We start from the raw sequence: 141,357 nt of genomic DNA, 5'->3' as shown, positions 1-141,357 counted from the left end.
TTTGATATTAACACTCTATCCACCCTGCATACTTATGGCTAATGTGGGAAAGTTCCTCAACGTGGGAAACTGTATGGTAATGGATTGTTTTAGTAGGTTTCTGGTGAACCACCTTTACAAACAGGTGCAGAGTGGGTAAGAAATAAAAGTAAATTAAGAAACAGACAGAAGTTCAGATATTCACCCTTAATATTTTTGTGGCTTTTGTGTGGGTACTGGATTAACAACAGGCATGAGAGTGTGAAAGTAATTGATGAGATAAACAGTTTAGTGTGAACATTACTGTGATAGAAGAAAAACCAAAAGTTAGAAATAAAATAACTTGGGAGGGGAGTGGAGCTGGCTGTTGTTAACCTACCTTTGTGTGTTGTTTACTTGCCTATAAGATGAGGGTTTTTCCCGAAGTTGTCACTCAAAAAAAAAATACAGGGTCAAAGCTTTGGGTGCTGAGGTCACACTTAGATTTAGTTTCATGATTCCGGAAAGTTGGAATGGGGCGCAGTGAAGAGAGCATGACCGAATGTGGGGAGGGTAGTGGCAAATGGGCAGCAAATTTCATTGTGCTACTGACTATGAGAACTCGTCTTGCTTTTTATGAACATCTACTGTGTTTAAACTGCAGTTTGTCTAAATCAAAAAGTATTTGGACCTGAACTGACTTTGCAAAAGGATAAATACTCACCAATAGTATACATTTGTGTAGGAGACAAATTAATTCCAACATAAATGTGTTCACACAGATCACCTAAAATGTGGCGTAATAAGTGAAATGAGGTTCAACAACTACTTGACAGTTTTTTTTTATTTTCAATGTTGGCAACAAATGATGAAGTGCACTTTTAGCCCAAATTGGTCAGATTTTTGCCAATTTTTCACTAAGGAACTGAAAGGATAACATTATTGTTGTTCAGTTTGCTTAATGCTTTAAGAACAGTAAATTGTATTGCTTTATAGTGGATGTAAATCACATCTGTGACTCCATTGAAAAGCTATAGAACTAAAAGTATGCAGTTCACAGTTGGTTCACATAGGTAATACGAAACTAACTTTAACTTAAATGTTACTCAGGATGGAAAGGCCACATACAACTGCCATGCAGGCAGAAAATTTGATGTCACTGAAGCGAGTGTTCGTAGGTAGGTAAAGTGAAGTATAAATTATAGATCACAATTTCTACACACCAAACTTTTACAGGACCAAGTTGGGAAAGGTTTCACGAATTGAAATAGTAGGTTGTTCAGTATGTGTGAAAGAAACTCAATTAAGGCTTCCCAGTTACTCAAGAAATTATCCGAATGAATCCACTGGAGATAAGGAGTTTTCCAACTACATGTTATGGAATTCAAAGCAAGTAAGAGCTGGTGCAGGACAACAAAGAGTATGTGGCTTACATTACAACACAGCTATTAGCTTAGCAACTTTCCATAGTTTTTGACAAAAAACTGCTTGCATCTCTGCATCATATGATCTAAGAAAACACCATAGGTGTCTATAATAGGTAGTGTTCACTCTTTTAGGTATATTGTAAGATAATTTCTATCAATAAAACAGGTTGTAAATTTGATCAGTCAGAATATGTTTAAAATAAAAATTTCTCAAGGAGCCTTTTGGAAAAAAAGGTAGTTGTTATATTGAGGGACATATGCATTATTTCAATCAGGTTTTAAAGCACAGAAATGACAGAAATTGGCAGTGCATTGCATTTAAAATGGAAATTTGTAAAATTTTTGCCTTCTGGTTAAGGGAAAGGTCAGTAAGAAATTTTTTTTAAAAAAGTGTGTGTACTGATCTTTTATAGAACTTCATTTAGCCCTCAACATATATATCAACCATCATAGTCCATGACGTACAGTAATTACATGGAACTGAAGCGAACCAATTTGAGGGGGTAATTTGAATAGGTTTAATATTTATTAGAGAGGCCATGATCCTTTCTGCTTCAACACTTAAATTAACCCACTCAAGTCCATCATCACATGACCTAGAATGTAACACCACATAAGTGAAATCATATGAAATAACTAGAACAGTTTTATCCGCTAATGTTCCTTCATTACCAAAGAACAATGATTGTTTTCCTTGTGTCTAGATAAGCAGTACAGTTTTCTGAATTACCACTTTAGATTTACACTGATTGGCCAAAGCATTATGACCATCTCTTTAGTAACATGTAGGTCCACGTATGGAACACAATACAGCTGCGATACTGCATGGCATGAATTCGACAAGTGCTTGGTAGGTTTCTGGAGGTACATGACACCATTCTATGCACAGGTTTGTGGACATGGAGCTGGTGCCCAGTAATGTCCCAGGTGGGTTTCTTCAGGTTCAGGTCATAGTGACAAAGACATCAACATAAGTTTACCATCATACTCCTCAAACCACTGCAGCACAATTCTGGCCTTGTGACATGGGCAGTTATCCTACTGGAATATGCCATCATCATTGGGGAAGACATAAAGTGTGAAGGGATAATAGTGTTAACTTAGTCCACAGCTGTCATGGTGCCTTCTGTTACTACCACAGGTCTCATTGAAAGCCAACGTAAATGTCCCCCATGACACAGTACTGCTCTTACCAGCCTGCATCCACGGTGCAGTGCATATTTTGAGCAGCCATTCACTGGTAGATGGCATTTCTGGATGTGACCATAGATGTGGTGCAACAAAAAATGTGATTCATCTGACAGGACAACACATTTCCACTGACTCGCAGTCCAGCCTTGAAGACCCCCATGCCCACAGCAATCGTAATTGTGTTGTTGGGCCAACATGGAGCACATTGGAGTCATCTGATGTGGAACCCTGTGTTCAACATTGTGCACTGAGTGGTATGCCCTGAAGCCAGCACTGTACTCCTGTTCTCAGATCTGCCACAGACCACCACCTATCCTGCTTTACAGAGTGGGCAAGCCTCCAACCTCCAAGTTTGGTTAAGAGATGTGGATGTCTAACACCTTCCACCCAAGTCAGTTTCACTGTCCTCCAACCCCTTTCCACACTCACGAAATTAGCAAGTGAACAGCTGTGCAGTTTCAGAGAAGTTATTCCCAGGCATATATAGAAACAGATTTGTAGTATAGCCATGGCCACCTCCATGACACCCTACTAATACCAACCTGTTTATGGGCCATCTAGAGAAAACCTTCCTAGTCTTCAAATCCTTTGTCTCATTCAGATTCATTGATGATAGCTTCATGATCTGGACTGAGGACTGAGACAGACTGTCCTCACTAAATCATCCGCACTGACTCGGAACTCTGTCAACCCTCCCTCCGCATTCATAGCCAGCTGCCACCCTCTGAGCCACTAGCCAGCCTACCCCAACCCCATTTCCTGTCTCCTACCTCTCTCTCCCCCTCTAACCACCCACCCAACCTGACTCAGCACCACCCCAAGCTAGTCCACTTGCCAAATTGCAGCACTAGCACTAATAATGTCTAAACTGTTGAGCTTTCAATCCGTGATTTTACTTTCCTGTTATACGGATGTGTAGAACAGTCATCAGTAATACTAAATCTCTATACTGTTATAATGAAACATTCTTATGCATCAAAATGAGTATTCACTGGAGAAAGCTGTAAGACTGAAAGACAGAACGGCTGGCCATTACTTACCCTCAACAAGGTGGGCCACCCACAAATTGGGGTCTGAGTGATCTGCGCGCGCGCGCACACACACACACACACACACACACACACACACACACACACACACACACACACCTTTTCCCCAGTAATATGCACTTTTATTTTAATTCTATTTGGTCATCAGTTTTTCATTGCACTTCAAATAACCTTACTACACACCACCTGTCCAGAAAATTCTGAGACTAATTTTATTCTGGGCATATGAATGATGTCACTGGAGTAACTACAGTGGCAGCTTGAACTAACAGCTGTAAACAACAGGCATGCATTCAGCCAGCATACTGAAAGTAAATATCGTAAAAACTTCTTGTGCCTACATTCGAGGGTAATATGGGCCATAATAATGGAATGATTTCAACAATTTCCCTTCTATTTTGATGTGGCTCTCGGAAGTCACAGTAGAGCCTCACACAGGACACTGTGTGGGTGTGCCTGCAGCCATATGATCCACTCTGTTTAGGACATTTCTGTGTCATGATTTTAATAAAATCAACCAAATTTAATGAGCATGTAGGTGTAATGTTGTGTTGATGAGATGATATCAGTTGAGCCTTGGCCACATTTGTGGCTTCTTACAGTTCTCCTTGTTGGAGACTTCTTGCTGCTCTGTGCATTGCTTTATAATGTTCTTAGTTGATTTGATGTTGGTGAAGAGAAAATCAGGTGCAGGATCTGGTTTAACAGTTTTAATTTCAATATTTTATTCTGTTGGATAATATAAATGATTTTAGCTCGAATGGATCCTGTACCCTCTACCAGTGAGACATAATGAAATTGTAAATGTCGAAAAACAGCTGGTTCTAATGATGAAGACGTACTGAGATGTTGGAATTTGGTTTGGCTGATCCAGAGTTGTTAGTTTTGTTCTCCAGAAGATGCATTTGTGGACACATCTGATGGGGACAGCAGTGGCATGGCAATGGTGATGGTAAGAAATTCAGTGATCCTGGTGAAGACATTAGTCAGTCTGCAGTTGCTGCAGAATAATGTCATGTCAGTGGTATTCATTTGAAAATTATTTACTTATGGACCAAGAAAAATAAAATTATAATTCCTAATATTTTATAATATGCTCTGAAACCACACAAAATTTTCGGCATCTTTTTGATGAGGATGTATTTAATTTGACTGTGGATGAGACAGTGACTAGTGGCAAGAAACTGAATATCTCTAGATACTCAGAAGAGAAGTAAAAGAAACTTCACTGGTCACTTCTATAATTTATTAAAATGTATGGACTTCAAAACATGTCTAAAAATATATTATTAGTAACTTGTCTCAATTGATGTGTCACAAAACTGAGGTACTTGCCTTCATGAATTCATCCTTATGGTCAGTGTGTATAGCTTGGTATGTGTCAAATATTATTTTGCTCAATGCTTGTTTGGACACCAGTGTCAAAAATTCTAAATCATTTAAAGTCTTACATGTTGCGAGGAACTGTAATATCACTTGGGGTGAAATTATTCTCTTTCATGCAAATATTTTGCTATGTGATATGAAGAGTTACAAGCGTCAACAGATATTTGTTTCTACCCATGTCCATTTGCAAACAGTTTTGCCATTCATTGGGTTTGAGGTGTATCACATGAAGTAAATCAGTATATGAAAACCACAATTGTTTATCATGTATACTGTTGTGTGGTTGCTGGCAGATACAGCAGAACCACATACCTGAAACCATGTGGCCACCGCTGGCCACAGCATAGTCTCATGCCCTTAGCCTGGCCTGATGGTGAAACAGCCATCACTATAAACACATAGCAGTCAGCATGTCAGTGAACCATTGTCTCTAGCATTTAGATCATTCTTCCCACTTACAGCACTTTTTTAACATTTTAAGGGCTAGTTACATACACAGACCACAGTATAACTTCCTGCATTATGAGCTAATGTTCTGAACTGTAATCCTTTGTGAAATGGAAGCCATTTGCCACTGACAAATGGTAGGACAGCAATAGATTTAAACTGTGTTGTGTGGACTGACAAGATTTGTGGCAGTTTATTGTAAGCACAGACAACTGCATAGACAGACTGTTGCATGGACCAACCTTTTGCTGATCAGCTGTACTTAGTGTGTCATAAATCAGAATGACAAATATCAGTAATTCTATGCTTTTGTGATGTCTGCCAAAGATTGTACAGTACAAACTTAACTCTAGGTTCTCCTATAGAAGTATAACACACAACAGGAGGGAATGTAATGAACTTACGTGCACAAAAAAGATTGTTGTTGTTGGTGGTGGTGGTGGTGGTGGTGGTGGTGCTGCTGCTGCTGCTGCTGCTGCTGCTGATGATGATGATGATGATGATGATGATGATGATGATGGTGATGCCTAGATTGGGCAAATGTAACTTCAGCTCTGATCTTAAAACAGTGCTAAATATTTTTCCTCTAGAAACTTCAGTGGCTGTGTTCAACAATATAAAAAATGATAATACAGTCACAGGTGGCATTGGAGGCATCAGCAATTTTTTACACTTATTGCTAAATGATGGCACTGAATTTTTAAAAGAAAATTCAGGTTAACCTACTTATTGCAAGATAATGAAAGTTAGGATGTTGAAAGTGGAGATAAGTATTTTATGGTGACATAATCAATGACCGGCAACAAAGTCTAATGACTAAGAAAAATGCCACTTGTACATTGGACATTCAAGAAACTGAAGTGGCAAAATTACTCATAACACCCCAAGAGAGCTTAGAAAATTAGGTCCAACATGTACTTCAAAGATAGCAGAAATGTGTTCAAAGAAAGATCATGAGTTTTCTGCTGATGATAGGCAATGCTGTATTCTGTAAAATGATTGATGTGATCGGAGGAAGATGTATATAATTAGTTTTGTGGACAATCGGAAGAAATGTGCTGGGAAGACAGCCAGTGAATCCAGAAGAAAATGCATGGTTGGATGTCATTTGAGAAATCAAATGTGAAAACAGTGTGTGGAGAAATGTTTCTCAAGGTATTTGACATCAAAGTATGAATTGTGTGATATTGCCTAATTCCATGTGTGCGATGATCCCTGCTTCGGAAACATCACTTTCCCGAACAAATCGAATGAAGAAAATTTGCAAGGCCTTCATGGAAGAGCTCTTGAACACCCTTCCAAAACCACCATCACATTACTGATGAAAATCCTCCTGGATGCTTTATGTAGGGCACACTGTACAATCATAGCTACAGCTTTACAGATGCTGCAAAGAAAAAATGCATGGTGGAGAGTGTTTCATCTCTATGACAGACAACCTTTAACTTGCTATTCAAAGAGAATAATCTTAGCTTATCTTTCAAGAAGAAAGATCAGTGTGGATTGAGTTACAATTACAGGCTTGGGAACTTCACCTAGAAAGAAAAGATCAGATATTGTTGCAAAAAGAAGATAATATAGACGGAAGCTCTGTTCAGTTTACACATTAAACTTGCAGGTCATAAATTTAGCTCCTTATTTAGAGGAAAACACAGTAATACAAAGCTTGTCCAGAAAGTAAGTTCCGATCAGTCGCGAAATGGAAACTACATTGAAAATCAGAAATGTTTTATTTGTGACAGTTGGCTCTACCTTCCAGCTACTTCTCTACATTGTCGTCGCTCCATCTAGGACATCTGTCACACCGTTATACCAACTTTCCAATACCCGCGTCATAGAAGGCAGCCGCATGTGCTTCCCACCAATTCTCTACGCTCATCTATAGCTCGGTGTCTGTGCAAAAATGTTGTCTTCATAGCCAGTAGTTAATGTGAGCAGAAATGAAACACAGAGGGAGCCAATTACTGGCTGCAGTTTGGGTGATCAAACACTTCCCATCAAAAATGCTGCAGGAGCATTTTCATTGCCCCTGCAGATTGCGATCAACAATTGTCATGAAGTAGGAACTGTATAACAGTTCTGTAATGTGGGCTGCATAACATCAGGCGAAATATCTCACCAGGACCTCATACTTGGTGGGAGACACTATTTTCTCTGCATCTTTATGTGCTCACCATGCGTTCAGAACTGAAAAGAGAAAAGTGATGCAACCGACAGGGATAGTAGAGACACTGTCGAACACATATGTGCAAAGCTGTATTAGATTTTCACAGTGGTTTCTGTTTCTTGACCGATCAGAACTTACTTTTCAAATATCCCTTGTACAACAAAATGAGTTGTCCATAACTTTACAGTGTACAGTTTAGAAAATGATGCTGCAATGTGTCACTGGTTTGATGGGAGTCAAGGGGAACTGTTTGCAAGGTGTTTTGCCTTGTGAGGGTATGTTGCAATCCACCTGTCCAGATGATAAAGGAAAATCCTGTCAAAATAATTTTGCATTCTGCCTATTGTATGTATAAGAATAGGCATGTGATAACTGACTCGGCAATTTGAAGAACGGAACAAGTGCAAAAAATAAATAAATATAAAAAATATTTACTTTTTTCTTTCTATTTTTCTTTTCCATCAACTTTGTGTGTCGGCACATAGATGCACATTGTGAGCTACAAAACAGGAATGAAAACCACTCATGTGCTAGATTAATTGCACTTGCAGTTATTCGTCAGTCTGAAGAAGGGAAAATATCTCAGTTTTGAGCTCATCCACCTTCAGCACTGCTCTAAAAACTGGTTTTTGTATCTGCCGTTCAGTTGCCTAAAACCTCATGTTTGCAGTGTAGCAGAGTATTGTGTTTTGTGTTTGATGTCTGATGTTTGATGTCTGATGTCTAGATATTCTTCAGTAAAGGTAAATGAATGACAGATATTCATATAGTAACTATTATAGATGGATTAAAAGCATGTTGATTTGACAGCAGCATCAACAACAAAATCTCTGGAATGTCCTCATATTAGATTTCCAGATACAGGCAGTTAGAATACTTCTTCAATAAAGATTATGTAACCACATCTCAGTTCTTTGATGATTTGGTGAAAACAATTCCTTGCTGCAAAAGAACAAGAGTGCCCCACATTCCAACAGAAAAGGAGGTGTTTAGTGGAAAAATCCAGTCAAGAAAAGATGATCAAGGATGTATTCAAGATAATTACATACAGTCCATATGGGTATGAATCATTTTATGTGGAGGTGTTGATAAGACCAACAGCAGCTACTGCAGAGGAGGATAAAAATGAAGAACAGTAATGATTTTCAGCATAATTTTCATAGATAATACTTTCAAAACCTGTGTGTAGTATAGAGATTTCCTGCGTATGTTCTGTTGTGAAAGTATAATTATTTTTGATGCTGTAATAAGATATTTTAATGCCTAATTCATGTCACTTTGAAGATTGGAACAAATTTTCAGTTTTTAATTTTGTGATGTGTCCTTCAGGACAATTCAGTTCATTCTCCAAGATAGTAAGACAGGAGGTTAATGTAAATAATCTCGTACAAATGTTTGGTTAAGACAAAATTAAAAATAATAACAGGAGGAAGGTTTTCCTATTTCTTCACAAAAGGAGGTTTTGAATTTGTTCCCTTCTTCAAACTGCCACTTCAGTTGTTGTTGATACAATGGTTACATTAATTATTCAGTATGACCTGATATCCAAATGAATGAAAAAATTAAACCATGAATTTATAAAGTCTACTATTAGTGCCTACATTACTACATGTGACTTTATGATTGGGCGACTTTAAGAATTATAGAAAAAGAAAGAGAGCCAAATGAGGTGATTTACTAGTACCTAGAGCTGTTCTTCATATTGTCTGTCATGGCTATTAAGACAGCATCCCTAATGAGTGAACCTCTTCTTGGAGAGTACTGACTCGCTCATCCCAGTGCAGTGCCACCTTATATTGGTACTTAATGGAACAGAATGTATATTTGATTTATATTTTTTTTCTCTGCAGCTGTTCAATAACAAATAATTTATATTTTCGTCACAAAAACACCCTAAAGGCAGTAAGTTGGGTAGTACAGTTTGACAAACGCACATAATGTAAGTGGCATAACCTACCACAAACACCAAGACAGGACCACATATTTGATACTATTAAGTCTTATAAAGAGTATTTTCTCTAGTTAACTTTTTGACATCATCTGAAATTTCATTTTAGTGGTATAATGCAAGTTTTGTCTCTCTATGAAAAGTTTCACACATTACAGACAAGCCACATCAAACAGGAAAAATCGGATTTTAATTGTTCTGAAACCAAAAACTGCATAAAAAGCAACAATTAAGTCAGTTTTTAATTGTTGTGAGACTGGCACAAGACATGGGCAGTATGCTGTCCACCGTTTTCTGCCACAAGTTGAAATCAATAAGCAGCATGTTTGACAAGAGAGCAGAGTGTCTCAGGGGACACATTCAGAATGCGGTTTGATCTGATTTGATTTGATTTTTTATTTGGTCTTGTTGATTAAATATTGTACAAGGGGTGTACCAGTAACATGGGACAAGTTGAGTGAAATAATACAAAATTATGTGAGCATTTTATATATCATACAAATAATTATTTTCTATGAATGATTGACTGCGCACAATATTACAACCTACATTTTACTGGTATAAGTTCAAGTGGATGCTTAAAATAGCAGAATGAATGGAAGTATACATTTTTATCCCAGTGCCACAAATAATAATGAAATTTACATTTTGTTGTTATGATTTAAATTAAAATACAAAATTTTTATCTTCGTCACATAAGTAAGTTCAAGTGAATAGTTAATAGTGTAGAATGATAGTGGTACACATTTTAACCTATGATATAAATAAATTTACATTTTGTCACTATAATTTATGTGTGAAGTACACAGTTTTGTCTTCATGACATAGGTAAAGATTTTTTTCACTTATTTTTACTCAAAAGGATGCCTTATTACTCCAGGAATTCATTCATTTTGTAGTGGCACCACCGTTTAAGATAGGGAAAAGTTAGATTCGGTGCAATATTTCTAAGCGCACAAGTTACAGCCAGGCGCGGACCTGTTGACAGTAAGTTGCGCTACCAGCGGTTGCGAAGTAGAGTGGAGGCCACAGGGCCATAGACCCACTGAAAAGAGTTAACGCAGCTGTTTGCATGACGCAAGTTACAGGCAGAAGGGGCCCACTGGCCCAACCCAGATGATGTGAGTACATGGCTCAGAGTGCCGCATTAGCAAAACAGAGACACACAGCAGCATATAAATAGGCGCTGGTTCACTAACAAGGCATTCAAGTGTGACAGTTCTCCTGGACAGTGGGGCATGTCACACCACCGGCTACACGCAGCAGCAGATGAGGTGCCAGCGATCCAGTCCACGGCAGGTCACTGGTTCAACCCTCTGAGACCAACGCAAGGTCCACAGCCAGCCAGCGGTGGATCATGCCACAGCTTGCTACTGCAGGCAGTCTTGTTGGCTCCCAATGCTCACCAGAGGCATCCCAAGGCAAGGGCCACAGATTCGGACGCCGGATCGCGGGCACTTGTTGTTGCCGTGATCTTAGCCATTCCGATGAAGAAGCACGCCGCGGGCCACCTTGCAGCTCACAGCAAGTGGTGCTGAGGCATCAGGGGCGAAGACTGCTGAGTCGACTGCCGGCGCATCCTGACGTAATCACAAATCCGAGGCTGTACAAGGCCGACACACAGCAGTGATCTGCATGGGTTGCTGAGGCAGCCATCCCGCGCCAAGCCGTTTCGCAGACAGCAAAGTGGTGTCCTCAGCATTGCGGGACCCAGTGACACAGACTGAGAGGAACAGGGCCACTGTAGCTGGAAATAATAAATCACTTGGGAAAGCCGGATGAGTTTTAATAAATTTGCATACTGACAGCCCATCCTGGACCAACATTCCTCTACATTTGGCATCAGAATAGTGGGCGTCATCTGTACAACATGACGTTTGAGCCCACATTACAGTCCCAAATGTGTGAGTGTTCAGAGTACGGCTCCTTGCAGGCCATTTTACATGTTTTGTGGAGGCATATTATTTTTTTGTCAGAATAAGTGTTAGTGTGTTTGGGGCAATAAGATGTTGTTTTTCGGGGCATTTGATTACTTTTGTATTGGTGTATGATGATATCAAGTATGGTGATATGGAGCTGTAGGAAGTCAGGTTATTCTTGTACTTAAATGTTGCGTTTCAGGACTAACTGGGAACAAAAGCAACATAATGACAGAGTCAGGGACGCAGGGTGTGTCAGAACCAGAAGCGTTACGGATTTTGTTGGAAAAGGTAGCAAAATTGACAGCAGACAATACATAGTTGAAAAGTGAATTAATATCTGGAAGTGAGTGGGAAACTGCATCGGATCAGTCATTTTTGCCTAGGGTGCCACAGCAGGAGATTGATCCAGCCACTGCGAGTTTGATTATTCCATTTTCTGGCAAGGCATCTGAGGATGTGCGTTTGTTTGTGGAGGATTTGGAAACTTCATCTTTGATGAATGGTTGGTCTGATGAACAGTTGTTACATGTAGTCAAGATTAGATTAATGGATGAAGCGAAGACATATGTATGGTGTTCTCAGGCCTTAAGGAAGGCAGGACAGTTTAAGCAGTTGAAGGAGGGGCTTTTACAGAGGTACAAGAAACAGAATAGCGCTCAGTACTTTAGGGAGAGATTGGGTACAGTGATGAAGAGGCAGGGGGAGATGGTAGAGAAATTTGCGGACAGGATAAGAGAAATTAATGAGTATACTTACAAGTTGGGTCAGAGCGATGAAGCAAATGGTGCTCTGTTGCAAGAGGCAGAGCAGAGGGCACTTGTATTTTTGAGGGGGTTACCAGCGCATATGACATGGAAAGTGCATGAAGAGACTCCAAAAGATTTGTATTCAGCCATTCAGCTGGCAATTCAACATGAGGAAATAGACGTGGCAACAGTGATGCGTGATAGACAAGCAATGTTTACAGCGTGTATAAAATGTTACAGGTGTGGTCTTACAGGACAAATGCAGAGGCAACATACCCAGTCATCAAGGAATAGAGGATTGGGTGGAAATCAGCAGGGTGGAGGATGGAGAAGTGGAGTTAGTAGAGGTGGACAATCGTTAAATGACAGAGAGGGCCCAAGACCCACCTAAGGGGGCTCCCATTTAATTGCAATGCTACAAATACATATGCAGAGGTGGAATGTTCAGTGGTGGGATCCATAGGAACTAAAATGTTTAAGATTTTGTTGGACACAGGGGTGCAAGTGTCATGGGCTACTAAGAATTTAATGGGTCAAGGGAAGTTAGACCCACCACGTTATAGGTTGCATGGAGTGGGGCATAAGGAGGTCACACTTTTGGGGTCAGTGACAATTGACTTTCGCTTAGGGAAAGTCCAATTTGATGCATGCATGGAGGTAGTACCATGGGTACTGTAAGCAAGGGCTATGACATGATCCTAGGAGTAGATTTCTTGCATCAACATCATGCCAAAATTGACCTTGGATAATGAACTGTGGAACTTGGTGGAATGTTATTTTAGCTAGGGGAAACTGTTGTCAATGCAGAGTTGTCGCAAGGGGTGCTCAACTTAAAGAACAAACCAACTGAACCATGTACATTAGCAATAAGGCTTAATTTGCATGAGTGTGTGTCTAGTGGCACCGCTAAGTTGCTTTGGGTAAGTGCAAAGTCAAATCTATCTGTGGGAATGGTATGTGTTATTATGTGTTACTGAACCACTGGGCTATAATGAATTTTTGGATCCATTAGGTTGTTTTGTGAAATGTAGTATTGTATATGTACAAGAGGGAAATGGTGTGCGAGTAGTCCCCATGAACATGGACAATTTTAGCGCCGTAGACACGAATTTGGGAAAAGGAGTTTTAGTAGTGAATTTGGATGTACCAGACGACGAAGACTGGTGTTCAAGAGGTAGGTGTAGCGATCAACCACTAACTGTCGATAGAACTGCACTGCATAACAAAGTTAAGCATTTGGAGGGAGGAGAAAAAGATCATATGGAAGAATTGTTGTGGGAATTTAAGGATTTGTTTTTTTCCGCAAGGGCTGTTACCAGCAACTCCTGTTTACCATAAACCATACAGAATACCGAGGTATTTGCAGCCGATTGTGGAGGATTTTATTGATCAACAGCTTGCGGACGGCATTATAAAGCATAGTAATAGTTGCTTCGGAGCGGGCATTGTCGTTGTGCCTAAAAAATCTATGGATGGAACTAAGAAATACAGGTTCTGTTGTGACTACCGATACCTCTATAATAAGACAGTAATGGATGCATACCCCATTCCAAACATATCAGAGACTTTGGATCACTTAGGTCAGTGCCAGTACTTTTCTTCAATGGATCTGACGAGTGGTTATCATCAGTTAGAGGTGGCTCCAGAGGATTGTCCAAAAACTGCTTTCTCTACTCCTGGAGGCCATTACCAGTAAGTCAGAATGCCATTCGGTTTGAAAAATGCTCCGCTGACATTTCAGAGATTGCTAGACAGTGTGCTGAGGGGTTTGAAACCATGGCAGTATCTTGTCTATTTGGATGACATTATAGTGTTTCAAGTAGTGTGGAGCAGCATAGACAGCAGTTAAGGGAAGTCTTTATGGGGTTAAGAGCAGCTTATTTGATGTTGAGCCTGGAGAAGTGTCATTTTGCATTGGAAGAAGTGAAATATTTAGGTCATATGATCAGTAAGGATGGGGTGCGAACAGATCCAAGGTTGGTACAGGCTGTAAGGGATTTTCGGGAACCAAAAACAGTTAAGGAAATGCAATCATTCATCGGAATTTGTAATTTCTATCAAAAGTTTGTGAAGGGTTTTGCAGATTTAGCACAGCTATTGATGCAATTGTTACAGAAGGGTGTGAAATTTGAGTGGACAGAGGAGTGTCACAAAGCATTTGACAAACTGAAAGAAATGTTAACATCAAGTCTGGTTCTTGTGTTTCCAGATTTTGAAAAGGAATTTATTCTAGCATGTGATGCATTGAATCAAGCATTAGGGCCTGTTCTTACTCAGGAAACTGATGGTAAAGAACATCCTTTAGCCTATGCGTCTAGGAAGTTGAATGCAGCAGAGAGGAATCACTCAACAAAAGAGAGGGAGATGCTTAGCCTAATCTATGGAATCACATATTTTAAATGTTATTTATATGGGAGAAGATTTTGGGTAGTGACATGTCATGCTGCGTTGAAGTGGTTGTTGGGGTTGAAGGAGCCATCCACTAGGCTCGCTAGGTGGGGTGTGAGGCTTAATGAATTTGACAATGAGGTGGTGCACAAGCCTGGGAAGAAACACAGTAATGTGGATGCATTGAGTAGAAAGGTGGCAAAAGTAGGAGTCATAGGTTATGACCTAGCAGTATGGCAAGAATTACAGGACGCTGACAACGACTGTAAATTGCATCGGACACAGCCACAATTTAATATGTACGACGGTCTTCTGTGCAAGAAAACGAAGTTAGGACCAAGGGCAGTAGTGCCAGTGAAACTGAGAGATGAGGTTTTAAAGGAAGCACATGATCACATGTTATCTGGTCATAGCGGGTGTAGAGTGATGAATAGAAGAGTGGCGGAGAGGTATTGGTGGAGAGGTAGGGAAGTGAATGTGGATCAGTATGTCAAGAATTGTACACCATGTGCGCAGAGAGCAGATTTGAGTCGGAAACAGATACTGCTACAATGATTGCCAGAAGCGACATGTCTGTTTTCTGTGTTTGGAATTGATGTCTTGGGACCTTTCAGTTGAACACTATTGGAGAACAGATTCGTTCTGACAATAATAGACCATTTTTCGAGGTATGTCAAGATGGTGGCTATGCCAAATCAATAGGCAGCAATGGTTGCACAAACATTAGTAAATAACTGGATTTTGATGTTTGGTGTACCAGAGACAATAATTACGGACCAACTTCATACTGGATGTAATGAAGGAACTGTGTAAATTGTTGAACGTAGAGAAGTTGAGGATGAGCGCATTGCATCCACAGGCAAACAGAAGGACAGAATTGGTACGCAGAACAATTCGGAAGATGCTGAGTTTTTATGTGGATTCTCATCATCGTCAGTGGGACGAGTATTTGAAGCATATTGTATGTGCATACAATGTAAAAGTCCATACCAATACCGGTTTGTCTCTGTATGAGGTAGTTCATGGGTGAAAGATGCCGTCAATGTTTGATTTAGTGAAGCTACAGAAAGGAAGGACTGGTGAATCTGTATGTCAATTCGCGAGAACAATTCGGGATGTTTGGAAACGGGTACAAAAGGCGAATATGAAGACTTTGGAAAGGCAGGAAGATGCAATGAAGCAGAAAGGAAGTTTACTTCAGTATAGAGTAGGGCAATGGGTAATGTTATCCACCCCCTATACAACAAAAGGGAAAACGAAGAAGTTCGTCATGAGGTACCAAAGGCCATACCAAGTAGTTGAAACCACATCCCCCATTAATGTTAAGCTTCAGCTGCCAACTAGAACAACAATAGTACACATTGACTGGTTGCGGCCATTTAAGCTTAGTCTGGATGTGATTCCACTCATGTCCCAGGATGGGAAGACGAAGAAAGAGAGAGTGGAGAGAGGTGTTAAGTGCAGGGAAATCAAGGAAGATAGAGTGCAGCATGATGTACCGTATGCTTTGCAATCCGGAAAGTAGTAGAGTATTTGTAGCTTTTTGTTTTCTGTTACGTATCATTGGGTTTGCGTAGATTAATTAGGCATTGTATTTTCATATGTTATATGTGTTTCCAACTATTGTGAGCCTGCTGGGGACAGCAGTCTTTTTGAAGAGGGAGGGAAGGTGATGGTGATCCCTGTCCTCTGGCCAGTGAAGTGGGGAGCATTGAGCAAGTTGGTAGAAATAAAAAACTGAGGAGGTATTGCTGATCTCGGCAGTTAACAGCCAGTATGCCGAGATGACAAGGGAGGAATTACTGAGCTGCCATAGAGGGAAGGTAATGGTATGTTCAGCCAGGGTGATAAGCCCCAATCCAGGCACATGCACGGTGCAGTTATTTTTAGCCAGAAGGAAAGAAATAGACTGTGCAAGGGTCATGATGGAGCGAAAATTGAGCTTGGAACTGGTCGGGATGCAGTGGATCTTCTCCACCTACAAAAAATTAATAGTAGTAGCAACTTGTTTTGAGCAGGGAGTATTTGCTGAAACAATACGTATAGATCTCCAGGGGAGTGGAATGTTAATCAATGGAACTGCATGTAACATAGTAGGACCAACCTTCCACCTGCCAGTGTCAGTTTCAGGAGTCACGCAATGGAATGTTACACAGCCACCGCTGAACTGGCCAGAAACAAATTTAGAGTTCTTGCCAAGGCAGAATTTGACCTTGTTAAATCAAACTCTGGAGTCAGGTCTGTTGAGATCCATAAAACAGTTCATTTCAGAGCAAGAGAGGAGCATATCAGCCGAACAGCTTGTGCAGCATGTCGCTTAATATAGGGAAAGGCAACGCCAAGTGACAATCGTTTTGAGCACCTCTGTGCCAAGTGCCATCGCAACCTTAACTTTGTTGTGTGTTGTTTTTATTCTGATAAGGCGGAGAGCTAATTCCAAGAAGGAACCGACGGTAGTCCAAATCCCTGTGGATTGGATACTGAGGGCTTAAGACGGGTAGGTAAGGGGATATTTGAGAATTAAATGGAGTGGTCATTCAGTAAGGAATTTTTACGTTTTGTCTCATCTCATGTGTTTTAAGAGGACTAGACCACATCTAAGTCTTCCAATAGTAGTAGTAAATATGTCATTGTGCCGACCCAAACAAGTTTAGCATAGTTAGAGGCCGACCCGGGGACCGGGTCTTTCCGAAGGGGGGGAATAATGTAGTGGCACCACCATTTAAGAGAGGAAAAAGTTAGATTTTTTGCAATATTTCTGAGCACACAAGCTACAGCCAGGTGTGAGCCTGTTGACAGTAAGTTGTGCTACCAGCGGTTGTGAAGTAGAATGGAGGCCACAGGGGTGTAGATCCACTGAAAAGAGTAAGCTTAGCGGTTTGCATGGTGCAACTTACAGGCCCAACCCAGGTGTTATGAGTATATGACTCTGAGTGCCGTATTAGCAAAACAGAGGCGCACACAGCCGTGTATAAATAGGTGCCAGTTCACTAACAAGGCATTCAAGTATGACAGCTCTTGTGGACAGTGGTGTGTGACACACCACCGGCTACATGCAGCAGCAGATGGGGTGCCAGTGTTCCAGTCCATGGCAGGTCACTGGTTAGCCCTCTGAGACTAACATGGGGTCCGCAGCCACCCAGCAATGGCCCACACTACGGCTCGCTATTGCGGGCAGTCTTGCTGACTCCAAACACACGCCAGAGGCATTCCGAGGCGAGGGCCGCAGATACGTATGCTGGATCGCGGGCACTTGTTGTCTCCGTGATCTTAGTCACACTTGCAAAGAAGCATGCTGCAGGCCATCTTGCAGCTGTCAGCAGGTGGCACTGAGGCGGCAGGGGCGAAGACTGCTGAGTTGACTGCCGGCGCATCCTGACGTCGTCACAATTCTCCAGTTGTACAAGGTTGACACACATCAATGTGCTGCACATGTCGCTGAGGCAGACATTCCATGCCAAGCTGTTTTGCAGACAACGAAATGGTGTCCTCAGCATTGTGGGACTCGGTGACACAGACTGAGAGGAACAGGGGCACTGTAGCTGGAAATAATAAATCACTTGGGAAACTCGGATGAGTTTTAATACAGCACATCCTGAAGGCCCATCCTCGTCCAACATTCCTCTACAGTTTTATGATAAGTTTGTTCTCTGAGGAATGTTACTGCATGGCATCAGTTTCCTTTTTTATATTGATGGGATGCTTGTTACATACTTTTACTCTTGACTCAGTTACTCTTATATGGATTTCTCTCAGAGTTTACGAGCCTTGGTGGAAGCATTTCCCTTGTCTTGTGTTATGCTTGTGAATGTCACAGATTTTCTGGAATAATTCCTTGCTGCTGGCTACAAATATCATCAGCTGAGTATGTATATTGATTTGTAACAGTAAATATCCTGAGAGTCTTAAAGAGACCTCTGTAGGGTGTTCTGTTAGAGACCCCACATATCAAGCTCACTGCTCATTTTTGTAGGTTTAAGACTCTTTCAACCCATGTAACATTTCCCCAGAAAAAAATATCATAGAAGAGTATAGAATGGAAACATGCAAAATATGGCAAAAGCAATATTTCTCTGTTAACAAGGTGAGAAATAGCTCTCAGGGCAAAACACACTGTGCTAAGTTTTTTGACCAGCTAATCAATTTGTTCTGTCCATGTTAGCTGGCTGTCTATTTGAATGCCTAGGGATTTTGTATGTGTGGTTTCATAAAATCTCCATTTCAGTGACAATGCCTGCACACCACTGCCTGACCCCTCTTTTAATGCTGAGGCAACATCTTCTACTGATTTAGGAACAATTGTTTCCTTCCTCTGCCACATTACAGTTCAAAAGAACCTATCTTTCCAAATTTCATAGACATTTTCTCCTGACAAATAGCAGACATCTGAACAATACCTTTTTTCATACACTTGTGTGTCCAGAATCTCTGCAGAGCTACTGGTACACAGTCACTGTTCTTGTAAAAGAGCTTCACCATCAGCTGCATTGAGACAGTCATCTCAACTGTCTCAGACACAAACTGAAGAATGGCTATGTACCCTGTGTCATTTATTTAGCATATCCTGCTACTTACAATATCAGCTAATGATAAAATTTTCATTACTTTTTTCCTTTCTTTCCATAACATTTACTCCTTGTTCAGTAATATTCTGGTCATTCTGAGCAATGCTTCCTTTTTTATACAGCATTTTGAAACTGGGATTTTAATTATAATCTCCCTTTTAATCCCAATGATTAATTGGCCCCTGTGTTTTATAGCCATGCATTCAACTAAAATCATATTTAGTAGAAGATGGGTCACAGTAAAACGATTGAGCAATGTTTCCTTTTTTATACAGCATTTTGAAACTGGGATTTTAATTATAATCTCCCTTTCAATCCCAATGATTAATTGGCCCCTGTGTTTTATAACCATGCATTCAACTAAAATCATATTTAGTAGAAGATGGGTCACAGTAAAACGACTGAGCAATGTTTCCTTTTTTATACAGCATTTTGAAACTGGGATTTTAATTATAATCTCCCTTTCAATCCCAATGATTAATTGGCCCCTGTGTTTTATAACCATGCATTCAACTAAAATCATATTTAGTAGAAGATGGGTCACAGTAAAACGACTTCTTTTTTATTTATTTTTTATTTTTCTGAGATTTTACTAGTGGCACTCTTTGTGCTTAAGGTTGGAGTTATTAAGCTGCTGTTGGTCCAGTTTCAAAATGATTGCCATAGCACAGAGTCTTTGTCTATCAGATTGTTTATTCCAGCACAGGAAAGTAAATCTTTGATGCAACTCAGTGTTTCCTCTTGTGTGATTTTATTGGTGGTTTTATTGTGTTACATGTCTGAGAACAACCTTAACCTAAATGCAAACACAGGTAAGTAGTGTTTACCATTTGCAATTGCTTACTGTGTTACAACATAGTTTTGATTTACCAAGCATGTGGGGCACATTGAAACGTTTAAGTCTACTCCACAAAACTAAAAAAAATAACTCTGTACTAGACGATGGCCACTGATGTAATTTTTTTTAGTCGTGATAAATGACTCATCATCATGAAAGGACTATTGGACCACTCACTGAAGATTCAATGAAAGAACCCATAAAACTTGTTGAGAGTATCTGAAGGCATCTAAAATGAAAGGAGTGAAGTATCCATCCCTTTTCAGACATGTACATAAAGCAAAAAAGTGTAATGCTTAAATGTAGGAACTTAAATTTTAGCCCAATTATGAATAAAGGAGAGTTTTCTCTGTGCAAAAGGAGAAGACACTAGCAGATTAAATTTTACGAAGTTCAAAGACCTTTTATGGGCTCTATGTATGATACTAGTATATGAAATATCCCATCCTTCAACTTGGGATAGCAGAAAATTGCAGCGGATCCTTCATGACAAGGAATTCAAGACTTTCATTCACAGACCAGAGGGATAAAGTCTGTCTAGAGCTAGTTCCTTTAAAGAAAATCAAATGTTGAAACATTTTTCAGTAATCAAGTGTGTTTTCAAAGAATTTTCCTAATTTTCAAATGAGACAAGGATGTTTAATTTAGACGAATCTCTTACTAACACAATCCAAAACAACCAAAAGATAGATAAACATATGTAACAACTTAGTAAGTGGAGAAAAATGAACATCTCATTACATCATGTTGCACCATTTCTGCCACTGGTAACATAATTCCACCTGTAGTTGTTTCCCCCAGAGTTCCTTTCAATTCACATGTGATTGATCAGACTCTTCCTACCACCCTAGTGCTAAATGACCCACATATCTTGTGTCTGTTGCCCTCCAGGGCTTCACATAAGAAGATTAGGTGTGATGTGGTTTCATCCTCCTCACCACATAGTCCACATTTAGGGTCTTCTTCCTAAATACCATTGTGTGTAGGTGTTTCCTGAATTGCCTTTGGGCAGCCATGAGACCTACCATGTGTTTAATCTGCCTCCTTTTGAAGTTCGGGATTACAGAACTTTACTTAAAACATGAAATCATCGTCATTAGCTTGCTATGTTTTTGATTTTGGATCATAGTCCAGTGTTATGCATGCCACCTCCTGATCCAGGTACATAGTTTTGACTTTACCATCATGTTACTGACGATTAGGATAGTTTCTGGTCTAATAAATGGAGTTGTTGAACCTGTGCTGACCAGCCCGTCAGCTTGTTCATCGCCACTAATTGCTGACTGTCCATTGTCTCACAACAGGTTTATCCTGTTGCTTTCCCCTATTCTCATAAGGGGTTCATGGCATTCTGTAATGATCTTTGATCTTGTCGAAGGGGCTGACAGAGATTTCAGAGCTGCTTGGGTGTCTGAATAAATTTAGATCCTATGATACTTGTGGTACCTACGCAAATTCTCCTCGGCACACTCTGACAGCAGATATTTCCACCTGGAATACCATGGCCCACTTCACTCGAGAGGTTGCTGAACACTGTACACACCAGTCCCAGTGCCTTTGTCTGTTTCTGACCCATCAGTAAACCAAACTATGTCACCTGAACACTGTCACGATTATTCGTCCCTCATCCAATCACTACACTGAAAGATTTGTTTAAGCACCTTGAAGTTACTGTATGGTCAGCCAGCATTTCCATGACCATTCCTACACTTACCGCACGCACTATATTGAGATGCGATTCTGGATATCCAAAAGGTGTCCAGTTATTTCCAGATTTTAGCCTGTATACCCCTGCTGATGACTCAATTGTAATACAGAAGTGTAATGGGGGCATGCCCATATGGTCTCTATCCTAGCAGTGGGTGTGTTGCTAATACTGCCTATTATGGTGAAGTAGACCAGTCTCCACACCTTGCCTAGCTCTGTAGCAGCCACCTTGTGTTCTACTTTATTCTGTCATACTGTAACCCTATAAATTGTTGTAGGACTTGTTAGAGTGGTACACATCCAGTCATACTCCATGGGGTTAGATGCCAGTTTTTATGACAGGTCCTTATAGTGGTCATTAGAGTATTTCATGTCTGGGAACATACACTACTGGCCATTAAAATTGCTACACCAAAGCAGATGATAAATGGGTATTCATTGGACAAATATATTATACTAGAACTGTCATATGATTACATTTTCACGCAATTTGGGTGCATATATCCTAAGAAATCAGTACCCATAACAACCACCTCTGACTGTAATAACGGCCTCGATATGCCTGGGCATTGAGTCAAACAGAGCTTGGATGGTGTGTACAGATACAGCTGCCCATGCAGCTTCAACATGATATCACAGTTCATCAAGAGTAGTGACTAGCGTATTGTGACGAGCCAGTTGGTCGGCCACCATTGACCATACGTTTTCACTTGGTGAGAGATCTGGAGAATGTTCTGGCCAGGGCAGCAGTCGAACATTTTCTATATTCAGAAAGGCTCGTACAGGATCTGCAACATGCGGTAGTGCATTATCCTGCTGAAATGTAGGGTATCGCAGGGATCGAATGAACGGTAGAGCCACGGGTCGAAACACATCTGAAATGTAATGTTCACTGTTCAAAGTGCCGTCAATGCGAACAAGAGGTGACCGAGATGTGTAACCAATGGCATCCCATACCATCACGCCAGGTGATACGCCAATATGGTGGTGACAAATACACTCTTCCAATGTGCGCTCACCGTGATGTCGCCAAACACAGATGCGACCATCATGATGCTGTAAACAGAACCTGCATTCATCCAAAAAATGACGTTTTACCATTCGTGCACCCAGGTTCGTCGTTGAGTACACTATCGCAGGCGCTCCTGTCTGTGATGCAGTATCAAGGGTAACCTCAGCCATGGTCTCCAAGCTGATAGTCCATGCTGCTGCAAACGTCATCGAACTGTTCGTGCAGATGGTTGTTGTCTTGCAATCATCCCCATCTGTTGACTCATGGATCGAGACGTGGCTGCACGATCCATTACAGCAATGCGAATAAGATGCCTGTCCCCTCGACTGCTAGTGATACAAGGCCATTAGGATCCAGCACGGCGTTCCGTATTACCATCCTGAACCCACCGATTCCATATTCGGCTAACAGTCATTGGATCTCGACAAATGCGAGCAGCAATGTCGTGATACGATAATCCACAATCGCAATAGGCTACAATCCGACCTTTATCAAAGTCGGAAACATGATGGTACGCATTTCTCCTCCTTACACGAGGCATCACAACAACGTTTCACCAGGCAACGCTGGTCACCTGCTGTTTGTGTATGAGAAATCGGTTGGAAACTTTCCTCATGTCACCCCGTTGTAGGTGTCGCCACCGGCGCCAACGTTGTGTGAATGCTCTGAAAAGCTAATCATTTGCATATCACAGCATCATCTTCCTGTCGGTTAAATTTCGCGTCTATAGCACGTCATTTTCGTGGTGTAGCAATTAAAATGACCAGTAGTGTACATTCTTTATACAACGCATCCATGACAGTTTCATATCTTCTGCATTTGAAGATATAGCATTTAAATTATGATAGTATGTGTGTTTTGGTTCAAATGGCTCTGAGCACTATGGGACTTAACATCTGAGGTCATCCGTCCCCTAGAACTTAGAACTACTTAAACCTAACTAACCTAAGGACATCACACACATCGATGCCCGAGGCAGGATTCGAACCTGCGACCTTAGCAGTCGCGCGGTTCCGCACTGAAGCGCCTAAAACCGGTCGTCCACCACAGCCGGCTGTTTTGGTATAAACTCATAATAGAGAAGTGTTCTGTAAATTTACCTTCAACCATTTTCGAACTTGTAAATTTTTTATTATTATTCAGAAAAACATAACAGACTATCCACTATTTAGGTATAAGTTAGAACATAGAGGTTGCAGCAACATATCCTATCTACAAATTTATTCCAATGTACCAAGTTTCAAAAGTATAGATGTAATTTAGAAGGGTACAGCGATGGCAGAATGGACAGTTCAGAGGATAAAGACCATTTAAAGTACCATTTAAAAAAAATCTGTTTGTGCAGTTCGAACTCGTGCCATCGATTTTTCTTGGAAACGTCAGAATTAAATCATATTAAGTGTTTCATATAAATATTTAATTTAACTGTCAATCTACACACATCAAAGAAAGTTTTGCATCACTTCGGTTCCGAGAGTTCCGGAACCTGTACAGAAAATTCGAATAGAGATTAACATAAACATCATTTCCACCCTTTTTATTGCTCATGAAAACCACACATTGCGTGCTGTACCACCATACAGCGAGACCTTCAGAGGTATTGGTCCAGTGTCCTGTACTCGCCGATACCTCTAATACCCAGTAGTACGTCCTATTGCATTGATGCATGCCTGTATTCGTTGTGGCATTCTATTCACAAGTTCATCAAGGCATTGTTGGTCCAGATTGTCCTACTCCTCAATGGCGATTCGGCATAGATCCCTCAGTGTGGTTGGTGGGTCATGTCGTCCATAAACAGCCCTTTTCAATGTGTCTCAGGCATGTTCGATAAGGTTCATGTCTGGAGAACATGCTGGCCATTCTAGTTGAGCGATGGCGTTATCCTGAAGGAAGTCATTCACAAAATGTGCACGATGGGGGTGCGAATTGTCGTCCATGAAGATGAATGCCTCGCCAATATGCTGCCAATATGGTTGTACTATCGGTCAGAGGATGGCATTCACATATCATACAGCCATTACGGCGCCTTCCATGACCACCAGCAGCCGGCCACTGTGGCCAAGCATTTCTAGGCGCTTCAGTCCGGAACCGCGCTGCTGCTACGGTCGCAGATTCGACTCCTGCCTTGGGTATGGATGTGTGTGATGTCCTTAGGTTAGTTAGGCTTCAGTAGTTCTAAGTTTACGGGACTGATGATCTCAGATGTTAAGTCCCATAGTGCTTAGAGCCATTTAAACCATAACCACCAACAGCATACGTCAGCCCCACATAATGCCACTCCAAAACAGCAGGGAACCTCCACCTTGCTGCATTCACTGGACAGTGTGTCTAAGATGTTCAGCCTGACCAGGTTGCCTCCAAACAGGTCTCCGATGATTGTCTGGTTGAAGATACATGCAACACTCATCGATGAAGAGAACGTGATGCCAATTCTGAGTGGTCCATTCAGCATGTTGTTGGGCCCATCTGTACCGTGCTGCATGGTGTCGTGGCTGCAAAGATGGACATCGCCATGGACGTTGGGAGTGAAGTTGCACATCATGCAGCCTATTGCGCGCAGTTTGAGTCATAACACAATGTCCTGTGGCCGCACGAAAAGCATTATTCAACATGGTGGCGTGGGTGTCAGGGTTCCACCGAGCCATAATCCGTTGGTAGCGGTCATCCACTGCAGTAGTAGCCCTTGGGCGGCCTGAGGGAGGCATGTCATCGACAGTTCCTGTCTCTCTGTTACTCCTCCATGTCCGGACAACATCACTTTGGTTCACTCCGAGACACTTGGACACTTCCCTTATTAAGAGCCCTTCCTGGCACAATGTGGACACGATCGAACCACGGTATTGGCCTTCTAGGCATCGTTGTACTACGGAGAACGTGAGCCATGTACCTCCTTTCTGGTGGAATGACTGGAACTGATCGGCTGATGGACCCCCTCCATCTAATAGGCGCTGCTCATGCATGATTGTTTACATCTTTTGGCGGGTTAAATGACATCTCTGAACAGTCAAAGGGGCTGTGTCTGTGATACAACATCCACAGTCAACGTCTATCTTCAGGTGTTCTGGGAGCCGGGATGATGCAAAACCTTTTTTGATGTATGTATTTAATAGAATGGCAATATGGAGTAGAATAATTGTTACAGAATAGATACATTACAAGTTTATCGCATTTTGTGTCGGTTGACAGCATGGCGGTATTTGGTGGTCACGATACACACTTCTCTGGCACTGTCACGTTTCCATCTATGTCAATATTATTACAGTTTTCTGTTCTGGCTTCAGCGACGCTTTGCATGCGATCTGTGGGTGTTAGGACTGTCCCTGACTCCCGTACGCACGATGGCCCAGCTTCGTAATTGCTTTGCGCCATTTTTTCATTTAATTTCCGACGCTTCCGTAGCTGTGACATTCGGTCGGTACTGGACTTTTTAGGCGTTTTGGATTACTTTCAACGTAATATTTCCTCTGACTGGCACTTTCGATAGTTTTGAACATATTTACGGGTCATATGAGATGACATCGAGTCCTAGTATTTCTCCACAAGCTCTTCACACTGACACCCAAATTAGTGTCCTAGCTAAACGCGTTTCCACGCAACACCAATTTATAACTTAACTCAACGTTAATTCGCAACAATTATGCGCTTCTGCGTACACTGGCAAGACACTATTAGGTTGTGTGGGGATCCCTTAAGTCCATCTATTGTAAGAATCCTCACAATCTACAAGAGCTGCAGCAGAACATTTCGGTTGAGACTGCAGCAGTTCCAACAGTCCAACTTCGATATGCCTTTAGCAACTTGCTGACCAGGGCCCAAAAGCGCCAACACATGAATGGTGGTCGCTTTCAACATCTGCTGTTGTCAGGTTAGTACTGTATTCCCTTTCCTCTGCTGAGTTTCTTTGTACCCTGGAACTCTGTTCTTCGGGCCACCTTTATTTGCTCCCCCTTGTATTTGCGGCTCAAGTATGATGGTATTTTATCACAAAAGAAAGTTCGACCGACTACCAATGTAAAACGAGTGAATACATGTTTCCACACGAAAATGGCACCAACCATATTAATCTAGATGTAGAAACGAAGTGCAAATGAAGTATTCCTTAAACATGGAGCTACGGTAGGAGAAATTAGTGTCAATACAGTCCTAATTAGGAAATCTGTTTGAAATTTAGTGTACCAAAAGGGTGCTCTTAGAACACAGGGGTAGGTGCACTGTCAATTTAGAACCGGTAGCTCCCTTTTGCGATCTGTGCCGAAACTATACCGGTTGAATTTTCTCCAATGTTTCAGCAGATATTAACAATTCCGTTTTTGCATTGCGTAGCTGAAGTCAGCCCAAATAATTACTACTCGTCACGGTCTGTCATTCAACTCCCTGTGACAATCAGTCGGTTTGTTTCTCATTACGAACAAAATTATTTTTAAATCGAAATTTTGCGCTCCCATTCGATAGTGGGCATGCAGATTAGTCTAATCCGATATTCGCTCTATCGATATGTATTAACAGGGGAGTAAAACATGAAGAACAAACAGCAACGCAGCAGCTACTCAAGCGTTTGATGCTTGGCGGTAGCAGTCAGAGCGGGTCAGGGCAGTGCTGGAGTGCTGGTTATTCTTCGTGTAGATAGATCCCCTGTTAACACATATCGATAAAACAAATATCGGACTAGACTAATCTGGGAATGCTCTATCGAATAAGCACGTAAAATTCATGTAGTTTTTACGGAAAAACAAACCGACGCTTTCCGTCAACCCTGGGCGTAGCATGAGAGATTTGATGAACACTGTTTCTTTGGGATGACTCATGCTACGCAATATAAAAACGAAATTGAAAATATCTGCTGAAACACCAGAAACAATGCGCCTTAAGACTCTTAAGAGAGAGACGCTGCATAAGCAATTCTGGAGCAGCCTCGTGGCTCATTGTCATGTTGTCTGTTGTGTGTGTTGCCGTCAGTCAGTAAGTCAGTGCTCGAGCTTCATGATGGATTATGAATGATGTGCATTTAGTAACAATAATGAATGCGAGCCTTGGGTGGCTGCCTATGGACACACTTTGAGAAATTGTGAGAAGCTTTAAGCTCGCAGTTGATTTGACCTGTTTAAAACTGAACTTTCACGTGGTGTGCAAGTAATTAATTTCCTCGTCCATTTTATACTTCCTAAGTCCCTTAAAGTAGTGACTATTTTTCACCCATGGCGAACTGAAATGTGGACAAGAGAACTGCAAATTACGAGTAACTCGGTTAAGGCTATTTTCAGGTGGCTCACGTCAGTAATTTACAGGCAATTGCAGCGTGGATGAACTCCGGTCGACAATGATTTCTATATTGCGATGGATTATAATATGAATTATCTTTCTTCTTGTTTTGAACGCGTTCAAATAGGTAGGATCTAAACCCCACAGTGAACACAAAGCGCCAGGAGACTACTTCAATGAAACATGTGAGCGACTGCCAAGAATACTGTCAGTACTACCCACAGATGGTACAATATTTCTGAGATCGAGCAATATACACTGACGCGAAAAAATCGCAACACCAAAAAGTAGAATAACGAAATTTTGGCTCTGGCTCTGAGCACTATGCGATTTAACTTCTCAGGTCATCAGTCGCCTAATGAAATTTTGCGAATACGTTTGTCTAGGTAACGTCTTTAAGCCATTAACATTCGAAGGTCACAGGTTAATGTAAGTTTGTGATATGCCATTCCAAAGGTCAACTGCTGGTACGTTAATAACAGGTGTAAACACCAGAATGTTGAAGAGAGGCGTACAAACGTGCATGCATTGTGTTGTACAGGTGCTGGATATCCGTTTGTGAGATAGAGTTCCATGCCTGTTGCACTTGATCGGTCAATACAGGGACGGTTAATGCTGTTTGTGGATGGCACTGGAGTTGTCGTTTGATGGTGTCCTTTATGTGCTCGATTGGAGACAGATCTGGGATCGACCAGACCAAGGCAATATGTCAACACTCTGAACAGCATGTTGGAAAACACTTCCTGGAATGTTGTCCATTAATGGCTGCTCAACAGGTTGAATCACCAGACTGACGTAGAACTTTGCAGTCAGGGTGCATGGGATAAGCACAAGACTGTTCCTGGTATCATAAGAAATCACACCCCAGACCATAACTCCAGGTGTAGGTCCAGAGTGTCTGGCACAGAGAGAGGTTGTTTGCAGGACCATAACTGGCCTGCTTCTAAAACACAGCCATCACTGGCACCAAGACAGACCCAGCTTTCATCAGAAAACACAACAGACCTCCTATCCACCCCCCCCCCCCCAATGAGTTCTTGCTTGAGACCACTGAAGTCGCAAATGGTGGTATTTGGTTTCAGTGGGATGCACACAATAGGGCGTCTGACTCAGAGCTATCCTTGGAGTAACCATTTTGTAACAGTTCTTCCTTGTGCCACTGTGGTGTCAACTGCTGTTCGAATTGCTGCTGCAGATGCAATACAATGTGCCAAAGCCATATGCCGAACAAGATGGTCTTCCCACTTGGTAGTGCAACATGACCATTAAAAGCCCAGTCCTCTTGCCACTGTACATTATCATGACCACCACTGCCAGTATTCATGTGCAATGGCTACATTCCTGCCATTTCTTTCTGCAGTATCACAGGAGGAACATCCATCTTCTTGTAACCATATTACACAACCTTAATCAAACTCAGTGAGTTATTAATAATGGTGTCTTTGTAACCCTAATGGCACTGTCGACTAACATCATCTCACCAAGTCCAGTCACCAAGGAAACTAACACTCACAACCATTACAGCATATATTTAAAACAAACCTCATTTTCATTCAAATTGTTTAGTGACTATTGGATTGTCACCAATGGAGAGTGAAATTATATATCAAGATGACAGTGGATTTGTTCAATTAATTCTTTTATTCTAGCCCTCAGCCTTAGTACATCAGGAACAGCTTGCCTCTCATGCAAAACAATAGATGTCTAGCATTGTTGACAGTGAAAAGAGCAGTGCTGAGAGTGGCATCACTTGTATGCTGCTTTCAGCAACGCCTGTGGTTGCGACCATGATGACTCAGCAGTGGCGCAACTGATGATGGCCATGAACTTCCTCCAGTGAGTGGGCAGCTCCCTCCTGACTCAGGGCAGGCTGCTCTGTCTCATGGCCAAACAGCAGGTCTTGTACTGCTTACGAGGATGTCACTCCAAGTGTCACAGGCTCATGGTGTAGCTGTGATACTGAGATGAGAATGATTTAGTACACAAATGGCTGAGTACTTACACATTCCAGACTATTTTCGTTTAGTGCTTAAGACACAAACTCTAAACATTTTGGTGGTGGCAAGTGAGGAAAGGCTCCCATCACTCTCCTAGCATACTGCTGCATTGGATGTTGCTATACAGTGCACAGCTGGCTCTGCTTCGCAACACCAGTTGGCTGTGTTTTGCTTTGCAATGCATGACACTCTCGTCTGCCTGCAGCTGGCTCTGTTGTAACTCACTTCTGCTTTGGCGTATTTTTCGACTGAAAGCGTTTGATGCACTACATTGGTAGTAGGGCAAAGAGAACATGGCCCCATGTTGCACTGTTGCCAAATTTATTCAAGATGGCGGCGATAAATATGGCAACGTCGCAATGAAGTCACTACAGGAAGTTTAAATTTTGGCAGGACAATAGGTCAATTGGGCTGTCTCCACTAACCTAAGAAAATGGCAGGAAAATTTTAGTGGGAAGTTCAAATTTTGGCTGGAAAATAGGTCACTTGGGCTACCTCCACTAACTTAAGTCATCCAACCACCACCTCTTCCGTGGAATTGGCGGGAAAAGCCTGTGCTGGGCTGCTGGATAAGATGGACATAAGTATTTATTTTGCATACATTTTTTATTTAAACAATTTGATTGTCATAGACAGTAGCTCCACCCAGTATGTTCCCCATGAGGTTCAGGGTCCAGCTGACCTAGTACATAGTACCGCCACCACAGGGCGCTATCGTCCCTCCCATGACATAATCCAAGATGGCGGTCTGGAGGAAAAATGGCGGGAAAAGGCCTCAGCCTGTGTCCAGCTGCTGGAGGGAGGAAGGACAGTGTACTTTATTTCCAGTGGGAAGTTGGAACAATTTATTTTCGGATAGATTTCATGTAATTTATTTATTTATTATGCTGATACAAAACACTCGCTGTGACATGCTTGGAGTCATAATACATAGCCTAGAGACCTGCAAACTACTCGTAAATTACCAAATAAGGCAGTACACTGATGTACAGACACACAAACAAATCGTAAATTGTCTGTAAAACGCTTTACAAACATGATTAGTAATTGTAAACTGTCGAAATAATGCATTGCACAGCCTACAGACATGCAAACTACTCGTAAATCACCGAAATAATACAGTACACTGATGTACAGACCTCAAATAACTCGTAAATTATCAAAATAATGCATGTAAATGGCTCTACAACCATGCTCACTAATTGTAAACCCACAGACACAGCCTACAGACATGTTCACAAAATAGTGCAGTACACTGATGCACAGACACGTTCACTATGCGTAAAATTGTCAAAAAATAATGCATGTATAACACTCTACAATCACTCTCACAACGTTTAAACAGCCGAAAATGATGCAGTGCACAAACACTCATTGCATGTGGAAACACTTTCAAACTATTGTTAAGAAATTCGACCAAGACGTATCAGCAAACTGTTCCCTACAGAGACCCTAAGGCATGCACACCAGCGCGGCGCGTGCACACTGGTCAAGAGGTTATGCGTGGATCACGATCAGGACAGGAAGCTGTGAGGCAATTGCTCAGTTTAGCGAGAGCAAACAGTGCCTGGGTAGGAATATCAGAAGCTTAGCAAGACAGTGATTGGACTTTTACAACATAATAGAGAATTATTGTGAAGGTGGTTCGATAAACACTCTGCCAGGCACTTAAATCTGATTTGCAGAGTATCCATGTATATACAGATGTTGATGTAATAATACACATTCTGCAGCCCAAACTGACGACCTAGCATTGTTTATAGTAGACATTGTCCCCATCCCATAGTCCAGCAGACTACGCTACACCACGAAACAGGTTGTTGTCTTCACACATATTATTCTAAGACTTGCTCACTGTCTCTAAAAGGTAATGGAGACCTATCATTGTTTTTCTTCAAACCTCTACTCAAGCAACCTTTAAAAATCACTCTTGGAGTAATATTTTATTTTCTTAATTCAAGCGAGAGATGTCTATGGTGAGAACACAGTAAGCAGAACGTAAAGAGAATGTTTTGAGAGCTGCTGAGCCATCTGAAGGCTATAGTGGCTTCACTGAGGAGGAACACGAGGGATGTAGAGATGGCAGCCCGCAGTATGAGACCTGACCACACCCGATGTGATGGGAAAAAGCGACACATCGATCAGCAATCACATCGTCACCACGGCACCTGCCCTGATGGTTTGAAGGGGGCCCTCATTGTAGCTGCTAGTGCTTGTCCCACAGTTTCAGAGCGGATGAATGCTGGAGCGATGACACCACCAGCCGAGCCTGTGAGATCCCCACAGCAACTGAGTCAGCACCGACTTCAGTCATCTACACGGGCACTAGCCAGGGACGTAATGTTAAACAGTCTACCATTTCCCAGATGCTGCTGGTCAGCATCATATCGATGTTAATTGCTATGAAACATCTAAAAGAAAAATAGGTAAGTAAGCTGAAGCCTTCAGTCAACATGCAGAAGTGGATAACAAGCAGTTTGAAATAGTAACTAGGCTGTGCAGCGAAATTAAAGGATCAGTTTTTTGAAACCCCGTCATTCCCACTCACTGCGACGCTTAAATTTGAAATTTGCCTCAAAGATGTGTACAAACTTTCTCTGTAATGGTGCAAAAGCATGGCTCGTTGCGATGTCACCCTGGCGCTCAAACATGCTTCAAACAGCATGGTGTCGACACATGCGAAAGAAAGGTCACAACTCAGAATTTCCTGTGACGTGAGGTTGGTTAATGATGTCACATTGACACCAAATTCGTCACTGTTCTGCCAAATGCCATTCCGGAAGTGTCACACGATTGGAAGGTCGTGACACCCCCTCTTGCCCACTTTTCACCCCTCCTTTCGACGCCTCTGAGATGGAGGTCAGAACCGCGATGCCCAGCGTTGAAATCACGTGATTTTCTTATGAGTGACCGAGGAAAACATTCTAGACACAAAGCCACTTAGAATCGGCACGGAAAGGCCGCGGGGGGTGACATAAAGGGTGTCAGTGAAACCATCCCTTTACCTGGGACGTTGTTTCCCACATATTTAGCGGTCGAAAACGACAGTTTGCGATGTGATGAGCAACAGCAAGACGTTTTTCATAACCTTTGACACTGCTGACATCTTTGGACGTTTCAACCCTCCACTAAGGACACTGCGGGGCTTCATCCCCATCGAACGTGATCGTACCCGTTTGGAGCGCAGCGCGACCGCAATTTTTGCTCTTGTGTACAGATTGGAACCATTGGGGATCGTTCAACACCATTCGAAGATATTTGAACGTGATCCGAAGCATCGAAGGCTGCTTACACATTTTCATCCCTCTTATTTCGCGTCCGTCAATAGCCTTGCCGCAGTAGTGCCACGCCTTTGCACTATTACAGAGGAATGTTGTACGCACCTTTGAGCCAACTTTCAAACTTAAGCGTCGCAGTGGGTGGGGATTATAAAGTTTAGGAAAAGTGATCCTTGAATTCTGTTGCGCAGACTAGTTGGGTTGATAACAATACACGATTAGACCAGTAAAAGATTACGTTTGTTTTGCTGACCAGTCGTCTAGGAAGGGGGTGGGGCGTTGTGCTCAGACCTCTAATCCAAGGGAGAGCTTAAAATTCTTTGAGACTGAGTTAACTTCACTAACCGGCAACATGAACAGGTAAGTTGTACCGCAAAATGTAGACTCCAGATGTAGAGTAAATTAAGAAATGTCTGTCAAAATGGCGTCGCACAACACGTAAGAAAGGAGTTAGGGCAGGTCCAGATGAGCTTAAGACAGGAAACAGCCGAGAATTGGCGGAACATAGGAAGACTGACAAAGGAAGGGAAGATGGCGTCGAGTGAACATTTTTCGTGTAGTGATGTCCCAGTTTCTTTAAAAAGAGATAGTGAGATTTGGTAAATTTTCGTGAAGAAGGTCAAAAGAGGTATCCTGTGTGCCGACTGCAAGTACTGGTACCACGATAAATGTGTCAAAGTCCATTTGAAATATATAAAAGACGAACATGACTGGACATGGCGACAGTGCTTCGTAAGTGCCGCGGAAAACGAAATAACGAACACGCTAAAGACAAAAGAATAATAATAAGCGTGTTAACAGATGATTCAGTATCAATCAGTACAAAATATCAAGAACTTCTGAGAAAATATCAAGAGCTGGAAACTAAATATAAAGCAGTGGATCGGAATTATCGCCTAACTCAAGACAACGCCGTTGTTAATAGTCATGTTAGGTTAGAGGGACCCCCCCTTGGGCGAAACGATAAAATACCTGACGGCTTACCAGAGAGGACATTATCATCGTTGATAAAGAACGTCCGTCCTCAGAGACCAAAAACAGGAAAAGTCAACGTAATATTGGTAAACTGCAGGAGTATCCAGGGCAAGGGTCCTGAATTAGTATCTCTTATTGAAGGAAATAGTGCGCATATAGTATTAGGAACGGAAAGTTGGTTAAAACCGGAAGTGAACAGTAACGAAATCCTAGACACAGAATGGAATATATACCGCAAGGATAGGATAAACGCCAATGGTGGAGGAGTATTTATAGCAGTAAAGAATTCAATAATATCCAGTGAAGTTATTAGCGAATGCGAATGTGAAATAATCTGGGTTAAGTTAAGTATCAAAGGTGGGTCAGATATGATAGTCGGATGCTTCTATAGACCACCTGCATCAGCAACCGTAGTAGTTGAGCGCCTCAGAGAGAACCTGCAGAACGTCGTGAAGAAGTTTCGTGATCATACTATTGTAATAGGGGGAGACTTCAATCTACCAGGTATAGAATGGGATAGTCACACAATCAGAACTGGAGCCAGGGACAGAGACTCTTGTGACATTATCCTGACTGCCTTGTCCGAGAATTACTTCGAGCAGATAGTTAGAGAACCAACTCGTGAAGCTAACGTTTTAGACCTCATAGCAACAAATAGACCGGAACTTTTCGACTCCGTGAATGTAGAAGAGGGTATCAGTGATCATAAGTCAGTGGTTGCATCAATGACTACAAGTGTAATAAGAAATGCCAAGAAAGGAAGGAAAATATATTTGCTTAACAAGAGTGATAGGGCACAAATCGCAGAATATCTGAGTGACCACCATCAAACGACCATTTCTGAGGAAGAGGATGTGGAACAAAAATGGAAAAAATTCAGGAACATCGTCCAGTACGCCTTAGATAAGTTCGTACCGACTAAGGTCCAAAGCGAGGGGAAAGATACACCGTGGTATAACAATCATGTACGAAAGGTACTACGGAAACAAAGAAAGCTTCATCATAGGTTTAAGAGTAGTCGAATCATAGCTGATAAGGAAAAGCTGAACGAAGCGAGAAAGAGCGTAAAGAGAGCAATGAGGGAAGCATTCAACGAATTCGAACATAAAACATCGGCAAACAATCTAAACAAGAACCCTAAAAAGTTTTGGTCATATGTAAAATCGGTAAGCGGATCTAAATCCCCTATTCAGTCACTCGTTGACCACGATGGCACCGAAACAGAGGACGACCGAAGAAAGGCAGAAATACTGAATTCAGTGTTCCGAAACTGTTTCACTGCGGAAAATCGTAACACGGTCCCTGACTTCAGCCGTCGCACGGACGCCAAAATGGAAAATATTGAAATAAACGATATCGGAATTGAAAAACAACTGCTATCACTTAGTAGCGGAAAAGCATCCGGACCAGACGAGATACCCTTAAGATTCTACAGTGATTATGCTAAAGAACTTGCCCCCTTTCTATCAGCAATTTATCGTAGATCGCTGGAAGAACGTAAAGTACCTAGCGACTGGAAGAAAGCGCAGGTCGTTCCCATTTTCAAGAAGGGTCATAAATCAGATGCGAATAATTATAGGCCTATTTCGCTTACGTCAATCTGTTGTAGAATAATGGAACATGTTTTGTGTTCTCGTATTATGACGTTCTTAGATAATACAAATCTCCTTCATCATAACCAACATGGATTCCGCAAACAGAGATCATGTGAAACTCAGCTCGCCCTATTTGCCCAAGAAATTCACAGTGCCGTAGACACTGGCGAGCAGATTGATGCCGTATTCCTGGACTTCAGGAAGGCATTTGATACGGTTCCGCACTTACGTTTAGTGAAAAAAATACGAGCTTACGGAATATCGGACCAGGTTTGTGATTGGATTCAGGATTTCCTAGAAGAAAGAACACAACATGTCATTCTTAACGGTTCAAAATCTGCAGATGTAGAGGTAATTTCGGGAGTACCGCAGGGAAGCGTGATAGGACCTTTATTGTTTACAATATACATAAATGACTTAGTTGACAACATCGGTAGCTCCGTGAGGCTATTTGCAGATGACACGGTTGTCTACAAGAAAGTAGCAACATCAGAAGACTCGTACGTACTCCAGGAGGACCTGCAGAGGATTAATGCATGGTGCGACAGCTGGCAGCTTTCCCTAAACGTAGATAAATGTAATATAATGCGCATACATAGGGGCAGAAATCCATTCCAGTACGATTATGCCATAGGTGGTAAATCATTGGAAGCGGTAACGACCGTAAAATACTTAGGAGTTACTATCCGCAGCGATCTGAAGTGGAATGATCACATAAAACAAATAGTGGGAAAAGCAGGCGCCAGGTTGAGATTCATAGGAAGAATTCTAAGAAAATGTGACTCATCGACGAAAGAAGTAGCTTACAAAACGCTTGTTCGTCCGATTCTTGAGTATTGCTCATCAGTATGGGACCCTTACCAGGTTGGATTAATAGAAGAGATAGACATGATCCAGCGAAAAGCAGCGCGATTCGTCATGGGGACATTTAGTCAGCGCGAGAGCGTTACGGAGATGCTGAACAAGCTCCAGTGGCGGACACTTCAAGAAAGGCGTTACGCAATACGGAGAGGTTTATTATCGAAATTACGAGAGAGCACATTCCGGGAAGAGATGGGCAACACATTACTACCGCCCACATATATCTCGCGTAATGATCACAACGAAAAGATCCGAGAAATTAGAGCAAATACGGAGACCTACAAGCAGTCGTTCTTCCCACGCACAATTCGTGAATGGAACAGGGAAGGGGGGATCAGATAGTGGTACAATAAGTACCCTCCGCCACACACCGTAAGGTGGCTCGCGGAGTATAGATGTAGATGTAGATGTCAGCGCAGAAAATGTGGCGTGTGCCGAAAAAAAAAACAAGGAAGAATTACACGTACGTACAGCCCCAGTGATACCATTATCAAACAAATTCTCAGCACTTGTAGCGGATTGTGATAACACAATAGACATAAAAAAACCAGAAAGTAATCACAAAATTCCCGCTAAAGAACCAAAAAAAAAAAAAAAAACCTTGCCAACCTTAAGATGCACCAAAGGGCTTCTTCTGTATGCCGACAGTCATGGAAAAGATCTATCCAAACGTTTTCGCAAAAGTATGCCTTCAAAGCATTCAGTTTTCGCGAAAATCAAGCCTGGTGCAATTTTAAATGCAGTGGTGGAGAATACTACAACAGAAACTAGTCAACTGAACAAAGACGCTCACGTTGTTATTATTGGCGGCGGCAACGACGTACACAAAAACGAAAGCAAAACAGCCCTGCGAGGCTTCCGTAACATATTACTAAAACTATTTCAAACGAACATTGTCATCACAAACGTGCCAGTGCGACATGATTTACCACTGTGGTCGTGTGTAAACAAAGAGATTCGACACTACAATTCCGAGCTAAAGAATCTGTGTGATAAATTTAGCCATGTACATTTGATAGTCTTAAGTAAGATGAGTCGTGATGAACATACAAAACACGGATTCCACTTAAACAGGAAAGGGAAGGCCAAGCTAGTTTCTGACATAAGCAAACTGTGCGAGAAAGACAGTGTGGAGAAAGCTCCAATTGCTCTGGGCTACAACAGCGAGACTTTTTTAGAATAAAGTACCATCATAATAGTTTTCAGGGATGTATTTCGGATATGACTGAGTCCCGTGCGCGCAAAGAAAAGCCATGCTGTGAAGTAAGTGCTCAGTCATTGCAGGTCAGTTCCAAAAAACCAGTGTATGCAAAATGTCGTAAAAAGTATAACTCAAACAATTTTGATTCGTGCAAAATGGTACATAAACAAGAAGGGATAACACCCTTAAAGTTAATGAACTTAAATGTGCAACATCTCAGAAACAAACTAGACATTCTACAAATATTCATAGAGGAACACTTGCCACATGTACTAGTAATAACGGAACATGGGCTAAAATGCAGTGAAATAATATACTAGGGTTACTTACTAGCAAGTAGTTATTGTAGCAAAACCATAAAGGTGGTGGTGTGGCAATTTATGTTAATAAGGATGTAGAAACTAAAAAAAATTCCTTTCTTGAACACCACACCAAAGAAGGATCAACTGAAATGACAGGCATTGTACTCCACAGTAATGATCTTAAGTTACCAAAACATAAAGTGATTGGAGTGTATAGGCCACCAAATGCTGATGTAATGCTGTTTATGGATAAACTTAGTAGCATTGCTGGTCAGGCCGGTCCTAATGACCTTACTATATTAGGTGACTTTAATATAGATGCAAACTCAAATAGTATAGTAAACTTGAAACTCAGTGACGTACTGACCTCATACAACCTTGTAAATATAGTGAACTCTGACACCAGAGTGATGGACACATGTTCCACTAGAACAGATTATGCTATAATCAACAAAGATGTTATAGATAAGGTAAATTACAGTAACTTAGATTTTCTTTATTCTGACCACTTCTGTCGGGTGATAGAATACAAAAATTCAATTGTGCCTAAAATAACAAAAATTGTGCTACAGAAACGAATGCTGAATACCTCAAATATTAATGCTCTTAAAGACAAACTAGCGAATGAGAAATGCGATTCTGTGTACCAGGTAAAAGAGTCGGATGAGAAATGGAATGAATTCTACTCAACCCTATTGCATCACTATGAATATAGTTGTCCAGTCAGAGAAATCCAGAAGGTAGTTAAACACTGTCAAAATGGAAGTAATCCTAGACTAAAACACCCAACAAATCTGATTAGGCTCAGGCAGCAAGTACAGGATCTAAACCAGCTTTATAAAGCTACTACTATGCAGGTTTTCAAGGAAAAATACAATAGGGCCAAGCAACCTTTTAAAACTGAAATTGTCAATCTAAGGAAGCAGATTAACACCAAAACAGTAGAACAGTCTGACAACATAAGCAAAGCATCTTGGAAGCTGATTGACAAAAACCAAAAAGGTTCCAACAAGATGAACATGGAACCACTCACCGTAAGACATGATGGTAACATTATAAAAAACCCAGATACTATATGTAATATTTTTAATAACTACTACATTTCTGGTGAACAATCAACACATGTTACAGATTCACAGATAGAGATCCGGTGCCACCTCACCCAGTGTACCGAATTTGAATTTGTGGAAGTGAATGAGCAGTAGGTTCGCAGGACAATATACATGCTAAAGAAAAAATTTTCATCTGGATGGAATGGCATATCCAGTGCTATTATTAAAGCATGCTTAAAAGAAATTTCTAAACCTCTTACTCACCTGATTAATTGCATCATTAGAGAAAACATGTATCCAACAGTTCTAAAAATGAGTGTAGTGAAACCAGTGTATAAAAAGGGAAGTTAGGAAGAAGTCTCCAACTACAGACCAATATCATTAATTCCCACTTTCAGCAAGATATTCGAAAGCATTATCCTTTCTCAGCTAAGTGCCTTTATCACAAAACATAAACTGCTTGCAGATTCGCAGCATGGCTTCAGAAAAGAGCTAAGTACAACCACAGCAGTTACACAATTCATCCATGAAGTTTACTGTCTGTTGGACCAGAAGATGCAGACTGCAGGTATATTTTTGGACCTGACAAGAGCATTTGATACGGTAAACCATAGGGTACTTCTTAAAAAGCTAAAATCTTATAGTATTGGGGATCAAGCCATGAATCTTTTAACCACGTACCTGTTGAATCGTAAGCAAAGCACTAAATTGTCATACAAACTAGATAATAAAATCATGAACTCCCAGTCCACCAGTGAACCTCTATTACAAGGTGTACCACAGGGCTCAATTCTTGGACCCTTTCTCTTCCTTATATACACTCCTGGAAATTGAAATAAGAACACCGTGAATTCATTGTCCCAGGAAGGGGAAACTTTATTGACACATTCCTGGGGTCAGATACATCACATGATCACGCTGACAGAACCACAGGCACATAGACACAGGCAACAGAGCATGCACAATGTCGGCACTAGTACAGTGTATATCCACCTTTTGCAGCAATGCAGGCTGCTATTCTCCCATGGAGACGATCGTAGAGATGCTGGATGTAGTCCTGTGGAACGGCTTGCCATGCCATTTCCACCTGGCGCCTCAGTTGGACCAGCGTTCGTGCTGGACGTGCAGACCGCGTGAGACGACGCTTCATCCAGTCCCAAACATGCTCAATGGGGGACAGATCCGGAGATCTTGCTGGCCAGGGTAGATGACTTACACCTTCTAGAGCACGTTGGGTGGCACGGGATACATGCGGACGTGCATTGTCCTGTTGGAACAGCAAGTTCCCTTGCCGGTCTAGGAATGGTAGAACGATGGGTTCGATGACGGTTTGGATGTACCGTGCACTATTCAGTGTCCCCTCGACGATCACCAGTGGTGTACGGCCAGTGTAGGAGATCGCTCCCCACACCATGATGCCGGGTGTTGGCCCTGTGTGCCTTGGTCGTATGCAGTCCTGATTGTGGCGCTCACCTGCACGGCGCCAAACACGCATACGACCATCATTGGCACCAAGGCAGAAGCGACTCTCATCGCTGAAGACGACACGTCTCCATTCGTCCCTCCATTCACGCCTATCGCGACACCACTGGAGGCGGGCTGCACGATGTTGGGGCGTGAGCGGAAGACGGCCTAACGGTGTGCGGGACCGTACCCCAGCTTCATGGAGACGGTTGCGAATGGTCCTCGCCGATACCCCAGGAGCAACAGTGTCCCTAATTTGCTGGGAAGTGGCGGTGCGGTCCCCTACGGCACTGTGTAGGATCCTACGGTCTTGGCGTGCATCCGTGCGTCGCTGCGGTCCGGTCCCAGGTCGACAGGCACGTGCACCTTCCGCCGACCACTGGCGACAACATCGGTGTACTGTGGAGACCTCACGCCCCACGTGTTGAGCAATTCGGCGGTACGTCCACCCGGCCTCCCTCGCTCAAAGTCCGTCAACTGCACATACGGTTCACGTCCACGCTGTCGCGGCATGCTACCAGTGTTAAAGACTGCGATGGAGCTCCGTATGCCACGGCAAACTGGCTGACACTGACGGTGGCGGTGCACAAATGCTGCGCAGCTAGCGCCATTAGACGGCCAACACCACGGTTCCTGGTGTGTCCGCTGTGCCGTGCGTGTGATCATTGCTTGTACAGCCCTCTCGCAGTGTCCGGAGCAAGTATGGTGGGTCTGACACACCGGTGTCAATGTGTTCTTTTTTCCATTTCCAGGAGTGTATATTAACGACATTGCACAACCCATTAACTCCCATATCGTAAGCTATGTAGATGACACATCAATCTTATTCTATGCGAGAGAATCTAAAGAGCTAGAATCTCTTGCTACTAGTGGTGTAACAGAAGTAACAAAATACTTCAATGATCAGGGATTCAAGGTGAATGTCACCAAATCTCAACTGCTGACATTTAAAACAGGCAGTTCTCATCACAACAATATGAATAGTGTGTGTAATACTTCTGCAACAGAAAATGGTAACTGTAAATTCCTGGGTGTATATGTTGATGAAAATTTGCAGTGGACATACCACATTAATTTCGTGTGTGGAAAAGTCAGTAGTGCCATATATCTCCTCAGCCAGCTCGCAAAGATAGTTCCTAGCCAAGCACTGAAATTAGTATATTATGGAACACTTTACCCCTTTCTCAATTACAGAATTGAACTATGGGGCTGTGCAGCTGATGTACGTTTAAAAAGAATACTACTACTACAGAAAAGAGCAATAAGACTTATACATGGGATGGAAGATAGAGATTCATTTCGTGAAGTGTTTGTGTAGCATGAACATCTGACAATATATTCTCTGTACATCTTCAAAATAGTTGTATTTTTTATAAGTCAACCAACAGAAGCTATCAAGGGCAGTGATGTACACTAGAACAAAGTATAACTATTTCCATAACAGAACAACGTCAAAAATGACTGATAGAAGTCCATATATCAGTGGTTTGATATGGTATAACAAGCTACCAAACTCTCTAAGAATGTACACGGGAAAAGTTTTTAAAACAAAATTAAAATCTTTTCTAATAGAAAAATGTTTATATTCTTTCAATGAATTTTAAGATAGTGTTTGTAACATGAGGCATTAGCATATCAGTTGTAATGTGATAAATGTAAAAAATAGACATAAGAAGCAACAGCTACAGAATATAGTGTATTTTATAAGATAAATATAACCATAGTATTAAGTCTGACGTTTGCAAAAGCCATCATTTCGATGGCTCCACGCAAAGAAAATGTAAATAAATAAATAAATAAAAAGGAGCACTGCGCGCCAGAGCCGGAACATGAATCACACTCGCACAGTATGGAGAGCAAGACTGCTGAACCGATAGTATTTAATAGAGCAGTATACCGCCTAAATCTAGCCAATGGCGAAATGCTATTAGAATGACAGTGGGGGTGGTACAAATGTTAGTGTGTCAAACAAGTGATTTATGTGCTCAGCATTAATATGAGTCCCACATGGGAAACATTCGGAGGTTTCTGCTCACAAACGTACCCAGTTGATGTTTTTGAGTATTTCAAGGAATTGTTTGCCAACACCCAACTGATCGTGGCCAGGCAAACCAATTTGATTGACTGTCATCTGTTGTCAGAGGCACAGTTTTCGTGGGACGTGACTGGGCACTTTTTCTGGACTTTTATTGATTTGCACGCTGAGCTCCTATCTCAGTACTAGAGAGTTTTCTTTTCAGAAGTGTCTGCTACATTGCATCTCGACCCCCTTATGTATCAGGAAGAATTAGTGTCCGTAGTTAATAGTCACATGTCCGAATAAAGGCACTGTCATTTAAGAGGAGTCGATTAGCCTTTGGAACAGCTGATGGCCACAGTCGAATTCCAGGCAGATCGCAATGTAGCAGCCAGCCAGGACGTTACGCTGCTGACTGCACAGCAGCAGGACAAATGCAAGGAGAATCCCAGGCCTCAGTCAATCGAGATGTGCTTTTAGTAGAGTTAGATCCCCAACCAAAATGGAGAAAGTGATGCATTGGGCAAACCCCCGAGCTATGGGTGGAAAGTCCATCATCCATCGTGATGGATGCAAGGGGAAGGTAAGAACTGGGTTCTCCTCACTCTCCTGGCCGAGATTCTTCAACGGAAAGAGAGAATATGTGAACCACTGATCACTGTACAAGTGCACTGTCACGTCACTGGATACAAGATCCACCACAGTTCTGCAAAACAGGATTACTGGTGAGCATTTGTAGCAACCCAAAAATCATACTGGTTTGACCAATACTGTACAAAGCCTGAAGCATAATGATGACAATGTGCCGCTGCCTTTCTATCAGATACCAATTCCACTATGATGATGCCATGTCAAGGTTTCCATTCATAGGTGGACGAATTTAGGCAGACCTGTCTGTCGAACAGGTGTGCAGTCCTGTCCACATGTGTATTCGGCTAGTTTAAAACATATGAAAAGCCAGACGTTCTGGAGAAAAATAATGAACTTAAACTTGCTATACAAAAGACCTGTGTTACAAGAAGGATAGGAGATCACTCCTCTCTTTCGTCTGAACTAAGTACCAGAGAGAACAGTGATTTGAAGTTTATTTCGTAAGCGGAATACATAAGAATGTAGTTTTAATTTATGAAGAGAGGTAAACAGAATCAATAAACATATGAAACTGCCGATTCTTATCTGCATTCATAATTCTAAACTAATCATAGGAAAACCTCCAAAAGTTAAATAATTCACCAGTGAATGTGTCTGCCTCATTTTGATTCATTTCTGATGCACGTTCCGTAAGTGTCAGCTACTTGTATTACGTTGATGTCCAGCCACGCATAGTGCCTGGGTGGACTGAGTAACTCCTGCAAAGTGCACATAGACTGATGAGTCAAAAGATTATGACCACCTGCTTAATACCATGTTGGTCCACCTTTGTGACACAACACAGCAGTGACTCTGTGCAGCTGTAGTTTGACAAGTCCTTGGTAAGTTTTCAGAGGATTGTGGCACCGGATATTTACGCACAGCTCACGCAAATCCTGTAAATTATGGGCTGTTTGTTAATGGATGCAGAGCTAGCACCCAATAGCATCCCAGGTGTGTTCCATCGGGTTCAGATCAGGTGAATCTGGTAATCAAGTCATCAATAAGAGGTCACTATTATTCTCCTCAAAATACTGTAAACAGGATTCTGGCATTGTGACATGGTCGGTAATCCTGCTGGAAGGGAATACATGAAGCATGTCAGGATGCTAGTACTCTGTAGTAATATTCACACTGTCTACAGCTACGACAATGCCGTTTGTTACTACGAAAGGTCTCATGGTAGCTCAGGAGAATGTCCCCCATACCACAATACTGGCCCCACCAGCCTGTATCCGTGATGCAGTGCATGTTTCGAGCAACTGCCCACCTGTGTGACAGTTTATCCGTCCACAGCCATCGATCTGGTGCAACAAGAGATGTGATTCATCTGACTAGGCGACACATTTAGATTGATCCACTGTCCAGTCTCAATGATCCTATGCCCACTGCAATTGATGTTGTCGTTGCATCAGCATGAGAACATTTAGAGTTGCCTACAGTGGAGTTCCATGCCCAACAGCCGCTCGTAGTGGCCGCGTGGTTTGAGGCGTCATGTCACGGATTGCGCGGCCCCTCCTGTTGGAGGTTCGAGTCCTCCCTCGGACATGGGTGTGTGTGTTGTTCTTAGCATAAGTTAGTTTAAGTTCGTTTAAGTAGTGTGTAAGTCTAGGGACCGATGGCCTCAGTAGTTTGGTCCTTTAAGAATTCACACACATTTGAGCATGTTCAACAATGTGGTCTAAAACACCTGTGCCTGCAACAGCATTGTACTCTGTCTTCAGATCTACCACAGATCCTGGTTTATGCAGTAGGCGTGCCTCCATCCAACCTCCACCTTGTGTGATGAGGAGTGGGTGTCCAATACCCTGTCACCTACTCATGGTTTCACCATCCCTCAACCACGCTCCTTACATTCTCATAAGAATAGGTACCGGGCCGCAATAATCCGCCCTTTATCATAGTCTCTTGTGTCAGTGAATATTCTTAGATTCCGTTAAAATGATTCCCTATTCTTCGCTGCTCCGCGTATACACTCTCTTTGCCGCTACAAAGCCTGTAACGCCATCAGACAGCACTTAATCTTATTTTGGGCAGTGGTATAACGTTTTGGTTCATCAGTGTAGACGACCTGCAATTCCGAGGAAGGAAGGTTTGACTTCTCATCACTAAGAGTGATACATGAGCATGTATTTTGTAAGAACTTCTCCAGGGTTTTGGCTGCTATGACCAAAATGTTTATACTTCCCCGATGACTTTCCTTTACATGTTGCAATCACTGACCCATGCTATCGAAACATGATTATACCCCCAAGAGTGCCATGAAACACACTCCACTCACATGGCTCCAGGAAAGGGAAAACTGGGTCCTGTCGGGTTTAAGGTAAGGGATACGACTTTCAGGAACGAAATCAGCTGATTCTGATTGCCTGAATAACCATTACTTACTTAGTTTCTTATTGTCCTGGCCTCATAAGCCGCAGTCGATTTTTGCTCTCGTCAAGTAACCTCCTCCACAGCCTTCTGACCTTGGTATCTTCTTCCCTTGCTTCAAGTATTTGAAGATCCTTGGCCAGCTACTCTCCATCTTTTTCTTGGTCTTCCTAAATGTTTGTCCTTCAGGTTTCTTCCCTAACACTTCTCTCTTCTACAGACGTGATTGGCACATTTCAGTCGCCTTTTCTTCGGTTCTGCAACAACACCTTCTTCATTATACATGGTTTTAGACGCATAAGTGTAGATATTTTTATTGGTGACCGAGGACGATGTACTGAATGACTTTAGATTAATATTTACTTCATTTGAAGTTCATGTGGAACTTGCTGCTTACTTTCCCCTAGGCAGCAGGTCAGGTAAAGAAGTATGGACATAAAACGGTTAGTCTATAAAGACAGGTTTAATCCACTTAGTAGTGCAGCTACAACCATGCAGAAAACACTAGATAGTACATTACGTGACATGTTTGCAGAAAGACTGTTAGACACAGAGCAAAACATCTAACACACTGAAGAGGGTTCATATTAATATACCAATGATTACAATGTCTTCACTTATACCCCTAACACCCTGTATATGTCTCAGAGCTCCCTGTTCTTTCTTCTTCGCTGTTCTCCTTCCTCACAAATTGATCCAAATATCTTCAGCAGGATTTTATTTTCAAAAGATTTCATCTTCCTCTCTGTATGCTAATCTATTCCCCCACTTTATCTGCTCCATATAGTAATACTGTTCTGATTATAGTTTTATACATCCTCATTTTAGTTCATCTTGAAAACATTTTGGATAGCAGGAATTTGTTGAGTGAATGATGACTGTGGGGACTGCTTTGAACCTCGCTTCTAGTTCTTGTTTCTGGTCATTCCTAATGTTTACTACAAACCCTAGATATTTAAATTCTTCTGCTTCTTCAGACATAGAGTTATCAATCTGCATGGTTTCTTGTCTTTTTGCCCTGTAATTCCTTTCTACCCTCAGGAATTCTGTTTTCTCTTCATTTACCTCTAATTCGACTTCCTTTCCTTTTTGCAACAGCTTTCTTGTCGGTACTTTCAGGTCATCTAGGTTTTCAGCAATTAATTCCCTCTTCTATTTCACTTGCTGTATCCATGATTGACCACCTAATTGTTGATGGTGAAAAGAAGACGTAAATTTCTTGAATTACGTCAAAGAAATTGATGGTGTTGTGAAAAATATTTGCTGCATTATTTACCACTAAGTTTAAGCTGTGAGCTGAGCATGGGACGTAAAATGCACGCTTATTGATATCCAGAATTCATTTCTGCAGTCCGTTGTGTTTTCCACTCATGTTAGAGCTATTAACATAACTTTGTCCGCGCAAATTTTGGATGTCCAAGTTCAATTCAGAAAATAAATTCTAAACGAAATTTAACAGACTCTCGCCAGTCGAACTAATAATCGGACAGAAACCAATCAAATGTTCGCATACCTCTACTCTCTTGTCTGTGTGATTTAGTTAAACATGACTAAATATTACTGTTATATTTTTCTGTGTGGCTTGCATCTGGTGTGCAGTCTAATATGACGGAAAAATATTTAGGTTCTCTTACTTTCTTCAAAATGTGTTTTTTTATCATTATGCCTAGTAAACCAATAATTTCATTTTGAATGTGATCTCCTAAATTGTGGGCCACACCCTTGCGACTTGAGTCAGATTTTGAATCAATTCTGTGACTATGTTCCGAGATAACTGAATCATAAGATGCCAGCATCTCTACTGATTCTAAAAAAAAATACATTCTCATGTTCATGTATGTTTTTAGTAGAACCACGAAATGCCAGACATTGCCAAGATGATAACTTAATAACAGCAATAATCCTTTCTAGTACATCACACCAGAGCTTTTTCCTTCTCTATTAGTCTCATTTTCTATTTGTTCGTAAAATATTATTCAAATGTAAAACTGTGACTTCACATTTTCATTGTGGGGATAACTTGTTTCGTGTCTTTTCAAAGTCAGTGATAAATACTGCCAATATGAAAATCCATTCATATCAGACAGACTAGTTAACTTTTGCCAAATATTTTACAACAGAAACAATACTCTAAATCCTTCGATAAAGATTAAAGAAGCCAGTCTCTTTTAGCATTTTCGTCGTTTGGAAGATATCTGTAATAGCAAGCGTTAGTAAACTTTATTCCCTCGTCGTTAATGGGATAAGCATGATTATGCACTTGAACTGGACCACGTTTAACTCAAATATTAGCGACATCACTATTAATAATAAGAGGAGGTTTACTATCTTTTGGTTCAGCAATTAACACGTCAAAACAGCGACTATAAGATAGGGATTATTTAGTATTAGAAACTAGTACAATTAAAACAGAAAACCGTAATCACCATTTGGATGCTTCTTTCTCTGTCTATATTTTATTAAATTAAAAGGAATATGCACTGATAGCACTCTTAAGTTGCAGCAAATTGTGCAGCACAATGTGCGGCTTTGAGCATCGCGCTAACGGCTCGAAACAAGTGAATGGAGAGGGGAGTTTCGTCAGTCAAATTTGACACATACATATGAAAGTATGTTGCAGCGCAACGAGACTCACAGAGATGCCCAGAGGTGCCTCACTCAGAGAGCATCCCAGGGTGCCCCTGAGAGCTACAGTGCCAAGCAGAATCGCTTCTCGGCTTTTGGCAAGATCAATGTGTAGACTGTTTTTTTTAAAAAAAAAATCTCCAGTGAGATGAGAAAAGGATAGTTAATTTATTTCAGTTTCTATAATAATGTGTCACATCACCAACAACTTTAATCTTGCTACAATTAAGAGCTCCTTTATGCCATACGAACACAGACTCTCACTCATTTATTTTACGGCGATTCCTTGTCCTGAGAACCAACGGTATTGTAGACATATAGTAAGATGTACCTCTATCTTTGTTATAGACTTCACATATCTGAAACGTCTGATATGCAATAATTTCTCGACTGTTAAAATTCTTCAGCCCTGCTACAGTGCCTACTTTAGGACCAGGTACTACAGCCAAAGTAACCCAACCAATACCATGTCCATTAGCATCTGTATTCGTAAGCGTGGAATTCAATACGCATCCGCAAAAGACTGAAGGGCCATGCAAATTCACTTGGGCGACTACTCCATTCTTGGTACTAATAGCAATTTTACCAGTAGCTTTATATACTGTAAGGCGCAAACGCCTTCTCCTCCTATAATAAAGCGGCATCACTAGTCCGTGTCAATGCTGATGCAAGTGTGGCTATTGCTATTAGTATGAAGAATGGAGTAGGTGCCCAAGTGATTTTGCATGGCCCTTCAGTCGTTTGCGGATGCGTATTGACTTCCCTGTACGGGCACTAACATCTAAAGGCCTGCTCTGCCAACATCTACTTAGAAATATCCCCACTGGAGATGTTATTTCGCAAGTACAACGGGCATCTGAGAAGTTAGTGCAAAAATAAAAACTACTTACGTGTTTGAGGTACACCTTTTTCATTTTTTGACATAGTCTCCTTTTAGACTTACACACTTTGTGCAACGCTGTTCTAATTAGTTGATTCCTTCTGAATAATAGGAATTGTCCAAGTCTGCAAAATTCCTATTAGTTGCTACAATCATCTCCTCATTCGAATACAATCTTTTCCCACCAGCCATTTCTTCAAATTGGGGAACAAATAGAAGTCCAAGGAAGCCAAGTCAGTAGTAGTGGAGCTAGAGGGGTGCTGGGCGATTTTGTTAGTGCAGGTTGCCTTCATCAGGGGCAGGTATGCACTCAGAGGCAATCCTATTGTTCTCCTTTGATTGACGGGTACTTAAGCTATTGTCCTGTTAAGTCGTTTTCCATGTCGCTGCCCTTAACCTATTGGCCCCTCCACCCTCCCCCTCCACCCTCCCCCTCCTCGCTCACTGCTAGAGGTATACTTTCATGTCTGAGTTATTGGAATAGCCCCTGTCACTACTATCAATTTCATTGACTACTTAATTAAATTGATCAATTAGTTAACCTCTCTGGTGAAAAAGTGCCACACCCCCCTGCCATGCCCCCTGGTGGAAAGTTCAAACTCCATCAGTACAATGTAACCTCTACTAACCTAAGAAAATGGTGGGAAAAAACGGCACCTCTACTAAGCTAAGTCATCTGACCACCACCTCTTCCTAGGAATTGAAGGGAAAAAGACTCAGTTGATCTATCATTTCGAGGGAATTCGATTCTCCTGTGTGGAATATTGTTTAAACTATTTAGACAATGTGTGGAATATATATGGAAATGGTATATTGTTTATTTATTAAAAAAATCATTTTGTGGGGGTTGGATTTCTCTTGCTCATTATTCTCGGCTGTTTGGGAGCATGTAAGTCTTGCAAGAAACAGTTACATGGGGCAGACATGTTGCATAAATGTTAGGCACTGTACTCTGAGTGTCTTAACCTAATGTTTGGGCCTTTGTCGGCACTTAACCTATCATTCTGTTAAGTGGTTTTCCATGTCACAGCACTTAAACTATTGTACCGCCTTTGATACCAAATTAGGTAATCAGTTATGTTCTCCCACCATTTTCCAGTACGCTTTTCGAATTTCACATGCTCTTCAACATTTCTGGCGCATTCTTCTTTGTCACCCACCCCCTTAAACTTTTGTACTGAGTTTTACATAAAAATTATGCAAATTAACCTAGTGTTATGCACTTAACCTGCTGTTCTGCTCCATATCACCCACTCACGCACTCCCTCCCATTATCTACTGTACCGCTAACGCCACATTGATATAGAAAAACACATTCCGCTACTCGACACCCGACGCTACCGCCGACCCCGCCGCAGCCGCCTCCACGAGCCACCACAGGGCGCAAGTCAGCGCGAGCCATCACTATCACACCGCTGCAGATGAAAGTTGGGTCTGTTTTCGTGTATACAGTTAGAATTCTTCGAGTGTTACACTGATATCAAGTGCTATCACGCTGGTCCCATACGCGATGATGCAAAGCTGTGGTACAGTGGGATCCAAGCTGACACATAACGCTTTAGCATTCCTGTTCCAAGAGATACGTTATGAACACACATTGTCGGCATAACATTAACTCTTAAAACATACGTCTCGGCATCACCAGGGGATTTGAATAGTTTAGAAAATGCAGGATGGTTGATAGACGATCCAGAGGTTAGAATAGTTGCAGAGTACAAGCGATTTACTGCATGCATACCTCTGAAATGCTTATGAGATACTTTGAGGACATGAGACAGATTATTATGAACGCTGAACAAGAGCTCGTTCTGGTGCAGAGTGCGACAGACAATAACTCATACATTCAAGGAGCTCAAGAGAAGAATATGATCACACTCAGCAAGATAACATGGAAAATGCCTCACATCAGTGTACCTGACGAGAAGCGTTTAAAGCTTTTAAAAGTCCTGAATTCAGGTACATTTCTGTCACTGACATTTCGCTCGTGGGAGATTTTCGAGTACTGAAACCTCGAGCCATCTAGAAACACTTAGATTCATCATACTTGCATTTCAGCGTGATGAGTCAATATAGCAAATGTTTCCCCCGCGTTCGATAACTGCAAGTTAACTAATGCCAAAGTCTACCTCAATTCAGAATTCTACCCATATGACAATTTACATCTGCAGTGGAATCAGAATGTATACCATCTAGCTTATGACATGTATGCAAGGTTTCGTGCGTCTTACTATGAAATTGCCGAAGGAGAGTGAGGAGGGTGTCTACTCAGCCCATGCAAGTTCGAGGAGCTTTCACGGATCATTGTAATAGACTGCTCGAAACAGAACAAGATAATTAAGTCTGGACCTATAGATGTGCGAACTGAATTTTAATCTTCGACAAATTTCCCAGAACACACTGCTGCATTTGCTCTAGTTCTACATGACCGTGTGATCAACTACTGCCTGCTCACCGGTGTTGTGCAATGGGCTGTATAAATGAATAGGTGCTGCACCATACCTAGAGCATATCACAATGGCGTCTCAAGGTGTGAATATCATTGCGGCACTCATGGTTTCTATGATGATGAGCATAGGCAGTTCATATTTAAAGATGTTGCGTTTGTAGCATACGCACAAGATGCTGGAATAATAGAGACGTTATCTGCAAACACTGTATCACCAAGGTCTTTCAAGTACGTGAAGTGTGCTAAGACATGGAAGACTGCAAAGTGGTTAATGCATTTCTACCATGGAATACACTGGGATTATCCTGACATACCCTATAAAGATATGGTGATGGCACTTAAATTATTCAATCACACGGATACAATCGTCTACGTGAAGGGGAATGACAAGATCTCACGGATACGTCGAACCTATAAGTTTGCTGCTATTCAAGATCTGGAATTCTATGGGTGTCCTTCTCTCCATCGACTCAAGAACATGTATGAAAGTAGTGTTGCTGTGTCTGCTTATTGAAATGTAAAATTACTTTTAAGTTGGATCAGAAATAAATTTATTTTTAACTCACTACCTCTGTGTTCTTTTTACTCAACCCTGCTCCCAATGTGACATTCTACAGTTTTTTAACCGCATGCTATGTCTGTGGTTTTCTTCAAGTACAGTACCAATAATTTTAGGTATGTCTGCTAATATCTTTGGAAGTGGACACAGTCACGTGCCTCCTGCTCCCATAACCCAATTTGTTGTGCATGATTGGCGTAATTCCATGCAATCATTATATATGTTTTGTTATCTTCCATCTTAAACTTCACCTCCTTAATAGCACTCATCTTCAGCAAAAACTAATGTCATTTGAGATGGTGCTCCCACACTGGCAGCAGCCACAGTTTGAAGGGTAAATTCAGGGACGATTGCTAGGAAGAATGCACCCTGTGCTATTCTGGGAAGCATTGCAACATCTCTCGGCGCTGGACATGCATCGAAGCTATGCGTCATTTCGTATGGGATCAGCGTGATCGCGCCTGACCTCAGTGTAACACTCAAATAATACTAACCGTATGCATGAAAATAGACCCAACTTTCACCTGCAGCGGTGTGAAAGCGATGGCTCGTGCTGGCTTGTGCCCTGTGGTGGCTCGTGGAGGCAGCTGCGGCAGGGGCGGTAGTGGTATCGGGTGTCGAGTGGCGGGATGTGTTTTTTTATATCAATGTGGTGTTAGCGGTACAGTAGTTAATGAAAGGGGTTGTGTGTGAGTGGGTGACATGGAGCAGAACAGCAGGTTAAGTGCATAACACTAGGTTAATTTGCATAATTTTTATGTAAAACGCAGTACAAAAGTTTAAGGGGGTGGGTGACCAAGAAGAATGCACCACAAATGATGCTGACGAGCATGTGAAATTCGAAAAGTGTACTGAAAAATGGTGGGAGGACATAACTGCTTACTTAAATTGGTATCAAAGGTGGTACAATAGTTTAAGTGCGGTGACATTTAAAACTGCTTAACAGAATAATAGGTTAAGTGCCAACAAAGGTTAAGACACCCAGAGTGCCTAACATTAGGTTATGCAACATGTCTGCCCCATGTAACTGCTTCTTGCAAGACCCACATGCTCCCAAATAACTGAGAATGATGAGCAAGAGATATCCAACCCCCACAAACTGATTTTTTTATAAATAAACAATATACCACTTCCATATATTCTATACATTGTCTAAATTGTTTAAACAATATTCCACACAGGAGAATCGAATTCCCTCGAAATGATCGATCAACTGAGTCCTTTTCCCGCCAATTCCTAGGAAGAGGTGGTGGTCGGGTGACATAGGTTAGTGGAGGTGCTCTTTTTTCCCACCATTTTCTTAGGTTAGTAGAGGTTGCATTGTCCTGATGGAGTTTGAACTTCCCATCAGGGAGGGGGGCGTGGCAGGGGGGGTGTAGCACTTTCCCAGCAGAGTTGTGAACCAATTGATCAATTTAATTAAATAGCCAATGAAATTGATGGTAGTGACAGGGTCTGTTCCAGTAACTGAGACATGAAAATATACCTCTAGTAGTGAGGGGGGAGGGGGAGGGTATGGGTACCAATAGGTTATGAGCAGTGACATATAGGACAATAGGTTAATTACCTGTCATTCAAAGGAGAACAATAGGTTTGCCCAGGTGCGGCTCAAAATTAAAGGCTCTGAGGCGGAGCTGCCCCAAAATATATGTTAAAGTAAATTTCGCAAGAACGTATTACATAATTTAAATTATCAGGACGAATTTCACATATTTCCCATTCCGATTAAAATAACGACGGTCAACGTTTTTGGAACTGTTTGTATCTATAGATGTTTTCCGAACGGTTAGTAGTGTTTAGGCTGCGCCTTGGAACGTCCGGAAGCTGCATGTAGTAGCGGTTTGGGGGCGTGGCTTCTACATCGTACTGCTCTTTATGGGCGACCCGAAGGCTCAGAGCTTGCAGCCTAAGGGAGTCATACCAACCACCACACGTTTTTCACGTTCCACTATCTATGTAATAAAGGAATGTTGAGTGGCCGAAACTTCGTTATCCAATCTCTGTCTCTGCACATCTCTACTACGCTTCGATGCGTCATTAATCTGCATTTAGTATTATTGTTTTGATAATGTTTTATGTAGTTGTTTTGTTTCTGCCATTGGCTATTATATCCACATTTAGAATAAGTTTGCAAATATCCCGCCAGAGTTCACTAGACTACAGTAACATAACGGTACTGCTATCTAGCGAGAGTTTTATAAATGATTAGAGGACAAAGCGCTCGAAATTTGTCCTGTTACTTTACTTTCCTTTCTTGCTGATGCTGATTGCTTTTGTTGATATCGTGTGATATTAGCAAGTTTCTATTTCGGAGTGTATTTTGCAAGATTTTAGTGAAAGAACTAGGTGCACCCAGACCCGATCTAACGATCAATCAAGAACAGAAACAGTGCTAATCTAGGCAAGGATACAAATGCAGTTTTAATACAGCAATGTACGATGCAGCCGAGTGGTTGTGAAGTGAAAAATGCATTTTTCTGTTTTACCTGTCTTCTTGCAAATAGTACTGATTGTGCCTGGACTGAAACTGGTATCACTGACTTAAAGAATTTTCACGCAAAGGTCAAAAAACATAATTCCAGCGAAAAACATTTATATAGCTTCATTGAGTTTTCAATGCTAGGGAAAGTGGACATTATGTGCCAATTAGACAGTGCTTACTGCCGTAATATAAAGATATATAATGAAAATGTATCAAAAAATCGGTATTTTCTGGGTAAACTGATAGGTATGATTTGCTGCAAAGTGTCAGAAAATGTAATGATGACGTATAAAAACACTAACCAAAGATTTAACTCGAAGTTAGCTTCTAATGATATTTAATACCTGATTATAGAAGATACAGTACGTAAAATTATGGGTAGAGAGTGATCTGCCCACCCCCCTCCCCCTGAATTCTTAGTTGTTTATTTCAGACTAATCTGTAGCGTAACCCGATGTCTATGTTAGCTCCAATAAATGCTGCAGCCTTCCCCAGTATAGAAACCACAAGCCGCACCTGGGTTTGCCCCTGAGTGCATAATTGCCTCTGATGTAGGCAACCCGCACTTGCAAAATGGTCCAGCACCCCTGTAGCCCCACTACTCAAGTCTGGAGAATAGGGGGGACGTGAAATGAATTGGAATCCTATTTCCATTAATTTTGCGACAACTGCTGAGGTGTGTGCTGGTGCATTGTCATGACGGAAAAGGACTTTTTTGCAGCACGATCGCCATCGTTTTTCTTGCAGCTTGGTTTTCACATGGTCCAATAACGATGAATAATATGCACCTGTAATAGTTTTACCCTTTTCCAGATAGTCAATGGGGATTATCCATTGCGAATCCCAAAAGACGGTCGCCATAACCTTTCTGGCCGAAGGAATGGTCTTCGAATTTTTTGGTGCAGTTTCTCCCTTGATAACCCATTGTTTAGATTGTTGTTTGGTGTCAGGTTTATAGTAAAGTATCCATGTTTCATCCACAGTGACGAAACGATGCTTGAAGTCCTGTGGATTCCTCCTGAACAGCTGCAAAGCATCCTTGCAACACTTCACATGATTCCTTTTTTGGTCAAGCGTGAGCATTCGCAGAACCCATTTTGTGGATAGCTTTCTCATGTCCAAATGTTTATGCAAATATTATGTACCCATTCATTCGAGATGTGCATAGCACTAGCAATCTCACTCACCTTAACTCTTCTGTCATCCATCACCATAACATGTATTTTATCAGTGATTTCTAGAGTCGTAACCCCGAAAGGGTGTCCAGAATGTTCAACATCACGTGTGCCACCGAGCGAGGTGGCGCAGTGGTTAGCACACTGGACTTGCATTCGGGAGGACGACGGTTCAATCCCGTCTCCAGCCATCCTGATTTAGGTTTTCCGTGATTTCCCTAAATCGTTTCAGGCAAATGCCGGGATGGTTCCTTTGAAAGGGCATGGTCGATTTCCTTCCCAATCCTTCCCTAACCCGAGCTTGTGCTCTGTCTCTAATGACCTCGTTGACGACGGGACGTTAAACACTAACCACCACCATCACGTGTGCCCACATGGCCACTCCTAAAATTTTGAAACCACTTATAAACTGTTCTAATCGAAGGTGCAGAGTCACCGTAATGTTTATCATGCTTCTCTTTAGTCTCCTGAGGCGTTTTGCCTTTCATAAAGTAATGTTTAATCACGACACGAAATTCCTTGTGTCCACTTTTTGACAATCACTCGACTTGCTTGATTCACACGAATACCAAACACAAATAAATAGAGCAATACAGCTGAAACTTGGTTTTCATTCTTTCCAAAGATGCTACTAACTAAACATGACCTCGATACGCGCCGGTGGTGCCATCTCTCGGACGTTGCACGGACTTTTCACACGCCCCTCGCAGGTATACCTGCTGTTGTTAATGTAGTTCGAACACACAGACGTTTCGTATTTTAATTCGAAGTGTCAGATATACATTGCATCCTTAGGAGATGATTAAATATTTGTATCATGCAGGTATGGAGACATTGAAACGAATCCGACGAAAGCGATCTGGCTGATTTTGCCCTCCCCTAGGCGTGCTACCTGGTGCACCCCATGCCTTGCACACCCGCTCCCTGCGACCCTATTCAGGTGGCTCCAGAGAAAGGTAGCTACAAAGGCAACAAGTTCTTTATTGAAGCATCAGCGTTGTGTAGTACACCAGATCAATGGCCAGCTGGCCACTTACCTGATTGCTGCTTCCACACACTACAATTCTGATGCAGAGACAGCACTGTGGTGCAATGGCAGCCTCATTACATAAGCTGGGCATGCAGCTTCTGCGCCAGTGTGTGTGTGTGTGTGTGTGTGTGTGTGTATACTCGGCAATGCTGTATCTGCTACAATCTCAGTCAGTGCCTCAGCTGAGTCATAACAGGGTATGCTCACTGCTGTGAGGCACCCATTCTGCAATTGCAGTAAACAGCTGACATCCACAGTAAGCGACCTGCTGCCCTTTGGGCGGCTATGTGCTGAAGTAGAAATAGGATAACCTGCAGTGCCATAGCAATAAGTCCAAGAAGGACTTAGTTCGTAGAGCTGTTGACCTGCCTGGAATATATGGAGTTCCAAAGAACTCCAATAATGTAAAAATATTAATGAAACTTTTCATAATCGATGTACTGCACTTACCTACATAAAACGCTTCACCAGAAAATTATATATAAGTTCACATGGTTTCTGTATTATTTTGCTCAATGATTGCTTCGACATGGCAGTCGAAAAGTCATTATAACTTCTACATGTTTCCAAGAATAGCCATTGTCAGCCATTCATGAGGTGTAATAGTTTTCTTCATTTAAGTATTTTGTAATATTATGTGAGAAGTGACCAGCGTCAATAGATATTTGTTCATAAAATACATCTACATCTATACTCCGCAAGCTACCTCACATGTGGAGGAGGGTACTTTGTGTACCAGTTATTTCCTCTTCTTTCTGTTCCAGTCACACATGGTTCGTGGGAAGAACGATTGATGGTAAGCCTTCATGTGGGCTCGAATCTCTTTAATTTTATTTTCATGGTCTTTTCGTGAGAAATACGTAGGAGAAAGCAATATATTGGTTGACTCTTCTATGAACTATGCTGTCAGAACTTCAGCAATAGCCCATAATGTGATGCAGAACGCCTCTCTTTCAGCATCTACCGCTAGAGTTGACTCAGCATCTCTGTGACGCTTTTTCACTTATTAAAGTAGCCTCCAACGAAACATGCAGCTCTTCTTTGGATCTTCACCATTTTCTCTATCAGTCCTATTTGGTATGGATCCCATACTGACGAGAAATATTCAAGTATTGGTTGAATGAGTGGTTTGTAGGCTATTTCCTTTGTTGATCGACTCATTTCCTGAGGATCCTTCCAATGAATCTCAGTCTGGCATCTGTCTTACTCGTGATTAATTTTATGTGCTCGTACCACCCCAAATTGTTTCATATGCATACTCCTAGAAAATTTTATGGAAGTAACTGCTTCCAGTGATTGGTTTGCAATTTTGTAATCATAAAATAATGAGGTCTTTCTGTCTATGTATTCGTATTAAGTTACATTTGTTTCCATTTGGATCAATTACTACTCTATGCCCTAAGTATTGATCTTTTGCAGATCTTCTTGCATTTCGGTAGTTTTCGAGCGTCGTGACTTCTCTGTATACAACGGCATCATTCGCGAAATGCATTATGGAACTTCCAGTGCTATCTACTAGGTCATTTATGTATATTGTGAAAAGTAATGGTCCTGTAACACTCCCCTAGGTTACACTATCGGTCGGAGGATGGCATTCACGTATCATACAGCCGTTACTGCGCCCTCCATGACCACCAGTGGCGTACGTTCGGCCCCACATAATGCCACCCCAAAACAGCAGGGAACCTCCACCTTGTTGCGACCGCTGGACAGTGTGTCAAAGGCGTTCAGCCTGACCCAGTTGCCTCCGAACACGTCTCCGATGATTGTCTGGTTGAAGACATATGCGATACCGATCGGTGAGGAGGACGTGATGCTAATCCTGAGCAGTCCATTCGGCATATTGTTGTGCCCATCTGTACCAGACTGCATGGTGTCATGTTTGCAAAGATCGACCTCGCCATGAACGTCGGGAGTGAAGTTGCGCATCATGCAGCCTGTTGCGCACAGTTCGAGTCGGAAGACGACGTCCTGTGGCTGCACAAAAAGATTATTCAACATGGTGGCGTTGCTGTCAGGGTTCCTCCGAGCCATAATCCGTAAGTAGCGGTCATTCACTGCAGTAGTAGCCCTTGGGCGGCCTGAGCGAGGCATGTCATCGAGAGTTCCTGTCTCTCTGTATCTACTCCATGTCCAGACAACATCGCTTCGGTTCGCTCCAAGACACCTGGATACTTCCTTTGTTGAGAGCCCTTCCTGGCCCAAAATAGCAATGGGGACGCGATCGAATCGCGGTATTGACCGTCTAGGCATGGTTGAATACAGATTCCACGAGCCGTATACCTCCTTCCTGGTGGAATGACTGGAACTGATCGGCTGTCAGACCCCCTCCATCTAATAGGCGCTGTTCATGTATGGTTATTTACATCTTTGGGCGGGTTTGGTGACATCTCTGAACAAAGGGACTGTGCCTGTGATACAATATCCGCAGTCAATGTCTATCTTCAGGAGTTCTGGGAACTGGGGTGATGAACAACTTTTTTTGATGTGTGTAAGATGATTGACAGTAGTTGCTTGAGTACGTAGAACTGGCGTCTATAATAGAGTTTTGACGAGAAAAGTGCATAATTTTACGAAAATAATTTTTTTTCGTGGAGAAAGTGGTGTTATGGCTGCAACTTAATATAGACTTCTGAAACCACATCGGGCTAAAGAAGTTGAAATTGTGTGAGATTTAAACTTCAATCTTCATGATAAAATTCTGAGATACAAGTAAAGAACAAACAGATTTAGTTGTTATTGTGGAGTATGTAATTTTAATATTAAACAAAATATAAAAAAATAAATATGATTTATTGGGTGTCATATAGATGTGTTTTACATACTACATCATGCTTATAAATTCTAGAATCATTTGTGTTCTAAAGTTTAACTGACGATCTTTTTAACATTAACATTATTAATTCTAGAAGAAACAAAGTTACCCTTTTGAAGGCTACGCGAGCAATACACCACTATTTTTCCAAATCCATAAAAACTCATTCTCTTTTTATTTTAATATTTGGCATAGGTAATTTAACCTTTATATCATTTCATTTTAAATGAAAAACGTAACTTTCTTTTGATTAAAATTACATTTTACCACTTTCAAAAGATTGCAGAAACATTATTTTCACACCACTTTCTTCATCCACAGCACTTTAGCATATACACCAACATACTGTTATAGATTCTTTCAATATTTTCTCCTTACTGCTTTCAGGAGCATCTTGAACTAAAAAAAATCAGTCCTACACTTATTTCCTCCTTATTTACTTTGCCTAACACTTCTTCATAATCAGAGTAGACTTAGTTGTAGTGAAGCCTTGTACTTTCACTTATTTGCTCAACTTCAAGATCACAAATATCAACTTTCTTCACTTCTGACTGAGATGCTTTTGATATCAACAATGGTTCTGGTCGTAAAGGCTAAAGTGATGTCATCCCTATATTTGTGGTATGGGGCACACGTTATCCCATCTTTCCTTAAATGCCTACTCTTTTTTCAAGAACTTTCTCTTTTGCAATACATATACTTTTCTTACCCTTCACATGCTTCTTAATGTAAGTACGGAAATCTTCCGTTGATGAAACAATAATCCCTCTAGATGTCACAGCCATTCAAACACTGCACTTTACATTGCTGCCAATCCCATCCACAGCTGCTTTGCCATGGCTACTGGCAAAAAATTCCACTCCACTTCTACAACATAATCACATTTCATATGGGAAATGTTCCTCAGAATAAATTTATTTTTGAACTGTCTTGCACAGCTGTCACAAAAAATTATAATATGATCGACTGTAGGTACTTCCCTCTTAATTGCTGTGATGATTTCATCAACAAATTCACATACATAATACTTGTTGTGAGACAGGTTATTACTAACAATAACACTAGGTTTGAAAATATATTTTTGTAACCATAAACAAGTGAAAATGAAAATTTCGTTATTACTCCAGTGAGCAGATTGAATTTTGTCTGTTATACCATTGAATAATATTCTGTGAAACCAATCTGAAGCACTTCACTTTTTTCTGTTCAGTCTTCCTTCTGTCTCTCAAAATATGCAGCTTGGAGCCTTCTACACATACCTGTGAATTTAAAATGTATTTTTTTAAGTTCTCCTACTGCTAATTCACATGTCCTTCCAGTGTTCTTCACTTTCGGGTTACCATTGACATCAACATCCCATTATTGCCAGCTGATAATTTATTTTAAGCTGGCATTGGACTCAGTTAATTTTTGAATGTGGAAGTTAATGTTGGAACATTCCAACTATCGGCCATACATTTGTCATCCTCTTAGTTGCATGTTATAGGCTGATAATAGCTCTTTGTGAATCTTTGGGAAGCCCAGTATGTGTTCTGAAAGAGCCTCTACCATGTTAGTGAAACTGCTGCGGTGCTTGCAAACACAAACATTATGAGGAGTTTTATCTGCTGGGGTAACATGCTGAGGATGTAAAGAAAAGAATGATGACTTGCAAGTGCTTACTTCTAGATGAGAAGCTTTGAATTCTTCATATAGTTCCCTTATAAACATCACCATACATCTCTTCTCATGTGGTATCTTTCCCCAGATACAAGATTTTTGACATAATTAACAACCTGTCTGCTAGGTACCTGCCAACCAATTTCACGATTGTACAAGAACTCTTGAATGGTAATTTGACTTCATACATCAAACCTGATGAGTTCCTTGTTTTCTTAGATGCTGAAAACATTGAAGGTCCAATACTGTCACTCGCCAGTTCTTTAAGAACAGCTGCTTTCATACTGGGACTCAAAAATGTTCAAATGTGTGTGAAATCTTATGTGACTTAACTGCTAATGTCATCAGTCCCTTAGCTTACACACTACTTAACCTAAATTATCCTAAGGACAAACACACACACCCATGCCCGAGGGAGGACTCGAACCTACATCTACATCTACATACATACTCCGCAATCCACCATACGGTGCGTGGCGGAGGGTACCTCGTACCACAACTAGAATCTTCTCTCCCTGTTCCACTCCCAAACAGAACGAGGGAAAAATGGCTGCCTATATGCCTCTGTATGGGCCCTAATCTCTCTTATCTTATCTTTGTGGTCTTTCCATGAAATATAAGTTGGCGGCAGTTGTACTGCAGTCAGCCTCAAATGCTGGTTCTCTAAATTTCCTCAGTAGAGATTCACGAAAAGAACGCCTCCTTTCCTCTAGAGACTTCCACCCGAGTTCCTGACGCATTTCTGTAACACTCACGTGATGATCAAACCTACCAGTAACAAATCTAGCAGCCCGCCTCTGAATTGCTTCTATGTCCTCCCTCAATCCGACCTGATAGGGATCCCAAACGCCCAAGCAGTACTCAAGAATAGGTCATACTAGTGTTTTATAAGCGGTCTCCTTTACAGATGAACCACATCTTCCCAAAATTCTGCCAATGAACCGAAGACAACTATCCGCCTTCCCCACAACTGCCATTACATGCTTGTCCCACTTCATATCGCTCTGCAATGTTACACTCAAATATTTAATCGACGTGACTGCGTCAAGTGCTACACGACTCCGCCGGGACCAGCCACACAGTCCATGACAGCAGCGCCTTGGACCGCATCCTCGGACTAATTGGCAAAGATATTTTTTAGCTTTATTTACTACTCTTCCAAAGGAGTGAGCACTTTTATATGTCCCAAGAGATGAGCTAGAAGTATCTACAGTTTAAAATACACCTTGCTTTTTCTGCCTGTGCAATCTTACTCTTTCTCAAATCCTTCTACCTATTTTCACCTACAAGCTTTTTGCTTTTACCCAACCTTTCGTTTACTTTCAGTCTCCTAGCTTTGTCGCATTCATTTTGTTTTTCTAAATGTTGCCTGTACTTGACTGGATCAGGTTTTAACTTTTCTTGGTACTTTGTCATTTGGTTAGACTTAACAACTGTTTGTTGGAGGCTCCACTTTATGAACATATAATGTAAAATGGCCTTAAATTCACAAAAATTGCTCATGGAATAATTAAGTTATAAAAATTTTAATTAAAATTTAAACTACTGTTATTTTCATGTAATTCGGTGCAATATTTTAGGTTATGTGATATTTCACTTGCAAACCCATATAGATTCTATATAACTCTCAATACAAAATCATTTAACACCCAGTACGAAAAAATATACAACATCCAGTACAGCAAATTATCAGTTAATTATTAAATTTTTTATAATGGTGGTGTGGTTTCTCAAATACCACATGTTTAGTCTAACTTTCCTAAAAATGCAATATCCTGCTAATTTAAATTAGGAATTTACAGAAACTTTTCTCTTTTTGGTAATAGCTGTGATATAAAAGTTGTAAAAGATCATAACTGTCTTCAAATTCATTATTTCCTTACCTTCACAATAACTGTAGTAAGGTTCTCAGTAACCTTCTCTAACTTCCAGTTACAGTAAAGTAAGCACTGTTACAGCTAATTTGACTGCAGGACAGAGAACATTATGATGACAAATTTACTGCTATATATTTTGTTGAAACCTACCAAAAAGAAATACTTCTAGAAATTAAAATACTACATATTTTTAAAAGACAAAACTTATTTGGAAGAAATACAGCGTTTAAACTATTTATGAAAGCTTTTATAATAATGTAAGTCAGTTTCAAAAAAATCACTATTAGGTCCACTTTAAGTTGGAATGCCTGTCCTGCTGACGATTTTTCTTTGTTTTACTGTGAATTATGTTTTCTGTCTCTGCTTGTGATGTTGGGTATAGAACAATTGTGTAAATGAAGATAATGAGGACTGATTGAGGGGGCAATTACTTTTTAGATCTTCTGTTAGTTTTACTATAGTTTCAATGAAGTAAGAGTTAAAGTCCTGAGCTACTTCCTTTTGCTCAGAAATCAAAGTTGCATTTACTATAAGTTCAATATTACTAATACTGTTCCTATTCCTACCTGTTTTTGCATTAATTATTTGCAACATGCATTTGCTTTTATTACGTGTAGATTTCAGAAGAGTGTCATTGTGCATTTTTTTTATTTTTTGCAGCATTCATCACATTTCTAAGTATTCTTTTATATGCATTGAAGTACTTCTTAAATGGTTCACTTTTGCGAAGGTTAGCCTTGCTGATGGAGAAAAGCTCGCTCTTCTTCTTTGCTGAGGTTATGATACCTGCTGTGATCCAGTTGGAGGATGCTCCGTTGTTACAAGTATTTTTTTAAAGAAAAGGAAATGGCAATTGTCACAGAAAATGTTCAAAAAAGTTTCAAATTTTTCATCTACTGTTTGAGAGTGCTATACAGTCTCCCAGTTTCCTCTCTACACATAGTATAAAAAATTAAGAACATTGCTTTGATAAAAATTTCTGCATTGTACCGTCATTTTTTGTGTTGAAGTTTACTTTCCAGAAAGACTGCATTATGGTCACTAAGTACTAGATTTACAGCCCTAATAGTACATACCATGTTGCTAATTATTTGGCCAAGAGCACTTAGACTTTGGTTGGTCACCGTAGATGGTGATGCGTTCTTCATATCAAGGTTGTAACAGTTTGTAAAATTTTTAAATTTAAGCTGATAATCGCATTCAGTAAGGAAACTGATATTAAAATCACTACAGATCATAACTCTTGATGGTTTTCCTTTTTATTGCTTTTTCTGATACTGGTGTAAAATTTCTGTAAAAGGAGCACAAGCTGCCTGAAGGAGATCTATAAACTGCTATTATGCAAACACCAATATCTTTGATTTTAATACCTGACAACTCCAGATTTTTTCGATGGAGTGGGAGTTGTATATGTCCATTCATGAAGCTGCAGCACTGCCTTTTACAAATATGCACCTTGCGCCACCTCTGAATATTTTCCTTGAAAAGTGATGCACAAGTTTGAATTGTGGTAACACAACCGATTCTATTTCGAGAAACTGCATTAAGTGTTTAGTAATTCACAGTATTTGGGCATCCAACAATTCGCTGTTGATACTCGTTAGAAGTCTTAACTTGTTTAGGTTATTCTTAAATCCCTGTACATTACGAAAATACATTTTTTGGGCAGAGTAATGTTTCACACCAATCACTGCATTCCCACAACAAAATCCTGGCACTGTTCCATTAGTTACAACTGAATGTTTGGATTTATTTGTACCATTACTGTACATATGAACTTTAACTGAAACTGTAAAATCTGACCGAGCGAGGTGGCGCAGTGGCTAGCACATTGGACTCGCGTTCGGGATGACGACGGTTCAAACCCACGTCCGGCTATCCTGATTTAGACTAAATTTAGGCTAAATTTACACTGCCCGCGATGCGATGCCGAGCCAAGCGGAGCGATGAAGCGCTGAAATCACGTGACAATGGGCAGGCTTAGTTTAATAGTGGCAACAGAGCAGTGTCCGTTTAGACTGCAGACTGGGCCGAGCGATGTGATGCGGCGCGATGCGATGACTCCGCTGTAGTCGCAACCGAGTTTGCGTTTCGCGCGAGTGTTTGGAGCGATTGCTTGTTTGCGCTTGCGTCTGGAGTAATTACTTGCTTGCGATGGACGTCGAAAGACTAATTAACAATGTGCGTGAACGCCCCGTGTTGTGGGACCAGAAAAATACATATTACCACAATAGGTATATTGTTCGTCAAGCATGGAATGAAATAGCTGAAGATTGTGGAACAGACAGTAAGTACAAAAACGTAAAATAAATAGCTACAAGACTCCAAGAAATAAGTAACACAAACAACATCGTTTATTTTCTAATTTTAATTGTGTAGAGATACTATTACAGTATTTTGATAATGAAATGACGTCCACAATAGTTACAGTATTTGATAATTTCGACATGAAATATATTTGCATTAATGACTGTTGACACAGTTTTTGAAGGCCTCTCTGACACTCCTTGCTCTTCTTGAAGCGCTACTGTTTGCTCTGTCATTTTGGAAGCATGCTGCTAAAGCACTGTGTTCTGTTATGTCCTGATCAATAGACAATTGAAGGGAAATGTCAGGCCCATCTTTATCGATTATTATATTGTGCAAGACGCAGGTGCACTGAATAATAATGTCTGCATGTTCTATAGAAGTTTCAATTTTCGTTCAGAGAAGACGCCACTTGCTGGCCATAATTCCGAAAGTGCGTTCCACCACCGCTCTACCCCTCGATAGCCTCCTGTTAAATAACCTCCCTTCCTCAGTCAGTGACAGTCCAGGGAAAGGACGCATTAAGTTTTCCAGCAGTGGAAAGGCTTCATCTCCAACCAACACTAATGGGGCTTTTACTGAAGTATCTAGTAGTTCTTTCGGTAGAGGCCAGTTTTCAGTTTCGTTCAAAATATTATTGTACATGTTACTTGCTCTAAATGTACCACCATCTTATTACTTGCCATAGCCTCCAATGTCAACTGCTATTAATCTGCAGTTAGCATCGGCTACAGCTAGTAAAGCAAGTGAAAAATATTTTTTGTAATTGTAATGGTTCAAATGGCTCTCAGCACAATGGGACTTAACATCTATGGTCATCAGTCCCCTAGAACTTAGAACTACTTAAACCTAACTAACCTAAGGACATCACACAACACCCAGTCATCACGAGGCAGAGAAAATCCCTAACCCAACCGGGAATCGAACCCGGGAACCCAGGCGCGGGAAGCGAGAACGCTACCGCACGACCACGACAAACTCTGAGTTACTAAATATAGAGAAGCAAAAGTTGAAGTTAATTGAGCAACAAATGTCGAAATCAGAAATGCAAAATGACAGCTATCATTTTGTAGCGAGTTTGCTGCCAGCAATGCGAGAACTATCACCAGCAGCTCAGTTGAGAGCCAGGATAAAAATTCAGTAGGTTCTTTTGGAAGAATTGGAACAATCAACCACTTCCACTGCACATTCGTTGATATCACCCTATGCACCTGAAAATCCAGTTCAAATCGTAACTGCTGGAAATCCGCAAAATGAAATAGTCATTCCTGAAATTCAACCTGATGACATTGTTATTTCAAGCCACTAAGATTCTGAAAACTTTGATACTTAAGTGAGTGAACTGTGATGTATTTTACTTCTCATTGTCAACTACGTCAAAATTTATTAAAAGAAAGTTTGAATCTATCACAATTTGTAAATTTTTCATAATAAAATGATTGCTGTAAACTTAATATTGTGTACTTACCTGATGGTGATCATAACATTCTCTTCAGTGGTAATAGCCATTCTGAAATTTGTGTTTTGCTTCTGTAATCTATTTGAAACAGTCGACACTATATAATCAAATGTCTCTCTACTCATTCAGAAATAATTCCAAAATTTATCCTCATCTTTTCTCAAGTCACTGTAAAATGATGAAAGTCTCCTAAAGCCCTCCTCTCCTTGTTGATTTCATGCACCCATTCACGACTGCGTTAAATTCTCAGAGCACTGTTTTCTAATAAAAAAGAATTTACTGGGTCGAGGGAAAACGACATCGTGCCGAGACTGCTCAATTGCTGGCCAGATCGTGCGCGCGCTGTGTCGTGTGCAATGTGAACGCTCCATCACATTGCATCGCTTTGGCCATTATGCCTAGCATCGCATCGCATCGCATCACAGGCAGTGTAAACGTATTTCCGTGATTTCCCTAAATCGCTCCAGGCAAATGCCGGGATGGTTCCTCTGAAAGGGCACGGCCGACTTCGTTCCCCATCCTTCCCTAACCCTATGAGACCGATGACCTCACTGTCTAGTCTCCTCCCACAAACAACCCCCCTCCCCCCCCCCCCCAAATACAGCAACAGCAGCTGTAAAATCTGATTGTCTTTTAAGGTGGGATAGAAAAAATCCTCCTTTGTTGCACACCGGCTTGGTCTTAAGTTAGCGCTTAACTGTACCTGATGTTCTTGGTGCCACTGCTAATGCTGGTGATGGAGCTGTTAAGAGTCGTTGCTGCTCATGATGTTGCTGTCCGCCCCAACTGCTGAGTGGTCAGCGTGACAGATTGCCGTCCTACGGGTCCGGATTCGATTCCCGGCTGGGTCGGTGATTTTTCTCCGCTCAGGGACTGGGTGTTGTGCTGTCTTCATCATCATTTCATCCCCATCCGGCCCTCAGATTGCCCAATGTGGCATCGAGTGTAATAAGACCTGCACCAAGGCGGCCGGACCTGCCCCGCAAGGGGCCTCCCGACCAATGACGCCTAACACTCATTTCCATTTCCATGATGTGGCTGCAGTGATTGTTACTATTGCTGATACCTCTGGGAATGATGGCACTGCTGTTTTTGATGGTAATGCTGTTGCTGCATATGATGACTCCGTGGCCACACATGGAATTATCCTGTTCGCCGTCTCTCTGTTTGCAATGATTTCATTTACTATTTTACATACATAAATTCTTCTCTTCATAATTCTGATGCATTGCTTGCCTGGTATACTGGCACCTGTCTAATTTGCCTGTATCTAGGACGCTGCATTTCCTAAAAAGAACATATCTATTTTATTTTAATGTTAGTTTTTCGTATTTCTTTTTTCATACATGAGTCGTGCATTATGTCATGTCTGTGTGATAATGGTGCAACGATTGTATTACGTTGTTTATTACGCTCTAGGAACTTCTTTAGTGCTGCTAGGCAGTTATTTGCTTCGTTTTTTTGCAACATCATTTGTACGTGCTAGACACACCATATAATCATTTTTTGTTAACATTTTGTCATGAAGACTGGCATTAATGATATTTTTCGTTGTTGCCACTGGATTAACAATACCTGTTGCATACCATTTCCTGTGTTCTTAGAGAAGTCTAGTCACGTTTTTGCCTTGGCTGTCCGTTAAAAATAATACACTAGTGTCGTATTTGTGATCTACGTTTTTGTTGCCAGTATCTTTCACAACCGTTTCATTACTACCTGCAGTAGAACGTATGCACAGCTTCCCCCCACCACTGTTTCTCCTGATAATGAATTTTGACGTTGATTTACCATTCTGTCGACACGGTTGGTTTGAAATTTTGTTTTCCTTATCGATATTGGTTCAGTCTCTTCACTCACGGAAAGAGCTTGAAATTTGTTTTTAACCACCAATTGTTCGATATTTTCACTTTCTGGCGATTTTTGTGTGTATAAACTTGTTTGTTTTTGTATGATATTTTAGTCCACTCGTTTGAATATTTAGGCGGAAAAGAAGTGTATTTTTTGTTTGTCTCACGGCTCACTCATATCTTTTTGAAGTTTTGACATATCACCGTTCAGTGTACTAATAATTAACTGGAGGCAGAAATACACTCATCTAGCTTCACGATTACATTGATGCAACTCACACACACACTTTATTTTTACCGCCATTATTTTCGTTTTTCGCAGGAACACTATTCATTTGTACACACAATGCTACAATGTTTAACTTTTCACTCTTAGTAACAGTTGTGTTATAAGAAAATTTGAATTAATTTCACACCCAGTCGTTATGCAGGAGTTCTCTTACATTGTCCATAACTCAACTACAGTGTAGTCGAAGTGTCTTGTTTTAATTTTTTCATGTTTGCGAACAGGCCCAAATACCTCAACTCAAATAACAATAGTTTGTATGAATTTAAGACCCTTATGGCCCAGTTGCCCCAAATTAAAGGGGTATGTGGTCCCATTAGGCTGTTTTTCTTTTTTTCCTTCAGTTTTAAACGTAAAGAGAATTAAATTCTGCTATAATTTATTTGAAGGCTGCATGTTGTACTATAAAAATTAATATTAATTTTACATATTTGTTTTGTAAATAAAAACCCCCTTTTCTTTCAGCAAGAAGAGGCGTTTTTACTTACAAAACAAATAGTTCTGTGCTTCCTCCGGATGATGGCCATGGAAACAAACTTGTTCTTAGAAAGAGATTTTCATTCTGCAGCGGAATGTGCAGTGATATGAAACTTCCTGGCAGATTAAAACTGTGTGCCGGACCGAGACTCGAACTCGGAAACTTTGCCTTTCGCGGGCAAGTTGTATTAGTTTTCGTTAAGTGCATCTGCTCGGGGCGGACGTCGTAAGACACCAGTTTCAGTTCGTCGTTGATCCATTAACTCAGTTTTTTTTTTATTACAGAGGACAGCTAACCCTCTGACCGATCACGCTGAGTTACCGTACCGGCTGCCATCTGATCTACCCAAGCACGACTCACGACCCGTCCTCACAGCTTTAATTCTGCCAGTACCTCGTCTCCTACCTTCCAAACTTCACAGAAGCTCTTCTGCGAACCTTTTAGAACTAGCAGTCCTGGAAGAAAGGATACTGCACAGACGTAGTAGAGCAAAGGTCCCGACTTCGAGTCTCGGTCTGGCACACAACTTTAATCTGCCAGGAAATTTCAAACTTGTTATTACTTTTACCTATTAGTGCTTCTCCAGCAAGTAAAAAGTTAGAAACTATCCACTCACATTGTAAAATCATGGTCTAGATACCCCAAGTAGCCTTAAGGCCCGTCCACACGCAACGATCTGTCTGCGCAAATGTCTGCGCACATCACATCTGCGCAGACAGATCGTTGCGTGTGGACAGAAGATTTGCACCAATCTGAGGTGTGTGCAAACCTGAAAGTTGGAGTTGGAGGTTTGAGCGAAACCTCTCAAATCTGTGGGTTCAAACCACATCTGCGCAGGCAAGTTGGAGCGTGTGGACAGGAGATCGCCGCAAATCTGGCGCGAAACAGCTGTTTGTTCAGTCTAGTGTTTGTATTTGTGCGCACAGGGCATTAAAATGGCTGATACTCGTCAGTGTTCTCGAGAGTTTGTAAGTGAATTCATTTAAATATATAGAAACCACCCATGTTTGTGGAAGATTAAGGTAAAGAATGTAGTGACTGAGACAAAAAGACAGGAGCATACAATGCTCTAATTGAAAAATTGCGGATATTATTTCACTCAACTCTTGTTTCGATATTGCAGTTGAAAATTCCAAATCCTTGTAGCTCCTTCCTGTTGCTAGGATCTTAATGTTACCGCCAGCCGTTCATGAGGAGAAATTGCCCTTCTCTATACAAGTACTTTTTCTCATAATGTGAGAGGTTACAAGCTTTAAGAGCTAATTATAAGTTTCGACATCCATCCGAAAATAATTTCGCCAGTCGTTAGGTTCGCCCTGCAACTCTCGCAGTAAATTTACGTGAGAAAACTGCTTTCGCTTTAGCAGCCACTGTCTACATCATTTTGACCGCTTTATCTGTTTCCTACGGTTGGTCTGAATGTTTTTTGCAACACAAGTTGCGAACACAGACCACAACAGAACTTCCTCCATTTCTATATATCAAAATAACTGAATTAAATTTTTGACGTTTACGGGGAGCGTAGTCGCTTGCTACTGATTTCTTTTTTACACCGACAGGTGGCGGGCGAGTAGTAGATTGGGGTTTGTGTCGTGTGAACACACCACATTTGCAGCGATCTTTTGGATGTACAGACATCTGCGCCGATGTCTGCGCAGACAGATCGTTGCGTGTGGACCGGGCTTTACAGAGAATCAAACTCCTTTGTGTTTTCCCAGCCTAGTTGCCGTGTACGAACACAAACTTACTAAAAATAAGCAATGGTGGTAATTTGGAAGTGTTCAAAATCAATGGAAAAGCCGAAAGTACATTTGTTCGTCTGAGCAGTTGCCAGACAGCGCCAGACAACAGGCTGTACTGTGCATGCGCAGCCACGATGACGTAGGCAGGCCCTACTTGGTGCTTGCTCTTCTCATTCGCTTTTCATCGCATTTCCGAGTTGAATTTCGTGCGTGGTGGGGCGTCACGTGACCATGTGCAGCCCTGCTGCATGTTGTTACGGGGACATATAGAGTTGTACTTAGAGCAATTGTTTTATCATATGCCACCAGATAAAGGGTGCAAATAAGGAAGCAGTTCTTTGCATAATATCATTTCAAACCTAGACTCCACAGCTAATAGTACCATAACATTTTGCTATGTGGTGACTTTGACAGATTTTTTTTTTTAATTCGTACCCTACAATATTGTTATGTAGCATTTCCAATCAGGTTTACATCTACACAGCACTGCAAAAAGCTAGTAAGATGGAATGCAAATTTCTTGGAAAAAAAAAGTTTGTTATGTAGCTTACACCAGAATAAAGGACAACAAATTTCGTGACTATTTCAAACTGTGTAAAAAGTTAACAAGGTTGTCTGTGAGGCAAAGAAACTGTACAACTGACAGTTTACATTCTACTTTAGGAATAAATATAAAGCCATGTGGGGAGTTAAAACGATAAAACACGATATGCTGCCAGTCTATAATTTAGCACAGAATGGCATTCTATAAATTTAAGGTGTAAACACAAATTAAGAAATAACTTCAGGCCTAGAGAAAGTATTAGACAGGTGCCTTGTGATCGAAAAACACTGTCCCACAGAGGCCAGATTTGTAAAATTCTGCTACAGCTGTCAATATATTTGGAACAAAATATTTAGTTCAAAACTACTGACCAAATTTGCCTACTTAGTCAACTTCAAGTCAATGTTTACGTATGTTCGTACGTATATAGCATTAAGAGATCTTACAGTGTCATAAAAGGAACAGGACATCAGAGACTACTCCAGCACCATCGGAATTTCATAAACCATACTAAAGTGCTTCATTCTGCTCTAATTGTACATTTATATGTCCAGATGCACTCTGAAGTACCTGATATTCAGATTTTCTATGTGGTTTTTGTGATACCAGTTTTCTTGGAGGTCCAGTACTGTATTCTCATGTTTGGTTCTTTATAATGGTATAATGTCATTCGTCCCAGAAACTGAAAATTTGCAGTTGAAATTGAACGAAGCTGAAAGTAGCCAATTGTGCGGAATGAAAAAACTTCGTTTCAAATGAACTAACTGCCTCAGCGGAAAAAAAATTAATAGAAGCAAATTTCTCTACAGAGCTGACAGAAACAGCTTCATTAAGACATTAATGGTTGATTGCTAATAACGAGGAAATAATATAAAATCAGAAAATTGAAACAACTAACTTATTTTGATCTTTCATGATTATGAGAATGTATATTAATTCACTTGATGGCTCCCGCCCACAGAAATCTATTTTGTTTTCTATATACACGGGTCACGCGGAGGAGCAGCCCCCCAAATATGCCTGCTCTGCGCATGCGCGTACCTGGCAGCTTGGGCGCGCCGGGAAACATTTTTCCGGGTAGCATGTGTCTACTTGCTGCTACTGCTCATACGGCAAACAGCCACGCTTCTAGTAGCGAGAAGCGAGAGAAGGCACTGCTCATACGCGAATTCAGCTCTGCGCATGCGCACGAGCCCGCTGGCAACTGCTCAAACGAACCTTTACAGACTTTCCTGAGATACTCATAATCAAGTATACCTATTACCTACCTTAGTGTTGTTAAGGGGGTACGTTTACTTGACTGTGAATGAGAAAAAGTTTGTGATATGTGTGAAAGTATTTTTCAGTGTTTAACTTAGTTTAATGCAAAAATTTGACATTTGTAGAGTGCGAAGAGTGAGCGTGAATAGCTATATAGGAAAGCTTTGACTGTCGTTCGAATCAACAGGTGTGTAGCGCAGTTTATGAAAGTATATTAAGTTCGTATGAAATTATGCCTCTTTTAGCTCCAGAATAAAGTAGCTATAATTATCTCAAATTTCTAATTCAATGCAACATACTGTATTTGTATTAATTTATGCCTTATCGCTATGAGAGAAGCGCTTTTGTGTATTTCGTATCATTCTTAATATAGTGTGTGCATGCCAACAAGAAACAGTTGAATATCATTATATCTAGGTATGACTACTTTAGATACGAATTATGATAAAATTTAGAGTACCATATTCTGCCAAATGAAAGTATATATGCTCCGAACATATTCTGTGGTGCTTTCAAGTGCTGTTACTGTTGAACGAGGATATGAGTAAACCATTTCAATTGCCCCGACTGCAGAAAATAAATAATATACAAGGCGTTTGTAGTATTGTCTGGAGAGCATGAAAGAAATCGGCAAAAATTGGAGTGGTCTGTTCACGTATGTGACGTAAAAGAATTATTTGTTAGTGCTAATTGACTTTAACAGAAGTTGCCGGGAATTATGTGGAAGCTAGCCTACGTCATTTTCAGATTGTTAAGTTCTTATAATATGAAGACATTTGTTGGTACTTTATTGTAGTACTGTGAATTGACACTTTTTTGTATAACTGTTATTCTGGCGCCATATATTTAACTCTCATTTCTTCTATTAAAACTACGTTGTTGGATCTACGTGAACCTTACGATTGGGCGCATAGGGCTAGATTGCTATGGAAGTTATTTGTTGTGTACACAGAAACGACAAACTTATTTTACGATCATATAAGCAGTATTACATTATAAAGAGACGTGTCAACCACTCCCTTCGTCCTAGGTGACGCTCGGTCGTTTAGGTACTGGACTCGCGTTCGAGAGCGCATTGTTTCAAATCCTTGTCTGACCATCCAGATTAAAGTTTTCCGTGATTTCCTATATCGCTTAAGCTAAATGCCGGCATAGTTCCTTTGAAAGGGCAAGTCCAGTTTCCTTCCTCAGCTTTCTCTTATCTGAGCTTCTACCCCATCTCTAATGACGTCGTTGTTGACGGACGTTTAACATTAAACTCCCCCTCCGTCCGCCGAGTGTCACAACACTGAGCACTTCTTCTTATATTACTTTGCCAAAGTTACTCGACATTTTCAGTTTCTCCCATAAATTCTAAGGCATGCTTGCTGTGTTGTCAGGTAGAGTTCTTGCCAAGTCTAAAATTTTGTGTAGTCACTTGACAAAGCAACACTTTTATGTACCTGTGTGACTGCTTGGGAACCTTTGCCATTTGAAGTCTGCTACAATATATTGTGCTAATAATGCAATGTATTTGTGTCAGTGTCTGGCTGTCTGATTATTGTAATGTAGCAAAAAATGTCCACAGCTACGGTCATAATCATGTTTACCAATGCTATTGTTTTACTAGATATTGATGATTGTGCTTTTGAAGGATAGATGGTATTTGAATTGTATGGAAATGTCTGGCTCTGGAAGAAATATTGATGAAGGTGCACTTTAGGTAAAACACTATTCTTGCTGCACAATTCTTACAACTTACGCCTTTCTGAATGAATATTAGGAATGACTTGTAAGTAATATTACGTAGAGTAATCCAGTCATGCAGAGAGAGAGAGTGAGTGAGTGAGTGTGTGTGTGTGTGTGTGTGTGTGTGTGTGTGTGTGTTTTCCACTTGAGTACCTGCAAAAGTTAATTATTTAAAGAGTAGTTGAAATAAAAAGTTTGGTCCTTGAGTAGGAAAGTTGTGGGTGTGAATGGCATTCCTTTGGGTAGCTTAGACTGATATTGTTAATGAATCTGAAAACTCCATCTGCAGAAATGACCTCAATGCTGTCATTACTTGTGATACTTTTCAAGGAAAACACAATCATAGCCCATCCACAGATGAGCATCAGAGTGACCATGTCTGCCCCCAACGCTATAAGGGTTGTCTCCAACATAGTTATGAAAGTGTTGGATATGTTTCAGCAAAGCAGTTGTGACAACTACCAGGTATATTTGCAGTGTGGAAATTAGTTTGTAAACAGATTTTGTGCTGAGATTGGTGAGCTGCGGGAGTGACAGATTTCTTGGAGACTGACAAACAGGGTGGTATACAGTCTCTTTGCAAAACATAAATGCAAACTGATGGGTAGTTATTACAATAATGATTCACCACCCTTCTAATGCAGCCATTCTGATGTCTTCAGGAGAAATTAAAAGGCAATTCTCTCCAGTTTGACTGACAGGTGGAGTTTTACTCAAAGATTCAATCCCTACCAAAGGAAAGTAATCTACCAGCATTTCAGCTGGCAAAGCGAAATGTGAGAATACATATGAAGAGAGCCTGAATTTCATTAATCATTCCAGTCACAAGAGTATGAAAATGAATCAAAAGGATTTTCTATATTTATGAGATTACCATGGCATTAGAAAACTCATTATTGTTCAAACAATGGCAGAGTATTTCTAGTACATACACGTCACAGTTGAGACTCTACATCCCAAGACCACTAGGAAGCCATTGAAAAAAGTGGACTATACTTTGAGCAAGGTGCTGCAACTGCTGTATTCCCAATGAAGAGAAACCCAACTGGAAATTCTTAACCCAGATAGTTCTGAATTATTTTATTTCTTTTTTTTTTCATAAATTAGTTATGGTATCTTCATTCTGCAATAATGTTGTAAGGAAGAAAGAAAAACAATTTGAGTATGTATTGTTTTTACTAGTTACAAAAATGGGCATGCTTCCCGAAGGACATCAGGACAATAGAGTAACTTTGTGAAGTTCAAGACTTGGAAGTTATCTTCTTTAGGCCTATGTATTGTTATTTTCAAATAGATGTAAATAAATTTGAGCTTTGGGGTTAAAACTCCTAATAAAAACAATGAATAAACAAAATAATCTCAAAATATATTTTATACATCTGTATTATAAGTTAAAAAGCAACAAACATGAAGTAGTTCATCACATTTCAGGCAATTTTGACATTTCAGTAGCTTCTCTTTTGTCTTTTCCTCCGTTGGTAATTGAGCATTGTAATGTCCCCTTCCAATGTTATACAGAATCTCTATTTGCCCTCTTACCAGGATGCCCTCCGTTGGTAGTCATTTTTTCATTACTTTCAAGTATTGCTGTGACAGTTCGATGATGAAATGTCAGGTGATGCTGAAAGTTATCAAAGCAAACTGAGCTGGCCTAGAAAAGTGCTGGATTGTCCTCTCTTTCGGTTAAATCAGCATACAATGTCTTGGCTTTAGCTTGAATAGCAGCTCCATAGAGAGGCATGTGCTGTTGGCTGTGACGCTCAATCCAGTGGTGCAGCATTTTTCCAATCTCCTCAAACAAGATATTGTCACTCTAGTCGCATGTAAGTTAAATATGGAGCAGTTTTTTGAATTGGTTCTGCGTTGTCACATATAGTTCTCACAGTGGATTCATTAAGACCCAAAGCATGTGGAATGTCAACAATATGCTCAAGTTTCTCATAGCAATCCAAAACTTCTAGTTCTGTTTCAAATGAATACAGACTTTGCACACATTTCTTTCTCTTGGCAGGCTCACTTTCTTTCCTTTTACCCCACACTTTAAACACAGACCTGTCAAGTACAACTTCACATCTCTACTGATCTGTTTTGACACACACAACAGGTGATGTGTGTTGGGATGAGCTGCTGCATTACTGCTTCCACATACTGTTAACAGATAGTAGCACTAGATTTGAAACTGAATTTTCATACTTGCAAAAATGTAGGTAATGAATCCGTGTATATCAGTTGTACTTGCATTTCATTTCCCTCCTGTCCTTAAACAGCCAGGAGCTGATGCAGGTCATTCCCCTATCTGCTACCAAGGGATGCATTCTCTAGGGTTAAGTCTTCCCCGAGAACCTTTTGCTGTCCAGATTGTTATAGATAAATAATAGCAAAGATTACATGTTCTATCTATTGATAAGGCAAACCATTTCAGTTGATGTCTGACGTTATGCCACTCAACAGAAGCTGCCAAAAAATTGTCACCACAGTAACTTCCGACGTTGCTGTGGCTATCATAAGATGACAAGTTAAATAAAAAAAAAAAGTTGACAGCACATATATGTGGACATTGCAGCCTATGTTATTGGTAATGCCAGAACAATGGGAGCAGGTGTGTTGCTAGGTCATACCTTTGCTCCGATTCTACAACCCTCTTCTAACCATTGGTTCCACACATGCACAACTGTTGTAGAAGCTGGAATGTCGTTTGTTTTCTATTAGCCAATCATTGTGCCTTGTTTGAGCCCAACTTTCATTCTGATAGAGCACTCTTTGATGGTGACAAGACATACTGGCTATTGTTTTCATGTTTCTGCTTCCGTGGTCCTTAAGTGGAGGAGGTTGGTCCGACACTTCAAACCACATTAAACTGCTGCCGAGCCTACATTTATGATTTTTGTATGCAATCCTAATTTTTGTGCCCTCATCCTTAAATTTATGATCATTTTGGCCACTCTCTCTCTCTCTCTCTCTCTCTCTCTCTCTCTCTCTCTCTCTCTCTCTCTCTCTCTCTTTCTCTTTTTCCCCCAGTAATGGAACATCTACAGCTAACAGGCAGTGCAGGCCTCATTATGTAAGAACATATTTTCTGTTATTTGTACTTCAAGCCTGCCAACAACAACACACAGTGCTACTAATTGAGTTGTAGATTCTAAGTTATTTAATGAAAAATCTGTGGGTTTTCTTTTTATTGTTCAGATCTTGTTTTTAATTTACCTTTCCTTATTCTGTGCTAGAAGAATTGGAGGCTTCTGGCCTTCATATTCAGCTGTTTTGGTATTTTGGCAAATTGAGATGCATGAACCCCGCCATGTAGAATGTGGACACATCTTGCCTCTGATTTTACAAAGCTTATTTACAATCCCATCTTGATTATGTATAAGCCTGATGTACGTGATTGAAATTATTAGCTGTAATTCATCATAACATAAAATTGCATCTCCCTTGATGCAATATACACTACTGCCCATTAAAATTGCTACACCACAAAGATGACATGCTACAGATGCGAAATTTAACCGACAGGAAGAAGATGCTGTGATATGCAAATTATTAGCTTTTCAGAGCATTCACATAAGGTTGGTGCCGGTGGCGACACCTACAACGTGCTGACATGAGGAAAGTTTCCAACCGATTTCTCATCCACCAACAGCAGTTGACCAGCGTTGTCTGGTGAAACGTTGTTGTGATGCCTCGTGTTAGGAGGAGAAATGCGTACAGTCACGTTTCCGACTTTGATAAAGGTCGGATTGTAGCCTATCGCGACATTGCTGCTCGCGTTGATCGAGATCCAATGACTGTTAGCAGAATATGGAATTGGTGAGTTCAGGAGGGTAATATGGAACACCGTGCTGGATCCCAATGGCCTCATATCACTAGCAGTCTAGATGACAGGCATCTTATCCGCATGGCTGTAACGGATCTTTCAGCCACATCTCGATCCCTGAGTCAACAGATGGGGATGTTTGCAAGACGACAACCATCTGCACGAACAGTTCGATGATGTTTGCAGCAGCATGGACTATCACGTCAGAGACTATGGCTGCGGTTACCCTTGATGCTGCATCACAGACAGGAGAGCCTGCGATGGTGTACTCAATGACGAACCTGGGTGCACAAATGGCAAAACGTCATTTTCTCGGATGAATCTAGGTTCTGTTTACAGCATCATGATGGTCGCATCCGTGTTTGGCTGCATCGCGGTGAACGCACATTGGAAGTGTGTATTCGTCATCACCATACAGGCGTATCACCCGGCGTGATGGTATGGGGTGCCATTGGTTACATGTCTCGGTCACCTCTTGTTCGCATTGACGGCACTTTGAACAGTGGACATTAAATTTCAGATGTGTTACGACCCGTGGCTCTACCCTTCATTCGCTCCCTGCGAAATCCTACATTTCAGCAGGATAATGCACGACCGCATGTTGCAGGTCCTGTACGGGCCTTTCTGGATACAGAAAATGTTAGATTGCTGCCCTGGCCAGCACATTCTCCAGATCTCTCAGCAACTGAAAACGTCTGGTCAATGGTGATCGAGCAACTGACTCGTCACAATACGCCAGTCACTACTCTTGATGAACTGTGGTATCGTGTTCAAGCTGCATGGGCAGCTGTACCTGTACACGCCATCGAAGCTCTGTTTGACTCAATGCCCAGGCGTATCAAGCCCGTTATTACGGCCAGAGGTGGTTGTTCTGGGTACTGATTTCTCAGGATCTATGCACCCAAATTGCGTGAAAATGTAATCACATGTCAGTTCTAGTGTAATATATTTGTCCAATGAATACCTGTTTATCATCTGCATTTCTTCTTGGTGTAGCAATTTTAATGGCCAGTAGTGTTAATGCAAAGTTCTTTCTGTTTTCCGCACTTCTCAAGTCAATATTGTTGTACGCTCAGTTAAGGGGAATGTGCCATTAATATGAGTTGTTACCATATATAATGGCACTCCTTGAGATTTGTCCAAAGAACTGTTTTGTGTAAAGAAATGTACATTTGTTATTCACCAAGGATGGAGTAAACCATCCATTGTCATATTAGAAAATTGTTTTATAGAGTATGAAGTGAAAAAGAGAAGAAAAAAAAGAGAGAAAAAAATGCTTGACCAAGTTTTGAGAGCCTCGTATGATACATCTACATCTACATCTACATTGATACTCCGCAAGCCACCCAACGGTGTGTGGCGGAGGGCACTTTACGTGCCACTGTCATTACCTCCCTTTCCTGTTCCAGTCGCGTATGGTTCGCGGGAAGAACGACTGTCTGAAAGTCTCCGTGCGCGCTCTAATCTCTCTAATTTTACATTCGTGATCTCCTCGGGAGGTGTAAGTAGGGGGAAGCAATATATTCGATACCTCATCCAGAAACGCACCCTCTCGAAACCTGGCGAGCAAGCTACACCGCGATACAGAGCGCCTCTCTTGCAGAGTCTGCCACTTGAGTTTATTAAACATCTCCGTAACGCTATCACGGTTACCAAATAACCCGGTGACGAAACGCGCCGCTCTTCTTTGGATCTTCTCTATCTCCTCCGTCAACCCGACCTGGTACGGATCCCACACTGATGAGCAATACTCAAGTATAGGTCGAACGAGTGTTTTGTAAGCCACCTCCTTTGTTGATGGACTACATTTTCTAAGCACTCTCCCAATGAATCTCAACCTGGTACCCGCCTTACCAACAATTAATTTTATATGATCATTCCACTTCAAATCATTCCGTACGCATACTCCCAGATATTTTACAGAAGTAACTGCTACCAGTGTTTGTTCCGCTATCATATAATCATACAATAAAGGATCCTTCTTTCTATGTATTCGCAATACATTACATTTGTCTATGTTAAGGGTCAGTTGCCACTCCCTGCACCAAGTGCCTATCCGCTGCAGATCTTCCTGTATTTCGCTACAATTTTCTAATGCAGCAACTTCTCTGTATACTACAGCATCATCCGCGAAAAGCCGCATGGAACTTCCAACACTATCTACTAAGTCATTTATATATATTGTGAAAAGCAATGGTCCCATAACACTCCCCTGTGGCACGCCAGAGGTTACTTTAACGTCTGTAGACGTCTCTCCATTGATAACAACATGCTGTGTTCTGTTTGCTAAAAACTCTTCAATCCAGCCACACAGCTGGTCTGATATTTCGTAGGCTCTTACTTTGTTTATCAGGCGACAGTGCGGAACTGCATCGAACGCCTTCCGGAAGTCAAGAAAAATAGCATCTACCTGGGAGCCTGTATCTAATATTTTCTGGGTCTCATGAACAAATAAGGCGAGTTGGGTCTCACACGATCGCTGTTTCCGGAATCCATGTTGATTCCTACATAGTAGATTCTGGGTTTCCAGAAATGACATGATACGCGAGCAAAAAACATGTTCTAAAATTCTACAAGAGATCGACGTAAGAGATATAGGTCTATAGTTTTGTGCATCTGCTCGACGACCCTTCTTGAAGACTGGGACTATCTGTGCTCTTTTCCAATCATTTGGAACCCTCCGTTTTTCTAGAGACTTGCGGTACACGGCTGTTAGAAGGCGGGCAAGTTCTTTCGCGTACTCTGTATAGAATCGAATTGGTATCCCGTCAGGTCCAGTGGACTTTCCTCTATTGAGTGATTCCAGTTGCTTTTCTATTCCTTGGACACTTATTTCGATGTCAGCCATTTTTTCGTTTGTGCGAGGATTTAGAGAAGGAACTGCAGTGCGGTCTTCCTCTGTGAAACAGCTTTGGAAAAAGGTGTTTAGTATTTCAGCTTTACGCGTGTCATCCTCTGTTTCAATGCCATCATCATCCTGTAGTGTCTGGATATTCTGTTTCGAGCCACTTACTGATTTAACGTAAGACCAGAACTTCCTAGGATTTTCTGTCAAGTCGGTACATAGAATTTTACTTTCGAATTCAATGAACGCTTCACGCATAGCCCTCCTTACGCTAACTTTGACATCGTTTAGCTTCTGTTTGTCTGAGAGGTTTTGGCTGCGTTTAAACTTGGAGTGGAGCTCTCTTTGCTTTCGCAGTAGTTTCCTAACTTTGTTGTTGTACCACGGTGGGTTTTTCCCGTCCCTCACAGTTTTACTCGGCACGTACCTGTCTAAAACGCATTTTACGATTGCCTTGAACTTTTTCCATAAACACTCAACATTGTCAGTGTCGGAACAGAAATTTTCGTTTTGATCTGTTAGGTAGTCTGAAATCTGCCTGCTATTACTCTTGCTAAACAGATAAACCTTCCTCCTTTTTTTTATATTCCTATTAACTTCCATGTTCAGGGATGCTGCAACGGCCTTATGATCACTGATTCCCTGTTCTGTACATACAGAGTCGAAAAGTTCGGGTCTGTTTGTTATCAGTAGGTCCAAGATGTTATCTCCACGAGTCGGTTCTCTGTTTAATTGCTCGAGGTAATTTTCGGATAGTGCACTCAGTATAATGTCACTCGATGCTCTGTCCCTACCACCCGTCCTAAACATCTGAGTGTCCCAGTCTATATCTGGTAAATTGAAATCTCCACCTAAGACTATAACATGCTGAGAAATTGTAGTAAACACTGATGACTCAAGCGGCAGCTACCATGACTGTTTATTAATTCTTCTTGACCTTGTCATTCAAAACTCAACTGCAGAATAAATGTAAATGTTTCGTTGCAGAATTTTATCCATCCCTGCAGAAAGTGGAGCATTTGAGAGTTGGTTGTCATACACAGTTTGATTCTCTGACTGGTCCGTCACTCATATTGAAACTATTTAATTTATGCATGCACCCAAGAAACAGAGAAAGTCAGTTGTCACTTCTGTTACAAACCATCTCCATCCAGGAGGGAATAAGTTAGATCTGTTTTCAGGGCCTGTTTGAGAATGTTTTCACATGTGAATGATGTCATTTGGCACCCTCCATGAGACATTAATTACCTTTCCTTGAGAGTTTACCTGTGTCATAAATATTATAATACCGCTCTCTAACTGAATGGTAGCATTTGTGCTTCCCACACAGTGGACCTGGGTTTGATTACTTTGATACCACCAATTTAAATTAACATGGCCATCACTTAAGTAGCATCAGGTTAAAAATATTCTGAGAGGGCTGTGAGTCTGAAGAGAGATATTTTTAATTTATCTATAAACATTACTCAAAATTTTATTATATATACATGGGGGACAATGATTAACAGCGAAAACTGACATTTGTGGAAGTGTTTAATAATGGAAGCAAAAACATTCCTGTAAATTTGTGAGATAATTGGGAATGGGGGGATATAAGGTGCCACTGACTTCAGTCTGGAATATTTTCTTAGTTAGTACAAATGTATTTTGAATGGAAATTTTTTATGTCAGTAATTATTAGTTACCCTTTTTAATTACAATTGAATAAAATTAATTTTTTGTGCCATGACTTCTTTTACCAGGTGACAGGAGATACTTTACATAGCTGCAGTAACATATTTAATTTTCGCTCCACAGTTAGGGATGTAAAGTGATGATTGAAATCAACATATTAAACTCTGCTGAGGGCAACAGGGCAATGAAAGTTAAAAAAAGAATTTTTTTGATCAAGTCCCCACCTAATAAGGCTCAAATTTCACTCATGATCTGCCTTACCTTCACTCATGATCTACCTTACCTTGCACAACATTGGGGAATGCGTTACATGCATGATGGGTCATGAGTAGATTTTGCCACTGATATAAGAAGATATCCAATGTGCCAATATGAGTCAAAATATGTAGGTTGCGCATAGCATGTACCTTGCTTCTTGAGGTCACCTGACCTCAATCCTCTGGACTTTTATGTCTGAGATCATCTCAGAAAGGAAATGTACTGCGGTCCCTTTGATACAGTTGAAGTACTGGAGCAGTGAGCTATACAATCTAGTCCAAATCTGAGATGATCTGGAGATCTTTGAAAGAATTCATAACTTGTTGCAGAGAAGAGTGTAGTATTGACTTCGAATACAAGGATGACTTGTGGAACAGCACCTTTTACAGGTACAAGTGAACAGTAAATTGGGTCACTCCATGCCAACTGCTCTAAAGGTTCCCCAATGACCATCATGGATTGTGATGCAATTTTCTTGGAACAATTGCTTATGTTCCCAATGGACATTGGTAAAGTTTTATGATCATTAATTCAATACTTCCAAAGATATAGTCATTTGTTTGACCCCATAGGGCAGCCATCCAACAGTGCATCCATGAGTTTTGGGGAACTTTAAGACATAAAGATCTTTGACAATATTGTCTTGAAAGAAACGAAATAATAGAAAAGATTTCCTGAGCAAGTTGTGTAGGGATAATTTGAAGCAAAGGAGGCTGAAAAAATACTCTCTTGAAAAAAAATGTGAAGTTTAGCTCTTTATATCTCAGGAAGTAATGCGGGATACACCTGAAACTCTGCACATAACAACTTACTGAGACAAGGTCTTAGAATGTAAAATTTAATCCCCCTACAGCTTTTCAGTTGTTCAGAAATTGAGGGCAAATTTGACAGTTTGTCTAACAACACCAAAAAAAATTTTTTTTTTTTTTTTTTTTTTTTTTTTTTTTTTTTTTTGCCGTCTTCTACAAGAAAGTCTTCTAAAAGCTCACTTAAACTATTTTCATTAGAAATACAATGTTCTAAACCACCTACAAAACTGTTTTTGATTTTGCAATTCGAGCGTATAGGGCCCTAATAATGACAAGGTGGAGGCACGTTGGAAATAGGGCCCATATTCTGCTGATAGGCAAATTTAATTTTACGTCTTTTATTATGTTCCAAAATTGTTTAGCACTCTCTTGGTAAGATGATATCAAAAGTTTTATGACTAAGAAGTGAGATAAAGTATGACTAACTCAGAAAAACTTCCGAAAAGGGGAGTCTTTTTGACATAACTTGTCATACTATATTTCAGTCTGTTTTTCTGTTGTAACTGTGGAATCAAGCTGATTATAAAGTTCACAGTTTAACTGTGCATTATCAATGAAGTGGAAACCATGGTTGTAAAACTGCTGCATAACAGCTCTGTATTGTTTAAATAGCCAGTGGTTTTACACCAACGTCACATTGTGTAAATTTTGGTGGAGTCAACAGCAGTCTTCATGACATTTTTTAGTGTGTAATGCTATTGATGTCCTAGTTTGATTCTGGTTTAATGTATAGTATACTTCATGTTAGCATAGTTTCTGGGTAGTGTGGAACATCAGTGTCTGCAAGAAAAATCGTATAAATGTCTTGGTATGGTCTGTGATGGATTAACCACTGCTAGCTCCTTTTACAGTGAGAAAACCAGTATCCCTATCACCTTAGGGGCCACAACCAATAGCTGTGGAACAGCAGCCGTGGCTGAGTTTCTGTACCATAGATTCCCAAACCTTACCATAGGTTCCCAAACCTGGTAAGGGTTTCTTTACACAGGATCCCAAGCTGATGATACATTTCTATAATTGTGAGAGGCCAAAGCTAGAGATGATCTCTTTTAGGATCCTAAGTTTATGTTTACTTCAAGCTACTTGCATTTTTTTACATGTTGCATTAATTTGCTGTAGATTGTCACGAGGAAATCGATACTGCTGACCAGATGTCACTGATGGGATTGTTTAGGAAGAAATTTTGAGAAGAGACAACCCAAAAAATTACACTTTTGAAATGTGATTGCCTCAAAGTATTAGAACCACAAGAAAATAGAAAATTGTTCTTTTTACTGAAGTCCTTATTCCATTTCATTTTTTGTGAAATGAATTTTGTGGAATTAAATGCTGCAGAGATGTGAAAAAGCTACTTACTTGCAGTTTTCTGAGTAAAGTTCATTGCTTAGTCAACTGGACATTTGATATCTTCCACAGAGAGTTCTAAATAGTTGTAAAATGTAATAAAGGATGTCACACTGAATTTGAGTACCAGTGGAATATGGACCCATTCTCAATGCACCTCCACCTTACAGTTGTTTTTAGGGCCTTGTATGGTCACAGTGAAAAATCAAATATAGATTTTAGGTGGTTTATAACGTGGTCTTTCTGATGAAACCAGTTTAAAACCGTTTACAGAAGACACTTTTCTTTGTAAAAGTGGTCCAAAAATAACCCCCCCCCCCCCCCCCCCCCCAATGGTTGCCCACAGTTCTTATGCGGATACATGTGTGGTGTGCATGGTTCCCTGAGCTATTGCAGCCTTTCACCATCCTATCACCTCTTCCTCGTCTTCCCCTTCGTGACGACCCAGCTATTCTCTGTTCCACTCCCTTTCACTCTTGTCTTCTGTTATCACTCTCCCCCTTTTTGGTTCTTCTGGTTCCCTTTGGTGTTTGAGCTCCCTTTCCTTAATTGTTTCCATTATATGAGACATTTGAGGAAGAACTCCCTCCCTAGCATCTCTTCTTTTGTGTAGAACATATAGAAGATAAGTTTGGTGAAGTTGACTCCTTAGTAAGATGCAATCTGGTTTCCTACTGATTAAATCCTTTTCTGTCTGTCAGTCAGCTTCCGTTTGTGCTTGTGAGCACTTAGGAGACATCCTAGTGATGATCTCTCCTCACCAGTCTTTAAACATGACCCAGAGAATAATCTTCCATGGGCACTTCCTTCTTCAGTGTGAAGAAGTCAGGACTAATCTGGCAAGGCGAAATGTTCATTTCGCCCAATGAGGTCCTACGGACAATTGAGATGACACCAGAGCTTTCATCCTTTCTTTTGAGGGGCATACCTTTCTGGAAATGATTAAATGTTGCGACGTGAAGCCCTATATGCCACTTCCCACGCAATTTTTCCGATGTGTGTGTGTGTGTGTGTGTGTGTGTGTGTGTGTGTGTGTTTGGGGGGGGGGGGGGGGCTTTCACCTCAACATGTGTGAACTGTTCCAGCCCACATTCTCCTTGCACCCCTCGCATATGAAGGACATAGCTACGCAGACGTGGGACTTCAAACTCAGCTCTAAAGTTGTGAAATCGTCCAGTGTCAAGGTAGCACCGTCATCGCCCCATCCAGCTGTGCAACAGACAGACAAACTCGTGCCTCAAGGGGCGAAGCCACCAGCTACACAACCGGTAGGCAGGAAAGGACAGAAGTAGTACTCCAGTGCAGACTTCCTCCATCCCTCCAGCCAAACAAAACCCTAGTCTTCCTCTAACTGGAATGACTCGAAGAAGTCCACCAAAGGCAAAGTCCACCAAAGGCAAACGGTCTTCTCCTTCACCAACCCAAAGAGCCTCTTCAAAGGTGTCACCCTGTGGTACCTGTGCCCGGCCACTCTCCGTATCACTGGTGCGCACCACCAACTGTTTCTCTGTGGAACCCATGGAGCTGGATCCTCCTGTTTCTGTGCCCTACAGTAGTGACTCTACACAAGCTGTCACTCGGCAGCCACCGAGTCGACACCCGTACATCACTTCCTCATCATGACTGTCCACCAATGGAATGTTGGCGGCCTTTGGTCCCACAAAGAGGATTTACGGCTGCTTTTAGCATCCCCTTGTACTCTGCCTTCAGGAAACGAAATTGTGCCCTTATGACCGCCTTGAGCTTTCACATTACTTACTGATTCGTTTTAACCTTCCCCCTGAGGGTGGCATTCCATCTCATGGGGGCATGATGCTGCTCATAAGGAATAACATTCATAGTCAACCCATCTCCCTGACTACCCATCTTCAAGCTGTTGCAGTTTGCCTTTTCCTTCCCCACCTGACTTTCTCCCTCTGTACTATTTATATCCCTCTGGTGTTTGATGTCACCAGGGCAGACTTCCTTCAGCTTATTGGGCAGTTACCTCCCCCATTTTTGCTACTTGGTGACTTTAATGTGCATCATCCCCTTTGGGATTCTCCCAGGACCTGTCAGAGAGGTGCCCTCTTGGCTGACCTTCTTAACCAACTTAACCTCTTCTACCTTAACACTGGGGCACCCACTTTGCTTTCCGACTCCTCTCACCCCTAATCCAATTTGGACATATCCTTTTACACTGCACAGTTTGTCCATTGTGTAGAGTGGTCCGTTCTTTCAGACACCTACTCGAGTGACCATTTCTTGTCTGCTATCCGTTTGCTGACTCCTACCCCATCTGCAAACACACCCAAATGGCAGCTTACTGAGGCTAACTGGCAGCTTTACTCCTCTCCGGTGACCTTCGAAGAACAAGATTTGCCAAGTTGTCATGACCAGGTGGGATTCTCACAAACATTATTCCCGTTGCACCACAGTTCAATGTGGTCTCACGTACTGAAGACAGGCAGTCCTTCCCCATGGTCAATCCAATTATTATTCAGAAAGGTGTTGCTGCAATTGCTGTCCCTTTGAAATCCTGCTCCCATTTATGGAATGGCACTTTACTTTTGGAGACTACTTCTGATTCTCAAGCACAGCAACTGCTTGCTGCTTCGCTTCTCTGAGGCTGCCCTGTTCGTGTCAAGGCCCATAGAACTTTGAATTCTTCGCATGGTGTAAGTTACACCAGGCTGCTGAGTGGTCTAACTGAGCCCGAAATACAATCATACCTCTCTGATCAGGGTGTCATTGCTGTCCATCGTGTAATGAGAAAGGTAGATTCCTCCTTAGTATCCACCCGCAATCTTTTTCTCACCTTTGATAGAGTGGTGCTTCCATCCAACATCAAAGCAGGCTATGGAATTATCACAGTCTGGCCGTACATTGCAAACCCGATGCGCTGCTACCAGTGTCATCATTTCAACCACACTAGAACGTCTTATCGACACCCAGCCAAATGTGTAACCTGTGGTAGGGATGTGCACAATGGCAATTCTCTTCCTCCTCCTCGCTGCTGTATCAACTGTAATGGTGACCATGTGGCCTCCTCTCGGGATTGTCCCATGTATCTTGATAAGCGAGCTGTTGAAAGATCTGGGTAAAGGAAAAATGCCTTACCCAGTAGCTCACAAGTTACTGGCTACTCGCAAACCCTATGTTCTCCTGTTTGGCACCTATAGTTCTGTTCTTGTTACCCCTCGCTCCATGAATGACATGGCCACACAGACATGCAACCTCCAATTCAGCTCTGAGGTTGTGAAATCGCCCAGTGCCAAGGTAGCATCGCCATGCCCCAGTTCAGCAGTGCAACAAACCATGAAACTCTCACCTCAAGGACCAAAGCCATGAGCTACACAATCGATAGGCTGGAAAGAACAGGAGAAGTACTCCTGTGAATACTTCCTCTGTCTCTCCAGCCAAACAATTCCAGAGTCTTCTTCTAACACCGAGCGAGGTGGCGCAGTGGTTAGCACACTGGACTCGCATTCGGGAGGACGACGGTTCAATCCCGTGTACGGCCATCCTGACTTAGGTTTTCCGTGATTTCCCTAAATCGCTCCAGGTAAATGCCGGGATGGTTCCTCTGCAAGGGCACGGCCGACTTCCTTCCCCGTCCTTCCCTGATCCGACGAGACCGATGACCTCGCAGTTTGGTCTCTTCCCACAAACAACCCAACCCTCTTCTTCTAACAGGAAAGGCTTGAAGTAGTCACCAAAGGCAAACGGTCTTCTCCTTCGGCAACTCGAAGATCATCTTTGACAGTGTCTCCACGTGATATGTTAGCCTGGCTGGCCTCTGTGTCACTGGTGCTCAGCACCAACCTTTTTTCAGTGTTGGACTCCACAGATCGACCACACAAGCAAGCCAATGCTTCTGTGGACCACATATAAGAGGATCCTCCTGCTTCTGTGTCCTGTAGCAGCGACTCTACGCCAGCTGTCCCTCAGTAGCCACTGAGGTGACACCCCTACATCTTTTCATCATGATTCTCCTCCAATGGAACATTGGCGGCCTTCAGTCCCACAAAGAGGATTTACGGCTGCTTTTAACATCCCCTTGTACTCTGCCTTCAGGAAACGAAAGTGTGCCCTTATGACTGCCTTGAGCTTTCACATTACTTACTGATTCGTTTTAACCTTCCCCCTGAGGGTGGCATTCCATCTCATGGGGGCATGATGCTGCTCATAAGGAATAACATTCATAGTCAACCCATCTCCCTGACTACCTATCTTCAAGCTGTTGCAGTTTGCCTTTTCCTTCCCCACCTGACTTTCTCCCTCTGTACTATTTATATCCCTCTGGTGTTTGATGTCACCAGGGCAGACTTCCTTCAGCTTATTGGGCAGTTACCTCCCCCATTTTTGCTACTTGGTGACTTTAATGTGCATCATCCCCTTTGGGGTTCTCCCAGGACCTGTCAGAGAGGTGCCCTCTTGTCTGACCACCTTAACCAGCTTAACCTCTTCTACCTTAACACTGGGGCACCCACTTTGCTTTCTGACTCCTCACACACCTATTCCAATTTGGACATATCCTTTTACACTGCCCAGTTTGTCCATTGTGTAGGGTGGTCCGTTCTTTCAGACACCTACTCGAATGATCGTTTCCCATGTGCTATCCGTTTGTTGACTCCTACCCCATCCATGTGCGCACACAAATGGCAGCTTTACTCCTCCCTGGCTACCTTCAAAGAACAGGATTTCCCCAGTTGTGATGTCCAGGTGGAATATATCTCAGACATTATCCTTACTGCTGCAGAATGTTCCATTCCTCACTCTTCCCCATTACCACATCGTGTCCTAGTCCCTTGGTGGACTGAGGCATGCCGCGATGCAATTCGTGCTCAGAGAATGCTCTCCACGTTTTTAACCATCAACCTGCGACGGCAAACTGTACTACTTATAAACAGATGCATGGGAAGTGTAGTCGTGTTCTTCGGGTTAGCAAGAGAGCTAGCTGGATTTCATTCACTAGTTCTTTTAACAGTTCCACCCATTCCTCTGTCGTGTGGGCCAACTTCCGACAGCTCTCTGGGACCAAAGTCTATTCCCCAATTTCCGTCCTGACAGTAGCAAATGATGTCATTGCCGAACCTGTTGCCATCTCCAACACCTTGGGCCGCCGTTTTGCGGACTTTTTGAGCTCTTCCTACTATCACCCTGCCTTCCTCCATCGGAAATGAGTGGAGGAGGTTCAGGCGATACCCTTCTCTTCTCTGAATCATGAGTGCTATAATGCCACCTTTACTATGAGGGAGCTAGATCATGCTTTCAGTTCATCCCAATCCTCTGCCCCAGGGCCAGACACCAGCCACATTCAGATGTTGCAGCACTTTTCTCTTGCAGGCAAGCACTTTCTGCTTAACACGTACAACTGCATCTGGGCACAGGGCACATTTCCCGGCTACTGGCGTGAAGCCACCGTCATACCCATACCTAAGCCTAGTAAGGACAAAAACCTTTCCTTCTAACTACCGCCCCATCTCTCTTAACAGCTGCGTTTGCAAGTTGATGGAACAAATGATTCATGCCTGGCTGTTATGGTGGCTCAAGTCTCACAATTTACTGACGAGTGCACAGTGTGGATTTTGAACGTGGCGTTCTGCAGTTGACCATCTCGTGACTTTGTACACCCATGTCATGAATAGTTTTCTGCGGAAATCCCAGATTGTGGCTGTGTTTTTCAATTTGGAGAAGGCTCACATCACCTGCTGGAGAACTGGTATCTTCTGTACTCTTTACATGAGGGGCTTCTGTGGGTACTTGCCTGTTTCCTTCAGGCACCTTCTGCCTTGTCGGAGCGCTTAATACAGGAAAACAATGTCGCTCAGGGTTCTTTCCTGAGTGGCGTCCTCTTTGCTATCGTGATTAACCCTATAATGGCCTGTCTCCTGCTGGGCATCTCCGGCTCCCTTTTTGTTGGCAATTTCACCATCTATTGCATTCCTCCATGGACCTGTCTCACTGAGCGACATCTTCAGCAATGTCTTGATTTTCTTTACTCCTGGATTGGTGATGCCATGTCTGATTGCTATGTTAAGGAGAAGGGTGTGTCCCAGGGCAGTGTCCTCAGTGTCACATTGTTTGCCATCACTATCAGTGGCATTTCCCCCATGATCAGGAGCCCTGTCAAATGCTCTTTGTTTGTGGATGACTTTGCAATCTTCTAATCTTCCTCTGATCTTTCAACAATGAGGCAGCTACAGCTGATCATTAAGAGGCTGGAAACTTGAACCCGGACAACTGGTTTTTGGTTCTCACCATAGAAGACTAAATGTGTCAGTTTTAACCGTGCTTGCTAGGGTTTTAATCGGCCAGTGCTTACAATGGGGAACAATATTTTAAGTTTTCAAGACACTGTGCACCTTTTGGGTTTATTATTTGACTCAAAATTAACTTGGCTCCCACCCCCGAAAGATCTATGTACAAAGGGCTTTAAGTCATTGAACATTTTGAAATGCCTTGGCAGAAAAGCATGGGGAACTGACAGGTCCCGCCTCCTGCAGTTTTATTGGGCATTTGTTTGATCACACTTAGACTACGGCACCTTTTTCCACCAAATTTTATGGGAGTTTCGGGATGCTGTTGTTTTTTACACTGATGGCTCTAAATCTGCTGATCATGTTGGGTATGCCTTCACGTCCTCTTTTGGAACGGAAAATCATCTGCTGCCACCTACATGTGGGGTGTTTACTGCGGAATTGATGGCAATTTCCCAGGCCCTTACCTTTATTAAACAGTCCCAACATAACCACGTTTTGTTATGTACAGACTCAATGAGTGGCCTTCTTGCTATTGACCGGTGTTTTTCACGCCATCCCTTGGTCTCTGCCATCCATGACCATCTCGCTGATATTCACCGTGCTGCTTGTTCCATTGACTTCCTTTGGGTCCCTTGCCATGTGGGTATCCCGTGTAATGACCTCGCTGATCGTTTGGCTGGGCGAGCAGTCACTTACCCCCCCCCCCCCCCCCCCCCCCCCCCCGTTTTCTGTAACCCCTCCTGCAGCGGATTTACGGCTTCACATCAAATCCCACTTCGCACAGTCATGGGCCAATTCTTGGGAGGCTACTCCCCTGTCTAATAAACTTCGTGCAATTAAGGTGACACCAGGCCCGTGGCGTTCTTCCTTTCGCCTCTCCCGAAAGGACTCCACCACACTGTGTCGTCTCCGCATTGGCCATACCAGGCTGACCCATGGTTTTCTTTTGCGTGATGAGTCACCCCCACCTTGTGGTTGTGGAGCCTTCCAGTCAGTAGCCCACATTTTGGTTGAATGCCCCCTTCTTTTGGCTCTGCGTGCTAAGTACAGACTCCCCCACACTTTACCTTTGATGTTGGCTGACTATTCCCGGATGGTCTCTCTGGTTCTCGGTTTCCTCTGGGAAAGTGGTTTTTATTCTCAGTTTTAAGGTTTTTAATCTCTCTCTGGTGTTGGGGCAGGGCGGTGAGTGTTTGGGCATCTCCCACTGTAAGCCATGTTTGGAGATTCCCGATTCACCTCCCTGACCGAGATCCTATTTTCTTCCCCTTTTACTCTGTTTTTACCTTTTTTTTAAGGATTGGTTAGTCTCCTTTTCCCATAAGTATTTCTACATTCTAGCGGTTGCACCTTTTAAGTCACAGGTGGTCTTGCCTGTGCTGCTTCAGCATAGCGTTGGGTTCGTTCTCTTGCCGACTTCCCTCATTTTGTTTTTTTACCAATGACAACATGACTGCCCTTTTACGTTTTTACCTTTTTTCGTTTTATTGTTCTGACTTTCCTGAGATGTCCCAATAGCGGAATGGAGCATATTTGAAACAAGGGACTGATGACCTTGCTGTTTGGTCCCTTAAACCTCAAACAACCAACCAACCTAGACTACGGCAGCATTGTCTACAGATCGGCCCATCCTTCCTACTAGCAGATGCTAGATGCCATCCATCGTGAGGGCATTCGGATATCTCCTGGAGCCTTTCGGACCTGCCCAGTGCAGAGTCTGTGTGCAGAAGCTGGTGAACCACCACTCTGGATTTGACAAAGTATGCTTTTGGCTCGACAGGTGCTGGAAATCTCAGCATCACCTGTCATTGGCATGTAGTTCAGTGATCCAACCCACCTTCGAACGACTGTTCAGGAATTGGCCCCAAGTGACAAAACTGTTTGGCATGCGTGCTATAGACTGTCTCTGGATCTCTCGGGCATCAAAATACTCACCCAGGGATGGAACGCACTGCTGCCTTGGCGGCTTCAGAGGCCCAAAGTGATTTTAATCTTGATACAGTACAAAAGAACTTGTACTCTAGACTTTGTTTTTACAACTTTGTTTTCATCTATTTTAAGTGCATACCATAGTTTAACCATTATTTATACAGGTGGATCCCAGCAGGAGAATGCTCTTGGTTGTTCTGCTGCTTTCCCTGATAGGGAACAATTTACAAATTATGATGCGGAGTTATATGGCATTCTGATAACACTGGAGAGGTTTTACAGACATCAGCTTACGAGTTTTCTTGTCTGTTCAGACTCTCTTAGTGTACTGCAAGCACTTCACCAAATGTATCCGGTAGACCTGCTGATTCAGCTCATCCGTGACTCCTTAAATGGGCTCCAACTTCATGGCAAGGAGGTGATCTTTTGCTGGGTACGTGGCCACATTGGGATACAGGATAACGACATGGCCAACAAAGCTGCCAAGGAAGCATGTTGGGATAGTGCTGTCCATCAATGTCCCATCCCGTTGCATGCCATCATCTCATTTTCTGACTGATACATCATGCGCTTGTGGGAGACTGAATGGTTGCAGGTGACAGACAACAATCTGTGGCCGTTCAAATCAACCACGAAGGCTTGGCGGGCTACATGTCAGCCTCGCCACTGGAAGGAGGTTTTGCTTACCAGACTGCACATCGGGCATAGCCCTTTCGTTCTTTGCTTCCTTCTCTGGCAGGAGGATCCATCACTATGTGAAGTTTGTGGCATGCCACACTAGTCTGAAACTGTAAAACATCTGCAATGAAATGACTCTGTTTGGGTGTATTCCATTTACCTGTCTTCCTTCATTTTCCCTGTTTAAGGACTTGATAACATCAAGGGCTACTGAAAATAACTTTGGTGTATGAAATCGCTTTTTCCCAACTATTTAAGACCTGAATCTCTTACCATTGTGACAAAGCTCAATTGAAGCAGTAACATTCAAGAATATATTCGTCTGTAGAGTAGTTGTTTCTGAAGGTATGCTTGCACAAATTATGTTGAAACATAGTCACAAGCTTTATGAAAACATTTGATGCCAAAGCAACGTGGTTATCCAATTCATTGCCATGTTCAGTAATTCTTCTCATGGCTTGCAAGTGATTCATTGTGCTGTATCCACTTCTGAAACCAGCTTGTTCCTTTGTTTGATTTAAACCAAGTTTTTCTTAAATTTGGTTGACAGCTTGTGAATATGTTGTACATTATTGTACATTACCAAGAAGAGGCTGATTGGTTAAGATTCTTCCTCTTCTTTTCTTTTTGTCTCCTTTGTTGTGAAGTAGAGGAATCACATAATGTTCCAGTTTTGTAGAGTTGTTTTCCTTCTTAAACATTTTCCCAAGTTCCATGTGATCTACTTTGGGTAGTCCCCGTAATTCTCTCGAAGATGTCATTAAGGGCTATTTTCCAAACTCTTTGTAGTCACGTTTCACAGCCTGATATAGGCTTTATACTTTTTAGTAAATGGTTCTTAAAGCTTGTGCGTGTGTGTGTGTGTGTGTGTGTGTGTGTGTGTGTGTGTGTGTGTGTGTCCACAAGTTTGTGGTGCTTGCAGTTTGCAAATGACTGTATACTTCCCCAAACATTTTTTAGTGATATGGTACTTGTAAGTATGTTAAATTATTTTAAATACATGTCAGACTTGTGAATTTTCTTTTGGTGTTTGTGAAAGCTGTGTTGCGGTATTTTTAACAAATACATTGAAATTATTTAGTGTAATTAAAATCAGCATAATAAGTGTTTTAACATTCCACACAAAATGTGATATAAATACCTTTCTCCATTGGTCAGTTAACGTATATGTGATAACTCCGCAAACTTCCATCCTTAAAATACTTCTGAACAGTTACTGTGTTGTTACTGAAACAGTGTTGTACTGAACAGAGAGTAGCATTAAAGATTCATGCAAATAGTACTTTCTGGCTATATTTGTGAAAGCAGGATGAAATAACTATTGAGAAGAAATCTGATGCTTCTTAGCACAAATAAATGTGTTCTTGTTGCCTACTGGCTTTTTATGCTACTTGCCTCTTCACTTGATTTACAGGCTTGTAAGAACATGCTGCTAGGGAAGACATGGAGCCAAAAGTTAAGCGACTAAAACCGCATATGGCATCTCAGTTCCCAGCTGGGTGAGTGGTTACATTATCTTGATTGATTAAGTTATGAAATACTTCATCTGTGAGTAAAGAGAGGTATGTAAGATTTTCTTCATTGAAGTTGAAAGGGTAAAATAAATAACAATGTGTAGAGAGGGAACATCAATTTTTATATCATATATTCTTTTCATAAAGTAATGGGCAGTAATTAGAATATTCATGAGGAAAGCGTGGGAAGTCCATGGTGAGACTACCTTTCTTAAGTCAGTAGTGGACTTGGTATTCCAGTTAGTTTCTGTTTCAGTGCACTTTCTCCAATGGTTTAGGCATGAGGAGATTGTCTTTGTGCTGTGAATCTGGTTCATGTGCAGTATTTCTGTCTATGGCTGCTATAATCTTTCTTTGGACTCCTTCGAACGTGGGTGGAAGTGATGTGGAAGACTTGTTTAGTATTCATTAATTACTCTTTTATTCTTTGCATGATAAATAAGAAGAATAATCTCTTTTTGCATCCCACAGAACACTGGTTATAAACTGCCTGACAGCATTAATTTCTTTCACGCAGTAGTGGACACACATACAAAGCAACAGGCTGGTGTACGAAAGCGATTAGATTATGTAGGAAATGATTCAAAAATAGCTAATAACTTCACTTTCTCACTTGCTTTTGGCCATGATTCAAGAACTATAGCACTAAAAAGGAACACAACTTTCTCAGTCAATTAATCATATAAAATGTATTGTACTATTTCTGGTGATATGCCTATGACTTCCTCCTTAGGGGCTCACATATCTTTCATGAGTACATGCTTGTTGCAGTACTGCTTCTTCCCCCCCCCCCCACCCCCCCCTCTCTCTCTCTCTCTCTCTCTCTCTCTCTCTCTCTCTCTCTCTCCCTACCTACCTACCTTCCTTCCTGTTGGGTGGTCTTCTTGGTACTGATTGTGCTTGGATCTGGTTTGTGTACTGGACACTCATTTTCTTACCTTCCTGCCTTCTGCAACTTTCCATTATGAACTATTTGGTTCCCTAGTTGGGCTTGACTTGCTACTTCTTTTCTAAATTCTACAGAGTTGTGGGCCATGCAGTGTGTATTTCACTTCTTGCACCTTTCTCTCTTTGCACCTTCCTTTCTTGCAACAGTACTGTGCCCAAATGGTAGCCCCCTGGCCATGAAGGGGTTGCACGGTTGGTGCCTGAGCTGGAAACTCCCCATGCAAGCCAAGGAATATGTGCCTGTCATGATTGGGGCACAGGGGTGTCAGGCAGCAGTTTACTGGCCAGGTAACTGTTGCTGTGGCTGGGTGAGGGGATCCCCCATTCTGTGTGGGTGGTATCCTGGCAGAAGATTTGCACATTATGTGAATTAAACTTTTTCTGCTGGTGGCCGCATAGCCCCAGCAGTCTCTTCTGAAGCTAAGATGTATTACAATGTGGAGAAGTATGACCACAAAATGTTCCCTTGCCTTTTGCTGGTTACATCATGCAAGGAGCATAGAGCTCAGAGATAAGGTGAGAAATACACACCCAATTCTTGGTTTGTTCTAGAAGAGGTGGGGGTTCCTTTTTGTCTACAAAGCCATTGTTCTTCATTGAACACCTCGGAGAAATGTTTGGGAAAGTGGCAGCAATTTGAAAAATGAAAATTGGCTTTGTTCTGCTTGAAATGACTCCCTCGCTCAGTCGCGGCACTGCTCACCTGCTACAAGCTGGGTGACATTCCTGTTGCTATAACCCCACATAAAAGTCTGAGTATGGCTCAGGGTATCATTTTCCACTGAGATCTTTTACAAGTTGATGACAAGTCACATGCTAATTTGAAACGACAAGGTGTGCATTTTGTCTGTTGTGTCCAGAGGAGACCAAAAGACAACAGAGTGGATACTGGGACCTTCATATTGGCATTTGAAGAGAATTCGTTGCCTAAGGAGGTCAAGATGATGGTGTATCGTTTTGATGTCAAACTATATATTCCTCCTCCCATGTGGTGCTACAAATGCGTGCAATTTTGACACATGTCTTTGTGTTGCAACAGTAGCCCCATCTGTAGGGATTTGGCCATCAGTTGCACACACACTTCTTGTGCCCCTGACCCATCTATGTCAACTCTGGGAAGCACGATTCCCTCTGTTCACTAGACTGCACTGATTTCAAACAAGAAAAGAAAGTCCAGGCATACAGGACCCTTGACCGCCTCACATATCAAGGGGCCAAAAAGAAATATGATCGCCTATTTTACACGTATGACGACGATGTATGCTACTGCTATGATGATGATGATGATGTCCTGTGCCATCACACTCAGTGTCTTCAACAAATTGCCCTCTGGGCCACTGGACTACATCCGCTCCCCCAGTGGTTCGTCCTCATTCTGCTTCCCCCACAGCCCCTTTGGGAGTGTTGACACACTATCCACCAAGGACGTCAGTCCTCAACCTCCAGCTGGAGAAGCAATGCCCTTCTCTGGCACCCTTTACCAGTAAGGTGTCCCTTGGGTCACTCCCTTTCTGGGACTCAGCTGACCTGCAACTGGATGCCAGCCGATAACTAAAGGAGCCATAGGTTGCAGGTTGTAGGACTTTGCATTCCTCCTTTGTCCCAGAATCCGGGACAGACAATCTCTCATAGAAGTCTTAAATAATCTAAGGACAAGAATTGGTCCACTCTCCCCCCCTCCACCACCCCACCACCCCAAGGGGCTCACTGCTCTTTGGTGTTTACGTGCTTGGATACTATGGGGCCCCAGCTTTTGCAGCACCTCTTCCTTTTCCGTGCTGCATGTCTATCCTTCTGCTATTCTTTTTTTCCCTCCATTGGGGAACGCATCTGGGATATTTTTGGAAATGTGTTCTGAAGTTTTGTAGCTTGACATCAGAACAGCCCCTCATCTGTTTTCCCCATCTCCTACCCTTCCTCCACTTCAGTGTTTGAGATTCCTCTATGTTTCTTCTTCCTCCTTTTGCACTGCTGAAGACCGATCCATGTGTTTGACATGCAAAAGGTGACTCGGTAATGCGTAATTCCCTGCCCCGGGTTGACAGGTAGCGTTTGCATGTACCCCTGGTACAGGTCAGGCTGAGGGAGGAATGATAGCATGAGTTGTTACCTTTCCAAATTGCCAGTTTGTCTCCTCTGTCAGGAGTTCAGGAGATGTGAACTGAGGTGTGAATAATCATGTAAGACATGTGATCCTCCCCCGTCTGAGGGGTAGCCCCCAGTTGGAAGGAGCCCCTCATTGGATATGTTGGCAATCGTGGGGCATTTTTTCACAATGAGCCAATCACCATCTCAGTCTACAGCTACTAAACATAAACAGAATGAGGCTAGAGATTCAAAGAATCTCCCAGCTGCATCTTAGTTCCTCGTGCTCTCATTTACATAATGGATGGAACTTTGCTTCTGGAGACCAATGGTGATTTTCAAGCCCAACGACTGCTTACAGCTTCACTTTTCCACAGCTATCCTGTTTGTGTCGAGGCTCACTGAATGTTGAATTCTTCGTGTGGTGTTATTTACACTCAGCTGCTTGATGGTCCAACCAAGGGAGAAGTCCCCCTGCGGGTTCGGGGGTTAGAATAGGCCCGCGGTATTCCTGCCTGTCGTAAGAGGTGACTAAAAGGAGTCTCAAATGTTTCGGCCTTATATGATGGTCCCCTCTCGGGTTTGACCTCCATCTTTCTAAATTATTCCGAAGAGCGAGCCAATTGGGGAAGGGCGCCTTACATGGTGCACTGTATCCGTCGTGCATTGAGACCTTTAGCCAGCTTTTTCGTCATTGCAATGGTGTCCCGCTCGTTTTCCATCTCTTGGGCGAGGATACGTCCCTGGGTGCGATTACCACGCTACACTCTGCAGTGTTGCTTTTAACTACGACGATGACTTTGGACAATTTTTGCATCTAAGATCCAGCACGGTAGCCAGCCCGTTGTGGTGGGGCCGCCATGTACCCTCTTGGTTGTAGCCCCCTGACAACACAGGGATCGCTCTACTGATGCCTGCGCCGTTAACTCCCCACGTATGCCAAGGAGTAGATGCCCATCTCCCTGGGGCATCGGGACTCCCGGCAATGCCGTCCTGCCAGGTGGCTATTGCTGCGGCTGGGTGGCGCCCGTGGGGAGGGCCCTTGGTCGGAGTAGGTGGCATCAGGGTGGATGACACGCAATGAAGCGTGGCACATCTTCTCTTGCTGGTGGCCAGCCACCAGCAGTCTTTAAGCGTTTGAGGGCCCATTTTAAAGGTAACGTTTATGACCCCAAATCGTTCCCCTCCCTCGCCACACCATGGGAGGAACGAAAGGCGTTGAATGAAAGTGAAAGTGAGACGTATTCGCCCAGATATCTTGTCTGTACCAGAGCTGATGGGGAATCTTTTCTATCCATGAAGCCTCAGTTCTTTGTAGAGCATTTAGAGGACAAGTTTGGGGAGGTGGAGGGCTTGTCCAAGATGCGGTCCGGATCGGTGTTGATAAAAACGGCATCCTCCGCCCAGTCGCTGGCCTTGCTCGCTTGTACTAAGCTGGGGGATGTCTCCGTCACTATCACGCCTCATAAAAGTCTGAATATGGTCCAGGGCATTATCTTCCACAGGGATCTCCTTTTACAGTCCGATGACGAGCTGCGCGCCAACTTGGAGCGCCGAGGTGTCCATTTCGTCCGGCGCGGCCACCGGGGTCCGAGGGATCGTCAAGTTGCCACCGGTGCCTTCATCTTGGCCTTCGAGGGTGACACGTTACCTGAGAAGGTCAAGGTGATGGTGTAACGTTGTGATGTCAAGCCATATATCCCTCCCCCGATGCAGTGCTTCAAGTGTTGGAAGTTCGGCCATATGTCTTCACGCTGTGCTTCCGACCTCGTCTGTTGCGATTGCGGTCGACCATCCCATCCTGATCATCCCTGTGCCCCGCCTCCAATCTGTGTGAACTGTGGTGCGCACCATCCGCCTTGCTCGCCAGACTGTCCGATTCTGCAGAAGGAGCGGAAGATCATGGAAATCAAGACTCTCGACCGCCTGACGTACACTGAGGCGAAGCGGAAATATGATCGGCTTAATCCAGTGCGCATGACAGCTTCTTATGCCGCAACTGTCACTCCTGCTACAGTTCCATCCACTCCAGTCAGCTCTCAGAGTCGAAGTCCCACACCTGCCCCCTTGATGGTGGGGGGCACTAAACCCACAGTTGCTCCTGCTCCATCTACTTCAGGAGCAACACCCCCCCCAACCATCGGGGACATCAGTTCCCCCTTCCCAGCCGGAGAAGCGTAAGACTTCTTCGGCTACTCTCGCAAGGAAGGGGTCCCTTGGGGACCTCCATTCACAAGTTCCGACCAGCGGCACAGCAGACACCCGCAAGTATCTGAAACAGCCACCGGTCGCTGGTCGTAGGGCGGCGCGATCGTCTTCAGTCCCTGAGACTGACCCGGTGCGGCTCTCCCAGCCAGAACCACCTAAGGCACAGCGCGCAAAGCAGACCAAGAAAAAGGCTCCCAAGCATATTGACATTGCGGTGGCACCTGTCCCACTGCAACCTTCTCACTCTGCGTCCGAAGATGAGGTGGAGATCCTGGCGTCCGCAGAGGACCTGGATCTCGCCAGTCCCTCGGACGCAATGGATGGCTGTTGTACAGGTGGTGACTCAGTAGTAGCAGGGGCCCCGGAGGCGTAATCTGCCTCCCCAGTCCCTTCACGCCTTTCCCATCCATGGCCAATACCATCCTCCAGTGGAACTGCAGCGGTTTCTTCCACCATCTAGCTGAGCTCCGCCAACTTATCAGCCTTCATCCTTTCCTTTGCATTGCTCTACAGGAAACTTGGTTTCCAGCAATGCGAACCCCCGCCCTCCGTGGCTATCGGGGTTATTATAGGAACCGAGCAGTTTATGAAAGGGTGTCTGGTGGCGTCTGCCTCTATGTTCTTAACTCTCTTCACAGCGAGTCTGTCCCTCTACAAACGGCTTTAGAGGCTGTCGCTGTTAGGGTGTGGATGCTGCGGGCTATTACCGTCTGCAGTCTTTACCTTCCACCGGATGGTGATGTCGCGCTGCCTGTCCTGGCTGCACTGATAACCCAATTGCTGCCACCTTTCTTGTTGCTGGGCGATTTCAATGCCCACAACCCTCTATGGGGTGGGACTGTCTCTGATGACCGCGGTCGTACCGTGGAGCATTTGTTGTCTCAGCTCGACCTTAGCCTCTTGAACACCGGTGCTCCCACGCATTTCAGTGTGGCCCACGGCTCGTTCTCGGCCATCGATCTCTCTCTTTGCAGCCCCGGACTTGTCCCATCCCTCCACTGGAGAGTGCATCCTGACCTGTGTGGTAGTGACCATTTTCCCATCTATTTGTCACTGCCCCAGTGTCATTCTTCTGGGCGCCTGCCCCGCTGGGCTCTCCACAGGGCTGACTGGCCGGCTTTTACTTCCGCTGCAACCATTGTGTCTCCCCCACAGGGTGACATTGACAAGGTGGTCCGTGTCTTAACCACGTCAATCATTTCGGCAGCCGTGGCTGCCATCCCCCGCTCTTCTGGACTCCCTCGGAGGAAGGCTGTCCCCTGGTGGTCGCCGGAGATTGCTGAGGCTATTCGCGACCGTAGGCGGGCTCTCCAGCGTCATAGGCGGCACCCGTCTCTAGAGACCCTCATCGCCTTTAAGAGGCTCCGTGCCTTGGCCCATCGCCTTATCGCACAGTGTAAGCATGAGTGCTGGGAGAGGTATGTCTCATCCTTGGGCTCCTGTGTCTCCCCCTCGCTCGTGTGGTCCCGGATCCGGCGGATTTATGGATACCAGACCCCTATGGGTGTCCCTGGGATCTCCTTGGACGGTGTTGTCTGCACGGACGCTGCCGCCATTGCTGAACGCCTCGCTGCGCACTTTGCTCAGAGCTCTGCGACTGCAACTTATCCCCCCGCTTTTCGCTCTCTAAAGGAGTGAGCCGAGCAGACGCCGTTATCATTCCACACGCGTCGTTCTGAAAAATACAATGCTCCTTTCAGCGAGAGGGAATTCCTTGCTGCCCTCGCCGACTGCCCTGATACGGCACCAGGACCAGACTGCATCCACGCACAGATGCTGAAGCATCTCTCCAGGGACTACCAGAGACACATCCTCACCATCTTTAACCGCATTTGGAGCGAGGGCGTGTTCCCGTCGCAATGGCGAGAGGGTCTTATTGTCCCCATCTTGAAGCCCGGTGCGGACCGACTGGCAGTGGACAGCTATCATCCCATTACCCTCACCAACGTTTTGTGCAAATTGCTCGAACGTATGGTGGGGCGGCGTTTGTGTTGGGTCTCCTCGCTCCATCCCAGGGTGGCTTTCGTCGGGGCCGGTCTGCTGCGGACAATTTGGTGCGGCTGGAATCTGCTATCCGTACGGCCTTTGCCCGACGTCAGCATCTCGTTGCTGTCTTTTTTGATCTGCGGAAGGCGTATGACACCACATGGAGGCATCACATCCTTGCTACGTTGCATGCGTGGGGTCTTCGTGGTCAGCTCCCGGCTTTTCTTCAAACCTTTTTATTGCGCTGCTCTTTCTGGGTGCAAGTGGGTGCTGCCTCTAGTTCATCTTATATGCAGGAAAATGGGGTCCCGCAGGGCTCGGTGTTGAGCGTCTCCTTATTGCTAGTGGCCATTAATGGTCTGGCTGCAGCCGTGGGGTCGTCGGTGTCTCCTTCTTTGTATGCCGACGACTTCTGCATCTCATTTAGCTCGACGACTACGGGAGTCGCCGAACGCAGGCTGCAAGTAGCCGTTCGCAAGGCAGCATCATGGGCTCTGACTCATGGTTTTCAGTTCTCTGCAGCCAAGGCTCGAGTTATGCACTTCTGCAGGCGTCGGACGGTCCACCCTCATCCTGAACTTTACCTCGACGACCACCTGTTTGACGTGGTGGACACTTGCCGCTTCTTAGGACTCGTATTTGATGCCCGGCTCACATGGGTTCCTCATATTACTCAGCTGAAGCAAAAGTGCTGGCGGCACCTCAATGCACTCCGCTGCCTGAGCCACACCTCTTGGGGTGCGGATCGCTGCACGCTGTTGCGGTTATACAGAGCCCTTGTGCAGTCCAGGCTTGATTATGGCAGCCTGGCGTATGGGTCTGCATCGCCCTCAGTGTTGAAGTTGTTAGACCCCATACACCACTGTGGGGTTCGGCTTGCAACTGGCGCTTTTTGTATGAGCCCCGTGGATAGTCTACTGGTGGAGGCCGGGGTTCCCCGCTGCGGATTCGCCGCCATCGACTGCTCGCCGACTATGCTGTCCATGTGCATTGCTCGCCGGGCCATCCCAATCGTCGCCTGCTTTTCCCTGCCATGGTCCTCCATCTGCCCGAACGGCGACCTAGGTCTGGGCTTTCCATAGCTGTCCGCATCCAGTCCCTGCTGTCAGAACTGGGGTCTTTCCCTCTTCTGCCTCCCTTCCGGGTCCGTGCACCTACGCCTCCCTGGTGTTTGCCCCGGCCGTCCGTCCGTCTGGACTTGGCACAGGGACCCAAGGACTCGGTTCCGCCTGTGGCCCTCCGTCGCCGTTTTCTTGCGCTCCTCGCCTCCTTTTCGGGCTGTGAGACTGTCTACACTGATGGTTCCCTGGTTGATGGTTGCACTTCCTACGCTTTTGCTCACGCTGCCCATGTTGAACAGCGCTCCTTGCCTGCTGGCTGCAGTATTTTTACTGCAGGGCTGGTGGCCATATTGCGCGCTCTTGAGCATATGCGTTCCTGCTCAGGTACGTCCATCGTCATCTGCAGTGACTCCTTGAGCAGCCTCCAGGCCATCGACCACTGCTATACCTCTTCTCCTCTGGTGTCCTCTATTCAGGAGTCTGTTTACGCCATTACCCGTTCTGGTCGTTCGGTGGTCTTTGTTTGGACGCCTGGTCACGTCGGCATCCCGGGGAACGAACGTGTCGACAGGCTGGCCAAAGGGGCGATCGACGCCCCAGCTTTGGAGATCGGCCTCCCAGCACGAGATCAGCAGTTGGTGTTGCACCGTAAGGTCCTTGGGATGTGGGCTACTGAGTGGCGTGGCCTGACATCCCCGAATAAACTGCGGGCTGTCAAGGAGACGACCGATGTGTGGCGCTCCTCCCTGCGGGCTTCTCGCAGGGACTCTGTCATCCTGTGTCGGCTGCGCATCGGCCATACCTACCTGACGCACGGTCATCCTTTGCGTCAGGAGGATCCCCCCCCTCCCCCCTGTGTCGGTGTGGGTCCCGGCTGACGGTCGCCCACATTTTGTTGGAGTGTCCCCGACTGCGCACCCCCCTGGCAGTCTTTTAATCTCCCGGGCACTTTGCCTTTGATTTTATGTGACGATGCCTCCATGGCTGATGACATTTTAAATTTTATCCGTGGTAGTCCTTTTTATGGTTCTATTTAGGGAGGTCCTGCACCTTTCTCTTTCTGTGTCTCTTGTCCTCGCGTCTCTCAATATTTGTTGCTGTTTTGGTGTGTCGTCGGATGGTTGACTCTTTCCCTTTTTTTGTTGTCATGGTCAGTCAACCAGTCTCCGGCCATCTTCTTTTCTTCTGTTTCTTTCTGTCTGGTGTTTATCTGTACTCTTCTTGTCTTTAGTGTTTGTTGCTGCATTTGTGTTCTTTTAGTGCCTGGGGGGGAGTCTCCTCCCCCCTTTGGTTTTTACCTGCTCCGCCGATTTTAGGCTCGCCTGTTTTTGGAATGGGGGACTGATGACCTTCGCTGTTTAGTCCCCCTTAAACATCCCAACAACCACCACCAAAGGAGAAATCCAAACTTGCCTCTCTGATCAGGGTGCCACTGCAGTCCATCGGGTAATGAAACAGGTTGATGCAACTCAGGTGCCTACACGCCCTCTTTTTCTCATATTTGATTGCGTAGTGCTTCCATCAAAGAAGGCTATGAAGTCATCACAGTCCGACCATACATCCAAACCCAATGTGTTGCTACCAGTGTCAACATTACAGCCTCACTCAAGAGTTCTGTCAAAATGCGACCAAATGTCTTACTTGCGGTAGGGTTGCTCACCAGGGTGATTGCGTGCCTACTTCTCTCCGCTGTGCCAGTGGCAATGACGAGCATCCAGCCTCATCCCAAGAATGTTCCATGTATCTCGATGAGCAGGCCATCCAGGAGTCCTGGGTGAAGGGAAAAGTATCATACGCTGTTACTTGCAAGTTGTTGGCTAATCAAAAGCCCTGAATTTTACCATCTAGCACTTACTGTATCATTCTTGTTATGCCTCGCTCCACGAAGGATGTGGCCATGCAGACTTGGAACCTCAGACACAGCACTGCAGTTGTAAAATTGGCCAGTGTCATGATATCAACCCCATCTCCTCATCTAGCTGCACAACAAGCCACCAAATATTCGTCTACAGGGGCGAAATCACCTGCTGCACAAGTGGCAAGCTAAAAAGGACAAAAGGAACATTCCCATGAAGACTTCTTATGTCCCTCCAGCCAACAAACATCTGATTACTCTCTGCCATCTGCAAAGGCTGTAAGAAATCAAACAAACGCAAACGGCCTTCTCCTTCCCTGACTCGGAAATCCTCTTCAGTGGTGTCACCATGTGATACCGTGACCCATCTAACCTCTATTTCACCGGTGCCCACTGCATACCGTTTTTCTGCCCTGGAATCTGCAGCCCTACACAGAGAGAATGCCGACGCCTCCCTAGATCTCATTGAACAGGATCCTCCAGCCTTTGCACCTTGTAGCAGTGAGTCTTTGAAAGCTGAGACTCGGCAGTCACCAAGGTGGCAACCCTTCATTTGTTCCCTCCTCCCCTCTCCCCATTATGATTCCTCTCCAATGGAACATTCGCAGAATTTGATCTAACAAGGAGGAATTAGAACTGCTCTTGGAATTGCAGCATCCACTTGTTTCCTGCCTCCAAGACTGCTTTTGACCTCGCGCATTTCCTTCTGGTCAGTTCTGATCCCCCCCCCCCTTCATCCCTCATCCCTGAGGCGAGGATGGCACTCCGTCTCACTGGGGAGTCATGCTGCTCATTGCTCTTCCAATAGCCAAACCATCTCTGTGAAAACTCACCTGCAAGCTGTTGCAGTCCTCCTTATCCTTCCTCACTTCAACTTTTGTCTTTGGAATGTCTACATCCCTCCATCCTGAGCATCGTCCTCTTTGCTGTAGCCAATAACTCTCTTATGGCCTGCCTCCCGCCAGGCATCTCCGGTTCCATTTTCATCTATGACTTAGCGATGTATTGTAGTTCTCCGCAGACTAGTCCTTTTGAGTGGTGTCTTCAGCAATGTCTCTATCATCTTTACTTATGGAGTATTGACAATAGATTTTGATGCACACTAACAAAACAATTTGTATGAATTTCTGATGGTGGAATCAGTTTCTTCCACTGCCTTTACATCTGAGCCTGTTGATTTTCCACTCACTGAAACTACAAAATTTCTGGGGCTCATGCTTGATAGAAAACTTTCTTGATCCGCCCATGTGTCTTACCTGGCCACATGCTGCATCCAGTCTCTCAATGTCCTACAGGTTCTAAGCGGTACTTCCAATGGAGCAGATTGGACCACCCTCCTCTGTTTGTACTGATTCCTTGTCTTTTGAAACTAGGCTGTGGGTGTTTCGTTTATTCATCTGCATGTCTGGCCATCTTATGTAGTCTTCATACAATCCACCATCATGGAAATTATTTTGCCACAGGCGCCCTTTACACTAGCCTCATTGTGAGGCTGTACAGAACCTGGTGAAATACTGCTGTCGTACTGGCATGCTGTTCTCATTAGCGGATATGCAAGCTGTTTGTGTGCCATGCCTGGCCACCCATCCTATGCCTCCTCCTTGGATGACTCCATTGACTGCCAGTATGAGGCGCATCGTCCTTCTCTGTCACCTCATGGAGTTTGCTTTCGGCTATTGCTCCATCAGCTTAATCTTATGGTACCTGTCATGTTCCCAATGGGTGCGAACCCTTCACCACCTTAGCTTCATTTGGCAGCTCGCGTTCACCTTGGACTTCAGCCGCTTCCTGAGAAAACTACTCCAGATTCTGTCGCACTTAGATTCTTAACCTTTGCACACAACTTAGTGACAGAATGTATGTGTACACTGATAGCTCTGAGACCGACTGAGGTGTCTGATGTGCCTTCATCATTGGAACCAGTCATTTTCAGTATCGGCTTCCAGAACACTGCTCAGTATTTACATCAGAGCTATTCGCCCTATATCAGGCCACCCAGTATACCCAGCAACACAAGCTTTTTAATTGTGTTGGATGTTTCAATTCTCTCAGTGCTCTTAAGAGCGTCTGTGTGATCGGTTGGTTGGTTGGTTGGTTGATTGATTTAAGGTGGGGCACCAAAAAGGGAGGTCATTGGTCCCATCAGATTAGGGAAGGAAGTTGGCCATACCATTTCAAAGGAACCATTGAAACGAGACAAGTAAAGAGCCCAACGCTGGAGGCGGAGTGCAGCCTTGTCAGGAAGTGATGTTGATGGATGAAACAAGGAAACAAGTGGTTTGTGATCTGTAACAAGATGAAATTTGGATCCATAGAGAAAAACACCAAACTTATGAAGAGCATAAATAATGGCCAAAGCTTCTTTTTCAATTTGAGAATACTTTTGTTGGGCATCCATGAGCGTTTTGGAGGCATAAGCAATGGGTTGTTCAGAACAGTCAGAAAAATGGTGCGCAAGGACTGCACCGACCCCATTATTGAGAGGCGTCCGTGGCAAGAACAAGATGTTGGCCAGGTCGATACGTAGCCAGGCATGGGGCCTGTTTCAGCATAGTCTTCAATTTCTGGAAAGCCGCATCGCATGATGCGGACCAGTGAAAAGGCACGTTTTTATGCAACATGCGATGCAATGGCTGAGCCACCGAAGCAGCAGACGGTAAAAACTTGTGATAGTATGCTATTTTCCCCAAGAAGGCCTGCAGTTCCTTAACAGATGTAGGGCGAGGAAGGGCATCGATCGCAGCGAGTTTGCTGAAGTGGACTAATACCATCCCGAGAGAGTTGAAACCCCAAGTACATGATAGATGCCTGAAAAAATTTTGATATCTGAAGATTACACTTAAGATCGGCAGTCTGTAAGACATGAAAAAGTGTGTGGAGATTTTGAAGATGAAGATGTTCGTCAGTGGTGGAGCCAGTGACAACAATGTTGTCCTGGTAATGTATACACCCATGGACAGTGAGCAATAATTGTTCCAAGAATCACTGAAAGAGAGCAGGGGCACTGGCAACCCCGAATGGCAATTGTTGGTATTGATAGAGGCCGAAATGCGTGTTAAGGACCAGAAACTGCTGGGAAGCAGCATCGAGAGGAAGTCGGTGATAAGCTTCTGACAGGTCAAGTGTAGAAAAATACTGGCCTCCAGCAAGTTTGGTGAACAATTCTTTAGGTCAAGGCATAGGGTAAGTGTCGATAAGGCATTGAGCATTTACAGTGGCTTTGAAATCACCACAGAGACGAATATCACCATTTGGCTTAGCAACGACAACGACAGGAAAGGACCACTTACTGGAAGTGACAGGAAGCAAGACCCCTGAAGCAGTGAGACGATCCAGCTCCCATTTGACCTGATGACAAAGGGCCACAGGAATGGGTCGAGCCCGAAAAAACTTAGGCCGAGCAGTGGGTTTGAGCGTGATATGAGCTTCAAAGTCGTTCGCACGGCCTAACCCAGGAGAAAAAAGGGACGAAAATGTTGTCGACAAGGAATCCAATTGAGCATAAGGAATAGCATCAGAGACGATATTGACAGAGTCATCTATGGAGAACCCAAAAACGCGAAAGGCATCGAAGCCAAAAAGATTCTCCGCGTTACTATGGTCAACCACAAATATGGGAACAGTGCGAACGACAGATTTGTAAGATACCTCAGCATCAAATTGTCCCAAGAGAGAAATCTTCTGTTTATTGTAAGTCCGTAATTGCCTAGTGACAGGTGACAGGATTGGAGAACCCAACTGAAGATACGTCTGAGAATTAATGATAGTGGCAGCAGAACCAGTATCCACCTGCATATGAACATCTCGGCCAAGTATTTGGACAGTGAGGAATAACTTCCCTGAAAGGGAAGAAGTTCAATAGACAGACAACACAGAATCAGAATCAGCGTCATGTTCATGAACATCATGTATGCGTTCGGATTTGCGAACGAATGACACATGACCCTTTTTTATTTATTTATTTATTTTTTTTTATTTTTTTTTATTGCATTTGACACACACGGCCTAACGTTGTGGACAATCTTCTCGTGAATGTTTTGTAAAACACTGCGGACATGAAGTAAGTTGGCATGGGTTTTGCTGCAGTTTCTTAGAGGTTTGTTTACGGTTAGGCCGAGGGTGCGCTTGGGAGCGTACTGCGGCCATGTCGGCCGGCGGGGACACGCCACACGCTTCGTCAACATCGCACAGAGGTTGTATTTCCCCGACGTCGCCCCATGCCTCTATTTGCGCTCCAGCGGCGCGAGAAATTTCAAAAGACTGAGTGATGGATAGGACTTCATCTAGAGTCGGATTTGCTAACTGAAGGGCACGTTGCCTAACTTCTTTGTCGGGCGCCGATTGGATAGTAGCATCCCGTGCCATGGAATCGGTGTAGGATTCTTTGTGAACATCAGTAACAAATTGACACTTTTTTCTGAGGCCGTGAAGTTCAGCAGCCCAAGTGCGATAAGATTGATTCGGTTGTTTTTGACAACGATAAAAGGCAACACGAGAGGCTACCACATGCGTATGCTTTTGAAAATAGATGGACAGAAGTGAGCACATTTCAGCAAAGGACAAAGACGCAGGATCTTTCATAGGAGCCAGTTGCGACAACAACCGATACATTTGAGGTGAAATCCATGAAAGGAACAGAGACTTACATGTTTGTTCGTCCGCAACATGAAATGCCAAGAAGTGCTGTCGAAGACGTTTTTCGTAATCAGACCAGTCTTCCACCGTCTCGTCGTAAGGAGGAAAAATAGGTAGAGACAACGACGTGAGATGCCCCGCATTTGCCGCCTCGACGAAATCACGAATCGCATTTGTGAGAAGTGTTTGCTGTTCTATGAGACCTTGCAATAGTTGCTCTAAAGTAGCCATGGAAACATGTGGGTCAACGATGGAAAAGAAAAAATCCCATCCTTGTCACCAACTGTTATAACTTCAAGTTGACCAAATGTATTTCAAGGAAGACGCAATACATGAAAGTCACAGATCAAGTAAACAGAGTAAGACGTGTGTACACTTTAACAGCCAAATCATAACTGAGGCCAAGTCTAGCGGCCGCTGGCTGGCTGGCCGCTTAGGTGGCGCTGCTGCTGCTGCATGGCTGGCAGACAGCGCTCCATGTAGAGGACGCACGTAACTGCGGGGCGGCACTTTGAAAGATCGGCGAGTCGCAACACTGGTACTTTTGTTTGACAACATTTATTCACAGTGTGATATGTTGGACTGCATGTTTCATGTGTGTTTTGATGCTGCATTTAAAAATCTAACGTAGTATGCCTTTATCACTTAATTTCCACTTGCCTATTATTACATATTTTAAAACAAAATGCCATAGACAGAACATTTATTCTCATTGTTCTTTTGCCAGCTTAGAAGTCCATTCCTGTGGGAGAAAAGCTGTAAAATTTTTGCGAAGTTGGTATTTCTTTATATGGTTTATAATGTGCTGCAGTTGTTGCCTTAACATTTTTATCAGTATCATCAGTGGGATACATGTTGTGTAGATTTTTCTGCTTCTTTCTTTTCAGTAGATAATTAAATCCCATTCCATTCAACTCCGTGTCCTTCCTGCTGTAATTTGCATGCCATCGACATACTCAGCTTTAACATCTTACATGCATGTTTCTTCACTTTTCTTAATCAGCACTTCAGCTCCATTGTCCGTCTCATCATCAGTAATATGAACAGCTTTAACAGCAAACGGTCACGGCTACCTACGAATGCAATTACAGCGACCACTTTCATGCGTGCGCTGTTGGATAACTGTGTACTATTATGAACTTGAATGTGATTATACCTAGACACATGACCAAGTTAGTTACTGGTATGGCTGGGCCTACCATTTGTTTGGTCAAATAATAACTTACAGATATTCATTTTGCAACACTGATGAACAATGATGGTATTATTTAGGTAATTTAATTGTGGGCAAGGTATATCATCTCAGAAAATAACTTAAATCAGTTCCATAATGGCTTAAGATGGGTTTAACAAAGTTGTTGCAGCACTATAAAACGTAGCTATGTGTAATGTTAGTTTGTGTGAACGTAGTTCTGTCTATCTCCCACATCACACGGTATTAGTAATGCTTAACTTTGATACATACAATAAAATATTGGTACAAAAATCTACTTTTAAACACAGTAATAGCTGTGGCAAAGTTCTTCCATTTTGGGTTCCAGGATGGTTCTCTGATGGCTTTGATGGTGAGTATTACTTTCTAAATGTTGTGATGTTTCAATCCTTTATGCTTCGTGCAGTTTTAGGTATGTTTTTGACCAAGATTAATGTATACAGTATTCTGAATAAAATGTTGGTGCATTTTTATGTTTGCCAATAATAGATGGAAGGTATTTTGTTATTCACAAGATGAACAGAAGGACCCAGTATCAAATTCTGTTTCACATCGATAGCACTTTCTCAACAGCCAGAAAGTAATTTTCTGTGTAAACTGGTGAATATGCTTAACATGTTTCTAGAATGAAATTTTCACTCTACAGCAGAGTGTGTGCTGATATGAAACTTCTTGGCAGATTAAAACTGTGTGCCAGACCGAGACTCGAACTTAGGACCTTTTCCTTTCACGGGCAAGTGCTCTACCAACTGAGCCAGGAAGTTTCATATCAGCGCACACTCCGCTGGAGAGTGAAAATTTCATTCTAGAAACATCCCCCAGGCTGTGGCTAAGCCATGTCTCCGCAATATCCTTTCTCCCAGGAGTGCTAGTTCTGCAAGGTTCGCAGGAGAGCTTCTGTGAAGTTTGGAGGGTAGGAGACAAGGTACTGGCGGAATTAAAGCTGTGAGGACGGGGTGCGAGTCGTGCTTGGGTAGCTCAGTTGGTAGAGCACTTGCCCATGAAAGGCAAAATTCCCGAGTTTGAGTCTCGGTCCGGCACACAGTTTTAATCTGCCAGGAAGTTTCATGCTTAACATGTCTCTGTTTGCTATAAAGTGAATCCGTTATCAATAGCACCTTTGTGCTGCTATATTTCAGTTTATCTAGAATAATTTATTTTTGTATAACCAAATACATGAAACAAAAAGAAGAATAAAATTTTCTCATTTAAATATTCTGCTATGTGTTCAGAAAATATGATAAAACGGGCTTTCAGTATTTCATACCTCATTAGTCTCTCTTCTTGTAATAAAATTATTGTGTTTATTTGGCCTGTCTGGATAGCTGTGCACTTTAGCACACCAATTCAGGGAGGTGTGTTGGGCCCGAGATCAAATCTGCCCCCTGGATTGTCAACAAGGGCCGATGTGCCAGCCATCCTGGATGTGGCTTTCAGGTAGTTTCTCACATCTGACTAGGTGAATATTGGGCTGGTACTTACATCTCGCCTCAGTTACACAAGTTGCAAACATTTTGAAAATGTTATCACTCTTTCACATGGATAACACTAGATGCAAACAAAATGTGGTCAGTGATTTCTGCCCAGGAGGGGGGCAGGGTTTGGCAGCAACAGGAAGGGCATCTTAACACTGACCCCATGAAGACATGGAATAAACGCCAGGAAAAAGTAGGAAGGAGAATTATTTTCTTGATTTCTTTAGTAGCAGTTAAGCTTCAGATTGATTACATAAATGTTGTCTCTTGCGTATACTGTAACATTTTTCCTTTTGAACTGGCTACCTGGCTATCAATAGGCAGCTGTTTTAAAAAAATGATTATTATGTGTGTATTTTAATTCTTCATTAAGTCATTTTGTTTAATAACTAAATCTCTCCGTTACTTCGCCAGTTTACTTGGTTTCTTTAGGACTGTTCCATATTATTTTAAGTGTATTCTCAATGGTATTAATTTTAGTAATAATCAGCTAAGATTTGTTTCAGTGTAAAACACATTTCATTAAAGATCTGGTGGAGTTCTGCTTGCTCTAACCATTTTGTCTAATTCCCTTCACTCAAAACTTGCCCCTGGCAGATTAGATATAATGCTTCAGTTAGTACCCTAGAAGGTACTTACAAAGCACTCAGTTGTGAAATTAACTGTTCTGTTTTGCAGTGGTTACTAGTTGTAGGGCTGGTAGAATTAGAGCACTGAATTGTAGATGAGCACAAAAAATGAACTCTGATGAAGCTGAACTTTGAAATCCTCATTGTGTAAATATTAGTTACAGACTATTTCGTTGTGAACAGGAATCAACTTTAACTAATGAACTTTTGACCAGTAAAATTTTGCAGATCAAGTAAAGTTCAACTGGAAACATCAGCCTGTAACGTAGCCCCCCCCCCCCCCCCCCCCCCCACACACACACACAAAAAAATTGGTTTTGCACAAATACAAGTTGAAAAGAAGTAAATAATAAACCTGTTGCTGTTAACTATCACACTGCTTAGATTCAAAACAATTTATTCAATTTGTAAGGCTAGGTTATAAACTCTTCCCTGGTTGGTACATGTCAAGCTACGCACTGCATTATCACCACCCAATGCATCTCGATAGACTGTGTTTGAATTTCTACTTGGGGTGGCGTGACCCCAGCTGCCTGCCCTATGCTATATTGAACATTTCTGGAGTATTTTCTGTGATGACTTCACTCACTCATAAGATTTGCCACCACTCACATTGACATTATTATAGATATAAAAATTAGTTTTTGCATTGAGACTTGTCTGAAAGTTAATGGTTGCTACAAATCCACAAGAATTTAAAGATGGCTTTTCCATCAGTAGTTTCTGATGTGATTCTGGTAATCAATTCTGAAAGTCCCTTGCAGCATGCATCAGCCGTGAAGTGTATCATCATTGCTAAATGTTGGTAATATCTGCTGTGCTGCATCTATTCTTTGTTCTACTAGATAAAAAATTAACAAATTTGATTTTAGGTAAGAGTATTTTTTGGCTTGCACATTGTCTTCTGCTTTGTTGGTGTGGAGATTATACTGTTTCGTTGTGCATGATGGATGAAAGTCATCAATGATAGTTTCCGTTTATGGTATTTTTGTGGTCAAAATCATCCTGTTCTTTCGTATGATGACTGAAATATACTGTTTGTCTGCATCTACATGACTACTGTGAAATTCACACATAAGTGCCTGATAGAGGGTTCATCGAAGCACCTTCTGTCTGTTCCTCTACAGTTCCAGTCTCAAAGAGTGTGCTGAAAAATGAATGCTTAGAGTTTAATGTGCAAATGTTGGTTTCTCTTACTTTATTACATGATAGTACAAAATGAGCTGCCCTTCTTTGAACTTTTTTGATGTCCTCTGTAAGTCCTATCCGGTACAGATCCCATACTGCACAGCAGTACTTCAGAGGAGGATGAACAAGTATAGTGTAGGCAGTCTCTTGAGTAGCCCTGTTGAATCTTATAAGTGTTCTGCAAATAAAGCACACCCTTCGGTTCACCTTCCTCAAGACATTATCTATGTAATCATCCCAAATTAAGTTGTTCAGAATGGTAATCCATAGGTATTTGGTTGATCCACTTTCACACCATACAGATTTATTGTCTACACTATTTTGCAGTTGGTTTTGATCTTGTGATAACTTTGCTGGGTGGTAAATGACATTATCATCTGCAAACAATCTGAGAGCTGCTCAGATTGTATCCTAAATTATTTATATAGATTAGGAACAGCAGAGGGCCAAGGGCATTTCCTTGGAGAACACCTGACATCACTTCTGTTTTACTTGATGGCTTTCCATCAATTGCCATGAACAGTCTCACACAGCTGAGACCAGGAATGGTGTATCTATAAATATGGAATTAATTTTAGATCCCCTGTCCATAGCACTAGCACTGCAAATAAAGAGCTATTTTGTTTCATGTGAATGATATTTTCTGAAGCCATGTTGACTGTGTCAACAGATCATTCTCTTGGAGGTAATTGATAATGTTCAAAACCAGTATATGTTCCAAAACCTTACTGCAAGTAGATGTCAGTGACATGAGTGTGTAATTCAGCAGATTATTCCTATTTTCATTCTTGAGTATTGGTGTGACATATGCAACTTACCAGTCTGTAGATATGGACCTTTCGTTGAGTGCACAGTTGCATATGATTGCTAAGTATGGAGCTATAATATCAGCGTACTCGAAAAGGAACCTATGAAGTATACAGTCAAGACTGGAAGAGTTGCCTGTCTTAATTGATTTAAGCTACTTCGCTACACCAAGGACATCTACTTCAAAGTTACTGATATTAGCAGCTGTTCTTAAATTGAATTCCAGAATATTCACTCCATCCTATTTGGTGAAGGAATTTTGGGGAATCGTACTTAACAAAACTTTAGTAGCAATGTGATCAGTAACATTGCCACTGCTAACATGCAGTGAATGTATTGTCTTGCTGCTGATGTACTTTACATACAACCAGAATCTCTCTCATCTGTGCCATCATTCTAATATATTGACATTTGCTGTGAACCAAATTAAATACCTTTTAACATTTATTGTATTATGAGACTTGGTTGGTAACTTCATGATCGATTTTTTGCTAGATTAATTAGTGATTAATCACTGGTGGAGGACAGATGGCCTATCTGTAATAAATACACTATGTACTGTGGAACCTCTCTCATCCTGGTAGGAAATTTGACAATGCTATTCTTAAATTTCAGGTAACTTCCAGTCTTTTGGAAATTGATGACTTAGTTCTGTCACGCAATTAGTAATATTTTATAACTTTAGTATAACTTTCGAAATTAGGCATACATAGTCCAGTATGTTTGTTCTTTCCTCTGTGTTTCCTGGCACAATAATTCATCTGTAGAGAGTATCAAATGCCAAGATGTGTATTGTGCACGGGCCTGAATAGTTTATGGCAATGTACGAAAGGTACACTTTGTGTGCAGTTACATCATAAAGGCAATGGCGGTCGAGGTGTATGAATGTATTTTGTTCACATATGAGTAGTGCCATATCATAAATAGATGGTTTATTATTTTTGTATATGTGATTCAGTGTACACTGCATTTTTACTTTAGTTCACTTAACAAACAAAATAGATACCACAGCACTTTAAACCATCCATTATTGTATTTCCAAGCACAGAATCTGTCAAAAATTAACGTGAAAATGACTGAATGCTTGGATAATTCCCTGAAGTCCAATCATCAAATGTGTGATTAAGGCCGGCCGCGGTGGCCGAGCAGTTCTAAGCACTTCAGTCCGGAACCGCGCGACTGCTAGGGTCGCAGGTTCGAATCCTGCCTCGGGCATGGATGTGTCTGATGTCCTTAGGTTAGTTAGGTTTAAGTAGTTCTAAGTTCTAGGGGACTGATGACCTCAGATGTTAAGTCCCATAGTGCTCAGAGCCATTTGAACCATTTTTTTTTGTGTGATTAAGCAGATGAAAATCATTTTCTTTCCAGTCAAATTTTTCATTTAACTGTATTTTTTTACCAAATATTCCACTGTCAGTTTCAGAACTTTGGAATTAGATAAACTATCAATTACATCTCTTGTTGAAACATAAGACTGTAGTGTTACACCTGCTGATGTAGAGGGCATGGGACTAGAGCCTTCAGAATCTGTGGTGAACTTCTCTTTTACACTGACATTAAATAATTCATCTTTACTGTCACTCTTTGTATCTCAGTGATCTCTACATTAGAATATATGATGAGGAAAAATATTGTGGTGCCAATCCTGAAAAACAGTATATGGAGAGCAGTCAAATGCAGCAGGAAAAGATCAGAATACAAATTAGCAATTAGGACTGAAAATGCAAAAATATTCTGAGATATGGAGTAAAAAGATCTGTTGTATGCTTAAAATAGTCAACAGCAAAGAGGCACTTGAGTGCTGGTGTGACTGTACTCGTCAGCTGTCAGGGGACAGCAAGAAGATCCTTGCTAACTCATGGACAGTGTGCAAGCAAAACATAGAGGCTGCACTTAAACTCATCAATGCCCTAGGAAATGCGCAGCATAAAGAGCTAACTTGTCATCATCAGCCAAAGGGCAAAGGAAGTTATTGGCAGCATAAGTAATGCATGCAGATAACTGACCCATGAGAAATCTAGCTGACTCACAACCACTGTGAAAAATTTAAAGGCATTTCATAGATATTTGGTGGCTGTGAGAAAGGGAAATTTGAAGTATTTGGAATTCACATACATCAGTCAGCTATGTTACAAGCACACCTCGATATGGCTCAATATTCTATGTTGGACGATGAATCCATTGGGGTAGTGTTCATTCTTGAGTAGGTCCAGTGATTCCCCCCCCCCCCCCCCCCCCCCCCCCCCCCCCCCCGCCCCACTTTTTTCACCCCCCTCAGTGTTTGTTAATGTGAAAAATGAGTAGTTGCACCATGGCTTGGAGTGCATGTTAAACTTCAGGTCCCCATGTATCTGGTTAGGTTAGTCAGTTCAGTGGTCATCAGAAGGCAACGACCATGTCTAATAAATAGCTGTGGTGTTCAAACCAACCTTAAGTTTCGTGACATCTGTACCTAAACAGACAATGCAAATGTGTACCTTTGCCACTCACTGCAGCAGCAGTCCCTTTAAAATTGAATAACAGTGGCTTTAAAATCTGAACTATTGAAACATTTGTCTGCACAGAAAGGAGACTAAACCTATATTCAAATATCTGTAACATGTATTTATGCATCATGGTCAGCAAACAGCTGAAATCCTGTTGTGACACAACACCACAGTGCAAAACAGTTTGTGTTCAAAGTCAAATTGGCTGCACTTCTTAACAGCTAATACCAGCTGTTTTCTATCAGGTGACAAATAATTTGTCCTCCGTATTGGACTTGAAAATAATTATGACACCTATGTTTGAAACCATACTGCCTGAATTGCCTTTTGCTGTTTTCCTAGTGGCTTGTGCCACTGTTGGGTAGCATTCTGTGTTAAAGAAACTTCAGCACTGAGATTTATAATTTCCCTTTTCAAGTGCTTTACAGAGATGACTCCTTCAATGTTTGTACGGAGGACAACAGTGAGTACCAGTGAGATCCGTTCATCTTTTGTGAAAGGTTGAACCTATTCTTGAAATTAAATGAAAAACAATTTCCCCTGAAGTTTCAGTTGGGTAAAAAATACTGTACAACAATCACAACTATAGTAAGAAAAGTTCTTCTGAAACCAACTTTAAAAAAACCAGCCACTGACTCCAGCTTGCAGCTTACTATTAACAACTGGATTTTATGCTACAGGATACTGACCCAAGATCTTTTCCAACAATAAATCTTTATCAGTTGTGGACAAGTTTGAAGAGTGCACTTACTTCTGCTTATTTTCTTCCATCTTTACAATACACAGTAGTTACCAATAAACACTACAGATCTACAGTGTATGTTTAATATCTGCACTTGAAGTGCTGTAATTGTGTTGATTGCTGACTTGGCAGTGTTGCCCAGCATGTTTTATGGTAATTTAGATCAACACTGTACCTTGTTCATCTGATTCAACTTCAGTGGTACAAAACATAGTGAATTCATGAATTGGGTTCATTTAGTGAACTAAAGATAAAATTGCACTCCAGTCAGCAAAGTTTATACAATTGCCACTCAGAGTTGTAACAGCTCTGTTGAGCTGTGATCTGACCATTCCTGGTTGCTATATCAAGAACAAACATGATTTATGGAACATAGTACTATATAGAGAAACACCAGTGTAGTACAGGTTGAGTGTAGCACTGAACACATTGACTGTATAATAGTAATGCAGATTACAGACTAAGCTGAGTACTCATTTGCAATCCCTTAAATAATACTATTTCTTCGACGGCTCACCAGAGTGTGCCAGAGGACGAACCCAAGTGGCCTCTATGAACAGGTCTGTGAACTGTATGGATGCATGATCTCTGAAATTGCTTGCTTAATGAGTGAATGTACATCAAGCACAGAAAAATGCATGGTACTGAAAGAAACACTGGTACTGTGACAAAAATCACTAATCTCACAAGGCACTCTGATTACAAGTCATGGAAAACACCAATGACGGTGCTGACGTCTGTTTCATAGCCCGATGCTGGCAGCTGCTGCAGCATGTGGTGGGCAGTCACCGGCGAGTAGGGGCAGAAGTGATTAGGGGGAGGTTTGGCATGCTGTTCCCACCTCCATAGCGGCGTCCCCCTCGAGGTCAGCGGTCTGTGCCGGAGGCATCAAGGGAGCGTGAGAGACAATAGCTGCACAGGACCCAGCAACAGAGATGGCAGTGGTGTCCAGTGCCAGTGCAGCTGCACCGACGATGGCAGTTGGGAAGTGTGGATGGAAGCAGGAACCCTAGACAGAAATCGGCCAGGTAGCACCCCCTGCTGTGTTGCGAACTGGACCATCTGTGGCACAGGAACAGCCATCAATGGCATCGGGGGTGGGTGGGGATCCCTCCAGAACAGCCTGTGCCATGTGTAGCTGAAGGAGGTGAAAGTGATGGGATGTCCACCCATCTGGAGTGCAGGCAATGCACAGGTGCTGGCCCTGGCGACTCTTGATGACTACGAGAACTCAGTTCAGCCAGCAACTGAAACCATGAGCCCAGTCAGGCACACCCAGCTGGGAGTGTTGGGAGCAGGTGATGCAAGTGGACATGGCATCAGATGCAGCAAGTGGAGGAGGATCCATGTAGCAGCTCCACCGGGCTCTTGTCCCCCCACCAGAGTGAAATGGTACAAACTCAAAAAATGGTCTATAGCAGCTTCAGAGGACCTGCTGGGGCATCTGAGTTTTAAATGTCTGAACCGTGTGTTCGGCTTCCCCATTACATTGAGAATGAAATGGGGAGGCTGTGAGATGGCGATCACCACTAGCCTGAAAAATTCTTGAGAGACAAACTTGGCGCCATTATCAGTAACCACGGTGTACGGAAGTTCCTCAATTGCAAAAACCTTATACAGGGCCGAAATAGAGGCAACCATGAATGTGGGCAGAGATCAAACCACATAGGGAAACTTAGAATAGACGTCTGCTACAATGAGCCAATACTGATATAGGAAGGGCCAAACAAAATCAACGTGTAGACGCCTCTCATAGGTGCTGCGGCATTGGCCAGGGGGGGAAAAGATGCCCATGGGACTGCCTGTTGCCGAACACAGTAAGTGCAAGTGGTGATAAGCCACATAATGTCACCATCTATGCCTTGCCAATACACACGTAGACGGACCTAATTCAACAAGCAAAAGAAATTGTATAATGGTAAGTTAATAAAGGAATTAGTAATAAAAATAATGGCGTTTGGAAATCTGATAAATGAAACTAACAACAAACAGCATGCTATAAAGAAAGCTTTAAAATTAAATCTGTATGATGAGTTGACATCAGAACCAGAAAAAAATAGTAAATGTTTTTAATGACAACTGACCTTGATAAAGTAAAAATGTCATAGAGCAAGTACTAAACACCCAACAAATGCGGAAGCCATGAAAGCATCAATGTTGCTCCTCAGAGCCTGAAAAACTGAAGTGCTCACAGGTAGAAAGAGACTAAAAAGTAAATACTCCAGTGGCAGTGACAACCTACTACATTTAATTGTAAAGAAATATGGGGAATGCAATGTAGAATAGCTAACTCATACAACTAATGCATCCATTAGAATAGAGTTTTCCCTGGCCACCTAAAGGTTGTGTTTCCCATCAGATTGGAATATTTTATTATCAGAAACCACAGCAGCGTATGTGTGTCTCAATACTAAATTAAAACCATTAGATAATAAGGAAATTACTACTGGTATTTTTTTTACATCTATCTAAAGCTTTTGGTGCTGTTGACCACACCATACTCCTTTGAAGGTTATCTAATAAATATTTGAGGCACTGCAAATTGACAGTTGAAATCATACGTGTCAAACAGTGTACAAAAGGTTGAGATTTGTAGAAAGGATACTACTGTTCATCAGTGTATTGTGCAGTCCTCAGAGATAATGCCTGTTATATATGGTGTACCATAAGGCTCAATCCTGGGGCCCCATACCATTTCTGTTATGTATTTATGATAGAATCACGAAACTTACTTCAGGGCATACTACACTTTTTGCTGGTCACAAAAGTAATCTGTAAAAGGTACAGATGAAGCTGACCATGACCAAAAGATTAAACCACTTATCACTGAGCAGATGGTTCAATGAGAATAACCTCAGTGTTAATTGCAAAAAAAAAAAAAAAAAAAAAAAACACCCTCAGCTTAGCTTCAGCCTCTCAAAAATGCAAAATTTCCATCACACTCCTTAACAACCAAGAGCTGTCCAATGTGAGCTCTGTTAAATTTCTTGGTATATGGCTTGGCGAAAATCTTAAATGGCAAACTCGTGTCATTTATATCTCAAATAAGCTGTCAACATTGTATTATATTGTAAGAGGACTTAATGACTGAATCACCAAAATAGTTCTTATACAAGTATATTATTCTTACTGTCACTCCATATTACTGTATGTAACCATATTTTGGGGAACTCATCCTGCGTCAGAGCTATCTTCAGAATTACAAAAAAAGGCAATATGTATGATATGCAATCTGAGATATAATGAATCGTGCAGCCACATATTTGTTAAAGGACATTTGGATGTTTTCCACCATAGCTATATTTCACAAGTCTTCAGTTTATTATACCTTGCGTGATTATCCTTACAAGCCATTTTTCAAGTGTAGTATGTGTCAATGTGTTGTATAATTATCCTGTTAATGAACGGTGATATAGCCGACCTGAAAGTGAGCACATAACATGAAAGCGTCAGGATTGAAACCAGAAAGCATACTGCATGCAGTAATAGTAATATTTATACAAGGGTCATTCAATAATTGGAGAGACACATTGGTCTGGGGAAAAAACTGTTTGTAGGGCAAGTTTGGTACTTTTATGGCTTTAATTTGGCACCACTGGGATGAGGGCTGATCATCTGATGTATCAACATTGTTTTGTTTATAACGTCAAAAATACATTTCAAGATGGCAAGTCCGCTTGAAACGTCCACATTAGCTGAACAGTGTTCTGTTATTCGGTTTTTACTTGTTGATGGTGAGAAACCAGTGAATATATACTGTAGAATGTCTAAAGTTTGTGGTGAAGGTTGTATGAATCGTGCAAATTTTTACAAGTGGGTAGAGCAGTTCAAAAATAGTCGCAACTCAGTGACTAACGAACACTGTTCTGGCTGCCCAGTTGCAGTTTCAACTCCCTCACTTGAAAGTCAAATTGATGACATGATTCCTGCCGACTGCTGTGTGACTTTGGAAATGATAGTTGATGAGGTTCAAGTTAGTACTAGTACAGTTCATAACATTATCTGTAACAAGCTGAAGTACCACAAAACATTTGCATGATGGGTTCCAAAGGAGTTGATGCAGCTACACAATGAAACAAGGTTGAGAGAGTGCACAGAGCTAAAGGAACGTTGTGCAAGAGGAGGTGAACACTTTCTCAACAAAATTTTAACTTGTGATGAAACTTGGGTTCACTACTAAGAGCCAGAACCAAAAAGACAAAGCATGGAGTGGAAGCACACCAACTCACCTGTCAAGAAAAAATTCATAACCCAAGCATCAGCAGGAAACTTCATGTTAACAATGTTTTGGGGTGCTGAAGGTCCAGGTTTTTGTGATTATCTCGAAGAGCAGTGTACAATGAACAGCCAATACTACTCGGATTTGATTTTAAACATGGTGAAGCCAGCCACGAGAGAGAGACGACGTGGATCCAAGAGGAGAGGTGTGATTCTCCAGCAAGACAACACGTCTTCATATTGCCCAACTAACCTGTGAAACTATCAACAAAATGGGCTGGGAAGTACTGCCTCACCCCCCTCTAATTCCTGGTTTAGCACCTAGTGATCTCCCATTTTTTTGGTGCACTGAAGGAGGCATTACATGGGAAGAGGTTCCAGGACAATGAGGACGTGAAAATTTTTGTGGGAAATTGGTTCAAACATGAAGATAAAGTGTTCTTTACAGCTGGAATAAAAAAGCTTGTGGTTGTTGCAACAAGTGCATAAATGTTCAAGGGGGTTATGTTGAAAAGTAGAAAAAGTATTGTTTTGGAAAAATAAATGCTTTTTTTCTCCAGGCCAATTGGTCTCTCTAATTATTAAATTACCCTCGTAATTATTGTCATGTTATGGGACACTGTATGTGCTCACTTTTGTTGTCAAATACTCACTGAGGCTTTTAAGCTGTCATTCTTCCCACACTCCATACACACAGTGTTAAACGAAAGCAAGCACCTATAGTGTCCTATAACATGGCATTAGTTATAAAGATGACTGTTATTGCATGCAGTAAGATTTCTGGTTTTAATTCGGATGCTTGCACGTTATGTGCTTGTTTTCAGATTGTCTGTATCAGTGTTTATTAATGGGATAATTGTCCAACACATTGACACCTACTGCACTTGAAAATGGCCTGTAGGGCCAAAAATGTCCAGTCCTGCAAGGTATAATAATTTGAATACTTGTGAATACAGCCAAGGAGGAAAACTTCAAACCATCTTCTGATAGGTAAAGCCAATGGCAGACTTCATTTAAGTGGTAGGATACTGGAAAAATGCAGTCAGTCTATAAAGAAGACTGCTTACAAAATACTCGTTCCATCTTAGAATATTGCTAAAGTGTGTGGGACTCATACCAAATAGGACTAATAGGGAATATTAAACTTCTACAAAGAAATGCAGCATGAATGGGCACAGATCTGTTTGGCGCAACTCAGGGGTGTCGTGGAAATATATAAGAACTGAACTGTCATATACTCGAAGGATAGTCATTAACTTACCACAAAAGCCTACTCACAAAGTTTTGCGAACTAGTATTAAGTGAGGAATCTATGAATATATTGCAACCACTCACGGATTGCTCCCACAGCGACTCTGGAGAGGAGATTATACTAATTACAGCACCCAATGAGGCTTTTAAGCAGTCATTCTTTCTGCACTCCATACACAAATGGAACAGGATGAATGATTATCATTGGGTTGGTGATAAGCTCATAGAATTTTTCGCAAGCTTAATAAACACAACAGAGACTTCAGTCATCAGTAATATATTTTTCTTCACTATTTACAACAGCCTGCTAACGCTGGGATAACGTTTTGATTCCGCAAGTATAGTTTTCAGGTGAGGAACTTGAGACATGTACGAAGTACACTTTCATGTGGGTTGTTTAATAGAAGAGGGAGAAGGTAAAAATCTTAGGGCACAAGGTCAGGTAAATGAGGTGGGTGCAAAATGACCTCCCAACCCAGCTCTTATGTAGTGTTTTTTCTCTGTCTAGCAGAATGCGGATGGGCATGCATTATTATGGAGTAACATCATTTCGTACAGTCTTCCTGCTCGTTGTTTCTGTATTGCATCTGCAAGACATCTCAGTTGTTGACAATAAATGCCAGTAGTGATGGTTACACCTTGGGGAATCAATTCATAGTACAACACACTGTCACTGTTCCACCAGATGCATAACATTCTTTTGTAGATGCATGCAGGTCTTTCTATGGGGAGTTCTTGCTTTGTTTTGGCTCAACCATTCCTTTCTTTTCCATATGTTAGCATAAACACGCCAATTTTTTTAAAAAAAATTGTATATATCCCTTCCCCTTTGCATCCAAATGTTGTTGAAGGTGGAATGATCACAGTTCATCACGTTTGCCAATTCTCGAGTACACTGGCATGGATTAATGCCTTTAAATGTTCTCCATAAATCCTTTAAGATCTTCCTGAATGTAATAATCCTCCTCAAAATGAGGGAACCATTTTCTTGTGATGTTCTGTCCAATGGCATTATCCCCACACATGCAACAAATGTTTCTGGCTGTCTCTGCTGCTGTCATCCTCTATTTAACACAAACAAAGTAGTATGCCAAAAAATGTTTCGTATAAAATGTGAAATGTAGAGCAATCACATATTATAGTAATAACAAAATTAAAAATGGGAATGATATGTAATGCATGCATGTCTGGCTATAAAGTCTTTCAAATTGTTGATATAGATTCACAAAATAGTGTTAATATGAGGTTCTGTTTTCTGCAAATTTCTAACCAAACACTTTTCTTCTTATTTTCTTGTAAAGCTCTCCAAGAAATTCCGAGAAACTTGTTTTATATTTGAGGCATTTCATTAACCAACATGTTTTGTAGTAAAAGGAAACATTTTTGGGTACAGAAACTTAAAAACTGTAAAACAGTAAAAATAGATTTTGAAAAAGTTTTGTTGTATAATTTGAATTATATTGCAACAACATTTTTGATTGGTCATATTTCTGTAATTACAAAGTTTAGAAGTAGGACAAGATATTTTTGATGTGATAGAAAAATATGCTATCAAATGATTTGGGTGAATCCTAAAAGGAACAGTTACTAGTGGAGCTGAATTTTTAAGTGCATGTGGTTTTCCCGAATTTTGAACATTACTTGTTCACATTTCAATTCTCAATGGGCAATCTTCCATGGATTTGCCTCCTGAATAATTTTATGTGAACATTCTGATACTGTACTCATTTAGTTTTAACTTTCTTTTGACAGGTATGCACATGGTTACAACTGTTGTTAGTCCTAAAAGTGCCTAAACATAACCAATTATGACTTCCCTGTAAACCAGTTATCTTGCTTTATTAAAGTTTGAAACCTACACCACCAGTTAGTAATACATCTTGTGGCTAATATAGGCAGGAGGGGGGTGGTGGTGGTAATTATGTGGACTTATTACAGTCGGTCATATTGTTATGTGTAATTGAACACAATAAAGACCATCAGGTACATAATCTTCACTACTAACAAGCCTGCTGCCCAGTTTCCATGTTTTGCTCATAATTAATTACACAAAAAAATCTCAGAAATAAGTTTCTATTTATTATTATTATTATTATTATTATTACTATTATTATATGCTGCTAACAAAATGTTTAGCATTGTGGAAATTCTCCTGTGCATTATCTTTTCCATTGACACAGTCGTTAATGCCGTATCTGATTGTCTAAATGTCATAGACTGATTATACAAGACTCTTGTCTTGTTTATAGTTACTAAGTGTACGCATCTGAAGACTACACAAAAATGCTGTATATCCTTCCCAGTAACTCTGTTTCATTGGATTTGATAGATAACTTCACCTGGATATTCCTGCAAGGAATGTTACAGACTCTATACGGGCAAATAAATTGCAGATACAGACAAAAAGCTATATAAAGTGCACAAATCCTCTGTAAACACTGTTACTTATAAAATCATACAAACTAGTGTTCACTAAATTTAATTTGTGTATTTCTAGCTTGAAATGCATTTCTGTCGGTGTCGTACCGTTGTATGGAACCAGCACTTTACCTTAATGACGAACCACTTACTGTAGTGGAGACATATCAATTCTTAGGTCTGATTTTCGACACTCGTTTGATTTGGCCTCCTCATCTTCGTAACCTTAAACAGAAGTGTTGGCAGCATCTCAATGCCCTCTGCTGCCTGAGCTGCTGGGTTGCAGATTGCTCCATGCTGCTGCAGCTCTACAGAGCCCTTGTTCAATCCCGCCTTGACTGTGGGAGTGTGATTTATGGTTCGGCAGTGCCCTCAGCATTGCGTTTGCTCAACCCATTGCACCATTGTGGAGTTAGACTAGTGACAGGAGCTTTTAGCACGAGTCCGGTGACCAGCATACTGGTGGAGGCTGGAGTCCCTCCATTGGAGATCAGACATCTAGAACTGCTCGCCAATTACATTGCACGCATTCATAGCTCTCCTGAACATCCTAATTACAGTCTTCTTTTCCCAACCACGGCAGTTCACCTCCCACATAGGCGGCCCAGGTCAGGGTGAACGATTGTGGTTCACGTCCGATCGCTTCTGTCTGAACTGGAGTCCTTCCCTCCACCATCTCTCCTCAAGGTCTATTCACATACACCTCCATGATGTAGCTGTAGGCCGAAGCTTCACCTGGTCCTTTCGCGTGGCCCTAAGGACTCCGTTAACCCTGCGGCTCTCCACTGTCACTTGAAGTGTTCCGAGGCTCTGAAGTGGTTTACTCCGAGGCTCGATCGCTGATCGTAATGTTGGCTTCGCCTTTGTCCACAGAGGCCATGTTGAACAGCATTCCTTGCCCGATGGCTGCAGTGTATTCACTGCAGAGCTGGTGTCCATATCTCGTGCACTTCAGTATATCTGTTCATGCCCCGAGGAATCGTTTCTTCTGTGTACTGACTCCTTGAGCAGCCTACAAGCTATCGACCAGTGCTACCCTTGCCATCCTTTGGTGGTATCCATCCAGGAGTCCATCTGTGCCCTGGACTGGTCCCGTCGTTAATGGTGTTTGTGTGGATCCCAGGACACGTCGGCATCACAGGCAACAAACTTGTCGACAGGCTGGCCAAACAGGCTACACGGAAACCGCTTCTGGAGATGGGCATCTCTGAACCTGACCTGCGTTCAGACTTAGACTGCAGGATTTTTCAGCTTTGGGCGACGGAATGGTATAACAGTACGCACAACAAACCGCATGTCATTAAGGAGACTTTGAATGCGAGGAAGTCATCCATGCAGGTCTTTCGCAGGGAATCAGTTGTCCTCTGCCGGCTCCGCATTGGCCATGCTTGGGTGACCCACAGTCGCCTCTTGCACCGTGAAGACCCGTCGCAGTGTCGGTGTGGCACCCGGTTGACAGTGGCCCATATTCTGGTGCACTGTCCCACTTTGACTGCCCAGCAATGAAATATTGGGCTACTGAACTCATTGCCACTCATTTAATCTAACAACGCCTCATTGGCTGATTTAGTTTTATGTTTTATTCGTGAGGGTGGGTTTTATCATTTGATCTAAGTTTTCGCGCGTGTCCTTTGACCCTCTGTGTCCTCCACCCTAGTGCCTTTAGGGTGGAGGTTTTAATGTGTTGCAGAGTGGCTGGCTTTTCCTTTTTATTCTCGTGGTCTGCCAGCCACTGTAATCTACTTTTTTGTTTTACTCTCTTCTATTTCTAGCGGCTCTGTGTTGTTTTCTTGTCCTCTTTTGTTCCTTTTAGTGTTTGTTTCTTTCGTTCTTGTGGTTCTCCCTTTCTGTCCGTTTTGTGTTATATGTCTCGTCTGTTTTATTCTCATGCTTGTCACATTGTTTTATTAGGAACAAGGAACCGATGACCTTGTAGTTTGGTCCCTTCTCCCCTCTTTTAAACCAACCAACCAACCAACCACCATGCAGCAGTGCTGCTCAGTCACTGCTGGAGTACTGATTGTTCTGTTTTCATGTCCGGAGTACTGATTGTTCTGTTTTCATGTTCCTGTTGATGACACTAGACTAAATTGGGATTCCTCTATCAAATGGGGTGCATAAAATTCTGCTTTAAAAATAATTTTGTTTGTAATGGGAAACAAACTTGTGCTTTCCGTTGACACTGGGTGTTGTGTGAAAGATGTGATGAGTGCTATTTGTTTGGGCTGACTCCAGCTACATATTGCAAAACTGAAGTTGCAAATATTTGAGGAAATACCAAAGAAAATGCACCTGACAGCTCGTACAAGAGACACTCTGGGTGTTTATACAGCACACCAGGTTGCACATCTTAACAAGAGAGAGGCACATTTTCATTGCGTTTAACACTTTGCTGTCCGCAAGTCTCATACAAATTTATTCGCTTGGCACCAGCAGTGCTAATTCGGATTACTTGGCTTGTCGCCGGCTGCTTGTCACCTTTCCGTTGATGACAAGCTTCAAACACATTGACTTTCGCGCGCTTTAATTTTCCGGAAATCCTCTGTTTTGCAGTATCGTTCCACAAACTCGAATTTTCTTTTCAAGTAACCTCTCTGCAAGTTCTACACTGTTATAATAATTATCCATGCAGAGGTGATGCCACTTTCCATCAGAAGGTATCAATAATTCCATCACTGTTTTTGCTAAAGGCTATCCAGTGCTGGAATATATCTTGAATGAGGAAATGTATCCCGTTACTGAATCACACAGCATCCAAATGAATTTGCCGTATTTTGTAATTTTCAACGGATTGTAAACATTAAATTTTAATCGACCACGCCACGGTATCATTCCTTCATCAGTTGAGATGTTTTGACTTAGATTAAACGTTTCTTTAAACTTTTTGGAAAAATAATCAATTACAAATTACACTTTGACAAGCCAGTCGGCATTATCTGGTTTATTGTTGCTGTTGGAAAAATGTAAAAATGGTAATATTTGTCTGAATCAGTTGCGGGACATAGTTTTGCAAAATATCGGTGTGTCTATCAACGGATTTGTTGACCAATAATCATCGATCCTTGCAATTTTTACAGTTACCATAAGGATAGCAAGCCCAAACCATTTTCTAAGTTCGGGTCCTGCAACGTCAACAAATTTGGCATTTTTTTGATCCAATTTTCTTCTGTTGCAAATATGACTGTAGTACTTGTTGGTTTTGTTGCTAATATATTCAGATAGATCATTCCCAATGTATAATTGTACAATATCCTTGATGCTCTGTGTATCTTTGGGAAATATGTTTGGACCCGGGGATCCTTCAAATTTAGTATTGGTCCTCTGTAAATCAAAGTCTGATCACTGTGCACTGTCTTCTTCGTCTGATTTAGCCGAATCAGTTGGCAAGCGTAGTGTTCGCCGAATTCTTCTTGGACGTATTTCACTATCTTCCTACAACTTATGCTTCACTTTCATTTTTTTGACATCCAGTGTCTTCTTCCCAGTCAGCCGAGTCGTCCGGAACGTCGGACAAGACGTCCGAGCCTTCATTGTAAGTCTTGTCTCTTTTGTCCGCCATGATGAAAGAGCACAAGTACTTATAGAAACAAAATACTTGTTGACGTGTTTAACTTATTGTTACCAAAACAAAACACCAACAGAATGCAAAAGATATTAAAGTGCTGTCGCCGACCACTGAGTGATACTACTCTGACAACACCACGGTGGTGTCGCCGGCCACTGAGCGATACTTTGCAGATGACACCACTGTGGTGTTGCCGGATGACATAGTGTTAACATAATATGAATAAATGAACAGATGTGCATAATATGTGTATTGTAATGATATTTTACAAATTTGTGAAAGCTAGTGGCAGACAAAGTGCCTAAGTATTTTGGTTTGATTGTTAAAACATACATTTTTGCCTTAAATTAATTTTTGTTTTTCATTTAATGTACTGCAAATTACTAATTTTTTTCACATCTGTACAGGCCGCCTATGCAAGCCAGTGCAATGAACGCTGCCCAGATGTCGTCATTTGTTGCTGGTCAACCAATCACTATCCACACAGCTTCACAAGGCATGTATCCATATGCGCATTGGGCCAATGCTGCCACAGGTTCACCTCTTGTGCAGTGGGCAAATGCTGCTACTGGCACCCCTGTGATTCAGCGTGCTCGTGCTGCTTCTGGGCCAACAGTCAGACATCGACCGGATGCTGCGACGGCTGCTGGTCCACCTCTAATACGCCGAAACACCACTGTACAATCCAGAGTATGCCAGAGTGTTACGAACAGGTCTGGCACATCCAACTGCTTGCCGCCACTGTCTCAGACTTCTAGTGCAGCTGGACTGCCTCTCATAAAGTGCACTGCTGCAGGATCACCTGTTGTGCAGCAAGCAACCAACTGCCTAGCTCAAAAAGATACCTCTGCAGTCCCTGCCAACAGGTCAGCGCTACATGTCACACTCTCTACTTTTGGCTCATCTGTTCAGGTCGCCACTATGTCATCTGATGGTTCTGCGCTGACTGCTGCTTCAGTTTCTTCTGACGGTTCTCTGATGCGCGCCACTTCAATTGTGTCTGATGGGTCATCACTGCATGCCACAGCCATTATATCAAATGGATTGTCATTGCATGCCACAGCTGTCAGTACTGACAAGTCGTCTTTACATGCAACAGCGATCAGTTCTGATCGGTCCTCTTTGCACACTACAGCTGTTAGGTGTGAAGGATCATCTCTGCATGCCACAGCTATCAAGGCTGCAGGTTCAACTCTTTCCGCTGCAGCAGTTACCTCTGATGGTACATTTCCAAGCACTGCTGTCGTTACCTCCAGTGAGTTAGCCAGTTGTCCAAAGCCAATAAATTCAGGCAGGAGGTCTCCAGAAGCAGAAGTTGGAGACTGTGAAGGGCCATCCTCAAATTTTGTCTCCATTAATCCTCAGGGCTCACCTCAGCAGGACTCTTTCACTAACTGCAGCAAATCATCTCTGCATCCTGGAGTCACCAGTTCCAGTACTAACAACTAACTGTGTACATTTTATTAGCAAAAACTTGTGGATAATTGAGTGTTGAGTCAGTATTATTGAGTGTCCAATGCAGTTGATGGTTCTATCAACATTTTAAGGTATATATATGAAAAGTAGTGAAGTGGCTTTCCTGTAAAATATTACTGGTATATGGAGAAACTTGGTCTGTTTTTTTCATCAAATGTAATGCAGGACATTTCAAATCAATGCACAGTTTGTTGGTCCGCAGTTCAGAGATTTAGCAATATATAGTCAACATTTATGTACAATAGGGGCAAAAGTTAAAATGAATACCCATTTATGAAGCAGATGATTGAATGTTAAACTCTTCACTTACTTACATATGTTCTTGCTTTATTTAAAATAGCTACTTAATAAAACATTTACTCTGCAATGGAGTGTCTGCTGATATAAACTTTCCCAGCAAATTTGAACTGTTTGGGGCTGGACTCAAAAGTCGGGTGCTCATTTCTAATATAAGAGGAACATTCTTCCAGGGATACTGGGCATTTTTTGTGAAAGGTCTCTGGTAGGTGTTTTACCGAGGCATATATTGAAGACTCTCCAACCCTCTAAATCAGCACACATTTAGTATTGTAAATACAATGACATGATTTTTAAGTTCAGGGGAAAAAATAATTCTGTTGAACATATTTTGTTCTGCATGTAAATATTTTTCAAGAAATCTGAAAAATAGCTATGGAAAATTGAAGACAACATTATTAAAAGTATTGTTAATGGCCTGCTTGCTGTGTATGAGACTAATAACCTTTTTTAATTTGGCACATGCTGAACTTGTTGTGTTAGAGGAATAAGATAGACTGCAAATTCCTTGTTCCATAACTGAGTTACAGTAAACAACACTTTGTTTATGCTCCTAATATGCTACAAAATGACTCTTAATTTTGATGAGTGGTGTTCTTTCCTCATTCAGTATTACGTTTTCCATTGTTGTTGTTGTTGTTGTTGTTGTTGTCTTCAGTCCTGAGACTGGTTTGATGCAGCTCTCCATGCTACTCTATCCTGTGCAAGCTTCTTCATTTCCTAGTACTTACTACAACCTACATCCTTCTGAATCTGCTTAGTGTATTCATCTCTTGGTCTCCCTCTACGATTTTTACCCTTCATGCTGCCCTCCAATGCTAAATTTGTGATCCCTTGATGCCTCAGAACATGTCCTACCAACCGGTCCCTTCTTCTTGTCAAGTTGTGCCCCAACCTATCTTCTCCCCAATTCTATTCAATACCTCCTCTTTAGTTATGTGATCTACCCATCTAATATTCAGCATTCTTCTGTAGCACTACATTTCGAAAGCTTTTGTTCTCTTCTTGTCCAAACTATTTATCATCCATGTTTCACTTCCATACATGGCTACACTCTATACAAATACTTTCAGAAACGACTTCCTGACACTTAAATCTATACTCGATGTTAACAAATTCCTCTTCTTCAGAAACGCTTTCCTTGCCATTGCCAGTCTACATTTTATATCCTCTCTACTTCGACCATCATCAGTTATTTTGCTCCCCAAGTAGCAAAACTCCTTTACTACTTTAAGTGTCTCATTTCCTAATCTAATTCCCTCAGCATCACCCGACTTAATTCGACTACATTCCATTATCCTCATTTTGCTTTTGTTGATGTTCATCTTATATCCTCCTTTCAAGACACTGTCCATTCCGTTCAACTGCTCTTCCAATTCCTTTGCTGTCTCTGACAGAATTACATTTTCCATTATAATATGAATATAATTTCATCACAGTCCATGAATGTAGTCATTGGTTTTTATTAAGTGTGTGCGTGGAATAAATAGCTAGAAAACCTAAAAAAAGTCTGTGATGTAAATTTTTACTGAGATCTACACATTGTAGCATCAGTGTTAGTACATGACAATGTGAGTGTCAATAAGATAGTACCTACCATAATTGTGTGTTGAAACTGAAACAGCAATGTGTGTTCTATTTACTGTCTGTATGCTGGTTGTCATTATTTGAAGTCACAGTGAAACTGGAGAAATAACGGGGAGCACAGTGTGTGTTGATGCAGTTGTTCTCACCTGCTATTGTTACTATAAATCTTCCTTCTTGTTCCTGTGAAAGACAAAATTATGTCTCCTTTTTGACTGCATTGTATTAATCATTTTACATAATGTAAATAATTTATTAAGGTGCTTATGTTGTGTGTGTTAAGGTGCTTATGTTGTATGTGGTCTAGAGAAATAAAATTAGTTTCATCGTATTGATAATTTTATGTTGATGTATTAAGTGTTTGAATGTGAGACCATTTTGACGTGTACAAGCTGCCAAGGATTTCCAAGGTCATTTTGATCCAGTCACTTTCCCATACATAAGTTTTTCGGAACTTAAATTGTATTGAAATATGCATGGAATGTGTTTACTTAAGATTAATCTGCTTGTTTGTTGCAAACAGTGGTGACGGCATCCTAGCTCCCATATATGACAAGTTTTGTTTGTTGGCTAAAATTCAGTGATAACTACATTAATGTATTTTGTTGTCACCATTTTTGAGAAATAATCTTAAAAATGCCCATTATGACACAGTGTTGACAGGAAAAAACCTAAATTTCTGTGTAGTACTAATAGAGAGCTCGGCCTGTTTTACATACTTCAAGGTAAGACACACTGCCACACATTTCAGCTTCCATAATTATCCACTTAAGGTAGCAGCATATCAACTTTGTTACAAGGAACTGTTTGCTGGTGGTGGTTCAATCTGTCAAATCTTGCTCTTCATAAAGTTTGAATTGTGATAATGGAAAACACAATATTTCTCATACCAACTAATACACAAGAAATATAGCAAGGAATCTAAAATCAAAAAAAATCATCAGGAATAGATAATATACTAGGTTTTGTTGTAAAAAAAATGTGTAGATGTAATTTCTGAACCACTGATGTATCTCGTAAACCTGCCCTTCTCAACTGGCAGCTTTCCAACATGTTTAAAAATTGCTAAAGTTAAACCACTACACAAAAAAGGAAGCCAGGAAGAGGGGTCAAAATATAGACCAGTTTCTCTACTGTGTGTGTTTTCTAAAATTCTAGAGAAACTCTTTTGTAAAAAGATTGTCAAATTTCATAAATAAATATAATATACTAATGGCATCTCAACATGGTTTTAGGAGATAATACTCTACTGAAACAACAATCGTTTCTTTTGTGTATGAAACTCTACAGGCCGTAGATAGGCAGGAACATTTCTCAAGTATATTCCTAGATTTGTCAAAAGTGTTTCATACCATCAGTAACGATAAATTACTAGGTAAGATTCAGAACTGGGGTATTAGGGGAGCAGCACGTAACTGGATTAAATCATACCTCCACGAAAGAAAACAGCTCATAGAGATAACACACAAAGTAAATGAGACAGTCATAACTCATCAGTCAGATTTATTAGTGGTCAAACATGGTGTTGCCTAAGGTTCCATAGTGGATCCAATTCTGTTTTTACTACATGTAAATGATTTACATATAAACAGTAAAAACAGTAAGCTATACCAATTTGCAGATGACACCAGCATCTTAATTACAGGAAGCAGCAAAGAAAACTTTGAAAGTGACATTAAGACAGTCACAAAGAAGATAAAGCAAACAGTTTGATTATAAATCTGGAAAAAACTGTTCAATGGATATTTTCACCACCCAGGACAAGACACCAGCTCCTGTATAAATAAGTGGACAAAAAATTGAAAAAACAAGGAGTACAAAATTTATTGGTATATAGATTTAATAAAACACGAAATGGGTTCCACATATGGACTATGTGAATAAAAAACTGATCAAAACATGTTTTGTAATGAGAGTGATAAGAAACTGTATATCACATGATAATCTCAAAATCATGTATTTTGCTTATGTTCATTCAATATTGAAATATGGTGTAGTGTTTTGGGGAAATTGTGGAGCTAGTCAGAAATCACTTACATTGCAGAAAAAGGTTATTAGATTAATGGAAGGGTGAGATCAAAGACCATCACGCAAGCCACTATTTAGGAAAAATAAAATACTACCACTTCCATGTATTTATATACTTGAAAATGTAATTATTATAAAAGAAAAACTAAACAGTGGCAGTCCAAGCATCGCCTGCAATGAATCTGTACATAGCTACCACACAAGACAAATAAATGATGTGCATGTACCAGAGACAAACACAGTGCTATTACAGAAATACATATTCCACTGTGGCATCAAACTGTACAGTGCACTACCCAAATCCACAAAAATAATAATCAACTTAAACAAGTTCAAATTAACTGTAAAGGATTACTTGGTCGAGCACTGCTTCTATACAGTAAGGGAATATTTCCAGAATGAGATTTTCACTCTGCAGCAGAGTGTGCGCTGATATGAAACTTCCTGGCAGATTAAAACTGTGTGCCGGACCGAGACTCGAACTCGGGACCTTTGCCTTTTGCGGGCAAGTGCTCTACCAACTGAGCTACCGAAGCACGACTCACGCGCGGTACTCACAGCTTTACTTCTGCCAGTACCTCGTCTCCTACCTTCCAAACTTTACAGAAGCTCTCCTGCGAACCTTGCAGAACTAGCACTCCTTTCTTTCAGGAGAGCTTCTGTAAAGTTTGGAAGGTAGGAGATGAGGTACTGGCAGAAGTAAAGCTGTGAGTACCGGGCGTGAGTCGTGCTTCGGTAGCTCAGTTGGTAGAGCACTTGCCCGCAAAAGGCAAAGGTCCCGAGTTCGAGTCTCAGTCGGGCACACAGTTTTAATCTGCCAGGAAGTTTCTTAGTAAGGGAATACCTAGAAAAACAAAACTGCCTCACCGATTAAGACTGTTTTTATAAAATGTGTGGAGTAAGAAAATGAGTTTTTTGAAATGTGTGCAGTAAGAAAATGAGTAAGAAAATATTGTATAATTGTATCTTTTGTTAAAATGATGTCTGAGAAAAAGGAAAAAATCAAGGAATGTGTATCATAATTAATGAATGGTCCAATATGTTTGTACACTGTACAGTCCTAGATTCACAGGACCAACTGCTGTGCTGAGTGGCCATGTGGTCTGACGCACTATGTCACGGATCGTGCGGCCCCTCCCACTGGAGGTTCGAGGCCTCCCTCAGACATGGGTGTGTGTGTTGTTCATAGCATAAGTTACTTTTAAAGTGTAGGTCTATGGACCGATGACCTTAGTAGCTTGGTCTCTTAGGAGTTCACACACATTTGAACAGGACAAATAAATAAATAATAATATCACACACTCACCCATTCACAGCTGTCACGTGTTCTTTTCTCATTTGTTATACTACTTTAGTTTACTTTTCATGGAGTCTTGTCTGCTCGTCTAGTTGGTTGCATTAATGGCTGACTACCAAATACCGTGGTCTGGCCGACTGGATTTAACAGGCTTTAAAAATGTTGACTATAAAGAAGTGTAATTTTAGCAGGTTTGCATATAAGTATTTTTAAAGCAGGGAAGTATCACTTCAACAAAAGTCCTTGCTTTTCTGCGCAAGGTATGCACTAAAATTCCATAATCCAGAGATAACTAACACTAAAATAAAACAAGATTAAAAAGAAATCTATGTATCACTTATGACTGAAATGGATAATATATAGAGTCTTAGGTACTGACAGCTCAGTAACATCTGCAGGTAGCCAGCCAACAAGACACTACACTGCAGCAAGTAGCATGAGCCATGTTGCTGCTCTGCAATCCTGCCACACGTCTCTGAAACATACCAGTAAGTATCTCATGTACAACAGGTGCTGTCATTTCGTCGTTTGTCTAAACAGTTCAGTTCATAGTTTCTCCATTTTGTTGTTTCCAGTCTTTATTTTCCTCTGTTTCATTTTAAACAATGATCAGTGGGATGCATAGTGTCAGCCCAACACATGAAGTGAAACAAAGAAAGAAATGTGTAGTGCACAGCCAGGCCCACAAGTCGGTGTGTTCAGTGAGGGACTACTTTGAGAAAGAAAAGGAAATAGGTGAGACCTTATTTCCTGTTCCTCAGGTTGTTAAGAGGACAGAAAAAGCATTGAAAATAAACAAGAACACTGCTGTAATGATAGAGAAAGAACAATACAGTATAAATTGTGGTAGAGTGCCACAACAAGGCTGCACACGCCAGAAAGAAGCAAGTGATAACTTTATACAATTTCAAGAAAGACACTATTTATCATCACCACATATATAGCTATCGTAAGAGAAGGGAACATCCCATTCTATCTAGATTACTTGTTAATTCAGAAAGACAATCTTTTTAAAGGAAGCAAATTTGCATTGCATGCAGTGCTGAAAGACATAAGCGTAAACTATTCAGTGTTTAATGGATGAAAAGTATTAATGGAAAGGACATATGTAATTGCATGGCAGTGCAGATTTCTGCCCAGGATCGTGGGTGTGAAATTCGAAAATATAGTGTGCATAGATGAAACTTAGTTTAATGCTAGGCATTAATTACACAGAGGCTGGAGTGATGGAGTGCCCAATGGGACCATGGCGGTGCCTGTCAAAAAGGGACGAAGAATTACTGTTTTACATCTAGGTACATCAGACAGTTTTTGACAAACTGCTTCTTAATGCTTCATTAAAAAAGACAGGTAATTACCAGTAAGAGATGAACGGTGTATGTTTTGAAAACAAGACACCACTTATGAAAAATCTGACAAGTCCGTCAATGATCATTATGGATAATGAACCCATACCATTCCATTGTTCATGATAAGATATCAACTTTGGCAACAAAAAAGATGACAGTAACATACTGATAAATTATTCTGTCACTCATTGTAGAATTAATTAATGATGCTAAATTTAACAACAGAAACAAAAATCAGGAATCTTCCATAATTTGCAAAAATATTTTTCATTTCTATTGTGAAGTTTAACAAATAACGTTGATATTTCAGCATATGAGGTACTAAATAACCCTTTTCAATGTTTTGAGTTCATATATTACCAAGTAGCAACTGTAAACAAATTCACACGTACAAATATGAAATGCATGTTCCTCACACTTTTTTGATTTTTTTGCTGCTAGAGTACGCATGTAGTAGCGACCGGACGCAAAGTGCCCTAACCAAATTTGGCAACATTACTGTCTGCCCGCCTGAACTATCAATGACAATCACTTGTCTCACAGACTGTGAATTGTTTGGGGTACTCCATGTGCAGAAACGTCGAAACTGACTATCTAGTGCCAGATTACCTCCAGAAGATGTGTGTTGTGTGTATCTATATGTGCTTACTGTGTCCCCTGCCACATTTGCAATGCTGAGTAGCAGTAACTGATATGACCCTTCCTCATTCAGACTCCTTAGAACAAAATGATCCCTTGGGTCAGGACACCTGGTGACAGCCTATTCGCAAGATGTTATGATGTCAGCTATAACCAAACACTCCCAAGCAGTCCACCACTTGTTCTTATCACTTTGTGGCATTCTATAATGTCAATGAAATTAAAACCCTTGTTTTAATTGACGCACTCCCAGTACAGTTTGGCCATGAGTGCTGTCAGAAGCAGAGAAAATCAGCACTGCTTGAAAGATGTTCATTTGTCTATGACTGCTGCCAACGTCAAGCTTCGCCTAGATGCAAAGTATTTCAAAATGCTTGCTTCCACCAGCAAGTAACTTCTGCAAGCCCTTGCTGAGATGTTTAAATAAGAACAAAAACTTACTTGGCTTACTACTTCAAGTCACTGGAACAAGTTTTTCAGTAACTCACCAGAAGTACCTGTTAAAGAAGTGCAGTTATTCTTAAAAACCAGAGCAGTTGCCACTGTTGTTGCATTATTGTTAGTGAATGAAAATGGCGAGTAAACACAAAAAATAATAAAAAAAAAAAAAACAGAAAAAATATTAGAGGAGTACATATTGATGTTACCAAGAAACACTATTCAGTTAACTAAAATCAGAAAACTTAACTTTGATTAAAAACCTTGACGATGTCGTATGCAAATTTCGAACATCTCTTGTCTATTGTCTATTCAAGTATTCGATAACAGGAAACAAAAATGGGGTGTGGTATCTTGCCAAGAGACTGTCTTTTAATTACTCTTTGATTTTTGCGAGTAGTACCCACTACTTTTTATCACAAATGTAATTCATTAATGTTTACAGTACCATTAAAAAATTCTTCTTTGCTTTCTGGTGAAATAAACTGATTGTTGACTTGTTTCGCAGTTCCTCGGCTGATGGTGCCAATTGTGTGTGTTTAGGGGTTTCAACGGTACATTTGTTTTGGCCCACCTGTCTTTGTGCCATTCTCCTTTTTGACAATGATACTTTCGCACCAGTACTGAACACACACAACTTCTGTAAGTTTGAGAAGAACTTCCATGAAAAGACAAATTCGAGAAGTACTTGCACCAAGATGCAAGAAACTAGAATGAATTTTTATCTCACAGCTTTCAAACTTCCTTACAATTTAAAACTGTGCTCCAAGCCGAGACTTGAACCTGAGAACCTGATCTGGGACACAATTTTTATTTACCAGGAAGTTTCATACAAGAAACCATTTCCACTAACTTGGGAACTTCTTGAATTTGACAAAACTAGCAGACGTAGATAAGAGGGGCAGGGGGAGGGGGATGCAGATATGGTTGTTTGTAATATTCCACCCATTTCTGTGATTGTATGAGTAATGTGCCATACCACAGCAGGAAGTTTGACAAAATGCTTAATAAATGGGATTGCAGGATTACAATGTTAGAGTGGTTGCAAGATGGGCAAATAAACTGCAACAACTCAGTGAGTAAGGCTGAATTGTGATCTACAATAAAGGCAAACAAGCCAGCTGTGAAAGTTCATATTGTGGATAAAATTGCTGAGAGCGGAGCCCACAAAATAGTGCACTTACTGCCATAACACTGCAATCTAAATCCAGTAGAATTGGCATAGGCTAAAATAAAATACAATTTCAGGGAGATCATCATCACTGTTGACATGTTGAAGGAAAGATTGCAGAATATTCTTAATGCTGCTTTCGTTTCAGTTACTGCACAGGACTGGCAAGGTTACTGCGAGAAAGTACACCAGCTGGAGCAAGTGTATGGAATAATGGAGATGGCAATTGATGAAGTTATCATTA

General features: G+C 42.0%; 1 protein-coding gene across 3 annotated transcripts; it reads left to right on the top strand.

Moving 5' to 3' along the window:
- Positions 1–73,160: 73,160 nt before the first annotated feature.
- LOC124555363 lies at positions 73,161–132,677 on the top strand. 3 transcript variants are annotated; one of them, XM_047129252.1, is made up of 3 exons: positions 73,163–73,413; positions 95,965–96,049; positions 131,242–132,677. In XM_047129252.1, exons 2-3 carry the CDS (start codon positions 95,994–95,996, stop codon positions 132,281–132,283), a joined length of 1,098 nt encoding a protein of 365 aa, XP_046985208.1. In that variant the 5' UTR covers positions 73,163–73,413; positions 95,965–95,993; the 3' UTR covers positions 132,284–132,677. The 3 variants fall into 3 exon arrangements, with proteins under 3 accessions (XP_046985210.1, XP_046985208.1, XP_046985209.1); XM_047129253.1 differs by lacking the exon at positions 73,163–73,413 and adding an exon at positions 73,850–73,881; XM_047129254.1 differs by lacking the exon at positions 95,965–96,049 and having other exon boundaries at positions 73,161–73,413.
- Positions 132,678–141,357: the final 8,680 nt, after the last annotated feature.

This window comes from Schistocerca americana, chromosome X, assembly GCF_021461395.2.
Source record: "Schistocerca americana isolate TAMUIC-IGC-003095 chromosome X, iqSchAmer2.1, whole genome shotgun sequence".
In the NCBI taxonomy this organism is placed as follows: Eukaryota; Metazoa; Arthropoda; class Insecta; order Orthoptera; family Acrididae; genus Schistocerca; species Schistocerca americana.
The sequence above is the reverse complement of the archived record's forward strand: the minus strand, read 5'-3'. Positions and strand labels throughout refer to the sequence as shown.

Excerpts from the sequence above, each read along its gene's own strand:
- LOC124555363 (XM_047129252.1), top strand. The coding sequence starts at position 95,994 with ATGGAGCCAAAAGTTAAGCGACTAAAACCGCATATGGCATCTCAGTTC. Across the intron at positions 96,050-131,241 it reads GCATCTCAGTTCCCAGCTGG|GCCGCCTATGCAAGCCAGTG; the intron begins GTGAGTGGTTAC and ends ACATCTGTACAG.